Consider the following 144,179-nt stretch of genomic DNA (forward strand, 5'->3'; position numbering starts at 1 on the left):
TTGAAAATTTGACCCATGACTTCTTAGAAGTCTTAGCTGAATAATCATCACACATTATCTGTTTTTCTATACAGAAGCATGTTCCTTCTTATATATTCTAACTTTCCCTTTTCTCACAGCAGAGGGATAATATAATTAGTTGCTTGTCTCATTAAGGCTGCTTTAGTGATCAAGGCATTTCTTGAGTCAAGGCAGATGTTTCTGATTCATTTACTCAACTTGATTAGATTAAAACTCTGAAGGAAAAATATTAATCTAGGTTGAAATTAGCTTTGCAGAAGTTTGTCAAACTAAATAGCTATGGGCTTCAGAATGTACAGACATAAGTGAATTTATCTCAATTGATTGGTGCTTCTTGTTTTGTTATTGTTGTCGGTTTTTTCCTTTTATTAAAAAATACAGTTTCATTTTTTAAATAAAAGAGTCACCAGGGCAAAACTGAAAATTATGATTCCCTTGTTGCTTTTTTCTTTGTATGTCTAGACTTTTAGTCAATTCTTTCTGTTGTAATTTTCCTTTGAATACACTTCACTAAATCTTGTTTACTATTGCTACGAGAGATGTTTTGAAAATTTTTAAAAAAGAATATATAGCAATCTACAATCAAATAGGACCACATCTTCTATTGAATTCTCTGATAGCTAATAGCTGTTACCCCATAGTAATAGCTAAAATCTGATAATATTCAGGGAAAATAAGCCATAATAATGAATTCTAGTGGTTGAATTATGATCCCTTCTGCTTTCTTTTCCATATTGTGAAATAGCTTAAAATGAATTACCTTAATAGGTTTTATCTTAAATATATATATATATATATATAGTGAAAATGAAATTTTATTCAAAATAATAATGAGAACTTATGTAAATATCTTCTTCTTTGTCCAACATCAGCCTACCCACATTTCATTGATTTTAAGATTTTAATTCACAATTGACAATTGCTAATGCTAAATAATTATTCAAATACTAAATAAAAACCTAATTTCTTAGCTTTTTACATTTATTTCAGTTGAATATCTATAAAACAATATTTTATTTTTAATAAAATAGCTTTATTCAACAAAACACATACTTCATTTGTGAAAGTATTACCATGTACAATATTTAACAACAGCCAGTTTTGCTGGAGCTGAGAGGGACCTTAGAGATCCTCTCTTCTAATATCATATAAAAAAAAAAAACTAAGATAAAATGACTTTCTCAAATTTATACCACCAGTAAATATCAGCTCCAGGACCCCAGCCCACATCATCTAACTACATGTAGTTACATCATATCCCATTATCTCTTTTTGGATAAAGAAACTCAAACTAGGGAAGCAATGGTGGAAAGATGACATGCCAAATAATCAAATAAGTTATGTTAACATTAGCCTTCCAGTTCTTCTAAGATTTAGCTTTGTGCATTTGGTTTAAGGCAGGTATTCTTTTTTACTTTTTAAGAGTTATTTTATTTTTCCAAATATATGCAAAGATTTGCCTTCACAAAATCTTATGTCCCAGATTTTTCTCCCTCTTCTCTTCCCTCTCTCCTGCACAAAACAGCAAGGAATCTGATATAAATTAAATGTGTGCAATTCTTCCAAACATATTTCTATATTTGTCATGCTGAGCAAAAAAAAAAAATTAGATCAAAAGTGAAAAAAAAACATGAGAAAGGGGGAAAAACAAGCAAACAAGTAACAGTAACAAGAAAAAGTGAAAATACTATGATTTGATCCACATTCAGTATTTTTACTTTTCTATCTGGATGTTAATGGCACTTTTCATCACATGTCTATTGGAATTTCTTTGAATCACCTCATTGTTGAAAAGAGCCAGATCTATCACATTGATAATCACATAATTTTGTTGTTACTGTGTATAATGTTCTCATGGTTCTGATCACTTCATTCAGCATAAGTTCATAGAAGTCTTTCCAGGCTTTTCTGAAATCAGTCTGCTTGTCATTTCTTATAGAACAATAATTTTCCATTATATTCATATACCATAACTTATTCAGTCATTCCTTAACTGAGGGGTATCCACTCAATTTCCAGTTCTTTTCCACTACAAAAACGGCTGCTACAGCCATTTTTGCACTTGTAGGCACTTTGCCCTCTTTTATGATCTCTTTGGGATATAGACCCAGTAGAGACACTGCTGGATGAAAAGGCATACAAAGTTTAATACCCCTTTGGGCATAGTTCCAAATTGCTCTCCAGAATGATTGGATCATTTCACAATTGTCCTAATAATGCATTAGTGTTCCCTCCTATATTTATCATTGTCTTTTCCTGTCATCTAGTCAATCTAAGAGGTGTGAAGCATTACTTCATAATTGTCTTAATTTGCATTTCTCTAATAAATAGTGTTTAGAACATTTTTTCACATGACTAGAAATGTCTTTAATATCTTTGAAAATTATCTGTTAATATTAAGGTAGATAATCATTTTTCATTAATAATAATGCAAATTTAATTTAATTATTTAAATAATAGCTTTTTATTTTCAAAATATATGCAAAGATAGTTTTCAATATTTCCCTTGCAAAACCTTGTGCTCCAAATTTTTCTCTCTTCTCTCTCCTAAAATAGCAAGTGATACAATATATGTTAAACATGTACAATTTTTCTGTACATATTTCCACATTTATCCTGTTGCACAAGAAAAATCAAAACAAAAAGGGAAAAAAGATGAGAAAGAAAACAAAAAGCAAGCCAAAAACAAAAAGGTCAAAATGCTATGATATAATCCCCATTCAGTCCCCATAGTCCTGTTTCTGAATGCAGATGGCTCTCTCCATCACAAGTCTATTGGAATTGGCCTGATTCACCTCATTGTTGAAAAGAGCCATGTCCATCATAGTTGATCATCCATAATCTTGTTGCTATGTACCATGATATCTTGGTTCTACTCACTTCACTTATTATCAGTTCATGTAAGTCTCTCCAGGGCTTTCTGAAATAACTCATTTTTGAAATAACTCTGAAATAGCTCATCATTTCTTATAGAACAGTAATATTATATTACATTCATATGTGATAATTATTCAGCCACTCTCCAATCGATGGGCATCCACTCAGTTTCCAGTTTCTTGCCACTATGAAAAGGGCTGCCACAAATATTTTTGCACATGTGGGTCCCTTTCCTTCCTTTAAGGTCTCTTTGGGATATATGCCCAGTAGAAACACTACTGGGTCAAAGCGTATGCACAATTTGATAGCCTTTTGGGTGTATTTTCAAATTGTTCTCCAGTTCATAATTCCACCAACAATGTATTAGTGTTCTGGTTTTCCCACATTCCCTCCAACATTTATCATTATTTTTTTCTTGTCATGTGTAGTGGTGTCCCAGAGTTGTTTTAATTTGTGTTTCACTGGTCAAAACTGATTTAGAGTATTTTTTCATATGACTAGAAGTGGCTATAATTTCTTCCTCTGAAAGTAAGTCAGGTATTCTTAACCTTTTTTGATAGTTGGAAGATTGTTCTGCTATTTTGACATTAAAAACTCAGTTGTTTCCATTTTGATAAATTTTATATTCATATTTATATTCATTTTTATTCATATTTTTATTATCCATAATTTATATTAATAAAATATTCAATTTTATATTCAAACATAGAGGGAGAGAAAAGGTAACAGGAAAGGTGAGAGGTACTATCTAAATATTTATATTATTGATGTTGATGCAGTGTTTTTTAACCACCAAGACTACCTTTAAAACTATCAGATCTGAATTGATCTTATCTTTTCAATGAAAGTCTCTTAAAGTGATCAAGAAACTAATTTAATTCTATTTTGTTATATTCAGACAACTTTTTTTAAATATTAAGATATCTGAGTCTAAGCACACAGTGCAAAGCTTCTAGGTTATAATTATTTTTACTTAGCTCAAAAAATTCTATAATCCCTAGTTATATTTTAGAAGGAATACTTTTGTCACGTACATTAGATGATATCTGAGGTTCCTTGCAACTCAAGACATCTGTGATTTTGTTACAGTTGTGATACTAGAGTATCTGCAGTCTTCTTGGCTAGACTGAGAACATGCATGATGTTTTCCTAACATGAATTACAAAGCTGGCAATAGGCTAATTTGTCATTGTGAAGTTAGAACTTCAATTCTCTTGATGAAATCTGAGACTCATTCTGTTTAAAGCAAAGCATCAGTTAGACTCTTATTTTACTGATAAAACTTTCTAAGAAGAGAAAAGAAGCAAATGAGAGCTACTGCCACTTAAAACTTAATTCTTGTTGGACAAGAACAACTAACTAAGGGGAGAACTGACAAGAACTTTGAAGCAAAATTAACTGTTGAAGGAAAAGCACTATTAGAAATGCACTCATCTTCTGAAAAGCAGATTCCTAAAAGTTCAGAGAAAAGAAAGATGTGATTCTATGGCTAGAGATTCCAAAAGGAAAAACGACTCAACAGGAAAAGAAAGCTTCCCAGAACACATATCCAACTTAATCACAAATGATTCTGATAAGGAAGAAATAAGTGAGTAATTTAAAGAAACCACTATGTTTGTAGAGTGAACTGTCTGAGAAACCTAGATGATAGCTAGGTTAGGTCGAGAAATAGGTAGATAGATAATTGATAGATAGATAGATCATAGATAAATAGGTAATAATATAGATTATAGGTAATAAATAGATAAGTAGATAGTTAGCTAGGTGGCAGAGTGGCCAGAGCACTGGGCTTGGAACCAGGTTCAAATCTGGCCTCAGATATTTACTAGTTGTGTGACTCTGGGCAAGTTATTTAACCCTCTTTGCCTCAATTCCTCATCTAAAAAAAATGAATTGGAGAAGGAAATTGCAAACTATCCTAGTATCTTTACCAAGAAAACCCTAAAAGATTATCATGGAGAATTAGACATCACCTGACTGAAATAAATGAACAAAAAAAAAAACAAAAACAGTGGGATAGATGATAGAAAAATGATCAAATGAGATTCTCTCTCTCCTTATATATGTGTGTGTGTGTGTGTGTGTGTGTGTGTATGTGTGTGTGTGTGCGTGTGTGTGTGTGTGTGTGTGTGTGTGTGTGTTGCTTTGTAAGCTACTAAGTACTATATGGATATAAATTAGTATTAATGTTAATGTTAAGTGATGTCAGAGAGAAAATATTACTACTCAACTCCTACTTTGCTTTTGTATTCTTTACCAAGAAAAATGATACAAACATTAAAGGTTAGAAGGAAAATTATTAAAAAGAAATTGAAGTCCAAGTTAGATAAAGAGAGCTTTAAATGGCTTGTTAGTGTTTAAAATAAGAAAATACACATTTGGAAGATATCTCAGAGGTTGTATAGTCCAGTTATTACACCAAACATGAATACCTCTATAATTGGAATAGAGATTATCTAATTTTCTAATACACTTTTAGACAACTTTAAGTATTAGGAAGTTCTCTGCTGCACCAAACCATAATCTACCTCCAGTCTTTTCTACCTACTTCCCTTCCTCTTTAATCATAAAGAATAAGTCCAATTCCTCATCCATATAGCCTTTTTTATATTTTAATATGATTCTCATATAGTCCCTTTCTTCAAAACTAAACATCCCCAAGTCTTTACTGTCTTTGATATGGTATATTACTGTGAACTCCCCAAGTATTCTAGCCATCTTCTGCAGACTACTAATGCTCTACTTCAAATAAATCAGCTATCATTAGAAGTTAATATAGATTGTCTAAGAATCATCATATAAAACAAATCTTTTTTTGGATATATGCAAAATATATTTTATTTATGTCATTCCTCAGCTAGACATAAAGATTAGGGAAATGTCCACAATATAATGTATCTTGATTCCTGTAAAGTATTTGAAAAATCTCAGGATATCCTTGTAACCAGGATGGAGAAATGTGGAGTAAGTGATTGTGGTTAGGGAGATGTATAATTGTTTAATCAAATAAATGCAAAGAATACAGATGAATGTTGTAATAACCTAGAAGGAGATATCTAATCACGTACTATGTGATGCTAATATTAGCCTTTTCCTATTTGACACTTACATTAACAACTTGGATGAAGGTATAGAAAGCCTACTTATCAAATTTGCTGACAGAACTGGGAAGGATACCTAATATGTTGTATTGACAGTATTAAGATTCTAAAAGAGTTAAATAGCTGAAATTGTTAAAATGTAATTACATTTCAACTAACAAGATTAAATTAAATGGGGATAAATCTAAAGTCCTTCATTTAGTTTCATAAAATCAATTGAATAAGTACAAGATGGAAGAGACGTGACTTAATAGTTCATGTAAAAAAAAGCAACAACTCAGAGTTTCAGTTAATTACAAGTAAAGAAAGCATGATGTCAAAAAAAGCTAATATAAATTTAACTTACATTAATAGAAGTATGGATCCAGAATATGGAAGATAATAGTCTTCCTATATTCTTCACTAGTTAGGCCACATCAAAAATCATATATTCAAAATGATTGCATCATTTTAGAAAAAAAACAAGAACCCCAGCTGAAAAGGGTAACCAAAGACCTGGGAATCTTGTCAAAAGGGATGGAATCCTGTCAAAAGGGATGGCTGAAGGAATTGGAGATGCTGGACCAGATAAGAAAATTCTGGGAATGGAAGTTATTTTGAATATGTTAAGACTTAGCATGTCAAAGACAATTTAGACTCATTCCTTGTGGCTCCAGAGGACAGAAATAACCTTAAAGAATGGAAACTCCCAGGAGTCAGATTTGAGACCAAGGTCAAGGCAGAATTTTCAATTAATTAGCACTGTCCCTAGAAGTAACAAGAACTCTCACCAAGGAGATCAAACTCAGGTTAGATGGTCATGTAGCAAGCTATTATAGAGAGAATGGCTGCCTTAGCAAAGAAGTTGAATTAAATCAGCTCGAGTTTATTCTGGCTAGGTGATTCTAGCTTCTAGGACTCCTTGGTTTAATGTAGAAAATTTAAATTATTTAAAACAGAAATGTTGGGGAGAAATTCAGAAAGAAGAATAAGCAAAATAGAGGATGAATAGAAAAGGAAATGGAACTGAAAAAAAATAGGCCAAGTATATATAAACAAAGGGAAAGCAAGGATGATGCCTGTCTCTAATCTTCCTTTCCAGCCTCATTCCATATTAATTCCCTTCTATTCTAGCATTATATGCTCAAGCCAGGCTGGAACACAGGGTCTTTGCTTTCTCTTATCTCCATTCAGTTCATTCTTCCACACTGTACTTTCTCATCTCCCTATCTTCTTTATCTCTGCTTGTTTCAATTATTACATTCTTTCAAGACTCAGCTGAGATGTCACCTCTCTTATGTGCTTTGATTTCTCCATCTTGAGGGGATTCTTTCTTCTTGAATCCCTCATATGATTCTAGTAGATTGAATAATTTTCTAGTCTACATTTTAGATATTTCTATATATGCCTTACCTTTTCTTTCCCTTCTTTTTCCCCCGTTCCATCCCTAGACTATAAGCTCTTGGAGGTCTGAAACCCTGACTTACATCATCTTTGCATCCATGTTGCCTTCTTTATATATAACAATAGATTTCATTAAATTATTCAATTAAGTTCAACTAGGTGTGTTTAGAACTCTATTATCTATTCCCTATGCTTTTCACCCAAATAGAAGAAAGAATTGGTCCCCTTCCTTAAGTCCTGAAGCACAGATATCCCTTTGGGGATAGAGATGTTCAGGATAAGCATTTGTATACGTTTTTAAGATTCTTATTCTAACCTGTAGCCCTCCCAAAAGTTATCCTGCTATTATTATTATTATTCACTTATACTCACTCTAATTATGCCATGGTAGAGACTTGGGAATTCAATACTGAACTGATGTAGGATTAGAGGGATAGGAAACCTAACAAAGACAATACATACTTACTGATTTACTACAGAGGATAATGAAACAAGTTATCAAGAGTATTTTTCTAGTAGATTATACATTTGATTTAACTTCCAACAGTAAAGCACTATGTTAGGATGAGTACAGGTCTAATCTTTCATGAATATGGAGAAACTATATTTTGATAAATAATTTGTGAAAGAAAGGGAGAACTACTCTTATAATGTGCACCTAGATGTTTGGCTTAGTTTTAAGAACAAATGAAGAGAAATGAGCTAATGTGAAAGATTATAAACTGTATATTTTTATATGAATAAAATATCCTTTCATAAGAGAGTTGTTTGCCTGTTTCTGTGTGTGTATTGAAGAGCATGGCACATCCATTTGGGAATATGAAATTTTTATAGCAATTTATGTTCCTAATTGCCACCATAAGATCTAATTCCTGAAAATAAAAATTCATATTCCCCAGCTTTAGTAGTACCACATTTTATCTTGGGCTCTGTTCATGGAGTGGGTGTTAGTACATCTTTGGAGAATTGTAGGAGGTTCCATATGAAGTAGTCTCTTTTGTTAATGTGTCCCTCTAGAGCCTCAGTGATGTTCATAGTTAATGTAGTCTTCTTATACAATTATAGACACTGCAGAGATGGGAGAGAGATTTTCCTATAATGAACATGAGAGAAATGATATTACTAGGGAAACTACATCATGTAAATAGCTTTCATTTCTCATGGATTGGTCTTCAAAGATCTGGAAATATTGATTTCATCTCTAGGATTATTCTTTTCAATTAGAACTCCTTTCTTGATACCTCTGTTTAATAGTATTCTCTTCCTCTTCAAATAATTATGTGTATACTTATTTACCTGCCACCACCGTTTCAACTCCCACAAGAACAATTTAAACTTGAAGGGAGTGAATTTTTCATTTTGCCTTGGTATTGCCAACACTTAGCATAATATCTTGCACAATTTGATGGTGGCATAAGGTGGAAGTGGGGTAGAAAGGATGGATAAGGTATATGTCTGACATTTCATCCATGTGGGGAACTCTTAGTATATACTAGATGGAATTCTGGTCTTGAGGTTATGTAGTCCCTAATTCAAATGCTACTTCAGCCACTGTGTGATCCTCTGCAAAATTCAATGTCTCTTCCTTTGTTTTTTTATTTTTAAAAGGCAGGGACTGGACTCAATGACCAAGCTCTCTTCCAGCTCTGAATCCCTATTCCTATGATAAATGCAGATTAACAACTTATTTGTAAGTTCTAGTTACAATGACTTATCCATAGTAACAATTAGTCAGTCAATAATAGCCTGCTATGTATCAGACTTTGTGTTAAGCACTAGTGATACAAAATAAAAAAAAAAAAAACACAACAAACAATAAAACAAAACAAAATAAAAAGCAGGCAAAGTATATTCCTCATCCTCAAGGAACTATCAGTTTAATAGGGAGACAATAAGCCAATGAATATGTATAAACAGGCTACACATACGATAAGCAGAAAATAATGAGAGGGAAAATATTACAATTCAGAGAGATTGGGGAAGGTGGGATTTTAGTTGGCACTTAGGAAGCAACAGAAGCCATTAGGCAGGAGATAAGGAAGAAAAGAATTGTAGGAATAGTAATAGCTAGAAAAATTTCCCTAGTGTTCAGACATGAAGTGCTTTCTTTATTCATGGAACAGCCAGGAAATTTGTTTCACTAGACTGGAAAATAACAGGGTAGGAGGAATAAGAAAACTGAAAAAGTATGTCATAGACAAGACTTGAATCTGTGTCTTTCTGACTCAAAACTGGTAGTTTCTTTTTGTGAAGCTGCCTGTTGATTTGCATGTAGTAGGCACTTCATATTTGTTGCATGGGATTGAAATGAAGTTTTGGACAGATATTTGAGATAGGCCTGGGTTGTTGTCTCTACTATAGTGCTACAAAAAAGATTCTTTTTTTTTTTTTAAAGTATTTTATTTAAAAAAGAATAAGAAAACCAAAATAGAAAAAAAAATAAAACAAAACAAAAGAGAACAAACATCGTTATGTACCCAGCAAAACATCAGGGAGAATTCAAAATATATAACAACAAATTACCAGTTCAAGAAAGTGTATATATTAATAGAAGGAATTATTTTTATTAGTATCCATCTTTTCTTTGCTTCCTTGTAAGTTATTCTTTGTTCTCTACTATACCCCTTATTTACTTTATTCTTTATTCCCTCTTTCATTTGCCCTACCTACCCTCAAGCAGGCTATAGTTAAGAAAGAATATATTTATGCACACATGTAGATATATACATACACATACATACACCACACCCCCCACATACACATACACATATCTTTCCCATGCCTTCTAACCCTTTGCTTTAATTCTGCCTCTTAACTTACCTTGCTATTACTTAACTTCCCCCCACCTATGGATGCATCCCCTTGTCTTTTTCCCTCATCCCTTGTTTTCCCATTTCCCATTCTTCCCCCCCCCCATTTCTTTATAGATTTTGTAAGATGCTATACCCTTCATGGTATATAAGTAATGTTATCTATTTAATTTATTCCTGATGTGAGAAGGTTAAGAGATTCTTTTAGGTGTTCTATAAATGCTGTTTGAGTGGAATGGAATTGAATAAAAAGGCAAAGTTTGAGTCAGTTCAAGGAAGAACTTCCTTATACTTAGAGCTGTGAAACAATTGGACCAACTGCTTTATAAGGTTGGACATCATGGTGGGAGGAGAAAAAAAATGAGATTACATTGCAAGTTAGATAGATTTCAAAGTCTGGGTGCAGGATAAAGTCACAAAAGATATGCCAGGAGAAATGTGGTGATTTATGTCTCTTCTTCCATCTTAATTTGGCCTTGATTGCAATACCCTTATTCTTTGAGTTTGCTTTATTTTCTGATTGTTGCTTGCTGCTTCACACTTAAGGGCAATTTGGATGAGGCTCTAAAAGGCCATTGGAGAAAGACTTTGATCATCTTTAATTTAGATTACAGTCACATGGGTGAGAATTCCTTCTTATCTTAGTAAGCCTGTACCAGTGTGGCACAGTAAATATAATGATGGACCTGGAGTCAAGGAGACATCTTTCTGAGTTCCAAACTAGCCTTAGATACTTACTAGCTGTGTGACTGTGGGCAAATCACTTAACCCTTTTTGCTTAAGTTTCCTCAGTTATAAAATGAGCTAGAGAAGAAAATGGCAAATTATTGCAATATTTTTGTCAAGAAAACCCCAAATGGGGTCATGAAAAGACTGACACTAGTAAAAACAAAGAAACCACAACTAAAATCAAAGTTCTCAATGTTCCACTTTAAACTACTCAAAAAAAAAAAAAAAGAACAGATAAAAATAGAACCCCATACAGAGGCATCATGATATAGTGTAATATCCTGATTCTGTCACTTACCATCATTGAATGACCTTGGGCATGGCACATAGCTCCTGTAGGCTTCAGGTTTTCTCCCTTAAAGGAAGTCAGAAAAAAGTGTTTCAAGCAGAGAAATGGACTATCTTTCCTGGAAGAAGAGCAAGGAGGGCAGTATTAATGGATAGAAAAGTAAAAGACTAGAAAGATTGCTTCCAGGTCTATAATTATCTTTTAAATAGGACCAATTCACCAAATAATATGCCCTCCCCCAAATTGTGCTGATAACCTATTGTTCTAGTCAGAAAATTTAGGCCCTGGAAAAAATTCTACACCACAAGTATATCAGAATAATTAAAAAACACATGAAAATAAAGAACAAAAATTATTTTTTAAAAATTTTCTTAACTAATTGATTTGTATCAATTTAAATATGTTTAATATTTATTATCACCTAAATATGTTTAGGTGATCAACAGCAGGGTTGAAAGGGAGTAATTAATGAAGTACTTTCATTTCAAATTTGGGAGAATTGAAGCCCAAAGCTATAAAATTGTATATTTTAAGATGTAAAGTTATATAAATAAGATGTAAATATGTTTAAACATATAGAGATAGATATAGATATATAACTTGTCAAGGTCCTAGAGCTTGGACAAAGAAGGACATGGGCCTGAGTATCCTATCTCCTATTATTATTATTATTACTATTTTTAAAAAAGTAAAAAAAATCCTTGTAAAAAATGGCACGTAGAAAATTTGCTTAAGAAACAATGTCTAGGTGAATACCTATATGACACTTAATGTCCCCTTTGTAGAAAATGGAAAAATAATTTGAGCAAAATTCTCAGACATACTGATTCCTAATACATATTTTACAGAGAAATTTAGATTTTCTATTATTTTTTTCAATTTATGAATTTGTTCAGAACCAGACATATCTTTCCCACTACTTGTTTCTTCTGACTTCACTCCTTCTGTCTATGGCATTACCATATAATTTATCTTTGAAGTTTTGTGTCTACTGTTAATTCTTCCCTCTCTGTCATTTCACTAATATTTCACAATAATATTCACCTAATTTAAATTTTGTTACTTCTAATTTTGCCACACTTCTCATTCTGTCTCCTATCTCTATTCCTATACCTTTTATTTTGTGCAAGTTTGGTTAAGAGGTGAGTAATGGCAGTCATAATACAGAGAATGTACTAGTTCCATCAAAGATTTTACAACACAAACACATACACACATTCCCCTCCCCCCATACATCCATCCTCCTACACACATACATCAGTCCTTCAGAGATCTACAATTTCCCTGATGTAGATACTCCCTCTGCTGACACAGATTACAATTTACTTGGACAATGATCTTCAAGATTTGTTTTGGCTGAAAAATCCACTCTCCTGTAATGAATGAGCTTGGTGATTGGTACTCAGATCAGGACACATTTGATCACTGGTCCCATATTCAAGGTCTTTCAATCTTGGGAACATCTGTCAAAGAATCTGCTCCTTAGCTCAAAAGTCCAGGATTCTCTGAAGTGATTTGTAGGTTTTTTCCTCATTCTGTGAAGCATGTATATTTCTTAGCTCTTCTTAGTGCTTAGGAATGTAGTCTACTAAATACTTGGCAGATGGAGAAGCTATACTTTGCATCTGTTTTAAGTGATCACTGGGGAAAGGGTTAAGAAAACAGATTTCAACTAAATTGTATTATCTTTCTTCTACATTCTCAAATGTCAAATGAAGCTCTCTATGATAGTCTTTCAGATATGTTGTATTTTAGCTTGGATGTGACTCTGGATGTTTCCCAGGTCATTTTAGCCAAGGTCACTGCAACATCACAATGTCAAAACCAACATTATATCAACAACATACCACCTCTCTGATACTGAACATCAAAGTAACAATATGCCAATGTCACAATGTCAAAGCTAACTACACTCCAATAATGGGATGTCACACCATCATGTCAATGGCACACTAACAACATGTCAAGTATATGTCAACAACACAACCAACATTACACCACCAACGATAATGATAACTAGCTAAAGAGTAACAAAAACATTATTTTAAAATATACTAAAATATGCTAGCATGTGTGTATGTACAGATAAACAGCATTTTTGATTTGGAAAAATAGTTGTGCTTTATAATTAATAGTAGCTTGCATTTCTTCTTTTGAAAGAAACATAACTTTTTTTTATAAAGACTCAACCTAAGTAAACATATTTAGAGTTGAAATTTATGTAGTTATAGACATGATATTGTTTGAGTTTTATAACAGCTCTGTACTAAATGTTCCTTGTTCCCATGTTTTGGTTAGGAAACTGAAGGTAAGAGTGAAATGTCACATTGAGGAATTAAATGCTACAAATGGAAGAAATTTCAGAGGCAGGCTTTGAACATAAGTTTTCCTGACTCTTGGATTAAAAATAATATCCACTATTTTTCTATGCTTTACATACTATTATGAGACACTATTAGAGATAGTATTGTGCAGTAAAAGAGCTCTGCATTTGGAATTTGAGGAACTTGACTTGATTCCTATTCCCTTCCCTTACTTGTCACTTTTGTGACCACAAGGACCTGATCTCTTTGTATTTAATATATGCTCTGAAGCTACAATAGGATAGTGTTGTAATCAATAGTCCATGTCAATGGTGATGACATGATGATGAATACATGAATTAAGAGGGTATTTATGTGAAGAAAGATAGGAATAATGATTCTAAAAAAGCAATTGTGAAGATAGATAGATCCAGGAAATAAAGGGAGATTCTGGTCAACAGTGGAAAAAAAACAGGAAAGAAGTCCAGCAGAAGTTGTGATCTTATAGTGTGGGTCCTTCTCAAATAGTATATCTCATTATCTGTCCCAGAATATTTTGTTTTTTTATGTATACATTTCTGAAAGTTTTCTTTTAGTTCTGTAAGCTTTTCTTCTGGTTCCTTTAATATCTAGAATATTTGTTTATTCCCCTGGATTGTCATTCTCTTCATGTAACTGGCCCACATCCACCTTCATTTCTGGTAGTAAAACACATGATGGAGTTTTTAAAAAAACTAATTCTCACAGGCAAATTTAGTAATATCTTTTAGCCTATTTAGACTCACCATACATTTTTCTGTTAACACTTCTCTGATATAATGTATCATCATGTGTAAAGTCCTTTGCAAACCTTAAAATGCTATATAAATGCTAGTTGTTATTGTTTTTTATTCATTTGTTCATTTATTCATCCTCTATCCCTTTGTTTCACCCATTTATAACATACTCGAGAAAAATGTGTGATAAGGTCTTGACTTCAGAGGACTTGGGATGGAATGCCTTGGTCTGATGCCTATTATTAACTTTGTGACTTTAGTCAAGACATCTTTCTAGTTGTTAGTTTCTTCACCTGTAAAGTGAAAGAATTAGACTAGAAATAATCTCTAAGGCGCTAGTCAGCTCTAGATCTATGATCATTTCACCTCATTCATTGGATATCATTCAATTCAAAGAGTTGTCATCATGAGGATTGATATTTGAGGGATATCAAGGTTCACTAGTTCCATAATGTGCTCCAACATTTTAGGAAATCATTCTCTTGTTCATTATTTTCTGATAGTACATAGCAGGAAGGAGAAATGAATCAAAGAGTATATGGCCTCAGATAAAAACACCTTCTATGTGGTTCACAGGCACTCTTCATTCATTCATTCATTCTCTGAAGCAACTAGCATTTTTCAGTGCTTTTCTGTACTTTGCACCTTGGTTGCTGATAGGGGAAGATTATTTCCCTTCCTTACTGCTTAAAGAGATAATTTTTTTTCCCAAAAGAGAAGAAAATAAGAACAACTGCTTTAATTCATATTGCTGATCAAGTATTAGTGTAAGAATGGAGTTAGGGTTGGGAAATGGAGTAAAAAGAACAATAGACTGACAACAAAGAGATAAGGTTCTTGAACCCTTCCAATAGCTGTGTACCCTGCTCTTGTCTTTTAACCTTTGGCCTCAATTTAATTCATCTCAACCATAAAGTTGAAGGGACTTGTGTTTTGTTGCATCTTAGTAGCCCCAGTGATTAGTACAGCATCCTCTCCTGTGCCAAAGAAATAACGAACATATAACATGTGCTTGTTGAATTTAGTCAAATCTGTAAAGCAAATGAACTGGTATAAAGAATCATTTTAGTTTCATGCTGTCACAATATTTTATGATGCTTTGAATGGAAATAAAGATGATATCCCTAATACAACCTTGATGACATGTATCTAATTAGTTGAGGGACATTGGACACATTTCTTAAACTCTAATTTTGCTTTTGAACCATAATTTTAATTGTGAGTTGGACTGGATTTATGTTAGAGGACCTGATTTGGACTTTCTTTTGTTCTCAAAAGAAAAGAATCATTGGGGTGGTGTTGTGGAACCAAGATGTCAGAGTAAAGGCAAGAACTCACCTAACCTCTCTCTCAAATTGCTCCAAATTCCTTTGAAAGTCAACAGAAAAGATCTGTGACATCAGAGTTGGAGTTCAGCTTGCAGTCTCAGGTTCATCCCCAGCCCCAGCTCCAACCCCAGCCCCAGCTTGACCAATGAATCAGCAACAGTACTGGTGGCTTCCAGACCTCTCAGCCCCAAGACATCAAAGAAGACTGGAAAGTCAGCAATAAAGGTCTGTGGAACCAGAGTGGGTTCCTGGGTGGAACTCCAGTGGCAGCAAGATGGAAACCTCTGAATCAGCAGCTATCATGTAGACTTCTGGACCTCTCAGTCTAGAGACACCAGGTGTCTCAGAAGACACTCAGACTCAGAAGACTCAGAAGACTCAGAAGGTGAGTGGAGAGGGTCTGTGGCAATGAGGTAGGAGTCTGGTGTGCAGTTCCAATGCAGAATGAGCCAGCATAGTCTTGGCCCCAGCCCTGGACATATTGCTTTAGCATACTAGATGTTATAACTACAGTGAAACAAAACACTTCTAATAGCTCCAGGACAGAAAAGAGTGCTTATGATTAGATTCCCAGAAGGATTTCGGAAAAGAGTAGTACAAAATCCCTGAAGCTTGGGACAATGCACTCTCCATCCTGGAAATAGAATTCTACTTTAACAAAGAATTAAAATCCTAGTAATATGCTAGGAAAATGAGCAGACAACAAAATGTTTGTGACCATTGAAAGTCATTATAGTGACAAGAAAGATCAAAACACACACTTAGAAAATGATAATAAAGTCCAAGCTCCTATAACCAAAGCCAACAAGGAAAATAAGAATTGGGCTCAGGCAATGGAAGGACTCAAAAAGGTCTTTGAAAATCAAGATAAACAGAAAAAAAATTTGGAAAAGAATTGAGTGATGCAAAAGGAAATAGAAAAAGCTAATGAGAAAAATAATGCCTTAAAAAGCAAAACTGACCAATTGTGAAAGTAGGAAACAAAAGCTCATTGAGGAAAATAATTCCTTAAAAAATAGAATTGAGCAAATGAAAGCTGATGAGTTTATGAGAAATCATGATACAATAAAACAAAACAAAACAAAAGAAAAAAATGTGAAATATCTCATTGGAAAAACAATTCACCTGGAAAATAGATCCAGAAGAGATGATTTAAAAATTTCTGGTCTACCTGAAAGTCATGATCAAAAAAAGAACTTGGACATCATCTTTCAAGAAATTATAAAGAAAACTGTCCTGATATTCCAAAACCAGAGGTGAAAATAGAAATTGAAAGAGATCCCAAAATGAAAAGTCCTGAGAATATTATAGTCAAACTCTGGAATTCCCAGATTAAGGAGAAAATATTGCAAGTATCCAGAAAGAAACAATTCAAGAATCATGGAGGCCCAGTCAGGATAACAGAAGATTTAGCAGCTTCTATATTAATGGATTGGAAGGTTTGGAATATGATATTCTGGAGAGCAATGGAGATAGGATTGCAATCAAGAATTATCTACCCAGAAAAACTGAATATAATCTTCTAGTAGAAAAAGGGGTCATTCAGTGAAATAGAGGATTTTCAAGCTTTCATCATGAAAAGACATGAGCTGAATGGAAAATCTGATTTTCAAATACAGAATTTTGGAGAAGTATAAGGAAGTTATCAGGAAAATGATATCATAAGGGACTTCGTAAGGTTTATCTATTCACTTTCCTACATGGGAGGATGATACTTGTAACTCAGAACTTTTTCATTATTATGGCAGTTAGGAGTATATAGAGAGGGCACAATCTTAGTTGAATATGAAGGGATAATATCTTTTTTTAAAATGTTGGAATTAAGGTGTGAAAGAGGAATGTACTGGGAGAAAAGGAAAGGGAGAAATAGAATGGTGCACACAAATTGTCTGCCATAAAAAAGAGGCAAGAAAAAGCTTTTCGAGAGGAAGGGAAGGGGGAAAAAGAGAGAGGGAGTGAGTGAATCTTTCTCACATCAGAATTGGCTCAAATACGAAATAACATAATACTCAATAGGGGAAATCTATTTCACCTGCAGGACAGTAGGAGCGGAATGGGATATAGGAAGAGGAGAGGGTGATAGAAGAGAGGACATATTAGGGGAGGGAGTGGTCAGTAGCAAAACACTTTTGAGGAAGGACAGGGTGAAAGGAGAGAGAAAATAAATTGGGGGAAATAAAATTAGAATAGTAATTGTAAAAAAATTTTTTGAAACAAGTTTCTCTGATAAGGCCTCATTTCTCAAACATAGAGTCAAATTTATAGAAAATAAGAGCTATGCCCCAATTGATAAATGATTAAAAGATATGATCTGTGCCCTAAGAGCTATAAATTCATGTGTATCTTTTGATCTAACAACACCATTACTAGGTATGAATACCAACAGATTCAGGGGAAAAAAAAGAAAATGACCTATATGTAAAAATAAATATTCATAGCAGCTCTCTTCTCAGACAAAAAAAAAAAATGGAAATTGACAGGATGCCCATCAATTGAGGAATGGCTCAATAAACTATGTTATGGGTTTGTGGTGGAATATTATCATTATCTGGATATTGATGAGCATGACGACCTCAGAAAAAAACCAAACATACAAAACCAACAACTGAACATGGAGAGTCCTTCATGCACAAAGTGAAATGTGCTGTGTACAAAGTAATAGGAATTTTCTGGGATGACCAGCTGTGAATGACTTTGCTATTCTCAACAGTTCAATCATCTATGACTACTTTGAAGGACTTATGATGAAAAATTCTATCCATATCCAGAGAAGGAACTGATTGTACTAGAGAAATTGAAGAATTCTCTCTTTCTCTCTCTATCTCTTTCTTTTTAACTTAATTTTTCTTAAAAGTTTTTATTTTCATTAGGGGTTTCTTTCATGGCTTGACTATTATGAAAATGTTTTGCATAAATCCATATGTGGTTTTCTTAATTGTGGGTGGAGATAAGGGAGAGAACCCAGAACTGAAAAATCTTAAAAACAAATGTAAGAAAATGTTTTGAATGTAACTGGAGAAAATAGTAAATAAATAAATTTAAATTTAAAAAATTAAATAATCATAAATAATTAAACAAAATACAAACCAAACCATTGCTGTACTTGAGGAAGGGTACTGTTTCTTCAGAAGAATAGAAAACCCTTAAGTAGTTCAGGTTTGGTTGCCCTGACTCTTTTATGCAAATATTGAGAGGAGCTTCCTTTCAATGTACCTAGAGGCAGCATAATAAAATATCTTTAAAACCCACCTTCACCACCGCTAGTATGGATTCACTGGCATATGCTCCCTCAACAGTAAAAGTCTGCTAGGATTTAATCCTGAACTGAGAATAACACAGCATCTATCTCCCAAGTGTCCAGTCACTGAGCTAATATCCTTTGTCTAGTGGAAATGGTCAAGAGGACTCCATGAAAGCTGTATAAACCAGTTATATATGTAAAAAGCACTTGTAAACAGCTGCACAAATTTTCTCTTGCTCACATGGCTGCCTGCCTATTTTTAGGATTCTTAATCCTAACAGCTACTTATTGAATAAAAATAAATAACAAAATAAACTTTTTTTTCAAGCTTTATGTATAAATTTTATGTCAGAGAAAAAAAATCTTTAAAGAATTAGGTGTTTCTAAACATATTCTTAGATTCTGAACTATGAAAATATTCTTACTGTGGTAAGTCAGGAAAGATAAAATGCCATCTCAAGTCATTTTTTTATTTTACTTGCACACTAGGAGACAGTCATCTGCATACACATTCCATCCTCATGAAAAATGTATTGTTCATTGTTGTCTTACTGAATGAAAATGAAGAAAAAAATTCCATTTTAAATAAGACTCCATGACAGGGAAATACCAATTACTCCATTTCTCAAAACTCTTACTCACAATCTTATCCAGCAATAATATGTTTATTAAATATATTTGCCATAAGTGGGCATGTTCACATACCTTGAAGCACTACTTTCAATCATTGTCAGAAAGATTTGAGTGGCTTTTACCTGCCAAGACATCTAACCCCATATGGCTTTGTTTCCTATTTGGTTTTTTTTTTCTTTTTTATCCTAAATACTAAATGGATAAGGGTCAATATGAGGCTTTTGCTCTTACTAAAGCCTTTATTTCTTCTACTGTCAGATAACAGAATCTGATCTTGTCCTATTATAAAATAAATACGGTTACCAACAGTTCAGAGTTATAACACTGTTATTATCTGTCTTTTTTTTCTTCCTATACTACATCCATTATAAAGTTAAAGGAATAATGCCTCAGATTATTATAGGTGTTACCAGCTATGAGATGCTATGTCTTGCATATTTCATAATAAGAGTATTGAGGATTGACTTACTAGGATGTAGAAGGGAAAAGAGATGTTTTTTTTTTTTTTTTTTTGCTTTTTTTCTCTAAAAAGCCAGTTTTGAACTGAACACTTTTGTGGCAGTACTATGAATTGTCTATAAAAAGACTAGACAGCAGGCAAGGTATAACAGGATCAATAAGGATAACTTTGTTTTAGTAAAAAACTGTAATCAAAATATTTATCCATCATTTAGTGACTAGCTGAACATACTGTGATATATAAATGTGATGGAATATTATTGTAGCATAAGAAATAATGAATATGAAGACCTCAAGGAAATATGGAAAGATTTGTATGAGCTGATGCAGAGTGAAGCCTTCATAAGCAGGATTCCTTCTCCTTTCTAGATTTTCATGATATTACAATTCCCCTGACTCACTTCCTCTTTGTCGGAACCTTTCTCATTAACACCATGATTCCTTACATTAAGTATCCTTTAGAGAACTTTTCATTTTCTATCCTTTCTGTTGGATACTCTAATCAGTTCCCCTGGATTTAATTATCATCTTTGTGCAACTGACTCATGAATCTCTATCTATCTATCTATCTATCCTTGTTTGTTTGTTTTTTCTCTGAATGTCAGTCTTCCTGTTACCAGTTGTTTGTTGACTATTTTCAACTGGAGATCCAGAGAAATCTGAAAGGAAACATCTAAAATTGAATTATCTTCCTTCCTTTAAAACCCCCTTCTTTTGAACTTGAGTATTTGTGTTATTCCAGTTTTCGAGGTTTATCATCTTGAAATTATTCTCATATCCTTAATCTTCCTCACTTCATGTATCTAATTAATTGGAAAACTTGCTTTTCAACCTCATAATATCTTTTGCATTCAACCATTTCTTTTCACTTATATATCTACACCTTAGTTCAGGCATTCATCAATTCATGTTTATTGTTATCTTTGTCTCAAGTCTTTTCCCATTTTATTCCACTCTACACATTTCTATAAAGGTAATTTTCCTTAAGGTCAAATTGGACCATGAGACTCTCCCTACTCAGTCAACATAATAGATTCCCTACTTTGGGGATAAAATATAGACTCCTTAGTTTGGTTTTTAAAGCCTTTCATAACTTGGTCTCAACTTAATTTTCTAGTCTCATTGAGCATTATTCCTCCTTTTGCACTCTTCAATATGGGCAAATTAACTCTGTTTCTCACATAGTACCTCTCTATGCCTTTGTACTGGCTACCCAACATGCCTGAATGCATGTCTTTCCTCACCTATGCATCATGGATAGTCTCTCCTTTTTTCTTTCTTGATACTGATTGAATATTACCTTCTACATGGAGCCTTTCTTGATTCACCTAACTACTAATACCAAAAAATTGTATTTAACTTTTAAAAATGCTTAAATTTTAAATATTTATTCTGTTTGTCTTTGATATTTATATTATGTCTAGAGTGTGAGTAGGGATTAATTAATTTCATTTGTTTCCCCATGGAGTATGAGTATGTGACACATCAGAAAGTACAGGTATTTAATAAATGGTTATTATACACACACACACACACACACACACATGCCCTGAAAAGGTGATGAGGAAATGCATTTCCCTCTTTTTATTGAAGAGGTGAAGGACTATAGGTTTGGAATGTTGCTTATGCTGATAGATATGGTTGCCATTTTGTTGGTTTTATTTACTTGTGTGTGTGTGTGTGTGTGTGTGTGTGTGTGTTGTTAGAGAAGGTCCATATACAGAAGGGATATAGTGAAAAACACAGTGAAACAGTACATTGAATTGAATTTAGGTGGTATAGTGTATTAACTGCCAAATCTACAGACAGGAAGATTCATCTTTGTAATTTTAATTCTGGTCTCAGACACTTACGATCTGTGGTACCTGGTTCAAATCACTTAATCCTATTGCCTCAGTTTCCTCAACTGTAAAATAAATTGGAGAAGAAAATGGCAAATCACTTTTGTGGTTTTTTAATGAGAAAATCTTAAATGGGGTCACAAAGAGTTGTACATAAATGAAAAACAACTGAACAATAACAACAACATAATGGTGTGGACCCAAAGTTTGGAGTCAGAATAGCTGAGTTCAAATACTAGCTCCTCTATTTACCACCTTAATGATCTTAGAGAAGGATAGCACTTCAACCCATGACCTCTGCTATGTACTTTGCACTATTTCTACAAAATCAGTTATCAAATGTGCATACAAAGTCCTTTTAGATGGGATGTGGAGTAACTTGGCTAGAATAGATATGTTGTAGAAGAATGAGGCCTCCACCATAAGATTTAATGCTTACTGATTAATTAATTGATTAATCATCGGTAAATTTAATCACTGATTAATTACTGGTAAAATGTTTTTTTAAAAAGAATTATTGATCACAATCAAAAGAAGGTCCAGTAGAACTCTTGTCTCAAGTTCTTCTCTGTCTGATTTCTTGTCTTGGAGCTTGTATACAAATGCTCCAGTTATTCAACAATTAACTAATAAAAATTTAAGATTGGGGTAGGGGTCTCATTCTTCTATAGCATGACTATTCCAAGCCCCTTTGTCCCCTTAAAAAGCCCCTAAAGATATTTATGAATTTATGAATATTATATTCATAAGTTTTTATGAAAATATAATAACATTTTTCAGTTTCTTCGAAGAGCAAAGTTCAAAGTACACACCAGTAGTCACTCCTATTTTGCAATTTTAGTATTATCTTCATGTCTTCATTCTCACTAATCACTCATATTCAGTTCATTAAGGAATCTTGTCTTTTCTATCCTCATAAAATCTTCTCTAATATGTCCCCTTCTTCTCATTCCTTTAGCCGTCCCAAAGTTCAGACATTCATGTCCTCTTATCTAAATTACTGCAGTAGCCTTCTAAATGGTTTTGTTCCCATTCCAGTATATTCTCCATTCAGTTCCAAAATGTAATTTTCCTAAAGCATAAGTAGGTAAGTGTAATGGTGAGGTTTCTGTGTTTGCCCCAGTCAATATAATTGCAAAGTCTTCTACTGCAATAATCATTCAATTCCATCAAGAATGTAAACTAGGTGGTAATAATTTGTTTTTTTTTAATCAATTTGGAAGGACCTGAAAAGCTTTTTAAATGATGGAATGAAATAATCAGACATACTTTTGGGGCTATGTATAACACAGCAAGATGGTTCAGCAGCAGGTGATTATAGTTAGTTGTCATATCTAGAAGTCAAGATTCACTGAGAGGGAATTACCCTAATTTCCTTTATGGTGGGTGGAATAGTGATTTTATCTTCCCCCCACTTACATTCATTGACAAGGAGATAACCTTGTAAACTTCAAAATGCCAGAAGATTTAAAGTTCACATCAGCTTTGGTAGAAATATTTTCAGAACAATTGTGGCTAATGTCAGCTTCAACACTGGATGCTAAAAGTCACACATAAGGCAAACTAGACATGGTGAGGAAAGGCAAACTCAGGAATTTATAAGGGCATCAATTTTGGATCACAACAGATGGATTCATCTAAAGAGCACCTTATGAAAACTCCATGAAAAGAACAAAAGGACTTCCAGTAAACTGTAGCTGTGAGTTTACCTTTGGATAACATCTGTGCTTTAAGTTTGATCTCACATTCCTTAGGGCCACTTTTATATAATCAGTAAATAAACCCCTGTTTGACTTGGAGATTTAAAAAAAAATTATAATGGCTTGCTATACTTACTTAATACATACGTTTTTCAGGCTGATAATCAACCAGGTCGGAAAATTCTCCAATAGTAGGAAAAAGCCCAGTAATACTCATGATTGCCTCTAGACTTTTGAATAGGAGTAGTTAGATGCTCTCTAGAAATATGGCCTACAAATGTGAGTGAAGATTGGGAAAATAACCTTAGAGATGGTGCTGCACTTATGTTATCCTATCTATTTAATAAAATCCAGTGGTCCCCTTTTACTATGTAACTAAATACCAGTGTAGGTTGGCACCTTCTTTGCAACTTTGAGAATTATTTAAAGTGCTGAGAAATAAAGCGCTTTGCCTATGGACCCACAAACAGTAGGTATCAAAAGTGAAACTTAAGTTAGGTCTTCCTGGCTCTCAGAACAGCTTTTAATATTCTCTATGTCTGGTTTGTGATTATTAAATAGCCATTTACATGACACAGCACCTTGGTTCTGAAATATTTAGTGGGCAGACCAAATTTCAGAGAAAACTTCAGAGAATAAGCTGATGGAAGCCTAAGGCATATAATCCTTCTAACCTTAGCTATTTTTTTCTGACAGGAGCCAGAATTAGGTTCTGGGGCTTATGGCTTAAAATGAAATGTTAAGGAATAGGAACAGGAATTTGAATGTACAAAGGCACACCAATGGTTAGAATGCTCCAGATGGAACTTCACTGATGAGACATCCATTTGTGGTGGTGTGTTGGAGGCTTAGTCACTGCCTTTTCCTAAGGCACCTTTATACCACCAACCCACACAGACATCTCTTATTACTTAGTGCTGTTTGCTGGCTAGTTAGCCAGCTGTCAGAGACAGTTAATACCCTGAGCTGCATTACTCATTTAGATGTGCTCTAACTGATTTTTTTATTAAGTTCCATAAGGGACAGATTCCTTACAGTCACCTTCCCTGTTTTTATTACATAATAAAATGCTGCCTCCTTTACTCCTGATTTCATAAATAACAAGGAATTTGAAAAATGTACTTCCCTGAGTCAAGGGAACACGGGTTTGACAAATGATGATTTTGTGTACAATTACACTTCTAGAAAGATTTCAAATAGTAAGATTTATCTTTGATGATGTGAAATGTGTAGGTTCATATTCATTTAATTTTTCTCATATTGTTTTCCTTGTGTTATTCTATAAATGAAACTGCTGTTTTACTAAAAACTAAGTGAGCCAGATATTTGGTGGTATTAATAATAAGCACTTTTCAAGTGCTTGGTATTTGAAGACTGCTCCACAGCTATCTATTCTCTGAACCCAATTATTCCTGCTTTTTAGAACTTCGGGCAGAGAGGGGAGGACAAATGAATTATAGAGTTAGACACATAAGAAAACAATCTATCCTATGGAAAGTTACTTTAAGCCTCTCTGAGGACTGTGCCTGTGCCAACCTCAAATGAAGGAATGGATAAAAAGTGGCCTAAAGTGTACTTACATTTTTATTTAGATGGGAAGGGGTAAAAGGAAAAGAGGGAAGTGAATAAGCATTTATATCATACCTAGTACATGGTAGGCACTTGTGCTAAGTGGTTTTACAAATATTACTTCAATTGATAAATGTGCCTCCTTAAACTAGCAAGAGAGAATTGATCCTATACACTAATGTATCATAAAGAGACCTCAAAATCCTTTAGGCTATCCTTCTAAAAATAAAAAGAAATCATAGGGTACATTTTAATAACAAAGACTTAGTCTCTGATGTAGCTGCTCATAAATATAGTAGAATAGCTATAGCATACAGCTGCTAGGAGTAGAGAAGCTCAGGATATTTATCCCTCCTTCTTTTATGCTCAGACATAGGGTTATGTATATATGGGCTCATTACTTGAGAAGTAATGGGGGGGGGGGTGGAATATGTCCCTAAATTCCTTTGCAACTCATCCTACCTCAGTTGCTCAAAAATTCTCCTTTTTTTTTCTACTCCAGGATTACACCCCAAAATGAGGGTGGTAAAAAAGTGTTACACAAAGTAAAAATATGAACCAGATATGGAACAAATCATTTATTTTTACAAAGGAAAGGAAATAAATGCACAAAAGAATCATAAAATACTGCAGAATGACTTGAATAGAATTCAATATCTAGTACTATTTGATCAATAATTTGTAAGGCTAATATTCAAGCCTCACTGGGGCATGATACAGGAGTGTGTGTGTGTGTGTGTGTGTGTGTTCGGCTGATTACCATTTCATTTCTTCTGAATAAAGTCTACTTTTAAGTAAATGCCTACCGCAATATACTGTTTGGTAGTCTTGTTCCCTCTGAAGCTAACTCTTCACTTGGTATCAGCCCAATACTGGTATAGGCACTCTCCCCCCCCCCCACTCCTTTGTGTAGTAAAGTTGAATTCCCTGGTGTATGTCTTTCCCCTGCCTTACCGTAGCAGCTGCTCTTACTGTAACATCAGTCTCCTATGCCTTTGAAGCAAAAAAGACACAAAAAGGAAATGGTTACATCTTAAGCACCAACTTGCATAGTTAGGACATATGCTCACAACATATTATTAGATAGGAAGGAGGGGAATCTTTTTTCTTATAACTCATCTTCCCCCAAATTATTCTCTCCATCATAAGTATATCAGAGACCTGAATTACCTCATTGTTGAAAAGAAACAAGTCCATCATAATTAATCATCACATAATCTTGTTCTTTCTGTGAATGATGTTCTTTTGGTTCTACTCACTTTACTTAGCATCAGTTCTTGTAAACCTCTCCTTTCTGAAATCATACTGCTGGTCATTCTTATAGAACAATAATATTTTATTACATTCATATACCATTGCTTATTTAGTCATTCATCCACTAATAGGCATTCACTCAATTTCCAGTTCCTTGCCACTACAAAAAGTGCCGCTACAAACATTTTTGCACAGATAAGTGCTTTTCTCTTTTTTGTGATCTCTTTGGGATACAGAAGGTTCAGGTTTAATAGCCAGTTATGGAGATGCAACCCAGTGGTTAGTCATATATGCCAGAGGCTAGCTTCTGCCAAACTTTCACAAGAGTCACCAAGAATGACAATCGAAAAATTTCCAAAAAGTGGAACAAGTATGCTCAAAGGATACCTGTTACACATCCATGGCTTCAGCCTATTTTTATGCTTCAAAGAAAATAGCACCAAAACTATCCTTGGAAATTTGTATATTCTATTTTGGTCTCCTTTTTCTTCAAGAAATAATATTATTACACTTTCAGTATATAAACTCTTTTCTTCATTAATATGTTGTGAAGTAGCTAATTATGTAAAACTCCAACTTGATAATCCCAATTCAAAACCTAGTTCTGCCATTCACTACTCTGTGATTTGGGAGAGGTTATTTCATTTCTTTGGGCCTTTGTTTTCTTACCTGTGAAAAGAGATGGTTGGACTTCTAAGATTCTTTCTAATTTTAACAATTTTATGACTTTTTGACATGTATGTAATGGACATAACAAAAGTTCAGTATTTGAAGGGATCTCAACAGTCATCTAGACTAACATTTGAACAAAGATTCCTTCTACAGCATCCATGATGAATAGTCTTCTGGGTTTTTCTTGAAGACTTCAGATAAGATTTCTTTTCAAAGTGTTATCATGCTGTTAACATTGTCATCTGAGACATTTCATTTAAATTCATTTAAATAGTTCTCAGTCCACCTAATTGTAATAGTATCAATTATATATCTCACCAAGTCATCCACAAGAAAATGATGAGAGCCATTGTCACATTTTTTGTATATTTTAATGAAGTATTTTTCACTTTTAAGTATTTCCAAATGTTAGAAAGTGTTTCCTTAAATCAAACTGTAATCTGATATTCTTCATATTCCCCTCATTGTTTCCAGAAAAAAAGCACACTTCTAATCATTCTTTCCTGTAATAACCTTTTAAATACTTGAAGACAAAAAGATCATGGTTTCTGTTACTGAGGTTAATCAAGCCAGTTTCTTTAATCAGTTCTCCCATGGTGAGGATATAGCCTGATTGTTCTATTTTTGACATTCTCTTTTATATATGGCAGCAGAACTGAACACAGTTCTCCAGATTCAGTTCAGTCATCACAGAATATAAAAATGAAAGTCCATCATATTTCATCTTCTACATATGGCTTCTTTTAATCCAACTTACTATAGCATGAAGTTTTTGTTTTGTTTTATTTTGTTTTGTTTCTTTTGGACTTCCATATCAGATCATTGATTCATATTGGTCTCAGAGAACACAGAACCTTCTAACTATCAGATGAAATGATTTTTAATTGCTTATTTCTCATCTTATCCTTGAGAAATTGACTTTATCCTAAATACATGATTTTGTATTTATTGCTATTAAATTTTTTGAATTAGATTATTTTTAAGCTTATTGAGATCTTTCTGATTACTATCATTCAATGTATTAACAGATGCTTTTAGTTTTGTACTCATCAGTACATTAGAAAAGCATGTCACATGTTCCTGTGGCACAAAATTTTAAAGATATATAGGGACAAACATAGATCCCTGTCTCTACTAGACATTTCTTTCCAAGATTCTATGATACCATTAACAATTACTCCTTAGTTGCTCCATTCACTTAGTCCTTAACTCATACAATTAATATTATCAAGTTAATATCAATGTCTATCATTCCATTCTGTTCATAAGAAAAATATAATTTTACTAAATGCCTTATTCAAATATAAATGATTCTTGGTAGTGATGGTGATTGTTGTCCTTTGTTCTTTTTTTTTTTTTTTTTTTTGTCCTTTGTTCTTTAAGTGGATAAAATGATATCACTATGTTAGAATCAAGGTACAGTTTGTATGATTGTGATTGATCAGTCAATATGAACTTACTACAGGTCAGGCACAAATATGTTTGCATAAACATTTGGGGTAAAGATGGAGATGACTCTAAATTTTTACATCTCTTTTTTTTTTTTTTTTTTTTTTGAGCTACTTCAATTTTGCTTTGCTCATAGAGCTCTGAATCTTCTCAATATGGTTATACCATGTCAAGTGGCCTTTGCCAATGTCTCCCACATCACATAATCAATTCCAAAGTGTGTAATGGGCTGAGGTTTGAGTTGATGCACTGAGGTCCCAAGTACATGAGGCTAAACAGCAATTGGGCTATACTCTAATTAATATACATGATTGGATAAAGAATGGTCCCTGCCCACTCTCCATGCAAGTCCTGATGTGTTGTATAGGAAATGACGATTTTGGGGGGTGGAGGCAGAGAGAGACAGGAAGAGGAGCTGAGAGAGATTGGGCCTGAGTTCAATACTCTTAGCTGCTGGTCGTGTGGCTGCTGGTCTAGCTAGCTTCTTGATTCAGCTACACACATTGCTATCGCCGATTCCCTTCTACCTCTTCACTGAGAATAAAGACTTACGATTTTCCCCTAACCTGAATTCCTGACTCCTGCTGATTTAAAAATACGCGATCTTCACAAAAGTGCTTCAGAGAAACCTTGAGAGAGTCCTTATATTACTTCTTCTGTCCACCATATGATTACCTTTCTTGAATACATTCTCCATAAAACAGTCTTTTAGGCAAATATATATTTAGCATTTGAACATTGTGACTAGCCCAACAAAGTTGTGCTTTCTTCAGTAGTTTGAATGCTTGGCAATTTGGCTCAAGAAAAGACTTTAATGTCTAATTTCAAGAAGTACCAACACAACATCGAGGTTAGGTACTTCACTGATGGGAAATTTTATAACTTGAAAAGGCTACAAGCAAAGACTATAGTGGAGGAAGAATTGGTGCATGTTTTGTTGTTGTCGTTTACAGATGATTGTATACTCAATGTCACCTCTGAAGCAGACATGAAGCAAAATATGGTTTAAGTCTCTGCCACAAGTGCTACTTTTGGCTTAATAATTAACATCAAGAAAATACGGATTCTTATAGCACCACACCATTTATATATGGAACCATCAGTTACAGCAAATGAAGAAATTTTGAAACGTGGATAAGTTGATCTACCTTGGTAGTATATTTTCCAGGGATACATATATTGACAATAAAACATACACAAACATTGCCAGATTTAACTCAATGTGTGGGAGGCTCTAGAAGAAATTAAGGGAGAGAAGAGGTATTAAACTGCCTATCATACTGAAAGTCTACAAAGCCATTGATCTGACCACATTTGACTGCGTGTAAAACCTGGACAATATACCAGCACCATACAGATTCAAGAAATAGAGTCACTTTCATTTTAACTATCTTAAAATACAAATATACATATTGGATTCCTGATAAAATTTAAGATCTCTGCAAATAAGGACTGTTTGATTTTTATCTTTGTTATTATTGTCATCAGCTTTCCCCCTATGAATTATGTACTATGAGCAAATTTAGTGGGCAATAAAGGAGGAGTCAAGGCTAAAAGGTAAGAAGAGTGACTAATGTCAAGCACAGACTAAAGACCACAGACAAGGAGGAATAATGTTACTCTGAATCTTGAGAGTGAAGGCCAAGACCTAGTATTTGAATAGGTGAATAAGAGCTAGCATCCAAAGTCCTGAGGTTTAAGAAGAGATGGAGCCAGGGTGTATGGTTTAGGGGTTGGATTCCAGATTTCCCAGCTGAGCAAAAGGGCACAAGCAAAGTGGATTTGAACTCTAAAGGTATGCACTAGTGTTTAAAGAGTACATGAGCAAATGGATTGGAATTCAGACCAGGAGACTAAAAGGCAAAGTTGAATTTCTGGAAAAGGACGTGGCAAGTTTACCTAAACCACACAATTAGGGCAGGACGACTATTCATTCTAAGACTGAAAAAGTCACTTTTTATTAGCTGTTCTTTCTAAGTAGGAGTGCCATTTTAATTTTACAAAGAGGAAACAGGAAAATGGAAACAAAGTGTTAAGTCACAAAATGAATTAGTCACTCCAGGTACTAGTCATAGAACTAAGATTAGAATTTTAAATCCTCGGATTAGTAATTTTTGGCTTAGCCTTTGGCCCACCATGAGTAATATGGCCAACCCTGGCCAATGTTTTAGGTGAGGAGTTTCATGTCTACCGTCCTCATTCTCTACCCTTGCTGATGTGAATGAATAGAAACATTTTAAGTTTTTGTGTCTCAGAGCAATTTATGTTTTTGAATTGTTTTGGTGCATCTTTTTCTGAAAGTATCACTTCTCAGTAACAACTATTTGCTGAAAAGAACACTTTCTGGTTACAAATCAGTATAGTAAAGCAATAACTGTAGCTATAATGACAATAACAACAACATGGTGCATTGACTCTACCTAACACAACTGTAGTTCCCCTTCTCTCTTCCAATAGTAGGTTTTTTGTCATCAGAACCACAGCATCAAAACTTGTCACTGCCTTGATTAGGATTCTGATGTTTTTGAAAGTTCTCACTTTATATGTTATTGTGATCATTGTGCCAATTTCTACACTATTGCAGTTAATCCACTCTGTATTAGGTCATATAACTTCCCCAATTTCTTTGACTTCCTCCCTCTTATTCATCATTTTATTTGATATAAAATATTTCATGATATTCATATATCAAAATCTGTCTACCTGTTCCCAAGCAATGAACCCACTACACAAAGATTTTTGCCCACCAGCCCTCTTTGTAGTGGCCAGAAACTGGAAACTGAGTGGATGCCCATCAGTTGGAGAATGGCTGAATAAATTGCGGTATATGAATGTTATGAGATATTATTATTCTGTAAAAAATGGCCAGCAGGATGATTTCAGAAAGGCCTGGAGAGACTTACATGAACTGATGCTGTTTGAAATGAGCAGGACCAAGAGATCATTATATACTTCATCAACAATACTATATGATGGATGTGGCTCTCTTCAACAATGAGATGAACCAAATCAGTTCCAATAGAGCAGTAATGAATAGAACCAGCTACACCCAATGAAAGAACTCTGGGAAATGAATGTGAATCACTACATAGAATTCCTAATCCCTCTATTTTTATCCACGTGTATTTTTGATTTCCTTCACAGGTTAATTGTACATTATTTCAAAGTCCAATTCTTCTTGTGCAGCAAAACAACTGTATGGACATGTATACATATATTGTATTTAACATATACTTTAACATATTTAACATGTATTGGTCTACCTGCTATCTGGGAGAGGGGATGGGGAGAAGGAGGGGAAAAATTGGAACAAAAGGTTTTGTAAATGTCAATGCTGAAAAATTACCCATACATATATCTTGCAAATAAAAAGCTATAATAAAATAATTGTCCACCACAAATTTGATATTATATCTATCTTGATATATTGTTTCCTTCTTCCCTTGCTATGATATTCTTGGAACATACATTAAGTAGTGGGATCTCTGAGTCAAAGGATTTGAACAATTTAGTACCATTTCCAGGAGAGTACCAACTTATTTTTAGAACAGATGGCCATCTTTCTTACAGCTTCCATGCAGCCTCAACTCCAAATCAAGGTTATCCTAGATAACCTAATCCTCTCAGTCCTGAAACTCCTGCCTTGGGGGTGATTGATCTGACTGCCTCCAGTTGCCCACTGCATGGAGTCCTGACTTCAGTTTCACTTTGCTTTCTGGACATTTCTTTGCCATCCAAAAAATCCCTGCCCGTGTATTCTCCCTTTCCACTTCAATCTGATCTCACCCCTTCATCCATTTCTACAATTAAAATCAGATCAATTTTGTTATTGCGCCTGTTCCTGGTGTGTCATTCACCATCCCAGAAAGTTTCTGTGAGCTAATGAAAACAATTATGAATGGTACAGTCCCAGACCCTAGTATTCATATATCCTAAGACTTAACTAAACTGAAGATTAGGTATTGCCTCCTTCCATATTGCTTGTTTCTTGTATAATTAGAATTATATAATATGTATATTCACACATGCATATATAAAATCATAAATATAATGTATAGTTATATAATATGTAAAATGTAGGGTCACATAGAATTTTATTACTATATAGTTATATAATACACAATAGTTATAGAGTTATTTATAGAGTTATATAATTATATAATGTAAAAAAACTTGTATAGAATTTCTAATTAGAGTTAAATTTCCTTGGGCTCTATCCCTCATTTCTTATTAGGCAATTCAGAAATAGCCTCATTTCAATATTCTAAACCAGGGCTTCTTAAACTTTTCCCACTCACAAAATTTTTATGTGACCCTGGATATATAAATCAAACATTTACTGCTAATAAACCATAATTTCATGACTCCCTCATTCAGTTATGAGACCCATACGGGGTCACAAACAACAGTTTAAGAATCTTTATTCTAAACTAACATTGTTTCACAAGTGACATTCTTATATTAGTGACCTGCCAGATCTTAGTTCAAGATTCTATATAATTTTGAGCCCTATAGGCTTGGACTTTGAATGGAGGTAAACATCTTATTTTATATCTAAGTCCTCAACTTGAATGCTGAGCTGGAGATCCAACACTTACACATTGGAGTGTCACAATGGATAAGGAGATGCAAAGTCAGAAAGACTTAAGTTCAAATCCAGCCTCAACTACTTGTTAAACTGAATGATCCTAAGAACCTCATTTAACCCCTGCCTATGTTGGTTTCTCTAATTATAAAATAGAGATAATATTTATATATTTGATATTATATATATATATATATATATATATATATATATATATATATTCCCTGTTAACATTTGTCTTCCTTCCCTGTCTGTCATCCATACATGAGTGTTGCTCTCTGGGAACTACTTCTTTTCCTTTTGTTCTACATTTTCCAAACAAAATATTCCATTTTCACTCCCCTCCCCCCCAATATATGTTACCTTCTTCTATTAGAATCTTTGATGATAAGGATTATCTTAATCTTGTATTTGTATCTTCAAGTTTTAGCACAGTACTTGGCACCTTGTAAATGTCATAAATTCTATTTCATTCATTTATTTACTTAATCATTTATATCTTTCTACAGTCAATTTAACACAATTTTTTTCTATCTAACATTCTTGTTAATCAACAGGCATTTACAAAGCAACTGTTGTTCTACAACATTTTATTCTAGTGAAATCTTTCTCTTCCTTCATTGACAGCCAAGATGATTAGCCCCTCAGTTGAATTCAATTCACAATTCATGGCCTCACCTCCCTGATGTCATGATTCACTTTGAGAATGAATAACATTTGTGATTAGGAGTAGAAGCTGCCCCACTGGTGAGCAACTAGACCTGGACAGTTGAGAAACAGCTCTTTTCCTTTCTTTCTTTGTTTTTTGTTTGTTGTTTGTTTGTTTCCCTTCTCTTCCCTAGGTCCACATAAAGTATTTGTATCCTTTACCTGCTGATGCTCCATCCAAAAGAATGTAAATCACAGAAACCTCTCAACATATCTTTAAAGTTTATAAGCTAGGACCATGTTTTAAACTCAAATCATTCTGCTTCTCATTGATTGACCAATAAGAGGTCCCAGGTCAGACCAGACATTGCTGAGTCCTTGATTGGCTCAGAGTGAATGTAAGTAGCAATTGTTTCTGTTTTGGCCAGAAATGCTGAGACTCTTCCCCTCTCAGACTGAATTTCTTGTTTTGACTAGATAAAAGAGGTCATTTTCTCATTTCTTACTTAGCCTTAATCACTGATTGGATGTATCCTCAGTCAAATTGAGACCCTTTATAGACTTTAGTTTTAAAATGCCAAGGTCTCCCACTGCATCCAGGGTTATCTTTAGTCAGATTAATCTATACCCATGCCATTGAAACCAGATAGCTCCAGAGGAGAGAGGGTGATAATTTTGCACAGCCTGCCTTCACTTAAATCTAATTTACTTGAATGTCATGGCATCAACTTCCTAATGTCATGACCCTCTTCAAGAGTGAAGGACAAACAACAACTATGTTCCAAGAAGTATGTTGACTACTGAGACACAAAAATAAAGAATTAAAAATCCCTAATCAAAAGAAACTCCTATGCTAATAGAGAAGACAAACTGTATGCATAAAAGTATATGTAGAGAGCAGTGAGGTGGTGCAGTGGATAGAGCACCAGTCCTGAAATCAGGAGGACCTGAGCTCCAATCTGGCTTCAGACATTTAACATTTCCTACCTGTGTGACTCTGGGCAAGTCACTTAACTCCAATTGCCTCAGCAAAAAAAAATAAAAATAAAAAAGTTTATGCAGAATAAACAAAAAGTTAATTTTTAAAATGTTAGTTTGCTAGATAAGCTGGGAGAAACAGGAGAAGCTTCCCAGTGAAGGTAGGGTTTAAGTCCTGTCTTGAAGGAAAAGAGGAATTTAGTTGTTTATACTTTTGTAAGAATAAAAGAGCTCCATTATAGAAATGAGGTTTCATGTATGTAATTTTAGACACTGAAGAAGAAATTTGGAGCATTTAGGGACCACTATGAAATTACATTTAATAATTAAAAAATTCCTCTATGGCATCTATCACAATTTTATAACTCAGAGCATCATGCTAACACAAAAAAGAAATGGACAATAGAAAAATGCAGCTTATTTTATTCTGAAATTTTTGAAGTCCAACCTACAGCATCTATTACTCTTTCAAATCTGTGCAAAAACTGTGCATAGTTTTTTAAATTTTCATTGTATCCCTTATTTCAACTTTATTAACAGTAGCCAAACGACCAACTGGATATTATGAATCCTAAATTCCAGAAATTAATCTGTTCTCAAATCTATCTGAACTACATTCTATCTTGAATTACTACTCTTTCAGGGAAGGCAAGATAGCTAATAAAAGCAAAATTGTTAATAATGTGAAGAATAGGCACTTTGGTTTGGTTATTTTCCTTTGCTCATTAATTCTAGTCAAGAAACTCTGCATAAAATCTCTGCAGTACGTAAGTTGTTTCACCTGCTATTGGACTTAACATTAGAAAACTAGATCAACTGTGAATATCAAACTGACAGATATTCATATATTCTATGTGACATACTCTTCTATTCAGTTCTGCCCATTCTTTTTATGAGTAACAGCTTTATACAAGAAGAATGAAATATTTGACTGCTATAAATTTTCTGATAGTTCAATTCTTATTTACATTTAAGTTTCTTCAGTTTATTTAGCATTTTAAATCTTGAAAGGTTTCCCTAGTAACAAGAAAAGCAACGCCTATAGTATTAAATAAATGTAAATTATATTATCTATTCTTAGAGCACATAGGGGATGTGAAAGCTCTTATAGTAATGGACTGCTGTTTTTCTCTTCAGGATCTTAGACGATTTATTTTTATATCTTTTGAGCTTTTCTTTATTTTTCATCCTAATGTTCTGCAATACCGTTTTACCACATTTTGAAATCTCTCTTTAGAATTATGTTATATAGTTCCATTAAATACTCGTAGACCCCAAATTAATTTTTAAAACATTATTTTAAATGAAAGATTATCTTATAGGGGAAAGACTTGGATTTAAATCTTGTTTCTGAGATTTATTTAGCAAGTCATTGAAGTTCTCTAGATTCCTGTTTTCTTATTTAAAAATGGAATTGATAACATTTGCAGTATCTACCTTACAGGTCTGTTGTGATGACCAAAATTTAAAATTCTATGCAGTAAATGTCAGCTATAGTTGTTATATATGGGCTCCATTTTTACGAGAAAGATATTACAAAATAAAAACACCAGTGTGCTGAAGACCCAATCGTTTTGAGATTAAAAGTTTCCCATTATGCAACCATGAGCATTACTATCTGTTCAGTGTTTTGCCTCTTCCACTTATTGATTGTATGAACTTGGGTTTCAGTTTGATCTTCTGTAAAATGTGATGGGATTGGTCTGGATGGCTTGTAAAGTTCCAGTTCCCTTCCAATTCCAGGTCTAAAATTCTAAGAACTATAAATTTGCTTTCATTGTTGTCCATTGTAACATTTGATTTCACTAATAGGCATGCATTCTAGAAGCCTAACTGTCATAATATTTATGTTAAAACATTTTGAAAGCAATTATCAGTAGTGATGCTTGCATTTATCAAAGTAGTTTATAAAAATTAACTAAATTTATCCCCACATCAATTCTGGGAGATAGATACAATTATAATCCCCATTTTAAAAATGAGGAAACTGAGGTAGACAAAGATTAAATTTACTTGCTCAAAATCACAGAGCTAGGAAGGTTGGATTTAATATGAGACTTCCTGATTTACATCCAGAGCTCTATTTAGTGTGTCATCCAGCTACATTTGTTAACAATAACAGCTTTCATTTCTGAAGTGTTGGGTGGTTTCAAAGCATGTCATGTACATTATCTGATTTGCTTCTCTCAATTCTTTGACACAATTAGAACAAATCTATTAATATTTTGCCTCTTCCTTAAGTGTTTTTGAAAAAAAAGAAGAAAAAGAAAATGCAAATATTCATTGTTGTATTCATTTATTGATTATTTGATTCAATTCATAGAACCATAGAACATTTGAGCTGGAAGAGATTTTCTGCTAGTCCAATCTTTTAATCTCACATGTACAAGGAAATTTGGATCCAGAGAGGGGAATGTCCTTGCCCAAAATCACCCAGCTAACAAGTGCTAAAATAAAGATTAGAAATGCAAGTCTTCTATTATGGGAAAAAAGACAATGAGTTTCATCCAGACAAAAGATTTAATTAGCAAAGCATGCAGTTACAGAAACAATATGGGGCAAGGCTCCTGGTAGACAAGGACTTTGACCATTAATTTCTACATCATTAATATGTAGAAAAGACCAAGGTCTCCCATTTCATCCAGGGCCATCTCCAGTCATCTTGATTTATATCTTGCCACAGGACCCAGATAGCTTTGGAGGGGAAAGTGAGGCAGATGACTTTGCATAGCCCTCCCTCACTTAAATCAAATTTCTTTCCATGACATAGCATCACCTCCCTGATGTCACAGTCCTCTTCAAGAATGAAGGACAAGAACAACAAGAAGAAGTTAACATACAATTTGGAGGTAGGTAAACCAATGCAGAATTGAGACACCTGGTTTCTTTTTGCTGGAGAACATTAGGAGACACTAAGGTGGAAAAGAGAGGGATAGTCTTGTAATATTTCTTAAATTGTGTGACCTTTAGGGGAAAGGGGTATAATCTTCAAAATTTTTCAAAATAAGCAACTGAGCAAAATAAGCAAATAACCCAAATAAGCAGTTGAAACTTAACTTCACAAAATGGAGGTTAAAGGCAAAATGGAGTCATAAATGCTATTTTTTCAATGTAACACTATCAAATCTCAGTAGAGCAAGACTTTTAACAGTATTACACTGTACTTTGGCAAAGAGTTTAGCATGATTTTATATCATATTTGCTTGAAGTGCTAAACTCCCTTAAGTTTGGTTTTTAATACAGTTTTGTGTTCACTCTTTTTGCATTTCAAGGATACCAGTGTGTCACATATATTATCCAATATTCTTACTACAAAATTGGTTCACATCCTTTTCTCATCATACCTATGCTTGATAAAATGGAACTGATATGAGCTTTTTTTAAGGGAAGTGCACTTAAACTTATGGATGGAAAAGTAATGATTCTATTAGACGTGATAGTCCTATATAGACATTTAGAAAAAATATTCAAAATATATTCCATCTACCATAAAAGATCATAAGTCATGATAACATCATTTTGGGTCAACAGCAGCATAGTTATGGCTGGAGACCTAAAGACCAGAGAGATTAATAATGGTAGAGTTGGCTCCTGAATAATATCTTTATAAATTCAGTTGAAATTAATTATATGTCTCCTCTTTGAGGGCAGAAATGAATGGATGATAAACTCACTCATATGCAATTAGAAGATGACAATTCACATTATTTTAAGTGTCATTAAAAGAACAGGTATTTTGTCTCCACTCATTGCACTGAAGTGGTGACATAGCTGTTTTTATGAAAGCAAAGATATTGAAAGCAAAAACTAAATGTTGAGGCTGAATCTCCATCATTTATTCTTCAGATTTTTCCTGCTTTTGATGGGCAGGACATCCAGAGGGATATTTGTGCTTTTACAGTAAATCCGTTCATTCTTAGTTTGAGTAGCAATTTGAAGCATTCCTACCATCTTCCTCTAGAAAGAGACTTTCAGAGGCAAGAAAAGAATTACAGGATTAGGGTAGAGAGCAGAGAAATCTGGGCTCCCTTTCCTTCCTAAATTTCAAAAATAAATTCAGAAAGAAAAGTCATTAGAGTTCTAGAAAAGAGGGTTAATAAAAGCTGTCATTTTCACTTAATATAACTGTTAGAAAGAGAAAAAGAAAAATCTGGCTTCATCTGTTAGAAAATTTCTTTGAGAAATAAAAAATCATGGAAGAAACATATCTCCACCTTCCCTACCCCCAAATGCCAACTTGCCTAAAAAATAATTTTCATCAGAATAATTGGAATATTTTAAATTCTTCTTTGGGTCCAGTCATGTTTACTTTCTTGCTTGGTTCTAGCTATCTATCTATCTGTCTCTCTCTCTCTCTCTCTCTCTCTCTCTGTCTTTGTCTGTCTCTCTATTTATCTATCCATCTCTCTCCATCTAATTCATCCCTTCATTAATCTATCCATTACCCATCCATCCATTCATTTGTCTATTTGTTCATTTATTTATGTATTCACTTATTTTGATATGTATGTGGTTTTTTGTTCCTTCATTTATTTGTTTATTTCACCATACATCTTGAACAGATTACATTTTTAAATAAGGAAAGCTATTTTTGTGATAAATGATAATTACTAATTTTTAAAAGCTTTATCAGTTTTTTTCTTTGTTGTTGCTGTGACGGCTTTAGAGTTAAATAGCAAAATTAATTCTTCATTGTGAACTGAGTACCTAATGGAAAGATTTTTTGCTGAAAAGCTTAGTATAAAATATTTACAAATTATGATATGAGATTTTCTTAAGGGTGAAAACTTTTCTTGCTCTTTTGGGAAGTCATTTAATGAAAAACAGAAAACCTGAAAGTTGAGGTGAGACATTTATTTTTCTAGTGCTGCATGCCAAGAAGTAGAAGAACAATGAGTTAATAGAACACTGTCCCCCTAATGAAGGATTTTAAACAATATATGACTTTATTGAGACTCAGTTTCTTTATGTATAAAATGAAAAGACTTAACTATGTAAACTCTAAGTTCTCCCTATCTGATAATCTATGATTCAAAGAGCTTTTGATCAAGAGAGAATATAGTTAGTGAGCATTATGAAATTTATAACATGGGGAAAATTTACAAAATTCTGATTGTATTTATGTGGCATCAAATTAGTTTGTAGCTTTTTATTTGTGGGTGGAAGCTGAGATAGGAATGAACTGCAAACTGAAGCAATTTATGTCCCCTAAATACTAGATGAGTCATTGAAATAGTCTGGTCTGAAGAAAGAATAAGTCATTTTAAATCAGGAAAGCTTTTTTTTTTCTAGTTCCAACTTGACTATTTATCTTATACGTTCTTGATTTCTTGTACCTGTTAATTTACCTGTAAAATGAAGATAATACATTGCCTGACTCAGGAGATGGATTCAAAAGCTGTTATTGAAATAGAATGAAATAGACTAAACAAATGAATAGACATTGGGTTGAACCATATGTACAAAAATATTTATAGCAGTTCTTTTTTGTGTTGGCAAAGAAGAGATGCCCATCAATTGAGAGATTGAGGCATATGAATGTGATGTAGTACTATGGTGCTTTGAGCAATGATGAAGGCATTGATTTCAGGAAAAAAACAAAACAAAACAAAACAAAATAAACAAACCTGGGAAGACTATCTAAACTGGTGTAAAGTAAAATTTACATGTAATAGTAATATTGTCAGGAAAAATAACTATTACTTATTAACTCTGACCAATACAATGATCCATCATACTCCAAAGGTCTCATGATATAAAATGCTATCCACCCCTAAATAGAGAACTAATAGACTCAGATGATAGATAGAAATATATTTTTCCTTCCCCTCCCATCTAGGGCACAGCTAATGCATGATTGTATATGTATGATGACTATCATATTTTTTTTGCTTTCTTAATGGGTAGGAATTGGGATAGAAGGAGAGAGAGAATGTGGAACTGAAAACAAAAATAAAACTTTTTGTAAAAAGGAAAAAAAAAATTATTGGATTGAAAGAGAGGTTGTAAAGAGAGATAAGAGTCCAGGATAAAACCTTGGAGAACACCAATGGTTTGTAGTCAAGACATAGATAATGGTAGCAAAAGAGATAGAGTGATCAGCCAGGTAGAAGAAGAATCAGAAGAGAGCAATGTTAATAATGGAAATGCTATCGAGAAATCAAGAAGGATTGAAACAAAGAATAGACCACTGAATTTAACAGACTAGTAAGGCAGAGAACTAAATTTCAAAGGGTTGAAAAGGAAATGCAGGCAAAACTTTTAAAATTATAAACAATTTTTTCTCTAGGAGTTAGACAATAAAAGGGAGGAAGGAGAGATATAGGATAATTTGAGGGGATAAGAGATGGAAGGTTTGGTGTGTTTTTTAAAATAATGTATATGTTAAACCCAGGTATATTAGCAAGCAGCAGGGAAGAACTTGATATTCATTGAGAATGAAGCTTTTGGGGGTGAGGGTGGAGGGAGTGACTTAGTGGTCAGGCAGATGAAAGGATTTGAAAAAAGGGAACAAGTGTCATGTTTGACATTGGCAATAAGAAGGGTTATATGTTTATCAGAGATGAAAAAGAAGAATGGTGTTGACAAATTTTTAGATATAGAATAGAGGGAAGAGAAAAACATAGATGGGCAAAAACCATTTTCTAAGTAAAATAGGAAATAAAGTCTTTTGTTAGGATAAAAGCAATGTGTTAATATAGGAACTTTGGAGAGAAAAAAGAGCATTTACTGTGGGGGTTGTTACAGATAATCAATTAGGGAACAACAAAAAGCTTACTATGCAAATGCCTCATGGAAATAAGATATTATCAATTTGCAGTGGATGTGATTGGCATACTTCTGTTACTTCTTTCTTCATTAAGCAGCAGGTGAATAGTAGTCAAGAAAGCAGATAGTGAGACTGACCCAGAAGACAAAGGATTTAAGAACTGATGAAAATGCAAATTTTAAAAATGTAAAGTCAAAATTAAGAAGCAAGAAAATTGGGAGTCATGGTTATGGGAGAGTAAAGACAGATGGAGAAACACTTGAAATCTTGGTAGAGAGGAAGAATTAGATTTAGAAGGGATAAATCCTAACAAGAAAATGAATAAGGAGTATATGACCTTGGGTGTTTAAATTTTCCTTCTCTGGCTTTTGTTTATTTATATGTTAAATGAAGGGGTAGAAGAGAGAAGGTTGTTCTAGATAAAAGATTCTTAAACTAGGGTTGATAAAAAAAAAAGATTAACTATTTAAATACAATTGGTTCCCTTTGAAATCATGTGCATTTTAATTTTTGCATTTAAAAACATTATTCTGAGGAGCCTACAGAATTCACCAGACTTCCAAAAAGGACCAAAAAGGAAAGTTAGCTGACTTAGTGATCCCATTGTTTCCATTCAGTAGTAGTAGGTCATCCATAAGCCCCTATCTATTAGCTTATCCAACATTGGAGAGGAGGTAAGAAAAAATGTCCCATCTCTTCTTGTTAATGTGAACCTATCCGTATTGTCTTTATCTCATTATGAAAGTTATCAATAAAAGCTGACTCCATTTCGAATCTCTTTCGGGTCTGTGATGATCAATCCATTAATGTGTTGCTATCTTAACATATTTTTTAAATAAAATCTTTCAATTATCTTTTTTCTGAATTTGCCTTATTACTCAGGGCAAAAGTCTAAACAAAGAACATTCCTTTGAACACTTGAACCAAAGAGATTATGATCTGGAGGTCTCTAAGAATTCTTTCATTTCTAGAATTCTACAATTTGTTATCTCTTGAGATCCATTCTAGCTGTTAGATCTACTGGAAGTCAAATTGACAGAGAAAGAAGTAGAGAAGTACCTGAACCTGAAGTAACTTTATTTAAACCCAGATTTGCCACACAAAATTCTAACTGCAGTTCCTGTAGACCTTGGCCATCTCACAATGAATGTTGCATTGAGATGAGATAATATCAATTTGTAGTGAACCCAATTGATATATTTGTGTTACTTCTTTTGAGTTATTAAGTAGTATATGAATAGAATAGAGAAGGCAGATAGCTAATGATAGAAGAGCAGGTTTTATACACTCAGATATATACAAAATATAGTAGCATCTCTTTTAGTTGCAGACCTCTGATGGTAGATTATAAACCTCCTTGAGGCAAGGGTCTCTTCTATTTTTGTCTTATGCTGTGTGCAGTGTGTAACAGACAATTAATGCCAGTTGGTCAATTAGAAGGAAAGTGGAAGTGGAATTGGAAATCAAAGGGATACCATCTCTTTGGGAGTGGCTAATCAAACTGTGGTACATGATTATGATGTTATATTATTGTGCTATAAGAAATGATAAACAGGATGAGTTCAGAAAATCCTGAAAAGATTTTATGAGCTGAAGCAAAATGAAGTGATTAGAATCATGACAACATTGTACATAGTAACAACAATATTTTTCAAAGGAATACTATGAATTATGTAGCTATTCTCATAATACAATGATCAAAGATAATTCCAAAGGACTAATGATGAAACATACTATCCTCCTCCAGAGAAAGAACTGATATTGCTTAAGTACAGACTAAAGCATGATATTTTTCTCTTTATTTTTTCATTTTTTTCTTTTATTGAGTTTTCTAATACAAAATGACCAATATGAAAATATACATGATTGTATATACCTATATACATGGAAAAAGAAGGCAAGGAGAGAGAGGGATAGAATTAACTCAAAACTTTAGAGAAAACAAATATTAAAGATTATTTAATATGTATTTGAGGAGAAATAATATATTTATATATTAAAAAACTTTATGTATGTGAATATGTCTCTATCTCTATGTGTATTCATATATATATATATATATATCCATATATTTGTAGAAGGAAAGTGGATAGTCATTTCTTGGGAAACCGATAGCTAAACAAAATATAATATATGAATATAATGGAATATTGTGCTACAAAAAATTCTGAATATCTTGAAAAGTTGTAAATGAACTAATACTTAGCAAAGTAAGCAGAACAGAGAGAAAAATGTACAGGAACACCACATTAACAAAGGAAAACAACATTAAGACGCTTCAGAATTGTGATCAATTCAGTGACTAATAATGATTTCAGAGCTCTAACAATGAAGCATATCCCATGCCTCTAGAAAAAAAGAGAATAAACAAAAAGTACAGATCAAAGCATACAGTGTCAGATGGGGCCAGGGTATTGATTTTCTTTGTATTACCTTATTTATTTATTTTTATCTATTTTGGTAGTGCTGAGGGAAAGATAAGAATCAGTGGGAAATGAGACTTATGTAAAGAAAGAAAAAATAATCAATCAAACTTAAAGAAAAAAAAAAGATATGACTCTGAATGAGAGCAGTTAATGATTTAAGGAGAATATTTCTTTTTTTCTTTTTCTGCCTTCAGGGAAAAGCAACAGGTGTGCTGCCTTTTGTGCAAAGTTTAGAATATTAAATGTTGTTCCCAAAATCCTGAAATATCTTTTAAATATCCTTCTTCACTTTCAGTTTTCATAAAAGGCCTAGGAGCAACAGAACAATCAGGATGACAGGTCACTGAAGTAAGGAATGAGAAACTTCTTTAACTGTTAATCTTTTTTTCCTTATAGTTAAAAAGAAAAGCCAGTTTTTCACCCCTAAGTCACTTATTTTTTTCCCTTTCAAAATTTATTAACTGACACAAAGCTAATCATTCACATAGTCAACCAATCCTTATTGAGCAGATATTCCATGCAGAGAACAGCAAGATAACAGTGGCTGGAGTTCAGAGGGCTGGAGTCAGGAAGGCCTGAATTCCAGGCTGACCTCAGACATTATGAGCTGTATGACCCCGTACAAATCACTTAATTCTGTCTGCCTCAGTTTCTCATCTATAAAGTGGGCTGGAGAAGGGAATGGTAAACAACTCCACTATCTTTGCCAAGAAAACCTCAAATGAAGTCATGAAGAGTGGGACATGACTGAAAATGATTTAGTTGGTAATTGAAGTAGGATGTGGATTTAAATATTCTGATGCCAACTACAATGATTTTTACCTTGAATTGATGCAAGGCCTATTTTTAAAACTGTAACTACCTTTATTCCTGGCTCTCTTATATTGAATCATCATTTACTTCTTGGTACAAAGGTAATAGTAATTGAAGGAGAAAGTAGAAAGGACCAAGATGTCACACATATGGCCTATAGATTACATGTGGACTACAATAATCTCATGTATAGCCAAACCATGTTCAAATATAATTGGGAAATACTTAAAAATTATACAAAAGATAAAAATTAATAATATGACATTTTAAAACTACCCAATATGTGACTTGTAGAAATCCTTATGTATAGTTTAGCAGTCCCTTTTCTGAATTTCATGCCATTGTATTAGGACATACCCCTCCACAGGAATCCCAAATGTGCTCTTGAAACAAGCAGAAAAGAATAGCAAAGAAAAATAATAAAAATATGAGAATAGATGCCAAGGATTCTCTTCCTTTTTCTGTTGTACCTGAATTTTTAATTTCTTGCTTGTCATGTGGGAAAAGGGTATTATTAGAAGTTACTATTAAAATTTCATTTGTTGGGAGAGAAGAAAATGGCAAATTGCTTCAATCTTGCCAGAAAACTCCAAGAATAGTGTTGACGTGTTATAGTCTATGGGGTCATGAAGAATAAGACACAACTGAATGATAGAACAATAATAACAGCAACAAGACAAGATGTGGGCAAAGTAAATGGCTAGAGTGGCAACTGCTATCACTATAAATACTACCAACAAATATATAAATAATCTTAAGTTTGAGCTACATGGCTTCAAAAAGAGTAATTGCAGCTACTTCTATGGATAAGAGTACCAGAGAACAGGCTTAATTAGCAACCCAGGTTCTTGAGCAAGAGGCAAACGGGTTATGTAGCTTTTTCAGGATCATCTACATATCTGAGGCTATATTTGATCTCAGGAAGATGGATTTATCTGATTCCAGCCCCAGTATTCTATACACTGTGCTACTTAGTTATCAACATGCTTAACTGAAGGGAAATAACTAATAGGACTGGTGGTTCAAGAGTACCACTACCGATTAGAAGATTTAGATATTTACTTGTTTGCTAGACAACAAGCTATCATCTTTGAGTCAGGTTTTTTTTTTCAATTGTGCCCAATTCTCCATGTCCTCATTTGGGGTTTTCTTGGCAAACATACTGGAATCATTTCCCATTTTCTTCTCCATCTTATTTTACAGATGAGGAAACTGAGGCAAACAGGTTAAGTGACATGTCACATAGTTTGAAAGTGTTTGAGGATGGATTTGAAGTTAGGTCTTCCTGACTCCAGCCCCAGGGTTCTACCTACTGTGCTACCTGCCTGATCCAAAAAATGGCAGCTCACAAACTAATTTGGACTGCTGCTGCTACAGTGACTCAAGTATCATATATGTGACAAAAAGGTGACAGAACTAAAAAGAGGAAAGTGAGTTGGAAGGGCCAAGGCACTTGCTCAAATTCACACAAACAATAGTGGATTAAGCTGGCACTAGAATCAGCTCCTTTAGATCCTAGGGTTTCTTGTACATTAGAGTAAATGCTTTCAGGAAATTGTCTATTACTAAACTATTCTTTGGAAAATAGGTTTGATGATATATTACTGTGGAATATTATGAAACACTAAACATTAATATATCCAGCATAAAGTGATTAGTAGCAATAGGATAGGAGAAAAGAGTAAAGTAATGATAATAAAGAATTGCTTAGGCTTCCTATACTACTTTCCTAGATGTTTGGTGAAGTCTTTCACAAGTTTAATGCTTAGCATCTTTCTCTTGGCCTTTTGTTCAATTACCAAGTGATTTTGAAACTTTGAAAGACAAATAAGGTCAAGGTTATTAAGACTATTAAATGAAGAGCAATTTCCTTACGAGTTCAATCAGAAACTAAGTTTGGATTTGCTTAAAAGGACCTTCTTTTGCTCTAAGATTCCTTATACTTCTCAGTCTCTAGTAGCAGTTGCAATCATAGCATTTAATCTGTGTCCAAGTGGAAAATTATAGCACTTGAGGTGATCATGTCACTGCTGACGTCTAAGACATGCTCAGTGGTGATCTAGATTTTCGCCCTGAGAACTTTTCATCCAAGCTGAACTTCCACTTCATTATCTTGAACAGTGGGAATTCTAAATTCTGTCAAAAAAAATTAGACAACTTTGGGAGTGCAGGAAACCATCTGGCTGATAACAAAGACACAATACATAACTTGTCAGAAAGAAAATTCATAACACTAATTATTGAAAAATAAAATAATAAACATAGTTATTAAAAGTCTGAAATGTATATGTCCTATATGTATATTTAGATAATATGTTGAATCAAGTATAACCCAAAGAGAGTAATCTTTCTGGCCTCTTGAATTTCTTTAAGAGAGTAGAAAAGGTATTCCTTTTGAGATATATGCATATGTTGTTGTCAGAGGAGTAGAGCTAAGATGGTAGAGTGGTGAGCATTTTTGCTGAGTTCTCCCAACAAAACCCTTTAAACAACTTACACAATCAAGCCAAACCAATTCTGAGCAAAATAATCAACAAAAAGTCATAGGGAATCATCTTTTTCTAGCTCAGAGCAAGTTAGGAAGACAGAAAGCAAGGTTTGCAGACACTAGGGTAGAGTCTGGCTGGGACTGTGGTACAGCAGAAGTAGCACCGGGTGCTGGCCTTGGTAGCAACTGTAGCAGCCGTAGGAGGGGCCCAGGCAAACAGTCAAGGGACATACACACTAGGCCTGAAATTGGGGGCTTCTTGGCAGCCCATCACCCATCACACAGTTTCAGGCTTGAGAGAAGCAATTATAGGTGCAAGGAAACAAGGACCCTATTAGGCAAGGATCAGAGGTCACACTAAGAGGGTTGTGAGGAAACCACACACCTACAATCTGCTTATGATATCACCCTTTATGTTTAAATCATGTAATCCTTTTAACCTTATCTTCGCATGTGGTATGAGATATTGCTCTATATATCAATGTTTTCCTTATATCAAGCCTTTTTCTCTTTTCATTTCTACTCACTGCTTCCAGTTACATGACATGAGTCCAAGTAAAGACCAATGGTTTTTCCACATTATAGCCATTTGTATTTGACAAACAGTTGATTAAAAAAGTTTTAATTGTTTTTTATTCCTTTAAATCTCGCTCCTCACCCCAGTCCTGGGAGTACAGCAGAAAACAAACAGAGCCAGGATTTGACTACTTGCCTGCTAAGGCAAGTCTAGTATTTTTTCAATCACATCATTGTGATTGTCCTCCAATTAAAGTTTCTTGTTTTGGCTGTTGGGTCTGGTTTATTCAGTAAAAATGTAGTTAATTCCTTATTGATTATTAATTGGCTGATAAGTGTATCCTCTAACTTTGAAGGTATGTTTATATTCCAAGAGAATAGATGGAATTTTTATGAGAATCAAGTTTGATGCTGTTTGAATTGGAACAAATGAGACTTGATAAATTCTCTTAAAATCGCAACATTTGATATCACATTCATTTGGCTGTCATTAATACCATCAGTTTGTCGAACAGTGTGATCATTTTGACCAAGCTGTTTTTCATTGCAATTTTAAATGACAATTTAAACATAGATTTGAATGGTACACAAAGCCTGATTTGGAATTGAAAGAGTGAGGATGTTATTGAGAGCAGTTCATGTTGTTTCAAGGACAGAAAAGAAACAAGTACATGTAGCTTCATCAATACAAAGTTACCCATTAATTAGTAAAAAGAATGACACCTGGTTTTATTGAGTTAAAAGCCGTGCAATTTATTTACTTACTGTAGGCCAAGGAAAGTTCTGTGAGTATCTACTCTCTCTCTTTAAATTAGCTTATATTTATTAATGTATTTATTTACTGTATTGTCTAGTAGAAAATAAGCTGCATGACATCAGACACTATTTTAAAAATTATTTTTCTTTGAATATCAACACCTATCACAGTGATGTGGCAATTCTATTAATGAATGTTTCTTAAATAAATGCATGCTATAGGTCATCTAATAGAATGTACTATTGCTTCTTTCTTCAAGGAAAAGCAATTTCCAAAGTGAAGTTTCATCCTTCAGCCAGATGCCTGATTGCTTTCAGGGAATCTAACTTTGTCTGCTTCAGAGAATTAAATTAAGAGTTTAAAGCTAAAAAATATGTAGCATACTGAGTTCTTCACTAACTATTATTATTCAAATCTTCAGTTTTGTTGGTTAGAGTAAAAGTTTTCTGACTTTTGAAGTCCTTAAGAGGATACTGAATAGTCAATTTTTAAGGTTGCTAATATATTTTCCCAAGTAATCATTTTACAACTTAATGAGAAAAGATATGCCTTCTCCAAATTTGCTTCTGAGAATTTTTCTTTTTGGTCTATACGTGTTTTTGCTGCTGTGGGAACTCCTGGTGGGGAATGTCCTTTTTTAAATACAAATTTTAAAACACATCTATAACTTACATTTTTAAAGAGTTGTATACATTGTATAAAGAATATTCATGTGTTTCTTGATACATAAGATAAGGATACATAAGAGTAGGACTAAATTCCTGTCCACAATAATTTATAGCATCCAAGACATGAAAGGCACCTTCAAGTCATCCAAAGCATGAATACTCTAGATAACATTCCAAAAACTTTTAATATCTACTGAAATATTTTTTATTATAGGAAACTGCTATTGTATGAGGAAACTAAATTAATTTTGGATAGCTCAAATTTATCAAACTCCTCTTTACATTTAACCAAGTTTTTTTTTTTCCTTTGTATTCAATTGATTTTCAACAAGTGTTTTAATTTTTTTTTTACAGTGATCCCTTACTTTAATACTGTGAAAAAGTAATGATAAATTTTCCACTTAAAACTTCTGCCAAGGGAACATATAGAGGAAACTTGGAGAATTGGAAAATTTTTGAAGTTAAGAAGAACTGAGCAAAGTCTTGTTTGTGCCAAACATAAGTTTCATGATGATAGGAAAGTCAATTCACCTTTTTCTGCTCTCTGGGTTACTCTCAAACTAAAATGTATAGACAAGTTGCAGATCTGTACCAATAAAGGGAGTTTCTCCATTCCAATAAAATCTAAGATAAAATCAAATAAAACACATCTCTTATTATAGTTTTGTGCTATGTGGCAAGGATATAAAACAGAAGCAAAAATGGTTCCATGCTCTTTGAGCTTACATCTATACCCCAGAAGCAACAGGCCATAGGGAATCTACTTGACATGATCAGTCATGTGCTATAGGAATATCATTTTGGCAACTGTGTGGAGAGTGAATTGGAAAGGGAAAGATTGAAAGCAAGGAGATTAATTTGAAGACTCTTTCAATTGCAAGAAATAATGTGAATCTGAACCAAGATAGTGGTTACATGAATGAAAAAACGGGATCTGATGGGTAAGATCTTTTAGAGTTAGAACAAAATTAGGTAACTGATTCCCATTGACCCTAATGTTGCCCTTTGGAATTGCACAAAATTAATTTAATACTTCTATCCCATAAAAGAAACAATACAAAGTAATATTATCCCAATAAGCATTTTCTCTTTAGGCTGAACATACCCAGAATCTTCAATTCTTCTTTCCATGAGTTTATAAACTAGTTGAAGAAGGAATTCATACATAACTGGAGCATTTATTGAATGAGATGATAATATTTGTGTGTGTGTGCGCCAATAATTGATGGATCTTGGATTTCAAAAATATGAATTAATTATTTTATAAATATGGATCACAACATGTCTGGCTTAAATATTCTTTTTTTCCCCCTGCAACTTACCAAGGGTCACAAAGCTAGGAAGTATTAAGTGTCTGAGTCAAATTTGAACTCAGGTCCTCTGATTTCAAGGCTGGTGCTCTATCCACTGTGCCTCCTAGCTGTCCCTGACCTAAATATTTTTTAAAATAGTTGTAGACCCGAAATCCATCATCCTGGAGTCAACCTAGTGATAAGTATATCTGAATGTATTCTTGGCTGATTCTCTTATGACAGATGCTTTTCTACCTTGATAGAACCCATCACATCCTGCATCCTGCTGTCATGGCCTTTGAGAACTAAGAGTTAATTATATTTCACAATGAGACAATATAGTAAGACTTCAGTGAAATTTTATGTGAAAACATTTATGTAACATATTTTGGATAATGTCAACTAGTGCAATGATTAAAGGCAAAGCAAACTGTTATTTGTAAGATAAAGATAAGCCATTCAAAAAGATTTCAGAGAAAGAGAGATCTGTATTAAGTGGCATTTGAAGTGATGTTTTTCTAGAGGTAGTGAGATGTAAATGATGAATTGATTATAAATAAATAAAAAAGGAATAATTCTGTCAGGGAGAGAAATAACAGGAGCATAGCATATGTATGAGGGGTAAGGTGGGGAAAGGAAAAAGAGCAATAAATTATTCTGAATCTACAGCAAAGGTTTTAAAATGGGTATTAAGGAAAAACAAGATTGAATAGGTAGGTTAGAGTGTGGTGGCAGTATCAAAGACTAGGAAAAAATGAACTTGGTAATTGGGAGCCACTGCAGATTCTTCACACACAAAAAAAATAGCAAAATTAAGACAATCTTTTTGGAACATTATGATGTTTGCAGTGTTAGGTCTGAATTGAAGAGGAGAAAAAGTCTTAGGATAGGCGGTTAGGTATAAAACCTTTGCACTAAAAGTGGAATCAGGCATTACCTGGAGTAAGTAGATGCTATTGAAAATTGGAAGAAAATATTAGAACTGAGACATTGAAAAGGAATCAATAATACTTATTTACTGATTGAATGAGGGTGGAAGAGAAGTCACATGTTGAGTATATCCTCAGTTCTGAAGTAAGGTTTCTGGAAGCACATTTTGTAGAAATGTGGTAATTTGAAAGGAAACATAAAATGCAAGAAAAGTATTTCAACAAAAGTCCTCAGATCCTTCCTTCACCTTTCTAAATAACAGAGATACCACATTGTCCACAAATTACCAATGAGTTCAACTATGAATGGGTTGAAAAAAGAAGAAAAATTGACACAAATTTAAAATTATAGATGAACAGTTCTAGAAAATCACTTCCCCTATCAGTAATTTGGTTAGTAAACTATGTAGCAAAATAAATTTATAATAAATCTGTGACGTTTCCTTCCTGTGTAAAACAACAACAACAACAGAAATAATTAGGCCAAGATAATCCTATTTTCATGACTATTTTATTTCAGAGGAAATAAGATTTCATTTTTAATATAGATGCTACATGTCAGTTGTATTTTAACTGCAAGCTAGTAAATTGAAAGTTTATGAGAAAAAACACATAATCAAAACTGATTGTATTCATTGTTGAGGAAAGGTTGTAGCAATAGATTTAATTAAACAATAACTCAGTAAACATCACAAAATGATGAACAGAATTTTTCAAACACATATCATTAAATGTGACAAAGGAAGGCATTACTTGACCAAATTCTTATAATAGAAAATAAAATTTAATTATATTAGATGGCAAATTGCTATTAACTTACTGTTTGTTCTCCCTGGAGTCAAACAACAAAATTCTATATCTCTGATCCCTTTATAGACAATTAATATTTTCAACAAAAACAACTGCTTAGGGAGGCCCAGAGGCATAGCAAGTATTAACTTAATTTTGATTATGGTTGAAATTTAATTCGCTGACTTACATCACCATAAAGCCATTATAAAAAATATATTAAGAAAAGATGGGAGAAAAGAAAATGAGATGAACCTCAATTACAAACGTAACTTTTTTCTAAGTGTATAATAAACTGCAGAGTTTTGTTCTATTTGCCAATATTTGAAGATCTAATTAATTAAAATATTGAGCCTAGGACTTAGGCCATAACCATAAAAAATAAAATTCTTATAAACTAGATATTTTCACAAGGCTAAACTAGAAGAGAACAACAATGCATTTAGGCCAACTCTCTGGTCCATGATCTGGAAAACAGGATCCATAGATTTTATTTGAGGAAGGAAGATGTGTCCCCTGCTAGGGAAATGAAGACAGAAGCTGTGGGAATGGTTTTCGGTGTAGTTGTCCAGTTCTTACGGTTCTCCATGTCTTGTAAGATTAGAGAAAGAGAAAAGTCCCTAATTTTTTGTTGGTACTATTGTATCCATAATATCATAGATGTACATCAATTATGGGTTAGGAATACTGGCACACCTGAGCACCCCCAAGTCACATTCTATGAATGTCTGAGTATAACTTATTGACATATGGATGTCTGTCAGTCAATAAACATTTATTAAGTGCCCAGGTACTGTGTTAAGTAAGGGGATATAAAGAAAGTCAAGAAAACAGTCCTTCTATTCCAATCACAGTCCAATGGGGGAGATGACATGCAAACAATTATATAAAAATAAGCTGTATTTGGGATAAACAGGAAGTAATTAGCAGAAGGAAGGTACTTGCATTGAGGGATTGGGAAAAGGTAGAAGGTGGTATTGGAGCTGGGACTTGAAGGAAGCCAGAGAAGTTAGGAGGTGGAGTATTTCAGACATGAGATTCAGTCAGTGAAATCATGCAGTTGAGAGATGGAATATCTTATTCATAGCATAAGCAAGGAGCACAATTGCTCTTAATCAGACAGTACATGTGAATGGGATATAAGGTATAAGAAAACTAGTGTAGGAAGGGACTGTGTTATGAAGAGCTTTGGATACCAAACAGAAGATTTTATATTTGATCCTGGAGGTGACAGGGATCTGAATCCAGCTCACCGTGATACCAAATTTTTTAAGTAATTCATTTTATGATGTTAGTATCATTAAGAAGCTGTATTTTATTTTTTTGTCCTAGTCCCATATGCTATTCAATTTTATCCCTCAGTATCACATCCTTATATAATCATAGAATGATTATTCTTCTTGTGTTTTAAAGATATGGCATACTTCAAAAAATCTGAAGATCATTAAGTGATGTTGATATTACTTAAAGTTATGAACTGAAGTTATCTATGATCTCATTTCAATATGTGCAATATCCCATATTTACATAAATGTAGAATACAAATAATTAATACTCATCACATTTAAAAAAAATCTGCACCTCCAGCCTGAGCTATGCTATTTTTTTTTATCGATAAACATTAAACTTGCTAAAACTTTGGAAAATAATGATAGAGGTGAATTACTTATACTTTGGACAGGGAGCTTCTATAGAAAGTGGCATTTAGAGGGCCACATAACCTAAATCTCAAAGCCAAAAATTCTAATAAGATTGTAGGATTTTTTTCATTCACTCTATCAATTCATTAATGATGGTATAGAAATTAAGAAATTCTCTTTTAGAAATATTTGAGTTCTAGTTTTACTTCCCATATCTTTGTTTGTTAAGTTTCTTAACCACTTTGGAGTTTTTTCCAACTATTCCTATTTAATTTGTGTGATCCAGTTATAATTACTTAAGTTTTGCTCTTATTTTTTCTTGTTTTACTCCTCAGATTATTATTCTTTGTGATTTTTTTTCATTATAGAATCTTCTGTATTTACTCTGCCTTTTTTAGTCTCTTTTCTTCTTTGCCTGTTGACAATAGTATGTCATTTAGATTTCTTTTCTTTAGTACCCAATGCAGTATGGGAAGAGCTAGAAATGTTACCTAAGAAGATTGGAAAGAGTGGTTGGGTCTAAGTAAGTGTTGTAGGCAGCACAACTTAAAAACTCCTGGGGAATGGTTTATAAAATATTTCAAAGAAGGGATTATATGGGGGGCAAAAGGATGCAAAGCTCTCTGTTCATATTATAACCTTCCTTTCCCATTCCCTAAATATAATTTTTGGAATATACTAAAGGCAAAGATTATTTAACTTTTGACTTTGTCTTCTCAGTACCTGACAAATAATACTCAAGACAGTGTAATTGAGTAATTGATTTAGAAAATAAATGCCAGGATTTTGAGCTACAAGGGATCTTATAGATTATCTAATGGAGTACATTTCCTTCATTTTACATATTAAGAGCCTGGGACTCAGAAAAATGAAGTGATTCATACAAGTTCATAGTAATTACATAATTTAGGTAAGATTCAGGTCAGATTCCAAATCTAATGTACTTTCACTTACTAACCTGTCAATTTATACCTATTTTGTTATCTCTATCTAATCCTGGTACATAAGTTCTCACCTAGAACACAGTACATAAGTTGAGGCACTACACTTCAGAAAGAATGTTGACAAACTGAACTACGACCAAGGAAATTCCATTTAATTCAATAAATCATTTATCACCTAATATCTTCAAAATATAGTAGAAGGTGCTTGGGAATACAACAAAATGGCACAATAATCAGAGGCCTAGCATTCAAGAAGCTAATATTCTACAGAACAAATGCAACATACACATGTGGAAGTAAAAACAAGGTCATTTGAGAAGGTATCCAATGCTAACAATAAGACAAAAGAAACTAGGTAAGGGTTTTTAACCTTCTTTGTGTTATGAACCCCCTTTGATTATTAATATGTTTACAAGTGCTATCCTCAATAAAGCTGTTTTTAAATGCACAAAATAACATACATAAAATTATGAAGGAAACAAGTATTTAAATGTAAATTTCAATATAATTGCCAAAATTGTTTTTTCAATATCTACAAACCTCAAGTTAATAACAAGATATGGCTGCCATTGTAAGCAATCGGTAAACTGAATCTTAGACTATGACCTGAACAATGTGTTTAGCCTGCAGAAGAAAAGATGTAATAGGGCTGTCACCAGTCTTTAAATATATTACAGGTTCTAATATAAAAAAATTAGCATTTTTATTTTTTATTCAGAATTCAATAATAAAAATGTTGTACAGAAATTACAGTGATGAAAATGTTGGCTTTTTTACTCTTTAGAGTTTTCCAAAACTGAAATGGGCTTTGCCAGAAAGTGGTGAGCTTTCCATAACTGAAGCTTTATAAATGGGGAAGCAATAATTATTTGCTTGGGATTTTGTGGCTAGATTTCCCATTTCAAGTGGAATTAAAATATTTGATCTTTGAGAGAGTTCTTCCAATTCAAAGATTCTATGATTCCAGAAAAAAGAAAATGTGCTACTTTTCTTGAGAAAGGCATGTATCCAAAAGTATCTTGTCTTTATGTGGTTAATTTTTATGTGCAAAGGCTTGTTCATTCATTTTCTCTGTAAAACAAATGTCTTGTCTATTCATAATAAATCAAAACTTTGAAAATATAATGATATAATTATTATTTATTTATTATATTTATATACATAAATATAAGCCAGATGATTCTAGGTTTGTTAGCTTCATTAGTATTCCCAAAACTTTCAAGCAAATGCTGTTGCCTCCAGAGAAATGAAATAATTTACTGAATTCCTGGAGAAGCAGTTCAACATCGATTACCATAAAAGATAATGCTTTTCAAACTGATCACTATGTATGTACTTATAAAAAAAACCAATACAACCAATAATCCCTTTTGCATTCCAAATATCTAACCAGTCTCTAGCATTTGAACCTGTCTTCACATGCTCAAATGGGCAACACTGTCCAGACAAAAATGTGATTGGAATTAATACTAGAAAACTAGGTCTTTATCATTGCTGATCTTATATTGATATTTTGTTTTCATTGTAAAAATGAATTCAGACTCAACTAATTTTAAAAGAGATTTCATTTGCAAGCAACAGTGCTTGAATTAAAATTGCAGAACATTCCTGGGTACTTGTTATATGACCTTATCAAGTACTAACCTAACTTTTCTTGGTTTGTCCAGAAGAAACAATCTGTAATAGCCTTTGCTACTTGCTTCAACTCCCTGAGAAGCTAAATATCACACTGTGTTCACAAATTGAGTTGTTGTACTTGAGTAATCATATTTAATGTTATTTTCCAAAGAGAACTCTAACTCTCAAAAGTTCTAATGGCTTAATCACAAACAATGATGACATACTAGAATTCAAATAATGTTAATAAAATACCCTATGTACATAGTGTACTACAGATTATGAAGCACTTTCTTTGTAAATTCCCTATGAGGTAAATAATATAAATATCATGAACATTCTCATTTTACAAAAGAGGAAACAAAGAATGAATGTGTGAATGAATGAATTAATTTAAATGCTGACTATATGCTGTGAGTGTGCTAAATTCTGGGGAGACAAAACCAAAAGCATAAACAGTCCTTGCTCTCAAAGAGACAACATGCTGATAGAGGGAGACAATAGTTGTAAGAAAATACTGACTACTGAGGAGCACTTAAACACAGAATTAAAGGCATGGCCAGTGGGTGCATATGAAAATAGATGGATATAGTTCTACTAGGAATAATTGATTTGATCATAGTTCCAGAACTAGAAGGTAGTGAGGAAAGAGGAAGGAGGGATGAGCAGCTGAAGGAAGGATCTGAGGGGTAAGGCATTTTGTGAGAATATGACTTAGAAGCTGGAATAAAGTGAAGCATTATAGGAGCCTGCCTTGAACTAGTAAGGAATTCCAAAGATGAAAAGGTTAAACCCTAAAGGGCACAGTCTCAGATCTAGGCAACAAGACACCTGGGGAGCAGAATGTCAGAGGATGGAAAGGTAGTACAATTGAATGACTTACCAGGGTTAATTCAGATGTTCAGTGACAGAAATAGGATTTTCTGACTCCACTCCACCCTCCACCATTCCCCACTACTTCTCAGTCAACAGAGAACTGTGGTTTTCTGTATAGATGTATTTTCATACAATCACAGCAAACACAAACTCAAAATTTTTAAACATTTTATCAATTCTGAAAAAATGATTAGCTGATACAAATGAAGACTAGCTCTATCATCATTTTAAAGACATTTAATCAATTCAGAATTATAATAACTGAGGAGATTAAATGATTTCCAAAATTGCTTCTGTTTTTAAATAGTTTGCTTCTGAGATTGGTGGGGTACCATGAATTGGTAACCTTTTCATTGCAGTCTGGAGAAGTAGAAAGGCAGTCTTGCAGGTGCAGAGCTCATGGGGTGGTGTGGACTCAAATCTACTATTATCAAATCCCTATTAAACATTTCATACTGGATATCTTGGAGATATCTTAAATTCAAAATATCCCTTATCTCTCCTTGATGTCTTCCCCCTCAACTTCAATTAGACTCAACTACCAAGCTTCCCTTTTACTCATGAACAATTCACTTTCTTTCCTGGCTTTCTAGTTTACAGCACGTTATGTAACCAATGAGTTTCCAACACCTATCATATATATATATATATATATATATATATATATATATATATAATCTAACAGTAGAAGAAACATACCTTGAATTTATCTCTTTCCCATTAAGCACACAACTCTCGGACCTCAGGCTATTTCCTGGACTACTGCCAAGGTATCTTAATTATTCTCCCTGCATCAAATCTTTCCCAGTGCAATCTAATCTACACACAGAACAAATCTGATCATATCACTCTCTCCAACATTCATTAAACTCCAGTAGTTTCCTATTTCCTCCAGGATCAAATAAAAAATCGTTGTAAAGTCTTTTATAACCTGGACCTTTCCTGTCTTCCTAGGATTCATATACCTTTCTGCTTTCTACTTACTCTGTAGTCCAGCCACACTGGATTCTGTGCTGTTCCTCACATGTGATCCTTTATCTCCCAAGTCTAAGCATTTTCTCTGGCTGGATATCTAGAATTCTCTCCCTTCTCATTGTCATCTCCTGACTTGCCTGCCTTCCTTCAATCTTGATTAAAGTTCCACCTTCTGCACAAAGTTTTTCTAATCCTCCTTAATCTTAATGCCATCTGTTTAAGACTACTCCCCAATTAATCCTATATGCATATATGTTATGTATGTATATATATATATATATATATATATATATATATATATATATATATATTATCTCTTTCCCATTAAGCACACAACTCTCGGACCTCAGACTATTTCCTGGACTACTGCCAATGTATCTTAATTATTCTCTCTGCATCAAATCTTTCCCAATGCATATATATATATATATATATATATATATATATATTACATATATACATATGTAATACATATCTATATCATCTCCTCTTAATAAGTAGTTGTTTATATGTTGTCTTCCCCTTTAGATTATGAAGTCATTGAGAGGGAGGAGCTATTTTTGCCTTCCTTTTTATTCAAAACATTTAACATGGTGTCTGGCACACATAGTGGGAACTAAATAATTGTTTGTTGTCTTAATTTGACTTGATTCAATGAAGCCTATAGTCTAAAAAAATCAAACAAAAACAAAAATAAAAAGCAGTCTAAACATCTATGAGAGAAAAAGAGTATAAATAAAAAAGTAACTTGTAGAATAATAACAACAATACTTTTTATATAGCACTACTATGTGCAAGACATTGGTAAGTCTTTACAATTCTTATTTCATTGATTATTATAACAACCTTTAAGAACCCTGAAAAGTAAGTATTTTTATCACCTCTATTTTATGAATAAGGAAACTAAAGTGAATAGAGATTAATTGACTTGACTAGGCTCTATATTCTGATTTTGGTGATAAGTGAGCATTAGACCAACTTCTCCATGAAGTACACTGTCTCAGATATATGTGTGGTTTATTTGGGCTTAGTCCTTTTGGGGCACAGTGTTAAATGTGCTGTGCCAAGTGGAATTGTGGAAGTTATTTGGTGATAGGGCTGGCTTCTTAAAAGGTGGAATATCTATGTTTTGTCTCTTAAAAACTTTATATTTTTGATAAATGTATAAGAATTACATAGCCCTTCTTAATTGTTTGCCTGTAATATTGCATAACCTTTTAATTTTATGATGTGTTTTAAGTTTAAAAACCCATTATACTGCCATTTATGTTCATGTGTGATTGTGTGTGTGTGTGTATGTGTGTGTGTGTCTGTGTGACTGAGACAGAGACAGAGACAGAGAGACAGTGAGAACAATCTGGGATTTATTGTTCAAATCTTGTTAGGTCATTTGATTCTACTTCAGTTAAATAATCAGTTCCACTGATTTACATCAAATAATTATAATTACTAAATGGGGTTTCCCACTATTATTTACTTTATGATATTCTTGTTTTTGTCAGCAAGAAATACAAAGTATTTTATTTCACTAATAAGAATCTCATTTCAATACTTGCAACCACAAAAAACACTAAATAAACAAAATCTCCTTATTTTCGAATGTTATTGTCATATATATGTATGTATGTGTATAATACATGCACGCATTCTTCTGATAGTTTATATTTATTAATGAATTGAACCAGCTACACCCAATGAAAGAACTCTGGGAGATAACTATGAACCATTACATAGAATTCCCAATCCCTATATTTTTGTCCACCTGCATTTTTGATTTCCTTCACAGGCTAATAATAGTACACTATTTCAAAGTCCGATTCTTTTTGTACAGCAAAATAACTGTTAGGACATGTATATTGTATTTAATTTATACTTTAATATATTTAACATGTATTGGTCAACTGCCATCTAGGGGAAAGGGATGTGGGGAAGGAGGAGAAAAATTGGAACAAAAGGTTTGGCAATTGTCAATGCTGTAAAATTACCCATACAAATAACTTGTAAATAAAAAACTATTTTAAAAAAAGAACAATTTTCAGGATTTTGAAAATAAAAATGTAGAACCAAAAAAAAAGAAGATTAGGGAGTCTAAGTTCTTTGCCATTGACTCCCCCAAGTTTGGAGGGGTCCTGCACCTCATTTTATTTAATAGCAGTCAGATTAGCTTTTATATTGAAATATTACAAATTGGTAGGTATAATTACAAATATATAAACCTACTCCAAAATGTGTGAGACTTAATCCTCTTTCCTACCCTAAGCCAGTCTAAAGTGAGGAAAAGGGAATTAATTTTTTAGTTTATCTTGATTGCCATAGAACTCAGTTCAAGTTTCAACTTTAAAAATCCTTTTTGTTTGATTCCCAGGTGACCTGGCTTCTCAGGGTATCATGTAAGGATGGCTGGGTACAATCTTAATATCCTGACTTCAAGGGTTGAATTCACAGTCCTATGGGGATCATCCCAAACCCTGAATAAACAATACAGAATAGAAACAAATACCCCTAGGACCATTTATTAGAGTCAAGCATGAAAAAGCGAATAGGGGAAAAATTGGTTCAGTTCATGGCATCCATGAAAAAGAGTGATGAAAAGAGAGCATTTTAAAAAATTCAATTCAATAAACATTTATTAAGTGCCTATTAAATGCCAGGCACTATGCTAAGTGCTAGGAATACATTCAAAAAAAGTTGCCAAAAGACACTGTAGAAAGAGAAAGGACAGCTCAGTCTTGTTGATTTTAATGACTAGCCCAATCCGCACATTGGAGAGGATGCAATTGGCCTCACATTAGACAAACTAGACATGCTAGAAAGGCCCCTAAAGAACATATTTATGTTTTATTGGGCATGCCAGAGAAGCCCAGATTACATAAGTAAATAATAATTATTCATTTAAGAGCTCCTGCCCTTCTTCCCCCATTTCTTTTTTCATTACTTTTCTTTTTCTGTGAAACAATTGTGTTGATTTTTTGGTAATTTTAGTTTTCCTTTTCCTTTCTTTCTTTTTTTTTTTTGAGGAAGATACTAGGATTTTTCCTCTCTTATAACCTTTCATTCTTCCTGAAGTTCTTAGCATTTAATTTTTCAATATTTTATCCCATGATTATTTTTTACATTGCACTGTATCTTTATTTTGCCTGACGTTTTCTTCAATTTACTCATTACCTGATTGATATTTAACTTTTCTTGTTCAAGGATTTATTGTAGAATATTTAAAACATATTTTGTATATCATTGTCCTTGTCAACATTTTCCTCTCAATCTTCATATTAACTTACCCATATCATTTTTTATTCCTCTTTTCTTTTTTTCCCCTCCTATCTAGAACCACAGTTTTGTCAGTCTTGTCTTGCTGCCCTTGAACTTTAGCAAATTTTTACTGGGTAATTTTTATCCTTTTCTTCCACTTATCTTACCTCCTTCAATGGTGTTGATGGTATAAAAAAATAATAGCTATCTTAGGGGAACTTACATTTTAAAGTAAAGAATGAGGATGATAGATGGATTTTGGACTAGATATCTAAAATTAAATTAACAATAACTGACTATTTATTTAAAAAAATAATTAACTTGAAGATTTTCACTTCATTGGATGGATCTCCTATAGAGGACTTATACATAAAAAATGAATAACAAAAACATAGGATTAGAAACTGTAGAGTATTTTGTGGTTATATTCACGAGATGATGGATCCATCAAACTGAAAGATTAGAAAATTCAGGAAAGAAATCAGAAAGCTTTCCATTACATTCCCCACCCCCAAGTCTGGGAGAGATGGATACAAAATTAAAATAGTCATTAGTACAATGATTAATTTTTTGCTCATAGATATTATGATGATATATGGAAGAAATAAAAAAGAAATAAAATATAGAGGAAATATATTCATTTTTATACAATATGGCACAGAAAAACATGCAAAAGAGTAGGTAAAGCACAAACAGTTCCCAAAAAAGTTAAAAAAAAATTTTTAAAAACAAGGAACAGACAATAACTAGGATATCTTAGAGGAATGTACAAAATGTAAGTGAGCAGTGATGAAATTTAATTGAACAAGGAAAAATCCCATGGAAAAGATAATTTTTAAAATCCTTAATGGCTGTCATCATACTAGCTATGAAAAGTTGGTGTGCTCCTATTAAAAAGAACAGGTTCTTAGTGTACTCCAGGGGTTAGGAAACTACACGTTCAGCTTATTACCAGAAACCCCAATATGTATGTAGTAAAGATTAACTGCTATAGTATCTTCCCAAGAAGTGGGAACATAAAGTTTGTTTTCAAATTTAGTTTATAAAACAGCCTGATCTCTCTGCTAACATTTTCTCTTCATTTTCCATTACAAATATGGCAGAAAAGTATTTGCGCTCTCCCACAAAGAAATGTTTTTTTTTTCCCTAACATCTTAAGATTTATATAGTTTCTTTTCAGACTAGGTTGTTTGTTCTGTAGTTTAGATTATCTACTGGATGGTCACCAAGCCCATCTGTATAACTAATATATTGTGTTAAAGCATTCACAACATCTCTCAAATTTCTCTTTTTTTGTTTGTTTGTTTTAGAAAGAGAGGAATGTGTATCTATGAGGTTTTTTTTTTTTTTTAGCTTCAAATCTTTTTCTTGAGGTTCAACCAAAATATAAGCCATGAAAACTGAAGCATTTGAGTCCACAAAGGGATTGCCCTCTTAAATAGTCAGTCTATCATTTAGTACTTGTGAAGTTGTTATTATGTCCAGGGCATTGGGTAAAGTGCTAACAATACATAAAAAGACAAAAATATGTTCCCTGCCTTCAAGGAACTAATATTTTAATGGGAGAAACAACATGCAAATAACCATATGCTTACAAAATACATTTAAATGGAAGAACCCTCAGAGAGGACTGATTAAAAGCAGGAAGGACTTGGAAAAGTTTCCTGGAAAAAGTAGGATTTGAGTTGAGTATAAAAGGAAGCCAAGAGAACATGGAGAAGGTGGTAAAGAGTGAGTGCACTCTAGAAATGAGGGCCCACCCAGTGCAAAAGTAATGATGGAAAATGGAGTGTCATTTGGCAAGAGCAATAAATGAGCTAGTGCTGCTGAATCCCACCTTACAAGGAAAAGAATTGAAATATAAGACAACTGGATAAATAGCAAGGGACTAGGTAGTGAGGGTCTTTAATGGCCAAATCAGACCATCTTATATCTACTCTAGGAAGTAACAAGGAATCATTGGTGTTTTTTGAGTGAGATGATGATATGGTCAGACCTGCTCTCTTAAAAAATAATTGCTTTGGTGGGTAGAGTGGAAAAAGATTTGAATTAGGGGAATTAACTAAAAGCACCTTTGCAATAGTCTAGGCTTGAGGAACAACAAGTGGGATGACATCATCAGCAGAGGGACCCATTGGGAAATGTTGTAATAGGTGAGATGATAAGATTTGATAACAGATTGGATATTTAAGGTTAGTATGAATATAGGTTGAGGATGACAGTAGGTTTGTAAGTCTGGGAGCTAATGAGAATAGTCATCTCCCCAACAGTAATAGAAAAAGTGAGAAGAGGGAGGGGTTTCAGATGGAAGATAGTGAGTTTGTCTTGAATATGTGGAGTTTGAGATGACTGCTACACTTCCAATCTGAGATCTCCAAAAAAAGAGAGAAAGAATATAACTGAAAGGTGGTGAAAGAGTTAATCATTAGACAAAATCAGGGCAGCTAGGTAACGCATTGATAGAGTACTGGATCTGAATAAAAAAGATCTGAATTCAAATCTAGTTTCAGACACTTACTAGCTAAGGGGTAAGTCATTCAAATTTCTATCTGCCCCATTTTCCTCATCGAGGAAAAAAATGAAGATGATTATAAAAGCAGCTATCTCATACATTTGTGAGGATCAAATGAGATATTTGTAGATCACTTTCTAAATTTTTAAGTTCTATATAAATACTAGCTATTATTATGGTTAAGTAAGTAAAACTTCCTTAAAAGTATCACCTAAACTGAGAACCAAGTTACAAAGAGATTTTTACCACCTAGAATAGAAGAGATTGAGTAATAATTAACAATGTATTTTTTTTAGTAGAAAAATTGACAGACTAATCTAATCTCCTTAAAGTGATAGTACTGGTATGGGAAAAAAATGTGGGTCATAGCTTTACCAAATTTTTGCCTTCTGCTTCACACTTCCATATTTCAGTGAGATGTATGATCTCATTTTTTCTGGGCACTCCCCTCATGCCAATAAAAATCACCAGTGATGAATTTTTCTAATCCTGAATGATACTTTTCCATGTTCTTCCATTTTCTATAGGATCTCTACTGATGGAATAGAAAAATTTTTTTAGGGTTTTTGTTGGTGGTGGTGGGTTTTGATTGTTGTTTTGTTTTTGTACTTCATAGGTATCAGTGAAACATTCAGTGTGTAATTCTCATTGGCCCGTCTCTTTTCTGATCATATTGTTGATGATGTTCCTTATATCTGTTTTTCATACAAGCTATCATTATTTGTATGCTATAACTTATCAAATCCCTTTCTGTGTCTCACTATGATCCTATTAGACACCTATTCTTTGGAGATTATGATTTTGCAGCCATATTGCTTAGCTGCCAATGTTTTAGTAAAGTGTGCATTGTTAAAATTCTCCCCAAAGTCACCTGAAATTTTAAAATGAAATTATAAAAAATAGTGCAATATAAACTTCATGCAGATATCTTAAGTAGTTATAGATTAAATTCAACTATCAGTTGATACCAGCAAAAGTAGGAGGAAGGGGAAGATAAATGAGGTTCCCCAAAAGGTTATATCTTTAATAATTTTATTTGTCTGGATAGATTCTTGCTTCTGTCTGCAGTAGCAAGACTTGAAATTTATATGGAACTTCCCAGTGTTCCAAAATATTTCAGATTCAGTATAGATCTGAACTTTGTGTGATAGATTGGTGACTATTTGAAGTTCTTTGCAGCCCTTTCCACAGAAAGAAAAATGTCATTGTTCATGATATTCTAAGCATATACCAGCACAATGGTGATAATTTTATATACATCTTGTTTCCAAAAGAGGTCTCAGTATCTGCTTCTCTAGTAAAAATTCTGTAAGCAAACTCATAAAAATAAATGAATACTAAGTCAAGTCTTGTGAAAAGCAGTAACATTAAATGTATAGTAAACAGTTTGAGGTTATGATGTTTTAATGGCACTTTGGGAAATTTTAAAGATATGTGTCAAGGGAAGGAAGGAAAGAAATGAAGTTGATAGTAATAGTATGAACAGTCATAACCAAAGAAGTTTCTCCACTATCTAAATGGAACTGTAATGATCATGATCAATCTGTAATATCCTGATCTCACCACATCACGGAGACTCCAACAACTCTATACCTATTTATAATGTTGAACTTTTGTGATTGTCATCTCACAAATTTGCTTCAAGAGGTCTTTTGAATGTTCTGGGTTCCATGTTTAATTTCTCTCAACATTTCAAGGAGACCGAGGAATATACTGGATGCATAGGGCTTATCTTTCTTTGTCAGTCATTTTCATGGGCAGATCACCATTTTTACTCAAACATATCCTGGATTACATTTTTTCATGACTCATTGTGGCATGGAGATGACCCTGAGTCATTGAACACTATGTAAATGGAGTTTATGCAAATTATAATATATTAAAAACCTTCAAGTACTATAACAGAAAAAAAAAAATAGTATCAGCTTCTCTAGGCAGACATTATGCTTTTATTTTCCTCAAAGAAAGGATAGTAATTGCAGAAACCAATTTTTCAAAACCACTGTGTGTCTTTTTATTCTGACAATAATATGCCTAAAAGTATGAATACCATTACTGAACCTCTTCTCTCCTGAAATTGCTCCTGACTCTCCAGACTTGGTCACCACATCTTAGAAGCTTTTTTAACCCTAGACAATCCTTCTGATGTGATCTATGATATAGATGCTGTAGACACCGAATGATAACAAGCACCAAAAGTTGCGAAGAATTCACAATAGCCATTCTCTTTGGCAAAAGGTAAGTTTATTTGTGGAAATAAGTTACAGACAAAATGAAGGGATACAATTGGCACCAGGAATGGTAAATATGAAATAGAGTGGAAGACTATATGAAAGACAAGTTCCTCAGTGGAACTAACAATAACCCAGTAGAAAGGGAGCACTACATGGGATTAAGGCATCCCCTTAGCTGACTATCTCATTTACTCAATAAATTGTCATAGTATTCTGTGCCTTAACCTAACCTGGAGAAGCGTATCATGCTCAGGCTGAATTTTTGGCAAACTTGGAAAGTAAGGGAAAAAAAGAATTATTTGGAATATTCAAAGATTAAAAACTACATAATTAACAATAAAAAATTAGGAACAATCTTGGCATAGCTAGTGTGAAGTCAGAATTCAAAATAAAGGTAACAAATTACACTTGGACAGATTTCAGTTTGAAAAATTTCCCAATAATTACAATTGTCCAATTATGGGTTAATTGTAGATCAGAGGTTTGTAATCTTCTTGGTGTCAAGGATCCCTTTTGCTGTATAATGAAATATATGGGTTTATTCTCAAAATAATATTTTTATAATTATAAAATAAAATACAAAGGAAATCAATTACACAACATACAATTATTTATCTATCTATCTATATCAAAGTTTGTGGACTCCACATTAAAAAGCTTAACTCACAGAGCTATCATTACAGAGGTCTGAGCACTCTCTCAGACTTATTGAAAAGGATAAACTATATTGTTCTTGGGCTATTTTCCCTTGAAAAAAATTCTGATGATTTGGAGTAGGACAGAGAGAGGTCTATGTCAACATTTAATCTGGTAGATTAATAATGCCATGGAAAAAATTAATTGGCTTGTCATTGCTTGGGTGATATAATTGGATACATTAGAAGAAGTACTGGTCCAGTAATAAAAGAACTTGTGTTCAAATCCTATCTCTGCTACTTTTAATAGTAGCTAAGTGGCACAGTGAATAGAGCACCAGACCTGGAAACAGAAAGACTTGAATTCAAGTCTGATCTCAGACTCTTACTAGTTATATGACTCTGAGAAAGTTATATAACTCTATTTGCCTTAGTTTGCATTAGTAAAATAAGATGGAGAAGGAAATGGCAAACTATTTCAGTATCTTTGCTAAGAAAAACCCAACTGGGATGACAATGAATGACTGAAAATAAATGAAAATTTACTAAACTTTTTGGGACCTTGGTTTCTTCTATAATCTGATTGGGTTCAATGACATTGCTTCTATGGTCCCTTCCAACTTTAAATCTATGATTCTATGAATATCCTGAGCTTATGACGAGAATTGGGAAATTTGGTGTGTCTGTAACTATGGAACAGGGTGATAATTATTATCTGCTTTGAAGAAGCTCAGGTTTTATCAGGGAGACAAAAATAATAATAGCATATATAAAATTTAGATTTAGAAAGCAATTTATGTGTGCTATCTAATTTTATTCTCATAATAGTTCTATAAGGAAGATGCAGTTATTATCTTATATTATCCTGATTTTACAGTTGAAGAATAAGAGAATAGGAGAGATAAAACACTTTCCCTGAGGAACACAGCTAGAAAGGATCTGGGGAAGAGTTCAGCCCTTTATCCACTATACTATCTGACTGCTTCCATGTAGAAAAAATACATATATATATATATATATATATATATATATACATACAATATTTTCAAATACATATATTCACACTAAACATTCTCCCAATAAACTTGGGGCATATTCTTTCACAAATATATTCATCAAGTGGGAAGGGAAATACAAGCTTAGGATAATTTAGTAGTGATGCACAAACATAAGAAACATAAGAACATCTATGGTCCAGACAACTTTTAAATTTTATAAGTCAAGGTTTCAATGTCCTTTTTTCTTTTTCCTGTAGTCTTCTAACTTGTCCTTCCTAGTTGTAACATTTCGGATAGGCAGGACAAAAACCTGGGATTTTTGAGTCTACCATTCTTTCTAGCTCAATTCTTACTTTCTAGATCTCTTTCTCTTGAATTCATAGTATATTCTTCACCACTGCCAATTGTTATGTTCCTCAAAAATTCTCCCAATTATCCATGTCTATATCTCTTTCTAATTGGGTGTCATGTCTCATCAGGGCAAGTAATTCCTCTGTAAAGCACCCTGGCCCATGCACAGAGGAGAGATAATAAAAAGGCACAGGGGACACATTCCATTACAATCCTTCATGCCTTGTAGTCTCAAAGTCTTTAGAACTTGGCATCCCTAGCTTTTTTAAAAAGCTTCTTCCCTGAACCAAAATCAAGTTGCTCTTTGAATTCAAGTAGAAAAACATTTTTTGTAAAGGGATAAAATGTCTTTGTACCTTATTGATATATTTACTTTGTTATCTGTATAATCTGCCCCATTCCTTCTATGACTATATCAATTGAGTATAGTGCTTTACCAACTCCTCCTCCAAATAGATTTTTAAAAATTAAAATTATATTTATACTCATCTTGTTTGCATTTTTACTAGTCAGTTAATTCTCATATATGTGAAATATTTTGCTCCTTTTTATATGGATTTTTTATTATTTGTTCTTGGTTTGTTGTTTTTTTTTTGGTTTTGTGTGTGTGTGTGTGTGTGTGTGTGTGTGTGTGTGTGTGTGTTCTTGAAGAGAACATGACATCAGGAAGGTGATATCTTGACTTTAAGTGAACTGTATTTAAGTGATGCAGAGCTATGGAAAGCTATCAGCCTCGCTCTCTCCTCCAAAGTCATCTGAGTTCAGTAGAGGACATTAGTCAAAACCCCTGGAGATAGTCCTAGATGCATTGGGAGCTATGTAGAAGAGAGATTAGAGAGAAAAATAACATGAAGCAGGAAGACAGCAAGGAAGCTATTGTAATAGTTCAAGGGAGGGATGATTAAGTCCCCAAAGAAGAATAAAGATTTATGAATAGAGAGGCAGAGACAGACATAATAAATGTAGAGGATAATGGACAAGATTTGAAAAGTGATTGAGTATAAAAGTGAGAGTGAAGAGATTAATGATGCCACAGTTGTGAAATAAGGAAAGAGAGAATTAATAGTATTTATATCTAAAATTGGGATGTTAAAAACTTTCAGGAATGTTGAGGTTGAAATACCTGCAGGACATGCAAGCGGAACTGTCTAATGGTTAGTAATTGGTACTGTTGGGTTTCAGAAAAGAGAATAGAGATATAGAGATCTTAGAGTTATCTGATTTAATTATAGTTAATTTGATCTTTAGGAATTGATGGAGTCACCATGAAGATGTAAAGAAAGTACAGAAAAAGACTAAAGATGTCACTTTAAGTGACATTAATAGTTAAAGGAAAGGGCATGGGGAAATATCTATAGGAGAAAGTAGCCAGGTAGGTAGAAAAACAACCAAAAGAGAAAAGGTGGAATCTGTTCACAATGTATGTATGCATGCTAATGTGATGCTTCCTAAGTCTAGAAAATGTATCAGTTACTTTGTCATCCTATGATAGTATCCTGAGTCCATATAATCTTTGAAAGTTATAGAAATGTTCCATAGTGGTGAAGCCTAAAATTATTTCAGGAAACAAAATGAAACTTAAAGAAAATTAGAAAATAAATCAAACTAATAACAAAGGAAGAAAGAAGGTCTTGCCTAAATGGAATCAATGTGGTAAGATGATGTACATATCCTTTATCATGCAGTCTACTTAATAATTCATGAGTATTGAAGTTTCATGGTTCATCAATATTAGCTTTGTAATTAGCCCATGATGAGGATGTTGTTAGATAGCAAATTGGGAATTTGTGTCAAGTGACAGGTTGGAATGACTTGGATTTCACTATTCTCACTGATTTATCTGTTCCTTTTCCTTATCGATTCATGACAGTCACAATAGAATCAAAAGGCACATCTTTTCAACTGTCACCTTTTTAGGGCACCAAGTTCAATTCATTACCACATTTGCTTTCTTGCTTTATATGGTCATGCATAAAGGAACAAAAATTTTTTTCATGGATATTGTAGAGATTTTTTTTTTTGGCTGAGGCAATTGGGGTTAAGTGACTTGCCCAGGGCCACACAGCTAGGAAGTGCTAAGTGTTTGAAATCAGACTTTAACTCAGGTCCTCCTGACTTCAGGGTTGGTGCTCTATCCACTGTGCCACCTAGCTGACCCAATTGTGGGGATTTTTGTTTGACTATATATATTTGTTAAAAAGGTTTCCTTTTCCTTTTTTTGTTTTTCTTTGGATTGGGGGTGAGGTAAGAGGAAAAAAAAGAATCAATGTTTTTTAATTTAAAAAAAGAAATTTTTGAAAATTAAAAAAAAATAAAGAGTTAAGGTAGGAGTGTTTTGCAGATTCTCTGTGTGAAATTCTTTATTAGAATGAATTTAGAGCTTGGATTCAAATATTTAAGGTCAATAATGAGAAGAAATAAGGGGAAGATCAGATATTAGATGTGCTCTGTCCTGTCTTCAGAATGTCAGCTGTTCTAATCTAAAGGACAAGCACCTCTTGTACTTGTGTGCTTGGCTTATGTTCCTAGATATGTCAGAAACTCATTAAGAAACTAAGGATGTGAACAGGAGGAAAAAACAAACACCCAAACTTCCTAACAGAGATCTGTCCAAAAATGGAAAAAAGGCACTGATTTTACAAATTATCGCTTTACCCTCATTCCCAAACAAGTAACAGCTAAACAATTACTTTTGAAATGGGCTTCTTGTTCAGATATGGATTAGCCTTAGAGTTGCTTTTCAACTTTGAGATTTTCTAAAATAATGTATTATATCACTGGAGGAAATTATATTATTCATTAAATGATGAATTTTTTGGAATTCTGAAAGTACAAAATTATTAAAGTGATTTCAAATGATGAAGGACAATAAGATATTTCTTGTTGTCAATTCTGTGGCATATTAGGAAGATCATAAGATTTGGCAACAGAAAGCCTTGGGTTTAAATACTTGCTTTGTTGTTTATTAGTTCTATAAAACTGGAAAATGCTTTTAGCTTCTCTGAACCTGTTTCCTCCTGTGTAAAATAGGAATATAATGGATTGTAAAAGATTAATAGCCCAGGAACTAGGTCAGCAGGTCCAATTCCATAAACCCCAGTAGGGTAGGCATATACCATTCATCTTTATGCCTATATACCAGTCCCAGAGAAAAATATTGCTTCTCTTTTTACTTTTATCTCATACTTGCTAGTAAGATATTTTGTATAAGTAGAACTGACAATGTTTTTTATAGTAACAGCAATATTGCTTTAAAAACAACCCTGAATGAATGTATATATATAATGCTATACATATTTTAATTTTTTATTTATCAACTTTTTTCTCTAGATGCAGCTATTATCTTCCTTTATAGGTTCTTTGTAGTTAATTTGGATATCTATAATAATAAAAATAACTTAGTTCCCCAGAGTTATTCTTTAAAAAATATTGCTATCACTATATACAACATTCTCTGAAGTCCCTTCTAACTCTCAAAGTCTGTGATTCTGCATTAAATTTGTTTCAGTGTGCCTAGAGATGTATACATACATCTTGAATAGCGTTGATACGTCTTTTTTTTCTTGATTGCTTTTATTTTTTATAAAGCTTTTTATTTTCAAAACACATGCATAGTTTCAACATTAACTCTTGCAAAACCTTGTATTCAATTTTTTTCTCTTTTCCTTCCTCCCCTCTCCTCCAGACAGAAAGTAATCCAATATATGTTAAACATGTGCAATGCATCTTCATAAACCTTCTTAACCACCTCTCATCTACAGGTAGTTGACACCTTGAGCTTCTCTAGCTATATTCAATATCTAATTGCTCAAGAGGATAAGAAATACATTGTCATATACTGACTTTCCCGTGATTCATTTAACTAGTTTAATAGTTGGTTTATAACCATTTTTTCAACCTCATTATTTGGCATTTGAACTAGGTCTCCCATTCTTTTAGAATTGTGTCATCTCTAAGATTTAGAAATTTTAAATTCTACTTTCTATTCAGTCTCCTATCATTCTACTTTGCATCCTCTTTCTATTGTCATTATTTACTTGTTTCAATCATATCCAACTCTTGGCAAAGCTAATGAAGTGGTTTGCCATTTTTTTTCTCCAGCTAATTTTACAAACAGGAAATTTTCTCAGCCAGTCTTCTTATTCCTACATTCATTATCTTCTAATTCTTTCTTTCTTACCATAGAGCAGGGGAGTTACCAAATAAATGTTTGGGCCTCTTTTTTTTCTTTGACTCTCTGAAGAAATAATAACAGGATCAGAAATAATAAGGGCTCTGGCTTGGTAGATTTTTGGGTACCAAGCATTAGAAGGATGAGGATTGTTGAATGGATATATGATTTTATTCAGGTACACAGTACACATGGGGCAAAAGGGAAAGCTATTGAATGGGTTTCCAATATCTAGGAATTTTCTTCCCTTAAATATTCTTTGTTTCATCAGTGAAAGCAGAGAGCATAAGGAATAATCCATAAGTAGTCCCAATTCTTGGGAATTGTTTGGTACAGGAAGAAGGTAGAAGAGAAAATAGTAATAGGGTATGTAGCTACTATAGCCCTGATCTGAAGGTCATCTCCAGTTGTGCCTAGTTTTTCTTTGTTTGTTTTTATGATTTCTCTGTATGTAACAATACCATCATCCAGTGTTTTGTTTTTCTTTTTGTTTTTGCTTTTAGCAGTCTGACAATTATTTATGTCACTATTACTTTTCACATTCACTCAGTTCTTCAAGTGGCTAAGATCACTTGCTACCACAGGGGTGAGAGCAGTATCCTGCATCCTCAGATGGAACCCTAAAGCATGTTTCAAGAGAAGTGGAGAGCATTATCCTGAGCCTGCAGCCACATAAGGTACCTTTATTTGATCATCTTAACTGAAAGCAAAGGTCCTTTAATGGTTGCTCCAAGCAGGAGATAGGGAAGAGAGGCATTGCAGAATCACAGATTAAAGCTGAAAGGGACCTTTGAGACATGTTAATCCAACTTCCTCATTTTATACTTGAAGAAACTAAGACCCAAAGAGGTAATAAGATTTTTCCAAAGTCACAGTGTATATATAGCATAACTGGGAGTGAATCCTTATTTTCTCCTTGTTTGTCCTTTGTTCTCAAAGAGGACCAGGACATCAGGGAGGTGATGTGACATACAAGTGAATTGGATTTAAGTGAGGAAGGGCTGTGCAAGGTCATCTGCCTTACTTTCCCCTCCAGAGCCATCTGAGTCCAGTGGCCAGATATAGATCAGGACAACCTGAGATGGTACCTTTCTGCATTCCTTTCTAAAGGAAAACAAATATAAACAAATTCAAGTCTTAATCTTAGTAATAGTTTAACCCATACCCTAGTTTTATGTAGCCTCAAAAGAAAATTCTGGGCAGATGATCTCAAGAACTAAGAGAAATAAATCTATTACCACTAGTGGGTGTAGAAATTAAGTTGGAGCAGGATCAACTGTCTTATCTGTTCCATGAATAAGGTCAGCCCTGCTAAGAGCTAAGGAGCTCAGTGATTTAAATAGGTCATGATAGGAAATTTTAGGCAATGCTTGTTTTGTTTTGTTCTTATGTGAACTGAGAAGAGAATCACTCTTAAACAAAACCCCATCATAGTATATCTCATCAAAGCACTCTGTACATAATAGTCATTTAGTAGAGTGACTCATTTTGGATTTGGAGGATAGCTTGGTCCCCATTTAGTCTAATCCGTGTCTACAACAGAAGACATAGTACTACATAGTTTATCAAAGTGCATCCAGGCTCTATTTGAAAGCCTCAGACATGGCATAGAATACCAGCCTTGGAATTAAGAAAACCTAGGTTTGAATTCTTTCTCATGTTTACTAGACAGAAAGTTATTTATTTAATTTCAGAAATAGTTTTCTCATTTATGAAATGGTAATAATAATAGCTCCTTCCTCAAAGGGTTACCGTGAAAATCAAATGAGATAACATATGTTAAGTGCTTTGCGAACCTAAATAAATATGAACTATTAATCTCTATCTCATTTCTTGAGAACTACAATTATTAGGAAGTTTTTTCCTGACGTTAAACCTAAAGTTGCCTCTCTGCAACCTCTCCCTTTTGTTCCTACTTCTTCCCTTTGGGGATAAGCTGAGTAAATCTAATGCTTCTTCATTTAAAAGATCCAATCTGAGAAACTAACAAAATAATTCTGGGCAAGGTACTTAATTGCTGTCTGCCTTAGTTTCCCCAAGGTAAAATGGAGATAATTTTAACATCTACTTCCTAGGTTTTTTATTTTGATCAAATTTGTAAAGTGCTTAGTACAGTATCTGACATATAGTAGATGATGAATAGATTCTAGTTTGCTGCCTAGCTTCCTTCCTTCTACATGGTATGCATGGTATGAGGTAATGAGATAATAATCGTAAAGTGCTTAGCAGAGTATTAGGTGCTATATGAATGTCAGTTGTTATTGTTGTTTTTATCCAAATATAATTTAGGCAGAATGTCTCAACCTGATTCTTCACTTCTCCAAATTAACTACCTCATCTAAAAAAAAATAAAATAAAACTGAAACCAGTGCATTATGAGGATTAGAAAAACCTTATATAAAAGGCATTTCCTCCTTAACCTCCTAATACTTTGTCTGAAAAAAAAAAAATGCTATATAGGTAACTGAACTCACCACAGTAACAATTGTGCTTAAAGCATGCCTTTTTTTATTCTCTGTGCACTTGCTAATGCTAAGTGACTGACTGTGCTTGCTTGCAAAGGGATGGGATTCAGACATCGCAACCAGTCTTCTATTCAATAAAGCAAACATAAGCATAAGCAGCAGATCATATCTGATGGCAGGCAATGATCCCCTTAAGTCTAGCATAGACCTTTTCCCTTCTGAAAATTATTGCATTAACTCTGAATTGCCAGGAGCAGCCACCCAATGCTAGCAGAATGGAAAACAGGCTTGGTGACACTCATCAGTCAATAAAATTAAGGAATGATCCAATAGGATTTATCATAAATTGCAGCTATAATGTACAAAACAGTCACTAAAACAAATCTCAGCATCTGGGAAATAATTGCACTTTGTAGCTTGTAAATTCTGAGCAAAATTCTGAGCAAAAATAACATCATGAGCTAGGTAAGAAGTGTTTCTAAAACACTCATATACAACTCCCTTTGTTGAGCTTTATAGCAAGCATTTCTTCCCATTTAGACCATGCAGCATTAACTTTACATATGGATGGGTTTTCTTGTATATCTATTTATCTTTCTCTTCACATTTAGGTTTTTATTGCTTTTTCTGCAATAGCTATGTGCTTTTTGAATTAGCTTTAGCAAAAGTGTTTCTAAAATCCCCCCGAGGTGAAATCCTTGGAGTTGCTGACTGTCAGTCTAAAATGTGAAAAGACTTTCATGAAAATAATCTAGTGCCTTTTAAATGTGCTCTGTAGAGACAGTAGGACATTTTCCCCCTGGCCTTGGTCCTCACTTGAGATGAAAACTCCCAATCAGCTGCTTATATCTGTGAATTTAAATTAATTAAAATTGTTTAAAATCATGGCTGACCAGAGCCATGAATAATAACAGCAATACCTTGACCATGACAATAATAATTCACTTTTATTGTTAAGATATTTTACCTTACTCCAAGCACTTTCCTCATAGCAACCAAGTGTGGTAGATAGAATGAATATAATTTTCTCCATTTTACCAGTGAAAAAACATAAGGCTCAGGAAGATCATCCCTTTAATCTAAAATTCTGTGCATAGCTAATGTTTTGTTTTTGTTTTTGTTTTTTTTAGTATCTTCCAACAAAGACATTAGGTCATTAAAAACGTCGCTATATTTTAGCCAACCATCCTCTGTACATTTGGAGTGAAGAAAAGGGAAGAGCCAAAGCCCTTGATAATGACTGACTTTCCTATAGCACTCTAGGCTTCATCACTTGATCTTTAAAGGAATCCTGAAATAAAACAAACACAGAGATTATTATTCAATTTTATAGAAGAGGAAATTAAGACCAAGAAAAATTAGTTCAGATATGGTTGGAATTCACATTTCTCCTAACTTGAAATCCAGAACACTATCTTCAGTAAAAATTTGGAAATATATCTAACTAGAAAAATGATGGTACATGCAACAGAGACAGTGAAATTTAAAAGAGGAATGAGTTTGTAGAGAAGACTTACATCTTGATATGTTGAGTTTGAAGTACTGATAAGATATCTAGGTAATGTCCAGCATTAAACTGATGTTGCTAGTCTGGAGACTGTGCATATAAAAGACAAACAGATTTGAAAGATGTTGGGGAGAGGCTTCCTAGGAACTCCAGAGAGAAGGAAAGGTTATCATGAACTTTTTAGTAATGGAGAAGAAATGTGAAGAGCATAGAGAATACTCCATTGTCTCTCCCTCTGGCTTAAACTGCTGTTGCTCTGAGTATTGAGGTAGATAACAAATCATAATGTTCAAAGAAAACCTGGTATGGACACTGATTATGAGAGAGAGACAGAGATAGAGAGAAATACACAGAGACACAGAAAGAGACAGAGAAAGACAAAGAGAGAGACAGTGATACACATACAGAAACAAGAGAGAGACAAAAAAAAAGAGGAACAGAGAAACAGAGAGATAACAACAAAGACAGAGTCAGAGACAGAGAGAGACACACATACAGAGAGAGAGAGAGAGAGAGAGAGAGAGAAAAGAAGAAGAAGAAGAAGAAGAAGAAGAAGAAGAAGAAGAAGAAGAAGGAGGAGGAGGAGGAAGAGGAGGAGGAGGAGGAGGAGGAGGAGGAGGAGGAAGAGGAGGAGGAGGAGGAGGGAGAGAGAGGAAGGGGGAGAGAGAGAGAGAGAGAGAGAGAGAGAGAGAGAGAGAGAGGGGAAGGGAGTGAAAGAGAGAGAGGAAGGGAGGGAGAGAGGGAGGGAAGAAGAGAGAAAAAAGAGATGGAGAAAGAACACTGATCCCAGAGGATACTACAGGGATGGGATCATTGACACACGTTGAGAAGCTGACCTTATCAAGGAGAAGGGCAATATGATCCTCAAGGACTAGGAAAAAAGTAGGAGAGATGATGTAGGAGGGTTCTGAACATATAAGATTGTATTCATAGCAGGTGATCTAAAGTTCCATAGTAAAATAGAACACAGGATACTTGCTTAGAGGAAAATTGGGGTAGGGAAGGAAATAAGAGTAGAAAAGAGAAGAGGGGAGAGAAGGAGAGGGAGGTTTGAAGTAACCACTATGGGATTGTAATAGATTCTATCAGGGTAGAATAAAAGGACTAGAGTAGAACCTAATTTAGGTTAAATAATATGAATTTACAATATACTCAGTTGGCATTGTGATATGATTTCCTTCAACATCATAAAGCAGCAAGAGTAGATGCTATAGATGTCTCCAAATTGAGGTTTTGCAGTGCACAAGAACCAAGAGAACAATGGAGCAAAAAAGGTAATAATGTCTAATTAAACTAATCAACTATTGATTCAAGGAGGAATGTGAGATTAAAATAAGAATGCCTAGAAGAATACAAAGTAATGGAGGAATTAGAGTTTCTAATGAGGATGAAGAATAGGATTTAAAGGAATGAAATAGAAGAAGACCACTACTGGAGTTCTTGAAGAAGTGATGATGAGAACTTAAAAAATATTCATTTCTGTGGGTGGCTGATATGGTCTGAAAAATGTGAGCCAAGGGAATTGAAAAGATTGATGAATTTGGAAACCATGATCTTTGAATAGACAGAAATATGAAACTCAAAATCCCCATGTATAAAGTTAGAAATTAGAATAGAGAGGAAGACTATGTACCTAGTCCTGAATCTTTTGAGAAAAAGGTTAATGGATAATTGTAATAAGTAAGAGGTAAAGGAATACATGTCTACTAAATGTCTACCATGTGTCAAACACTTACTAATCAAATTTTACAAATATTTTTATTTTATTTTTAGAATAAACCTTTGAAGTAGGTGCTGTTATTATTCCCATTTCATAATTGAGAAAACTGAGGCAGAGGGGCCAGGAGATGCTTGTTCCACCAGGCCTGCTCTCTAAGACTATGATCCTAGATGAATTTGTGTAATCAGGATGTCTGGAATTTGGATACTTGCAGCTCATCACAGATACTGCAGTAAAGCAGGGCAAATCAGAGTTACCCTGACACATGATGGTAAGTGTGACAGTGTTGTTTTCTGAAATACTTCAGTGATCAGGCAAATGGCAGTACAGTTTGAATAAAATAATGTTAAAATTTTGTCACTGAATAAGACCGGGACTGAGATTTCCTCATTTCTATTCAAGTGAGGGTGTCTTCTGATCTTTTGCTCCAGTGGTCAGGAAACTACTATAAAACTTGATAAGGGTTTCTAAATTTGTTATGTCTTTCTACAAGCCACATTTTTTGTAGATAAGATCTGTGATTTTACTGGTATAGAATACTTCCATAGGGAATTGCTTTGAGAGGTTAAAAGATTTTCTCAGACAGTACATGTCAAAGGCAGCACTTCCAGCCAGAGCTTATTGAGTTAGAGACCAGATTTCCATCAAAATCTACTGTTCCATGTTGCCTTCCACAGATCACATTTATTTACTTAAATCATTCAAAGATTTATGATTTCATTTAACTATCAAAGGAAATTACAATCCATCTATTCCTTACCTATACAATCTCTATGCATTGATATGGCTTAAAAAAAAAAAAACTGCTACCCTGTAGACAATATATATATATATATATATATATATATATATATATATGTCTCTCAGAAGTTAGCTAGCCTCACTTTGGGATAACAGGGTTGAAGGCTATCACTGGACCATGTTTATGACCTTTCTAAATGGTTGCATCTGTTAAATCTTGTGTCTCACTGGCATAGCCTTTGAGAATTCAAGAGTCACCTTCATATCATGGTGAAGCATCTGAGTTGAACTTTGGAGAATGGAATACAAACCACATTCAAGACAAAGGAAGGCACTGCAAAGTATTATTAGTGCAACTTCCTGATTTTATGAATGTGAATACTGAGACCCAGAGAGATGAAACAACTTGATGAATGTCACATAATCATTCTTTTAGTACTTGTGTAGATTCAGTTCCTATTTTTGTAGCAGTAAGTCATCATTCATTTCCACTTAATTTCTCTGATTTTCTTCAAAACTTAGTTCAGATCCCACCTTTTGCAGGAAGCCTTTTCAATCCTTCCAGTAGTTAATACTTTCTCTCTGAAACATTCCTCCATTTACTCTGTATATTAGTCGTTTATATAATGAATTCCTTCTTAGAACATAAGCTCTTTTAAACAGGGATTATGGTTTTTTTTTTCTTTAGTTTTTCTTTTCTTCTTCTTATTTTGTTTTTATTTTATTTTATATTTGCTTTTATTTTCTTTATATCTTCAGGTTTTAGCACAGTGCCTGGCACATGTTTAATGCTTAATAAATGCTTGTTTATTAGCTGAATGTCAGCAGTCATTGAGAGAAAATTAGTTTCTGAATTGAAGGAATAATTATCCATCACAACAATTTGAAAGAATCCCTGAATTAAATGGGGAATGGTAAATTCTGTTAGGAAACCAGATGCTACTACTATACAAAATGTATGTGTCAGTCCAAATCTAAGTTCTTGTCTTAATAAAGTCATTTTCTAGTCTTAAAGTGCCAGAACAGCACTGAGAGGGAGCCAAAATCCTCAAAGCAGGCACTCACATACATCCTTTTCACTCATAGTGGTTCTTACATGGCAAGAGAGGAGGCAACACAGCCAACAAGGACAGGAAGACATGAGGGGATGGGTCTACCTATGGAAACATAACTTTGCTTTAATTATCTTCCCTACACTTTCTCTTCCCTACACACCCACACAGGCACACACCCACACACCCACACACCCACACACCTCAAATTGCATTCATGCTTTCTTTAGAACATAAATCTCCCTGTCACCATGTTCCAGTGACTCACAGTTCAAACTATGATAATGACTCACAGTAGGCTGGCTTTCAGGTTATGGCTGTAGATAAATATTTTTATTTAATAACAAGATTCAGCCCCAGAGAAAGTTGACCTTTTCCATACAAAGTTTCCTTTCTAGGGTATCATAAAAGATACATGAGCTCTATTACCTGAGGACTTTCAAAAAGACATTTAAGGCCCTTGAAGCACACTTTTATTTTAGGCAAGTTGGAAAATGGCAAGGATTACATTGAGTTGTCCCAGAAACAGAAATAAGGAAACAGAAGTCAACGTTCTCATTGGATTATTTTGAGGATCCTGGTGAAACAGGGACCAGTTTCATGAGGTTTACTTGGCCCAATTCAATTCAGTAAATAATATATCAAGCACCAACAAGATACAGTATTGTGCAAAATACACATTTTTGTGACTTGTAGTATTTCTTTTTGAATCCACTATATAAATAAAAGGTCTTAAATTCAATTGTCTTTTTTTTTTTTTTTTTGGTTTGGTTATGTCTAGCAGTTTGTTTTACATATAGGTAAGATAGATAGAGATAGAGATATATCACACACATATTAATATCACTTTTTATTTTTTTGTGCTGAGGCAATTGGGGTTAAGTGATTTGTCCAGGGTAACACAGCTAGGAAGTGTTAAGTGTCTGAGGTCACATTTTAACTCAGGTTCCCCTGACTTCAGGGCTGATGTTCTATCCACTATTATCAACTAGCTGCTTCCTATAATTACTTTCTTAATTAATGTTTTGGTATTAGAATGTTCAGTGAAGTGATTATAGGCATATCCATATACATACCTACTCTTTCATCCTTTTCTCATTGATTAACAATTTTTTTGTCACTATGAAAAGAGTGGAAATATTTTGCCTGATAGCCCCATTTAATTCCCTTGCATAGCCCTTACTGATAGCCCCCGCTTTCTTCCATGTCACTTATTCCTCTGTTGTCTGTATCCTTCTCTTCTATTTGTGCTTTCTGGAATCCCTGTTCTTTATTTAGCAAGCTGTTTTTGATACTAGACATGTGTCTTGTATCCTCAAATTATTTTATGTATGTTTTCTATGAATTTACATGAGATATTGTTTCACCTTACCAAAATATAATTTCCTTGAAATCCAGGGCTGTTTTTGTTTTTGTTTTGTCATTATCTCTCCAGCATTTAACACATTGTCTAGAATATAGCAGGCACATAAAGCATTTTCTGAATTTAAATTTAAAACACAAACAAAAAGGTATCTCACATTTTTCTTTTTTTCAGATATATCTTAGTGAATGTCAATGAAATTAGTAATCTGACTTTCCAGTCCAGCACTTTCTTTGCCTTTATCACTGGAGTCAAAGTGATAACAAAATACTCTAAATTTTCTCCTAGGGTTGGTTTGCCTATGTTACCTTTGTTGCATCTGGGAAAGGTACAAGTTGATGTCTGGTCTACTTGCTACCCAGGGGAGAATAATACAGTCAACTATTTTCCTGGGAGCATTGATTTAAAAACAACATCAGGTTCCCCAGATGCAGTTTTCTATCTCATTTTATTGCTCCATTCTCAATTACTATCACTTATAAACATGAGTGTGCTGGTAAATAGTTAACTAGTTCTCTGTAAAAACAAACAAATAAGCAACCATACAAAGGACACTTTTCAGTTTATTTGGCATCATTAACATTTTCTCCATCACTTTTTAAAGTCTAGACAAATAAAACAATAAGTCAAATCCTGATTTGAAAGTTAGCCCTTGAAGTATAAATAGTCCCAATAAAAATATGATGTCTGGTTCTCAGGAACCAGTACCAGTTGGCTCCTCTCCACCCCTGGCTATAATTCTCCAAACCTCAGAGAAGTTTCAAAGTGAAATTAAACTACCCTTTACCTGGGCTTTCAGGAGAAGGCAGAATCAGGAATCTCATACACAGGAATTAAAAGGATTGTTGAGTAGACAACAAGTTGATACTTGTTGAGAGTAGATATAATGCATTTCTAATAAAACTGAAGAGAAGGGGTCACAGAGTAAGAATTAGAAGGGATCTAAAAGGTCATTTAACACAAAATGATTAAATTATAAATGAAAAAACAAAATTCCACTGAAGATCAGTGACCAGGTCTTCTGATTTTCAGCTTCATTTGAAAGACACTAACTTCCCCAGAAATTTATTTTTTCCTTTACATTTCTACAGTACCTATTGTTAAAACTACCAAAATTGGGAAAATCAGATTGACTCTTTGTTATTCAACCAAATGAATGAGAGAATGCATGTCATAGTGCTATATAGTCACACAGGGCTGCATAAATGTTTTGTATCAGTGCTTTCAAAACCTCAGAAAACCATTCATCAAATAGACTAATTGAAATAATTACTAGCTTTAGGGAAAATAGTAAGAGAAAAAGGAATACACAAAAATAATTAGCACTTATAGAAGCACTAACAAAAACCAGAAGGAAATTTTAAAGGAGAAATTTAATTCAAAATAACTTCAAAATACATAAAATATTTGAGTGTTAACCTTTCAAGACTCAATTAGTACAAAACACTTTACATAAATAATCCAGTTTTAAAAGCATTTCAAAGTGTCTACTATGTGCCAGGCACAGTATCATGGAGATTAAAAAAAAAGAAATTACTAAAATTAATGAACTAAAATTAAGGAATTATTAACTAAATTAAGGAAAATTAATTAACTAAAAAATTAAGGAAGATTTTTAAAATTGAAAAAAGTGTACATTGCTTATATTTGGATATATATAGCCACATGATAAAAAGAAACTGTTAGGTAAATTAATTCATAGATTAAGTGCTAAAGCAATTAAATCACTAAGAGGTGACTTTGTAGAAATAGACATAATAATTATAGCCATAAAGATTTAGTGCTTTTCATTTTTTATAATACTATTATTTCCTAATGTTTCTCTCCCTCCCCCACCTTAAACATTGAACTTTCATTCATTGTAAAGAAAAACAGGGAGCAAAATATATAGACATGGATACTTCATCTTAACATTTATGCAACATAAAAGTCCAACAAGTCAGGGGAAATAATGGGGGGAAATGGCTTGATGGGGAAATGGCTTTTTAGGACAAAGTCTTATTATCTCAAGTAACTAATAATCAAAACTTTCTGATAATAGTTACAAACATACATTCATACATACATATATATCTGCATGTTGACAAATGGACTTTATTTTATAAACAAAGTTAAGAAGAAATCTTTAGATTCATGTTCAATAAATCCAATAATACAATCTATTAGGAAGGTATTTCCCAGCCAATAAGAACTATGAGGAAGAGTAGAAAGCAGTATAACAGGAAATAGATTTAAATAAACATATCATAACACATATTGGAATTAATTTCACATGATTATAGAACTGAAATGTAAAAAGTCACATTATTAAATATACAGAGGAAAATGGGTAGGAGAAATGTTATTAACCAAACAAGTGGTAGAGATGATCATGAGAGTTAAAATGAACAGTATCTTTTGCATAAAATTGAAGAATTTTCATGAACTAAATTAATGATGTTAGAATAAGAGAAAGTAACAAGTGGGAAAATATTTGTCTTAAATATCTGATCAAAATCTGATTACATGATAAGGAATTAACACAAATATGTTAGAATAGAAACAATATACTAAAAACTAACCAAAATATGTGAAAAAAATAAAAAGAATTAACGCAAATTATCAATATGCAGAGCACTAATTATAAAAGAAATTAAATTAAAATCACAAATTAATTAAATTAAATTCTGTTTTCACTCATTCTTGCAAATTGACAATCTTGTTAAAGATAGGAAAAGTAAGTTCTTAAGGGTCTCTGGAATGAAATGCATGCTAATAAACTATGAAGCAACAAATTGATCTAGTTTCTAGAATACAATTCAAAATTATGATAAAATTATTACACTGCTTTTACCTTTTGATTCAGTGATTTTACTATTGGAAATATATTTTAAGAAAGAAAAATAGAAAATAGCATCTCATTTGTAAAAAAAAATTCTTATTTTTGTGGTATCAAAGGCTAATGGGGAAAGATTAAACAAATTTTGATATGTGAATATACTGTAACACTATTATATTATAAGGAAACATAAGAGGAATTCATAGAAACAGACTCATGTGAAAGATGCTGAAGGAAAATAGCAAAATCATTGAGGCAGCTGAATTCATATTAATTTTAATAATCAATCTTGATCCCAGAGACTGAAGATGAAACATAGTTCTCTTTTCTGGGTCTAGAGATGTGAACTATGGGTGAAGAGTATTGCACAAATGTTCAAATAAGTTGCCCACATCTATAGAATTTGTTCTCTGTTATTTATTTTAACAAGAGTTTAATGGGAGAGTCATATTAGGAAATGATTACAATGTAAAAAACAAAAGACACACTTAAAATTTAAAGAGGTTTTAAGAGGTAACTAATTCTTCTTCATATTAAATTGTATGTGAATAGCAGAAGAACTGTTGGTATTCTACAGAATTCAAGGTTACAGAGGAATTTGTCACAATAGGTTCTGACAGCATCATGTCTAATTTCAAAGACAGTATGGGTAAATATTAATGTGTTTACATATCTTTTATTTGATAATGTGCATTCTAATTGAAATTAAGATTGCTAATTATGATTTCAAGAAATGACATATTGCCCATTAACACCATTTTTATTCATGTCAAAATTGTAAATGACATTCATAGGCTTTTGTAAATAAGCAAACAAATGAATGACCAATTAAAACCAAAGTCACTTAACTGGAAAGGGGTGTTTTTCTTTTATTGTGTGAACTTTAAGTTTTTTTCATAATAATACTTAATAGACAAGTGAATATTTGGACTGTAATACATAAAATAACACCTTATTATGATACTATTCTTGTGCATATGGTAGAGCACACTAAAGCATGGGGTTGATTTTGAAATTTGGAGTAATTTGACTAGAAAGTTTAAGTGAAAATAATTGAATTTTGATCACTGTATTCATAGAACCAAAAGCAAGAGAAAAAAAATTAGATATCTTTTTTACCATATGATCAAAGTATTCTAATGTATAGAAATCTAGAGGTCATTTCTAGTCATTGATTCAGAATGATTATGGTCAGGTTTAATGAAACAACCACAAATAAAACCCATTGTATATGTATATGTGTGTATGTGTGTGTGTGTGTGTGTATACATACACACATATATGTGTAAATATATGTGTATGGGTCTATATATGTATATGAATGTACGTGTATATATACATAGACATAGATATAGCCATACACACATACAAACATAAAATGTATGCTCCATTCCAGCATACTTTAATCAAAATCTGCTTGAAGAAAGAACTTTCTTTTTGATTCACACAAGCTGCATCCATGGCATCTCTAGTATTAGACTGTGAGTTAGAAGGAAACTTAGTGATCATCTATTCTCTCTGCTTCATTTATAGAGGAAGAATAGAGATTAAGTGACTTGCCCATAGTAACAACTGCATTATTGTAACAAAACTGGATAAAAGCTGCAGAGTGGACAGAATTAAGAGGTAACAGTGTGATTAGATGTCTTTTCAGGAAGTAGTTGAAAACTTTTCACTTAGAGAAGCAAGACAACCATGAAAATAACCATCTTTTCTCCCCCTTCCTCTCCCCCAGTTTAGTAGTTCTTAACTGGGGAAAAAAATGAAACTAAAATTTTCCATTCTTATCCTTAATCTGTTTCTATGATGGGAAATATATTTCTCTTTTTTTTCTTTCTTTCATGACATTTATAGAACATATTTCTCATTTGTCATAGCTCTATTTATTCCCTTTTTCATTTTCTATCTCCCACTGTTTCCTTCAATATGTAATTTCATCTCTTCTATTCAGCTTCTTCTTTCTTTAAATGTTGCTCAATAATTCCAATATATTTTATTTCTGAGAAATCAGAAAAGCATCACAATGGGGAGTTCAAAGAATATAAGATGGTATTCAGTTCCTCCACCCCCCAGAGGGAGCATTTTAATAGTATACATATATTATTAAATCATGTAATTTTTTTTAAAAAAAAAAGGTATTCCATGTTTGAGGTTCTTAATTTGCAGGAAAACCAAACCAGAAAATTACTTCAGTGTCTCTTTCACAAAATGGCAGCCTTGTGAAGTGTATGAGTTTATTTTTCTGGACAGTGTCCAAGATAGTACTCCAGCTGTTAGAGAACAGAACATTCTCAGAACTTTGCAGGCATTTAAAAGGCCACACCTCCTTTTAGTGTTCTGGGGAGATAGGAACCCAGCTGGAAGAGAGATAATCACTTTGTTGTTCTTAACTAAGGCAGATAATGCTATTTGTCTCAAATAGAGGATGATAAAAAAAAAAATGGAGCCTGTTTTGATCTATTAAGGTACAAAAAAATTGAGTAGGATTTAGATAAGGGAATACAATCATACACAAAAATTAATAAGGCATGTACATGGGACATCTTGAGCCTGAGGGCATTTGATTTTTTCAGGACCTTGATTCAGGGCTTGATTTTGAAAGATGAATGAAAGAAACTGTGCAATTTTGATGGCTAGCAAATTGCTTTTTGTAACTTTGCAGTATTTAGTAAGAGAACAATTTCTGTTCATTTAGTAGTGCAAACAATATAGATTTCTTATCTTTGACATAGTAGTAGCATGTGAAATGAATAACATAAAGTTGCAAATAAGCAAGAGGAACCTTAGGGACATCTGCTGGACATTTCTTAATTTCAAGTAACTGTCATTGGTAATTAATAGGCTAGAGTTCAGAGGCAGTAAACCCTCCAGACTTAACCAGGCTAGGTTGTATCTGTCATTGAATTTTCTTATCATGGAATTTCTTTTTTCAGAGCATATTCAGTAGCTTAAGAAAGAGAATGTGAAGCAGATTTATGTAGTCAGTACAGATGTCTTCAGAAAGATCTGCTTTCATATGCTCTCTATGGTGAATATTGGTTATGTGATCATGAGCAAGTCATTTAACCTCCCAAAAAATTCCCAGGTCACCTTCTAAGAGCAAGTGCTGATCTGCTTTGGTAGAGGGAGCTTGTGTTGTGTGCTAGCAGTTCTGGAGCCCAAAGAAATTATAAACAAAATTCAAAAAAAGAAAAAATACAGCCAAACACTTAACTCAGATAAACACATTAATTGATTCTACATGGGTTATAATTAACAATGTTCAGATTTTCAAGTAGCAGAGATCAATAGGAAGTCAATACCAGACTTTTTTGATTAATACCAGATTTTCCTCCCCTGTCTCAGAGTTTTCTCCATGCTGTCACTTTGCCTATTTGTTTTCTAAGAGATTGTCTCCCAAGAACCTAGTAAGATTTGTCTTTTTTTTTTCTTTATATTTTCCACCTTTCCTCTCTCTCCTTTCAGGAAAGCTTGGTCAGCTTTCAAGACAAAAGAAAGAATATTACCATGACCCTTCATAGTCCCATCTTAACCCAAAGTCTTGATCTGTTTGTTTTCATCCATTAAAAGATTTCTGAAGAAAAATCTGTAAAAGGTCTCTCTCCTTCATGAAACCCAAAAATATATTTATCTCCTGTGAACCTTGGCTTTAAAAGTAATTTTAACAAAACCAAAAAGGGTTTCGAGAGAACTTCTCCATTTTTAGCTGTCTGTTTTTGTTGTATGTATTTCTTTTTTTTCTCTACTATTCCCTTCTGATATTCAATAATTTGCATTTACATGGCATTTTGCAGTTGAGAAAGGGCTTTCTTCCCAACAGTCCTGTGAAGAAGATTGTACAGTTGAAAAAATTGAAGCTGAGAAAGATTAAATGATTTCCCTAGATGCTTCATAGCTAAGAAGCATGGTCTTTTGACTTATTAAGATTCTTCTACAACATAATGTAGACAGACCTAAGGCTTTAGGTAGATGAAGTAGATGGGAGTCTACATGTACTCATTTCTTTTCATAGTGCCTGAAAAATCACTCTCTTTTGATCAATGCAATGCATATTTATTAAATTATAATATAAATTTATTAAATCCCCATAATATCTATTGTTACTCTCTATACATATATAATATGTATATATGTATGTGAAAATATTTACATATGTGGTCATGTACATGTGTGTGTATATGTAAAGAGAGAGTACTAATAGAGAGACCAGGGAAGACTTCATGTAAGAGGAAATATTTCAGCTTCAATACTAATGCTAGTTTAATGTAGGATAGCATTACTAAGGTGTCAGGGTGGTGATTGAATGCCAATACAAAATCAAATCTCTGTTTCAGGAAAATTGTTTTAGAAAGTATGTGGTAATTGAAGAAAAGAGAAACTAGAAGCTAGGAGACTCATCAAAAGAGTACAGGTAAGATGAGATGAGAGAGTGGACTAGGGTGGTTTTTCTGTAAGTAAAGAAAGAGGAATACTGAACACTTAAGAGGCAGAATAAAGGAAACTCTTTAGGGGGTAGTATACAAGGAGGTGGAATAAAAAAAGAGAAAGAAATTGAAGAATTGGAGAACTGTTTCTAATTTGACAAAAAGGTATTTCTGGGCATGGGCAATGGGAAAAAGCAAAAGAACATCATCAAAAAAACTAAACACTGTATACTTACATCCAATTTAACCCTTGAAGTAAAGTTTAGAAAATGAATGTCCCTTACTTCAAAACAAATACTGAGGGATTATGAGTGTGGAATATTGTATACACCATGAGTCACAGTCAATAAAGGCACTGGTTGTTTTTTTTCAGCTACTTTTCTCCTCTCCCTAAATATGGCTCCTTGGAAAGGGAAGAAATGATACATTCAGAAACAAATAGGATGCAAAACAAAAGATGTTAATAAAAATAATCTAACATTTTTTGAAAGACAGATTCTAACAGAAATTGTACAGATGGCTAAGATTATTAGCTTTAGGATTATAAGACCAAAAAGTATAATTGGTGACATCAGTGGACCTTATAGGGAGATTGTAATACAATAGGCTACAATGAGCAAAATTAAAGATACAATGAAAAATTATGTTAATCATAGAGCACATATTTGAACCAGTATACTTCGTGTCTTCCCACAACCTGCGTATTTCTAATAGTTTAGGGCTCTGAATGAGACCAAGTGAAGTTTTTTCAAAAAGCCTATGACTCTATAAGATCTAAGGTAGATTAGACCTTAGGCTAAATCATTTGATCCGTATTCCTAGAGGTCTGCAGGGCTAGAAGATCAGGCTTTAGGCCCAGGTTGCAGGAAGTCGCATGATCTCTAGGCCTAGAGGCCTAGGAATCTAGGAAGATTAGAACCTGTGACCATTGCTCAATAATAGTTACTTTCTGTTTAATCCATCCAAAGAAAAGACTTGGGTCTTTTATTATTTAATCAGCTTTACTATTTCCAGCTTGCCAGGTCAAGCACATGCTGGTAGCTGAGATGCCTCCCAGGGTAGGGACTCAGTAAATGCTGTTCTTTTGTATCTGAAGATGTCTCTGATTAGTTAATTTGGTTAAGAGAGTCTAGCACTCATGCTACACAGTTCCAAAGCATTCACATCCTGAATTTTGCTATGTTTTGCAATATTTGAATTGTTCATACCAAGGCACCCCCATTTGCCCAGTTGCCAGGTCTCAAAATCTCATCATATTTTCATGAGGTTAGTATCCCCTTGGATTCCTGATCAGGGAACCGAATAATGTGGTTTGGCCCAGGGCAGAGAGTTGTGGGAACCCTCTTTTGGTTGGCGCAAGTCCAATGTGAAAGAATTCATGAACCCAAAAAGTTAGACCGGCAAAAATAAGTTTATTGACACTGAGAAGTCAGCTTTTGCCAGGAGGCTGACTTCCTCAGTGGCAAGGTCCTGACAGAGAAGTAAAGGTCTATCAGAGAAATCCTGGTAGAAAGAGAGATAAAGAAGGGTATTAATGCTGAGAAGAGACTGTCTTCTCAGCGGGCAGGGGGTCTTCACTGGTAACTATGCCAAGGAGAGGTAGAGGTTCCTTGACAAAGCATGGTCCTGCTTTGGGGCCTCTGCAAAGAAATAAGCCCCCAAATTGCCCTTTTTGTAAGGAATCTGAAACTGAGATTTCAATTGAATGAGATTCCTTCAGTGTTGTCATTGCCCCCAGGTCTAGATGAGATCATTTAGTGTGAGGTGTCTGGAGACAATTTTCAGCTCCATAGGGGTTGATAGAAATCTAGATCTCCAGCTAAATGAGACTACTTAAGTTTAAGTTAAGTAGGGAGTGGTCCTGGGCCAATCTTAATAAAATCACTTAACTGCCCCAAGGGTCCCTGTTAGGAGCATTTTAGGGCTCACCCCAAAGATCAAGGAGGACAGTTTCAGGGTTCCCCCATCAGTTTGCCTTTTCTCTCATTTGCCACATCTAATCAAACAAGATGTCCTATTGAACGAGATGAGGTGAGATCTCTCACCTCAGTGACAATTGTGAAAATCCAGTAAGGCTTCATCTACACTATTCTTTTTTTTTTTTTTTTTTTTTTTTTTTTAATAGCTTTTTATTTACAAGTTATATGCATGGGTAATTTTACAGCATTGACAATGGCCAAATCTTTTGTTCCAATTTTTCCCCTCCTTCCTCCTCATCCCCTCCCCCAGATGACAGGATGATCAATACATGTTAACTATGTTAAAGTATAAATTAAATAAAAAATAAGTATACATGACCAAACCATTATTTTGCTGTACAAAAAGAATCTGACTCTGAAATATTGTACAATTAGCCTGTGAAGGAAATCAAAAATTCAGGTGGGCAAAAATATAGGGATTGGGAATTCAATGTAATGGTTTTTAGTCATCTCCCAGATTTCTTTCGCTGGGTGTAGCTGGTTCAGTTCATTACTGCTCCATTGGAACTGATTTGGTTCATCTCATTGCTGAAGATGGCCAGATCCATCAGAACTGGTCATCATATAGTATTGTTGTCGAAGTATATAATGATCTCCTGGCCCTGCTCATTTCACTCAGCATCAGTTTGGACCACTCACCATTCTGACCCACACACTATAAAACCTTTCTGAAAGATCTCTCAAGTCTTTCCCCTTTTTCCATTTTCACAAACTTAGTTCCAGCTCTCATTACCTAATTTGATATTTAAATATCATTTTTTACACATAATCAATTTTTTCTTTTTTGCAAGACAATCAAGGTTACTTGACTTGCTTATGAGGAGGGGAACTTCAAAACTCTCTCTCTTTCTCTCTGACTTAGAGGAGAGGGGATATGAGGCATAAATTCTTTGAGACTCTCCTTAAACCTTTTCCTTTGCAAAAGACCTGCCCCAGGGAACCAAGACAAGTAGTTTCATTCTGTTAGACCAGAACACCCCCATTGATAACACTCACTACTGATTACACCCTCTTTTGAGTTGAAAATTCCTCTAGGCCTACTCATTCAGTTAGAAGATTTTCTATTCTGATTTCAACTCAAACTGCCCCAGCCTCTAGCCAAAGGTTCAATTATAAAAAGAGGTAACTGGGCTCAATTCCTTGCACAGAGGCCAAAGCAGGAATATGCCAGGCCAAAGGACCTCCCTTGGCATAGCTGCCTGTGAGGGACTCTCTGGCCACTGAAAAGACTATTCTCTTTTCAGCATTAACCCCTCTTTATCTTTCTGTCAGGACTCCTCTGCTAGGACCTTTACTTCTCTGTCAGGATCTTTTCCCTAAGGATGTCAGCCTGCAAAAGCTGACTTTCCACTGCCTCTAAACTTCTTTTGCCAGTTTAACTTTTTGGGTTCATTAATTCTTTTATGAAGGACCTGCGCCAATCAGAAGGGGGTTCCCACAACTCCCTGCTCCTCACTGAACCTCATCACTCAGGGTCGCATAATTACTAAGTGTTAAGGATCTGAGCTTACATTTGAACTCAAATCCTTCTGATGTCAGGGCTGGTGCTGAATCTAATTTAAACCCAGAGCCACCTTGTTTCAAAGTCTCACTTTACAGATGAAAAAAGTAAAACATGAGAGAGGCCAGGTCACCTTCTCAAAGCCACACAACTCTAATCTTTCTGGATTCTAAATCTAATGCTCTTTCCACAATGCAACATTATTTTTCTTGATTAAACTACTATAATAATCATTTAAATTGGTCTTTCCTTTTTTCCCTTTCCAATGTGTCCTATACAAGCTTTTAAAATTGATCCTTCTAGGGCAGCTAGTTGTTGTAGTGCATAGAGTACCAGCCCTGAAGTCAGGAGGACCTGAGTTCAAATTGATGCAGGGGTGGTCCCTTAAGAACTGACTTATTCCTTTCTTTCTGATTCCCACACCTCCTAGTTGATGCATTATCAATCCAAGACCTTTTGATTCACAAATCCTGGTCCCTTTGAATTCTAATAGAAGATCTGAAGCTGTCCCAGCCCCACCTGAGCCAACTTGGGACTCCACCTATGGGCCCCTCTAGCAGAATCTCTCATTATAAAAGAGTTAAGCTGAAATCCTCTCTTTGTAGAGGTTCCAAACGTGCCAGCCTTACATCTGGCATGCCAGGACCCTCTGTCCATTGGAATCCTGTTTCTGATGCCCTTCTTATCTCTACCTTCACCTATTTCCTTAACTATACTTTAACCTTACTTCCAAACCCCATAATAAACCTCTTTTATCAATCTAGCTTTTCGGGCCTATAAATTCTTTTATAGGGAACTCTCGTGCCGCTTTGAGACCTCATTTAACTCTGTATCCTTGTGCCAAATCCAAAGGGGTTGCAGGGGAGCTCTATTTGACTCCCCGCACCCCGAACCTGCCACTAGACCTCTATTAAACCCTAATTTCATTTAGGTACCCCATATCTATCCCCCATCAAAATCTGGACTCAGATACTTAACACTTTCTAGCTATGTGACCCTGAGTAAGTCACTTAATCCCAATTGCCTTAGCAAAAAAAAAAAAAAAAAAAAAAAAAAAAAATATATATATATATATATATATATATATATATATATATATATATATTCCTATTACCCACAGATAAACACAAGATAAGAATGTTCTAACCAAACTGCCTTTTTTCTCTTGGAGAATATATATGGCACAAAACTCCTGGGGCCAATCTAGAATAGGGGGTCTAAAGAAAAGCAAATAAAATCACACAGTAGGTCAATAAAAGGAATTATTCCATAACAGTGAGAATTCTGATTATGACTTCTCCCCAAAAAAACAAAACAGAACAAAACAACAATCTTGAGATATGATCCTTACCTTGAGAACTAAATTGAACCTCAGAATCATATCACCAAAATCAGAGACATTGTGTACTAATGCTAAATCATATTGACAGAAACTAATTGCTCCAATACATGTGAAGCATTATCTCAGGTGTGCTATATAAATAATTAATGTTGTTTATCTAAACTACTCCAAGTCTCTTAATTCTCTTTTATCAATATCAACCCCAATCTCTAATTTACATATCACTTGTGAAACTCTAAAACTCCTAAAGGGAGAGATTCTCCTTGAACCCTGTGTCTGTTAGACTCTGCCCCACAGAGGAAACAAGATAAACAGCTTCATTCTGTTATCTAGGTGGGGCTAGTTCAGTCCTGAGCTAAAAGAATTTCAACCCTATAGAATTAAAGAGACTCATTCAATTCTATTCAAATTCTAGCCCAAAGAGCCAACTTGAAACAACTCCTTCCAGAGGTCCTGACATGCCAGGTTATGCCATGCTTGCTATGCCAAGGAAAGCTCTGTCCACTGGAATAATATTCTCTTCCAGTGTTGCCCTCTCTTTATCCTTGCCTATTTCCCAAATGAAACTTTATGTCTCTCTGCCAGAACTCCTCCACTGAGGAATTCAGTCATTCTATTCTTGCATAGTAAAGGCTAACTCCCCAAGGCCAATAATGAATCTTTTATCAGTCTAGCCTTTTCAGATCTGTAAATTCCTCTGTGCCACCAGAAGGGGGTTCCCCAAAACTCCCCACTCATGTGCCAAATCCCAAGGGGATATAGGGGAGCCAAACCTCTCCAATAGGTTCCCTGAACCCCAAACCTGCCACTAGACTTTATCATTTAACTTCCTGACCACCAGGAACCCTAATCTCATTTTGGTTCCCTAAATCTAGACCTCATCATTTGGTTCCCAGAAAGGGAACCCCAAAACCTAAACCTCATCAGATAGTGCTTTACAATTAACTTTATTTTCATTTAATATTTTGTTTAGGCTACAAATTGAGTTTATGATTTATCTCTGAGTTATAATATATGATTTCTCCAAAGAATAAATGCTTCATTTTGCTACCTTTACTTATTATAATTATTTATTTTTTCCAAATATTCTTTGAATGTGCCCCGTTATTTAGTTGTATTTGTTTTATTTTTTAAAAATGTTTTTGATATATTTTTAACATCAATTATTCATCAATTATTTATTAAGCATTAACTATGCACCAAATACTGAGATAAGGTCTGAGGAAACAAAGCAAGGCCAAAATACAATCTTTGTTTTTCCAGGAGCTCACTTCAAAAAAAGAGGCAACTTGTAAGAGATGGATAGGTATGTAAATAACTAGGCGCATATAAATGTAAATAGAAATGTAAATTGATGGTTGTACCATAGAGAAAGCACTGTCAGTGAATACTCTGGGAAAAGCTTCCAGTTGTGTATCCTTTTACATCTCAGAGAACAGCAATCTCTTAAAACAGAGGGGGGAAAAAATCAGTTCAGACAAAGAGACTGACATTATCAATCCAAGTCTTGTTGAGGTCTAGATTTGGGGTACCTAAATGAGATTAGGGTTTAGTTGAGGTCTAGTGGCAGGTTTGGGGTACAGAGAATCAAACAGAGCTCCCCTACAACCCCCTGGATTTGGCGCAAGGATACGACAGTAAATGAGGTCTAGTAAGGGCCCAAATCCCCAATAAAAGCCCCAAATCCCCAAGAGCTAGATTGATAAAAGAGGTTTATTATTGGGTTTGGAAGTAAGGAGATAGGTGAAGGTAGAGATAGGGAGGGCACCGGACAGAGGGTCCAGTGGACAGAGTATCCTCACATGGCTAGCATGTTTGGAATCTCTGCAAAGAGGGGTTCCCAGCGTGGCCATTTTATAATAGGAGACTTAGCTCGAGGGGCTTTTGGATGTAGCCCCAAAGTTGTCTCAGATCTGAATGGGGTTGGGACAGCCCCGGATCTTCTATTGGAATTCAAAGGGACCAGGATTTGTGAGTAAAAGGGTAATTACATTAACAAGGGGGGGGGGTTGGGAATCAAAGATAGGAATCTTTCCCACATCATTCTCACCATATATTCAGTATTCCATATATTTAATTATGAGCCTGCCCAAAGAAGGCAGAGAGTGGTTCCTTCTCATATCTTCTCTTTGGGGTAAGATTAATCATAATACTTTCATGGCTTTTGTTTTTTTGTTTTTAATTTTTTTCCTTGTTTCTGTTTATGTTCTTAAAGTCACCATATGCATTTTTTCCCTAGTTTGGCTTTTTTTACTTGGTATCTATCTATTCATGTAAGTTTTCCTGTGCTTCTCACTATATATCATATAGATATTCTTCACTTCTTACAGTGATGTTTATTTTAATTGGCTTCAGTAAACAAACATTTTAAATAAAATAAATATAGTCAAATATTTACATTTAAAACACAATGAAAGACAACTGATATCGAAGACAAATAAAATAGTTCTTTAGTACTTTTAAGAATAAGATCTCTAAGACATTGGATTTATCTTCTATGGGGATTTTATGGGCAATCATGGACAAGACTAGCACAGAATGAAAGAAAAGAATTCATACTAATAAGATCATGAATCCTACAAGACATCAAGGTATTTAAAAAAAACACACAATCAGGTCATGGAGCTTAACAGTAGGGAATGAAATGTAAAAAGTATCTTAAGCAGTTAGTCATAGAAATAATAGATATCATTCATTCAATCTGTCTAACATGTATGTTCAAGAGATGCTTGCTACTTCTAACCTTTCCAAATATCAATATTTGTGCATTAGTTAAGAAAACGTTTTCTCTGATCACTTTATATTACGAGGCTAAGGATATGTGTTGTTTTATATGTTCCAAATCGCATAGAATCTCTTCTTTCAGTTACCTTTATCTACCAAATCACAGATTATTACTGATGCAGGAGAAATTAACTTAACATTAGCTCGCCTAATGAACAAAGGGCCAGATTTCTAGTTAATGTAAAAAGCAGCAGGCGCCAAACAAGAAATCTATAAAACTGCTGTTTCAAGCAAATGAGACATTGTAAAGTGTATTACTGTAGCCAACACAGACCCATGTGCATTATGCATAGCTATGACCCTTTTTTTCTACTAACAAATCTGCTAATGAGAACAACCCAGGAGATATTTAATTCAATTGCAGATACCTGAACATATTTTCCTTTCTTTATACTTGTAGAAAGAATACTAGAATGCTAATCAGGGGTCCCATTGTGTTGTAGCTCAAGCTTGGCCAGAGAATGATTTATTTTTACTTCAGCTTACTCATCTGTGAAGTGGGAACTAATGATACTTGTACTACTTATCCTATAATGACTATAAGTGAGATATTTTCTAAGTGGTTAAGTATTACATAAATATGACTTGACATAGAATAGAGGATAATACCTTGAATTTTGATAAGGATAAATTAGATTTAAATAATATCTCTGACACATTAATAGAGTGACAATGGGCAAATCACTTACTTGGTTATTTGCTTTGGAATACCCCATCTGTAATCAGGAAAGAGCAAACACAAAGAAACAGAAATAGCCATGTTGCTACTAGGTGCAATGTTCAGGTAGAAGATTGCCTTTCCCCCACCCATAGTTGAAAGTATAACAAAAAATAGTTTTGGCTTCTCATAGTCACAAAGGATTGAGACTGAAATATGGCCAGTTTGCCCACGTTGTACACACACCCTCAATCATTTCTCACCAATTCCTAACAGTGTGGCTGATGCCATAGATAATTAGAAGACTTTTTTTTTAGCAACATATAATAGCAACCCTGAATTATATTGACCAGAAATGTTTACACCCAAGTTTCTATATATTATATATTTTGGACTGAAACCAGCTATAAATCTATATTTATGAATCTGTCCTCCATTGCCTGGTCAATACCATTGCAATAAAATATTTCACTGTTTTAAACCTTGAACTAGCATGGTACTTTTTTCATCTTCCTGTGTCCCTTCATCTCTCCAAAATTCTCAAAATGCTTCATTTGTGTTATTTCTTTCCTTTCTAGGACATTCTTGAGAAATTGATAGAAACTATTAAAATCTCTTCTTTATCCACATCCCAAATAAAGCTGTTCTCTTGAACATAGCTAAAAAACCTCTTATTGACTATATATTAAGTTTTTTCACAATTTTTATTCACTTTGGCCTTTGCTGCATCTGAAGCATTTGACATTGTCAACTATTCCCTCCTTTTTGAAAGACTATCTTCTGTTGACTTCTGTGACACTGAACTATCCTGATTTTCCTCTTCTCATTGGCAGCGTTCCTGACTGCAAAGCTGTCCCTGTATCCATTCTTATTTTATGCTGCCTTTGTTATGTGCTTTCAGGAGATTATTTTATGAACCAAATAGAGAATACATTAGCGATATAGAGAGACTAGAAACAGAGAGAATGATTAAGAAAATATGATAGTAGTTCATATGGAAGATGATAAGATTGTGTTAATATGGTAGAAATGTAATTATAAAGAAGATGGATATAAATGATATTTTAAAAGTAGAATTGACAAAGCTTGGCAATTAATTTCATATAAGAGATAAAACAGAAGAAAGGGTCATGGACACCTTTGAGGTTAAAGATATGATTGACTTGGAGGATGATGGTATCCCTTATTAGAAACAGGGAAGTTTAGAAAAGGAGTGAGTTTAATTAAGTTAAATTCATTTCAAGAAGTATTTTAGCCTCAATTATGTTCAAAGTACTATATACTAGGGGGAAGATAAATTCTGTTTTAAGTTTTAGGTTTTTAAAAGATGAATCATTACTTTAAATAAAGTCATTAAAATAAAATGTTACTAATGGCCCATTGATTCCCCCTCCCAAAAAAGGGACTTTTGGCCTGGACTCCCAACAATTGGATTCACTCCTGAGTGGGGATCTGACCCCAAATAGAAGAGAGCAGACCTTTCTCACACTCTGCCTCATGTTACCCATGTAGAGTTCCAGGGAAAATTTCTGCTATGAGGTTTATGACTAGTATTTCTCTTTTAAAAAGTTAATAGAGTCCCTCTAAAAAAGGTATTCAGTATATGAATTAGATATCAGTTTTAGGATAACTATTTCCTCTACCACAAAAGAAATACTTAAACACAAAAGACTTATAAGAAGCATTAAGTAACACTTGAAACATAAAACAGCAACTTATCTCACTCATTATGTGCTTCCAAAGGATGAAACACTTTTTTGGGGGAATATCCAAGAGATATTTCATTTTCCTCTTTACTCTATGTTGTCTGAGCAACTAGAAGGGCTTTCAGGCACTTCAGGACATGCCTTGGATTTTCTTTCTCCTTTGTTTCTTTTTACATTTAAACATTACATTTACATTTAAACAAAAAAAATTAATATTTGGGATTACAAATTCTTACTCTTTTTCTTCCTCCTTTGCTGAGAAGGCAATCAATTTGATATAGATTATATATGAGCAATCATGCAAAACATTTTCATATCCATATTGCAAAAGAAAATACAGACCAAAATGACAAAAATAATAAAGTTTTAAAAATATGCTGCATCTGCATTTAGTCTCTTCAGTTCTTTCTCTGGAAATGGATAGTAGTTTTTCATCTTTAGTCCTTTAGAATTGTTTTGGATCATTATATTTCTGAGAATAGCTAAGTCATTCACATCTGATCATCATGCAGTATTGCTGTTACTATATACAATATTCTGGTTCTGCTCATTTCACTTTTTGTCAGTTTATGTAAGTCAATTGATTTTGGCTTTTTTTTTTTAGTCCTTTTGAACCTAAGAGAAAACTTCCACCTCTCCCTTTAGGCTGTACCACTTGGAATTGTGTTAATTTCCCCTTTGAGTTCTAGCAAAGTGAAAGAGATGATTTTTCTTTTATCCCTCCCAGAAGCTATGCTAACTCTAATTTTATGGTAGCAAGCCTCATCTATCTATCTATCTATCTATCTATCCCTATCTATCATTTTCCTCCAGCTGCCTCAAATCTATACAATGAGTGGATTGAACTGGACTCTAAATATAATATTTTATTTGATCCTCAAAACAATCTTGGGGTGTAGGTATAATTTATTTTACAGTCAAGGAAACACAAGGACCAGAGAGCCAACCTGCACATTTTATGGAGTGGAGTCAGCTGGTGAAAAAAGTGATAGTTTGGGAGTCAGGACAACCTGAGTTCAAATCCTGTCTCAGATAAAAATTAGCTATATGTTCCTGGGCAAGTTATTTTAACTCTATTTTCCTCAATGAAAGAATTTAAAATAACTTTCCTGGTATAATGTGACTATTTTCTAGAGCATAGCCAAAATTTTTAAAAAGACAAAGTCTACAGATGAATGATTGATAGAAAATGGCAGCAAAGGGGAAGTTTAAAATTCCCTAATACTTAAATAATTTTCTAAGGACCTTTTCCTGAGTTAAGATAGGGGAAGCCCATGAGTCCATGACAGATATGTTCAATTATTCACAGGGTGATTATATTGTTCTGTTGGTCCCTGAGCAATGGTTACTAAACTCATCAAAAAAGATGTTGAAAGATTTTTGAAGAGTAGTTCAACCAGGCCTTTTGAAAAGTAAAATGAAAAACAGTGTGGTATGGCGAAAAGAGTCTTATATCTGTAGTGAGATCAAATCTTGGCCAATGTATTTGACTGGATCTGTGATTTCATTGGTGAGATCACATCTGGTGTGTGGAATTGAGAAGTGCTGCTTTAGAGAAAAGATATAGATAAATTAGACCATGTCAGGAGGAATACCAAAAGATAGAAAAAATTAAACATTACATTATCAATTGAGTACATATGGCTAAAAAAAAGAGAAGACTCAAGGGTCTAATAAATGTCTTCAAATATTCAAAGACTTCTCCTAAAGAAGGGTTAGATTATTTCCTTATTTCCAGTGGAAAGCTATGAGCAATGTGCAGAAGTTTTAGAAAGGAAAATTTTTAATTGTTGTAAGAAAAAATATTCCAGATAATTAAAGTTGTCTAAAAATGATGGGGCTGCCTCTGGAAGTTGTAAGTCTCCTTTGCTGGAGAGTCCCATAAGATCATAAGACCAAAGATCTGGGGATGGAAAGAGTCCTTGGAGGTCATCAAGTCTATTTTCATTTTATAGATGATAACTCTGGTACCTCAGAAATAGTTAAGTGACTTTCCAAAGGCTATACAGTTAATATCATAATCAGTTTTGAGCACAAGCTACTAGTTTCAAAATCCAGAAGTATTTTTAAATATATGATGCAATTAGATGCTGAAGAAGTACTTGCCAGGGATAGTGTACAAAAGGTTACAATTCAGTTATTTAAAATACTACATGGGCACTGAAGTACCCTCCAATTCTGAAATTCTTGCTTCTTTGAGCTAAGTCAGTATTTTATATTGGAGAATAGAATCAAGAATCATGTGTGGATAAGGACATTAGTAAAATAAGTCATAGAATTTGGGGGTATAGTGCCTACCTAAATTCTCTTTAATTAATTATCTTCAATTAATAGATGTATAAAATTTTTCTTCAAGCTATTTATGCTTGCAAGTTGTATAGCTTCTTAGGATAATAAATGTTACGGTTACTAATGCTAGAATAAAATTTTAAATGACTATATTCACCCCCCTTCTAAAATTAAGTACTATAACATTTTAAAATGTTCCTGCAATTTAGTGGATAAATTTTCATTGATCTCATTTGAATTAACATTGATAATTGTATAAGTTCCCAGTAGATTTTCTAATATCTTTCAGATCTCCATGTTCAAAATTATTAAACTATTTATTTTTTCTAATATGGAATCGCCTTTATGACATTAGTTGCCTTTTTATGTTCCTTTTCCAATTCTACTTTAATTGCACAATCTATTTGAGATATGTCTGAGACACAGTCATAATAACTAGCATTTATATAATTACTTCTTTAAGTTTCACAAAAAAAGTCAACAAAAGTTAAATATATTAATTTATTTCATTCTTATAAGAACTCTATTAGGCAGGTACTATTATTATGTCTATTTTACATATGAGGGAAGAAATTGTCCTAGCTATTAGGTATCTGAGGCAGGATTCTAATTCATGCCTAGCTGATTCTAAGTCTAATTAAGTCTAATATATAATGTAGCTTTATGCAATGGATAAAACTATGCTTTATGTTTTCTATATGATATTATCCCTGATGACATTCAGTATTTTATACAATGAGACAAAATGAACCTGAATCAGGATTAATCAATGCTGTGATAAACTTAACTAGGCAGAGAAAGGATGTAAAATAATACAGTATACCAGAGATTTCCAAACATGTTTTCAGAGGTGTTAGGGATCAATTTCTAATACATATGATTGAGAAAACAAACAAAACGATTTTTATTTAATTCATTTTTTATTATTAAGGAAGAATTGGTCCAAGAACAAAAAATTTCATGATTGGAAGCAGCTAAAATTAAGGTTTGTAATCCAAATGAAAGTATTCTAGAAGTCAACAAAAAGAAATGAACTATTTAAAAATATCTCTTAGTAATTCCCTGCAACCCTGGCATCTTCACCTTTCCTTACCTAGAACTAGTACATAATACCACTTCTCAGCTCCTTCCAAAACTACTCATTTTTTCTACTTTTCCAATAGATCAGTGGTGTCAAAATCAAGTTGAAAAGAATCCTTGTGAATGATATATTGACTAAGAAAACCACATTAACGTTATCTGTGTTTTATTGTATTTTTATGTTTGTTATTAAATATTTCCCAATTACAATCTAATTCAGTTCCAGACTTACTCAAGAATTTTATGGGATGGAAGTTTGACTCTTTTGAAGCAGATGATTAATAGGACAGTATTTTGTATTACTTCTATCAAACAAGATAAATAATAAAAATCCACAGTATTCAACTACGAAAAAATCATTTATCCATATAAGCAATAATCAGCTGAACATTAAGCAGAAAAGTGAGGTATATGCTGTTGTGAAAAGAATGGTAAACTAGAAGTCAAGAACTGAATTCAAGTCTCTTTTTAGATATTCAGTAATTAGGCAAGTGCCTTTAATTTCGGTTACCCCATCTAAAAATGGGGATAATAACAATAGTGCCTTCTTCACTGGATTATTACAAAATTAATTGGGAAAGTATGTGTAAGCCACTCTGTTAACTTAAAATTATATAAAATATTACTATATTATTAGAATGATAAAAATAATAGTGGGGTAATAGTTTTGCTAATCTGAATCAAAGCAAATGCACAAAGAGAATAATAGTAATAATGATAATAATTATTATAGTCTAGAAAACAACTAATATATAACATGCTTTAACCAATAAACTATATGGGACAAAGCATTATCACAAGAAAATGAGCAAAATAAAAATATTGCTCATATGGTCAAGATATAATATGGAACAATAAAAATTTAAGGAAATATTTTAATAGATGTCACTATACTTAATACTCATAACACCCAAACTACATGTAAAATAAAGCCCTAGTCTGATACTGGAGTTGTGCCAAAAATGTAGTCAATGAATTTACAGAAAGCAAGATTGCATTTCAACACTTTTATTCAATTATGAAAATCAATTTCTTAAAATCACCTGAAATTGCCATTTAAATAGAAAAGAATATTAGCAAGATAGAAACTTGTGTTAGGGTCATTTCTATTGAAAGAAAAAGAGATTTAATATACTATCACTACTGCCACCAACACTCCACTACCATTTCTTTTGAGGTTTAAGTTTTACAAAGAACTCTCCTCACAACTACATGTGAGATAGTGAAGGATTATTATATTCATTTTACATAAAATAGATTAAATGATTTTGCTAACGATCATACAATAATTGTCAGAGCTGAGAATTAAACCCAACTCTCTTAACTCTAACACTGGACCTTATTTTAACTAGTGGCAAGATATTGAGTCAGATTCAATAAAATGATAAGCATCTACTATGTACCCAGGTCTCTGCTCCATGCTGGAGATACAAAGAAAGGTATAAGATAGTCCTTACTCTCAAGAAGTCCACAATGTAATGGACTAGACAACACTGAAGAAGCTGAAAGAGGAGTGAGGCAATTCTACATGGGGACTATGCTGAATATCTACAACCAAGGTGGAAATTATCTCTGCAAATCTGGATTACAGAATTTATTTCATCTTGCAGAATGGTGTTTATGGAGATCATGAAATCTGGTAGAGCTGTAGGGAGGGAAAAATGAATTTAGGGAATGCCTTCAGTTTTAGGGCTTACATTGTAGGCACAATAAAGGCAATTTAAAAAAGAGTATAAAAAATAGGTTCTTAAAAAAATTTTAATGTCATTTGAACTTATTACTAGGAAGGGTATAATTGCTATCCTCGAGTGTGTTAAGGTTTGCAGTAAGAAATCAGTTCAATTCAATAAGCATTGATTACACATTACATCCAAGGAACTAAACTAGATGATGGGAAATAATAGACAAAAATTATGTAAGATCATTTAAAAGTGTAAGATTAGAAAAGTAGTAAGGGAACGCATTATGAAAGGATACCAAAGTCAAAAAGAGGATTTAATATTTTATCCTAGAAGTGATAGGGAGCTATTGGAGTTTACTAAATGTAATGCTAGATCTGACCTGCATTTTATTAAGATCAGTTTGGTAGCTGATTGAAGGATGAATTGGAGGAGGAGAAATTTGTTTCTGTGCCATCCACCTGGAGGCTATTGCAATAATATAAGAAGAGAGAACTTAATGGAAATAGAAACAAATATACTTATTTTTCTCAGTGGTATATGTATATTCTCAGTGTAAAGGTACTCCTTTACAAAAATTGACAACAAAGTAAGTCATGAAAAACTTCAAAATTATGAGAAAACTTTTTATAGTTTCAAATAAAAGCCTCATATCTTAAATATGTAAAGAACCTTAATAAATTTATAGGAATACAAATCATTCCCTAATTGATAAATGGCCAAAGGATATGAATAAACTTTTTTGATAAAGAAATCAAAACTATGTATTGTTATGAAAATTGATTAAAGAAATACAAATTTAAACAATGCTGAGTTATCTTACACATTTCAGATTGACTAAAAAAGGGAAAAATGACAAATGTGGAAGAGGATATGGAAAATTGGGGCACTAATTTATTGCTGGTGGAATTGCAAACTGATCCAACCATTTCATGAAAAATGTACATTCTTTCTTCCAGTTCTGTTTCCCAAGGTGATTAAGATAAAAGGCACATAACTTTTATGTTCTAAAATATTTATAGAAGCTTTCTTTGTGGTGGCAAAAAATGGAAATTGAGGGAATACCCATCAATTGGGGAATTGTTAAAGAAATTGTGGTATGTGATTGTGATGGAATAAGAATCATGGCATAAGAAATGGTGAGTTGATGGGAAAGCAAAATGAAGAGAACCAAGAAAACATTGTACACAATAAAAGCAATATTTTTCTAAGAAAGACTTTGAATTATGTATTATGATTACTTAAATAAACTACAAAGGAACTATGAAGGAAGATGCTATCTACATCCAGCACAAGAACATAAAAAAAGAAATATGCATAATGTAAGTATATTTCCCAATTTATATATATATATATATTTATACACACACACACACACACACACACATACATACAAAGTATATTGACACATTTGTGTATCTAATGGGAGCATTCTCTGGGGAATGGTGAGGAACAAGGGAGGAAAAAATAAAAAGTGCACAGCAAAGAACAAAAGAAAACTTAGAAGAAAATGCAAAAAAGCAGGATAGCTTTGAAAATGTATAGAATTTCTTTCATAGTATATGCCACCCCACCAAAGAAAACAGTATGAAATGGAAATTCATGGTTTTATATTGAATCCTCTTTTTATATTCTGTGTACATGAAAATTGTTGTTTGTCTTTTTATATTTAAGTTCAAAATGAATAAAAATTTTCAAAGTAAAAAACCTCTAAATTGTCTCTCTACTGTTTAGCTTGATAAAGTCATTTTTTTTCCTCTTCCTATTTCACTTAAGAAATCTCTAGAGGTGGAATTATTTATTTTATTACTTATTCTTCCCTTTCATCAAATTTACTTTTTTGTGTTTGTTATCAGAATATTTTTGAAACAAATAATCTTTGTAATCTGCTTTTTTAAAAAAAGAAATGCTTTAAATTCCTCTTCTTTATTGAAGTCCTTTTTAAAAGAGGTTTGTATCTTAAGCTGCCTTAGTTTTCATAGCCCAATATTTCATTCCTTTCTGAGGTTTCTAGTGAATATAGAATAGTCTTGACCTATATAAATTGTTTTTGCTTTATATGTGAAGATTTTTCTCCTACATGCTTATAGATTTGGGTGTTTCTTACTATTGAAGTGGTTAAATTTAACCAATATGTACCATGGAGTATGATATTTTTTTCCTTTCTAGAGGCAATATAAGACTCCTTTCAATTGGTGTTTTGTTTTCTGAAGTCAAAATTCTGGGAATTCTTTAATTATTTCCTGCTTTATATTGCTCATTAAAAAAGTGTTATGTTCTAGTAGGCTGCTAAGTTGTTGATATACATCCTGTCTTTAAGATCAGTGTATTTTGCTTGCATAAGTATTTATATTAATTTTTTTATTTAATAGCCTTTTATTTACAGGTTATATGTATGGGTAACTTTACAGCATTAACAATTGCCAAACCTCTTGTCCAATTTTGCACCTCTTACCCCCCACCTACTCCCCCAGATGGCAGGATGACCAGTAGATGTTAAATATATTAAAATATAAATTAGATACACAATAAGTATACATGACCAAAACGTTATTTTGCTGTACAAAAAGAATCAGACTCTGAAATATTGTACAATTAGCTTGTGAAGGAAATAAAAAATGCATGTGGGCATAAATATAGGGATTGGGAATTCAATGTAATGGTTTTTAGTCATCTCCCAAAGTTCTTTCTCTGGGTGTAGCTGGTTTAGTTCATTACTGCTCCATTGGAAATGATTTGGTTGATCTCATTGCTGAGGATGGCCAGGTCCATCAGAACTGATCATCATATAGTATTGTTGTTGAAGTATGTATTGATCTCCTGGTCCTGCTCATTTCACTCAGCATTAGTTCGTGTAAGTCTCTCCAGGCCTTTCTAAAATCATCCTGTTGGTCATTTCTTACAGAACAATAATATTCCATAATATTCATATACCACAATTTATTCAGCCATTCTCCAACTGATGGGCATCCACTCAGTTTCAGTTTCAGCCACTACACAGAGGCTGCCACAAACATTCGTGCACATAGGTCCCTTTCCTTCTTTATGTTCTCTTTGGGATATAAGCCCAGTATACTTACTACTGGATCAAAGGTATACACAGTTTGATAACTTTTTGAGCATAATTCCAAACTACTCTCAGAATGGTTGGATTCGTTCACAACTCCACCAACAATGCATCAATGTCCCAGTTTTCCCGCATCCCCTCCAACAATCATCATTATTTTTTCCTGTCATCTTAGCCAATCAGACAGGTGTGTAGGGTATCTTAAAGTTGTCTTAATTTGCATTTCTCTGATTAATAATGACTTGGAGCATCTTTTCATATGACTAGAAATATTTTCAATTTCTTCATCTGAGAATTGTCTGTTCATATCCTTTGACCATTTTCAATTGGAGAATGGCTTGATTTTTATAAATTAGAGTTAATTCTCTATATATTTTGAATGAGGGCCTTTATCAGAACCTTTGACTGTAAAATATTTTCCCAGTTTATTCTTCCCTTCTAATCTTGTCTGCATTAATTTTGTTTGTACAAAACTTTTCAGTTTGAGTATAGTCAAAATTTTTCTATTTGTGATCAGTAATGATCTCTAGTTCTTCTTTGGTCATAAATTCCTTCCCCTTCCACAGGTCTGAGAGGTAAACTATCCTGTGTCCCTCTAATTCATTAATAATTTCATTCTTTATGCCTAGGTCATGAACCTGTTTTGACCTTATCTTGGTGTATGGTGTTAAGTGTGGATTAATGCCTAGTTTCTGCCATATTAGTTTCCAATTTTCCCAGCAATTTTGTCAAACAGTAAGTTCTTATCCCAAAAGCTGGGGTCTTTGGGTTTGTCAAAAACTAGGTTGCTATAGTTGTTGACTGTTTTGTCCCTTGAACCTAACCTATTCCACTGATCAACTAATCTATTCCTTAGCCAATACCAAATGGTTTTGGTAACTATTGCTCTATAATATAATTTTAGATCTGGTATAGCTAAGCCACCTTCATTTTATTTTTTTTTCATTAATTCCCTTGAAATTCTTGACCTTTTGTTTTCCATATGAATTTTGTTTTATTTTTCTAGGTCATTAAAATAGTTTTAGAGTCTGATTGGTATAGCGCTAAATAAATAGATTAGTTTAGGTAATATTGTCATCTTTATTATATTTGCTCACCCTATGCAAGAGTATTTAATATTTTTCCAATTGGTTAGATCAGACTTAATTTGTGTGAAAAGTGGTCTGTAATTTTGCTCATAAAGTTTCTGATATTCCCTTGGCAGATAGATTCCTAAATATTTTATATTATCAGTAGTTACTTTAAATGGAATTTCTCTTTTTAACTCTGACTGTTGGATTTTGTTAGTGATATATAAGAATGCTGATGACTTATGTGGGTTTATTTTATAACCAGCAACTTTGCTAAAGTTGTGGATTATTTCTAATAACTTTTTAGTAGAATCTCTGGGGTTCTCTAAGTATACTATCATATCGTCAGCAAAGAGTGATAATTTGGTTTCCTCATTGACTATTCTTATTCCTTTAATCACTTTCTCAGCTCTTATTGCCAAAGCTAGCGTTTCTAATACAATATAAATAGTAACGGTGATAGTGGGCAACCTTGTTTCCTCAGATCTTATTGGAATGGTTGCAGTTTGTCTCCATTACATATGATGCTTACTGATGGTTTTAAATAGATGCTGCTGATTATTTTTAAGGAAAAGTCCATTTATTCCTATACTCTCAAGTGTTTTTAATAGAATGGATGTTGGATTTTGTCAAATGCTTTTCTGCATCTATTGAGGATGATCATATGGTTTTTGTTAATTTGGTTATTAATATGGCCAATTATATTGATAGTTTTCCTAATATTGAACCAGCCCTACATTCCTAGTATAAATCCTACTTGATCATAGTGTATTATCCTGGGGATGATTTTCTGTAGTCTTTTTGCTAATATCTTATTTAAGATTTTAGCATCAATATTCATTAGGGAGATTGGTCTATAATTTTCTTTCTCTGTTTTCAACCTACCTGGTTTAGGTATCAGTACCATGTCTGTGTCATAGAAGGAATTTGGTAGGACTCCTTCATTCCCTATTTTATCAAATAATTTATATAGCATTGGGGCCAATTGTTCTTTAAATGTTTGATAGAATTCACATGTAAATCCATCTGGTCCTGGGGATTTTTTCTTAGGGAGTTGTTTAATTGCCTGTTCTATTTCTTTTTCTGAAATGGAACTATTCAAGCAATTTACTTCCTCCTCTGTTAGTTGGGAAGTCTATATTTTTGGAGGTAGTCATCCATTTCATTTAAGTTATCAAATTTGTTGGCATAAAGTTGAGCAAAATAACTCCTTATTATTTCTCTAATTTTCTCTTCATTGGTGGAAAGTTCTCCCTTTTCATTTTTAAGACTACTAATTTCATTTCCTCCCTCCTTTTTCTAATCAGATTTACCAAAGGCTTATCTATTTTATTGGCTTTTTCATAGAACCAACTCTTAGTTTTATTAATTAGTTCAATAGTTTTTTTACTTTCAATATTTTTTAATTTTAGAATTTCAAATTTAGTATTTGATTGGGGGTTTTTAATTTGGTCTTTTTTTAGTTTTTTTACTTGCAAGCCCAATTCATTAATCTTTTCTTTTCTGTTTTATTCAAGTAAGCCTCTAAGGTTATAAAATTCCCTCTTATTACCACTTTGGCTGCATCCCACAAATTTTGGTATGATGTCTCATCATTGTCATTATCTTGAGTGAAATTATTAATTGTATCTATAATTTGCTGCTTCACCAATCATTCTTTAAGATGAGATTGTTTAGTTTCAATTACTTTTTGGTCTATTTTCTTTTTATTGAATGTAGTTTTTTTGCATCATGATCTGAAAGAAAGCATTTACTATTTCTGTTTTCTTGCATTTAATTTTAGAGGTCTTTATGTCCTAATATTGGTCAATTTTGAATAGGTTCCATGAACTGCTAGGAAGAAAGTATATTCCTTTTGTCTCCATTCAATTTTCTCCAAAGATCTAACATACCTAATTTTTCTAATATTCTATTTACCTCTTTAATTTCTTTCTTATTTGTTTTGTGGTTTGATTTGTCTAATTCTGAGAGTGCGAGGTTGAGATCTCCCACTATTACAGTTTTGTTGTCTATTTCTTCTTGCAACTCTCTTAACTTTTCCTTTAGGAAGTTGGATGCCATACCACTTGGTGCATATATGTTTAATGTTGATATTGCTTCGTTGTTTATGCTACCCTTTAGCAGGATGTGTTCCTTCCTTATCTTTTTAATTAGATCAATTTTTGCTTTTGCTTGATCTGAGATAAGGATGGCTACCCCTGCTTGAAGCATAATAGATTTTTCTCCAGCCTTTTACCTTTACTCTCTCTCTCTCTCTCTCTCTCTCTCTCTCTCTATATATATATATATATATATATATATATATATATATCTTCCTGTTTTAAATGTGTTTCTTGTAAACAACATATTATATGGTTCTGACTTTTGATCCAGTCTGCTATCTTCCTCCTCTTTATGGGGGGAGTTCATCCCATTCACATTTACGGTTAGAATTACTAATTCTGTTTCCTGCCATCCTAATAATCCCAGATTATGCTTTACTTTTCTTGCCTCCCTCAACCCTCTTTCCCTTTTGAACTTATGTAGCTTAATTGTATCACGATGCTTACCCTCTTTAGATCCCTCCCTCCCCCCTTTGATCTTTTCCCTTCCTTCCCTTATTACTCTTTTTCTTTTCCCTTTTCCTCTCCTCCTTTTTTAATGAGGCAAGAGAGACTTTTCTCTAAAACAAATGTCAATTATTTTCTCTTTGAGCCAACTCTGATGAGAGTAAGATTCACACAATGTTCCTCCCCCTCTCTAAATTCTCTCAGATATGATAAGTTTCCATTGCCTCTTCATGGATGTGGTTTCCCTCTTTTATCCCTCCTTCCCACCTTATTCTGCCATCATCCCTTTTCCATAACTACTTCCCTTTTTTTTTTGTTATATCAGTGAAATCTAATTATACATGTATTCTTTTTGTATATCCACAACAGAAATACAATTCTCAAGAGTTCTTTTTACCTTTTCTGCATCTCTTGAGTCCTATGGTTGGAGATCAAATTTTTTGTTTAGTTTTGGTTTTCTAGAAACAAATGGAATTCATTTTGTTTCTTAAATTCCTCTTCTTCCCCCTGGAAAAAATGCTCACACTAGTGTTTATTCAGCTGCATCCCAAGTTCTTTTTGCCTTTCGGAATTCTTTCAGGCCCTTCCTCCTTTAATGGGGCAAGATCTTGGGTGATCCTTATTATGGCACCGGGTATTTAAATTTTTTTTTTTTTTGGGCTGCTTGTAAAATTTTTCCTTAATCGTGTTTGAAATTTGGCCCTTTTATATTCCTTGGTTTTATTTTAGGGTCTTTTCAAAGGTGTTCGATAATTCTTTCAATCCTATTTTACCTTTATTCATTCATCTGGGCAGTTCTCTTTGATGATTTCTTGAAAATGTATCTAGGCTCTTTTTCATCATAATTTTAAAAGTCCAATAATCCTAATTATCTCTTAATCTATTTTTTCCAAATCCGTCGTTTTGCAAGTAGATAATTCATGGTTTTTAGTTTGTCATTTTTTGGTTTTGTTGACTATTCTTGCTGTCTCAATGAATCATTAGTTTCTTTTTTCAGTTCTAATTTTAAAAATTATTTTCTTCATTATTTTCTACTTTTTCTGTATATTCAATTGGGTTTTTAAATGTTTGTTTTGCTCTTGGAAGTTTTTCCATTTCACTAATTTTTTTTAGTGTTTTTTTCCCCAATTAAGATCCTACTTTCTTGGGTTCTTTGTCTTTTCAATTCCACAAATCCTACTTTCTGTAATTCTTTTTTTTCAATTACAATTCTTCTTTCCGGTTTTTTTTTTCCAATTCCAAATTTTGTTCCTTACTTCCTGGGGAATTTTTATCTTTTCAATTTGTATTTCAGGAAGTTGTTGCTCTCTTTAAAGGCTTCTTTTCCTTTCCCCATTTATCTTCTAACTCTCTTTTGGACTTTTAATGGTATCTTCTTGAGGCATTGTAAAAAGGAAGGTGACATTCCCTTTGGGGTATTGTCTGATGCATGTTTGCTATTAGTCTCTTCAGATTTACTGACCTGCTCTTTTTCTGCATAGAAGCTGTCAATCGTTCTTTTCATCTTTTTATTCATGTTTTAAAGCATTAAAGCATATGCCTCCTAGGCAAGGGGATTACCAGCTTCCTCTGCAGAACAGGAGAGATGTAAACTGGTTTTGGATCCTAGGTATGGGAGTACTGTGAGAGTTTTCCCTTCCCCCAACAGGAGGTGGATTCAGCACTAGCCAAGCTATCAAAGTGCCCAGTTGGGCTGTGTGGGTTAGCAATTGCCCTAGGCTAGAGACTAAGGGGTGAAAATGTCACTGCTCCAGGCCAGAGCCTCTTGTGGGGCTGTGGGTATTAGCAGCTGACCGCAGATCGCCCAATTCTACCGGAAGTCTGCCAGGAACTCTGCCACAACGTCTCTGCCCGACAAATCGGCCCTGGGAAAGCTCTATGGCCCCAAGCCAAGCCCCCCACTGCGCAGATTAAAGGGTAACCTGGGCTGTGCCCTCCTGCCGTGCGGGTTCGCAACTGCCCCAAGGAAAAGCCCCGTATTGCCAGTTGGGCCTGCAAGCTTGTGCTGCGATCTGTGCTCTCACTTTCGGTTTGAGGCTCTTCCTGGAAACTAATTTCTCTCCCAGTCTATGCTGATCTCTCCCCCAGCCCTGGAACAAACCTTTTTTGGTGAGACTACAGATTTTCTTTGACTGGTGAGTTGTTATACTTTTTATCTTTATGAATTGTAGCAGTTAAGACTATTTTTGAGGCTCGATATAATATTGATAAAGAGGGTAAGAGAAGAGCTTAGAAAGTCGCGTGTGCCTTCTCCGCCATCTTGGCTCCGCACCTCTATTTATATTATTTTAATGTTAATGTCTTTACCTTCTCTTTATCCATTTTTTATTTCAGTATATTTATACAAGAAATTTCTTGTTTTTTCTTTCACTTTTTTGGAGGAAGAGACCCTACATTCAAATTGTTCTATTCTGACAATTGCTTCTACCTTGAAGGACAGAAAATCTTATTCTCCTGTTTTTCTTTTCTCTTTTGAACCACATTGGGACATTCTTATTTACTATACTATCTTGAAATTTCATAGAAATCAATATTTCATCAGATATTTAACTTCTGTGATCTCATACTAATTATTTTTTAAAAGTTTGCAATCTGTTTAATCTTTGAGTACTTCTCCTTCCTTTCAATTTAATATTTCTTAAATGACATTTTTTCTTCTCACCCAGATATATATTCAAATGTACATAAATGTATATGTATATATGCATATATAGATGTAGAATAACATCTGTGCAGCAAGTAAATTTAAAATGAATAGAGTTGGTATGAAATCAGGAAGACTAGAGTTCAAATCTAGCCTTAGATACTTATAGCTGGACAAATTCCTGGACAAATCATTTAAAAACAATTGGAGTCCCTTTCCTCAATTGTAAAATGGAGATAAAAAGAACACGTTCCTTGGGAGGAAAAAAATGTTTGTAAATGCTTTGCAAAATGACTTTTACATCGTCATCTTTCTATAAATGCTAGTTATGTTATTATCATGTATTTATCTATGTATCTATGAATCTCCTTATCCATTCTTTGATATATGGTTCCTTATTTCTTGATTCCTTTTTCATGATGAGTGCACTTCTTCATAGATGAACTTAATAAAGTTATCTTGTCTTCCTCTTATAGAAGAGAATTTACTTTTCATCAGTATAGTCCCTGTCCTAATCAATTTATTGGGAAAAGGCAGAATATACAGGTAGAGACTGCTCCAGCTATATTAAGCCCTCTTTTCTTCATACCCATGGCTGACATACTACTTCAGTTATATTCTTGGTTATTCTTTTCTCTATTATTTGGAGGGGCTATCACATTCCGTTACTTTTTGTAGGATTAGGTATGAGCAGCGTATGTATTTTGGACATTTATAGCCTAGAGCTTTACTAAATTAGGAGTGGATCAAAGCAAAAGGAATTCTGATGTCCCCCTTTACCATCCTTCACCTGTGATTGAATAGAATGAGTGTCTCCAGCTTGATACACATGTATCATGATATACATGTAGCAAATTTGTCTCAACAGCAAGAAGATGATACTGTGTCAATTCCAAAGACATGTCTTGAACTGTTTATGTATCTTTCTAAATGTGTATGTTGGAGAATAAAGAGTGAAAAATGTACATGTAAGGCTAACTTTTTTCCTGTTAAGCCATAAGGCTATTCTGTTGTTTGATTTTTTTGCTTTCTTTTCCTATGGCTTTAACACACACACACACACACACACACACACACACACATACATACACACACATATATATATATATAGCATAATTCTCTGTTTCTCCAACTCTAAAATTCTGGATTTTTTTTTCTATCTCTGTCTCTCAGATTTTTGATATTAGGAGAAAATGTATAGAATTCTATCTTGTCCACATGACTTGGAAGTGTAGTTATATCCTATTTTAAAAAATTATATTCTTTTCATGTATCCTGCTGTCTTTTGAAAAATTATTCCCTTCCAGAACTTCATTCTACTCATCGCACTAAGTCTCACTAATTCCCCTGAGGTCAAACTTGACTACTTGTATTAGAAATTCTAATTTATCTTGTCAGCCATACTTCGTGCCCTGTGAATAAACATCTAAATCTGTGGCTTTATTATTTTTTTTTTTTCCAGATTTTGTCTTCTCCGAATTTATGTGTACCCCTAGTACTATTCTTTCTGTACTCTAGTTATTCCCTGTAATATCTTGCTTGGCAGAATTTTCTCCTCCTTTTTCCAGTTTAATGTTCTTTTTATTAGATTTACAGGATACCAGGCAGCATTCTTACCAGTGCTTATTAGGAATCATACTATTCAATTGATAGAAGCCTGAACTAGAGGAAATGAGCTTCATTTGTATTGAAAAAGTATGCTTAAACATAAGGAAGAACATCTTGACTGTGAGAGTAACTAATTACTAGAACCAGCTACCAAGGGAACCTGTTATATTTCCATCCCTGGAGCTCTTAAAACAGGCTATCACCATCTGTTTTGAATGATTTTGATATTTACCTGAATGAAGAATGGGGGAAAGGTCCCTGGTGGTATCTTTCAACAATGAGTTCATAATTTTATGGTTTCTATAAAAACATGCCACATATAATATTCTCAGTCCAAGAAAAAAATTTCAAAATGGTGAGAAGGCTTAACATTTGTATGTACTGAAAACAGAACATTAAAGAGAGATTATTTATACACTCTAATCCCCTTGAACAGGATGGCAATGAATGCAACTAGAAAGCAGAAAGAATACATACCAAGACAAGTGTATAAAAATTGGGAATTATCTCCAGTGATGATAGTTTTATTTTCTCCACTCCTAGAAGTGAGATGATTGTGCTACAAACTAATGAAATTTCTTCCATTTGAGTAGATTGATCATTGTAGCCCAGCATGATAACAGCATTTCACAGCCTGATGTGCCCCCCTAGAAATAGGATCAAGAATTCATACACTTTTGCATTCTCTCAAATACATTTTTCACTGCTCTGAGAGCCCCTAAAAATTCCATTTCCTTCTATTTCAGTAGCACAGTGATGCCAAAATACAATTTGCTTTATGCTACATATAATAATACTACTAAGTAAATATTATTATGTATAAAACATGTTATCATATGTATATAGAGAAATACTTATACATCTATTTGTATACTTACTATATATACATATACATGTATGTGTGTATGTGTGTAGACATATATATACATATATGTCTACACACATATATCTGTTCAAGACGTCTGAAAGGAAGTTGGGGATGTGAAATTGGATGTCCATAGAGAGGCTGATTCATCAGCATAAAGGGGGTAATTAAATCTGTAGGAGATGATGAGATAACCAAGAAATAGTATACCAAGAGAAGAGAAGAGGTTGCAACACAATCCTAAGAGAAAGCTTATGGTGGTAGGGTACTGGATGAAGATCTAGCAAAGGACACAAAGAAAGAGAAATTAGATAAGTAGAAAGAGAACCACAAGAAATTATCCTGAAAACATAGAGAGAGAAAAAATATAAAGGAAAGAGTCTGATAATGTGGAAAAGGAGATGAGGATAATGAGAATTAAGAAAAGGCCATTGACTTGACAACTAAGAAATTATGGAACTGTATTTGGTGGAATGATAAGATTAGAAGCCAGGTTGTAATGGTTTAAAAACAGAATGAGAGGAGAGAAAGTGAAAGCATCTGTTGCAGTTGGCCTTCAAAGGAATTTAGCCACAAAAGGCAGAAGTGATATAAAAAAGGGGGAATAGGAATTCAAGACAGAAGGACAATTTAGCATTGAACTGGTTCATTCAAAGGTCAAGATGGGAAAAAGAGAAGCAAGTTTGGGAAATGGATTTAAAAGTCAAAGGATTAGAGATCAGAGTGTATTTGAAGAATAGTATTTTATAAAGAAAGGTTTCAAATTTATTATATATTTATCTAATTTGATCTGACCAGCAATCCTGTGACATAGATGCTATTATTATCCCTATTTTACAGGTGAGTGAATTGAAGTTGAGGAAGTTTAAATGCATTGTCCATGATCACATAGCCTAGTAGGTATTCTGGGCAGGATTTGATCTCAGTTTTTCCTGATGCCAAGGAAAACACTTTATTCTTATTGCCTCTTAGCTGTTTCCTAGACCACAAACAAATTACATTCTTATATCAATAATATATATTTTATCCAGGAACCATTCCTTCAGTTGCTCTTGATTGCCTCAACCCCCTCAAAGCCCCATCCCCTTTCCAAAGAGTCAAACTCTTTATACTAGACATTTAGCTGATTTGGCTGAAAGTGTGCACCACAGACACATGTACCATATACCCTATAAAAAGCTTTCCTATTTCACAGATCATTGGCCAGACCATCAAGGAGGATCAGGACCTAGACAACAGCTATGCTGTTGTTTCTATACTTCTCTCACACCCTTCACACTTCTTCCCTTTCAAAAATCAAATGTGCATTACTTTGCCACTGTAAAAGACATGATACACTGCTTTGTTATTGACTCAGAATATCTGTGTTTTTTCAGTGATAGGCTGACTGAACCACTATATGCAGATTTAACAGCTACTACTTGTTTTTCTCCTTCCCATCCTCCCTTTCCATTCTAACTTACTCTTCCATTGTACCCTATGGAATAGGTATTTAATTTAACAAACGGTCATTCATCTTAGAATAATTCCCCCGACTCTAGTTATCTCAAATGAGATAATATTCATAAAGCACAAAGCAGAGCTCCTGGAATATAGCAGATATTTATTTTCTTATTTTCCCACCTAAGCAATTATTTCATATTGAAATTACTTAAATATGTACTTATTTTCCTGCTAACAAAATGTAAATTCCATGAGGGCAGTGATATTTTATTATTTCTTGGTGTCTTCACTACCTAGAAATGTTTTTGATATATAATTCTTACTTAATGATTCAAACTGAGTTCTTGAATTCAAAGTCCTCAAAAATATTCCTCTAATCTACCTTTCCAAATTCATCTCTCATTCTCCCCCTTCGTTGACTCTACAACCAATCCAAGAAACTAATCAACATTTATGAAGTAAATAAATGGGTATAAGGCACTGTGTTAGGTGTTGGTGATATCAACTCAAAATATAAAACAGGCTCTGTCTTTTAAGAACTTAGATTTACTAGACACAGGATAGAGCAAGTAAATATATACATACACATATGTATATATATATATATATACATATATTAATATATTCATTCTTGATTATGTGAAATGGTCAAACACACTAAACCAACTAAGGCTTCCATAGAATAGGACAGAAAATCTGAGTCTTAGAGGATTCTTTGGGTTCTCAGAAGTTGAAGTGAAGAGAGGTATAATATAGATATGAGAGATAGTCTGTATAAAGGACCAATTTTATCTACAATTCACTTTAATAAACATTTATTTATTAATAAACATTTATACCAGAGACCCTGTTAAGTGATGGAAGTACAAAAAGAAGTAGAATACAATTCTTACTATCAGGGAGCTTACCATGCTTATCATGCAGGTAAATATAGAAAAAAAGCAAGATACTTAGAGGATATATAGGAAATATTTAACAGAGGGAAGGCATTGGAACTAAGAGGAGTTGAGAAAGGATGCCTTAGGAGGTGGAGGTTATAGTTGATACTTAAAAGGAAGCCTGAGAGGCCATTATTTGGAATGGAAGAGAAAACACATTCCAGATATGGAGACAGCCAGAGAGAAATGTAATGCTGAGTTCAGGAAATGGCATTATCTAGTTTTTCTGAAACATAGAATGAAAGGTAAACTAGAGCCATATTTTGAAGGACTATAAATAACAAGCTAAAGAGTTTGTCTTTTATCCTACACATAATAGGGAACTTGTAAAACTTATAAGTAGGGTAGCAAAACACGTCATAAAGGATAGATTGGGAATGAAGAGACTACTAATCATGAGTGCAATTAGGAACTGCTGAAATATTGTTTATGTGAGGTTATAAAAGTCTGAATTAGGGTAGTTCAGTGTGAACAGGGAAAATAGATATGAAAATGTTGTGGCAGTAGAGTCAACTGGACTTAACACAATGCTTGGTGCAAAATAAAAGCTTAATAAATTGGATATAGGAAAGTAAAGTTATCAAAACTGAGGAAGTGTTGCAGATGTAGAGTTTTGGAGAGAAGATAGTTTAGTATTTAACATTTGAGTTTGAGATTTTCAAGTAAAGCTATGTATCAGGGAGCTGATGAAATAAGACTGAAAATTAAGAAATAAAGATAAACATTAAATGTTTACTGTGTGCCAGATATTAGGTAGGACAATTAGGCAGGAAGAGAGAGAGAGAGCCTAGAACTAGAGACAGAGCTCTAGGAGTCATTCTCTTAGAAATGATAAACTCATAAAAGATGACAGAGTTAATTAGAGACAGAACATATAGAGAGAACAGAAGAGATCCAAGATAGATCTGACAGACTATCATTACAGATGAAAGATAGATAATAATATAGTAAAAGAGACTGAGAATAGATAAGACAGTAAGGAAGAGAAATAGGGCAAGCTGCATACTGAAAACCCATGGAAGAAAAAAATTCTCAAAAAAGGAGTTAGAAGTATATTAAAAGCTGAAAAGGATTGAAGAAGGATAAGGACTTTAAAAAGTTCAAAGGATTAAGCAGATAATACACCATTGTTAACCTTGGAGAGATCAGATTCAATTGGATAAAAATGTAGGAAGCCAAATATTACAAGAGATCAAAAAGAGTAGGAAAAAAATGTGAAGACAGTGAGAATAAATGTCTCTCTCCCCCTATATTTTTCACTCAGAAAATGAAAAGAGAAATGGAATGATAGCTAGAGGAGCTTATTGGGGTCAAATCAACATTTTTTTTAATAGGGGACATCAGCTTATGTTTGTAGGAGAAAAACTGAAAATTAGAGAGAGGGAAGGTGATGAGTCCAAGGACACAAGTAGAATGTTTGGCCATAGAAAGTAGAAAGACCAAATCTTTACCAGACTTTTCTATCTTCCTGCATTTACTTTCATTGCTTCCTATATTACTCCCTTCCACATCAATTTTTTGAAATAGTTTTCATTCTTCAAACCATAACCTAACTGCTTCTTCTTTTTTTTTTAAATTAAACTATCCTTTATTGCCCCAATCAGAAGTCACACTTATGTCCTTGGAGTTTTTATATCACTTAGTTTGCACCTTTCCTATATACTTATATTCTAATTGGTTTTATATTGGTAAACCTCTTTCATCTTCCCTACCAATTTTCAAGTATATTACTTTCAGCCTCTAAACTTATGAGCTTTTGTGGAATAATTTGAGGATGTACTACATACCTCCTTTACTCCCTTCCAAATGGCATAATCAGTTCCCCGTTGACATTTGTTGAAACTTCACATCAGCCATTTCAATTATATTTTGCAATTCAGCTCCTCCTACTGGTCATAATAATAAAACTAACATACCTGACATTTATGCAAAAGCAAACCCAGAATGGTGCTATATCTTCTCTAGTTTCTTTCTTCCAGCACAAAATGAGATGTTATTTTGCCTTGCAAGATTCTCAATAAGTGTACAGTGAATTGACTTGAGCTGAATTGAAATGGTAAATGTAAATGATCCCTGTAGAAATAATCTCTCATTGAAAAAAAAATTAAAAACATTTGCTCAGAGATGAAAAACAATTTTTACCTGTGTTTTGATTTTCCAATGAAACTTTTAAGTCATGGATGAATCGTGATCTTCAAATTCTGTTGGAGGGAACACTCATTAGGATGAAAACATGGATCTTTGAAATATTAAGCTCTGATTCCTACTCAAATATAATCCTACCAGTTTTCCTAATAATCCATTTAATAATCTTGTGGTAAGGATCATTTATATACATCCCTACCAGGGAATCCTACTCAGATTATTATTGAGGATCTATTATTTGCATTCGCATGCTGCTAGATAATATGGGACATGTACAAATACTATAAGACATAAAAGGATCAGAGCAGGCCCTATGGAAAAAAATGCTGAGTAGATGAAATTTGTCTTCAGAGTTCATAATATAATCTTATTCTATTCAATTTATTCTGTGTTTTTCCTTTTCAGTGATATACTTACCTCTTCTCAAGTCTCCAGTACTCTGATGTTATTTTTATATTTTTCTGTGTCAAAAATCATTTTCAAATCTTTCATTCAAACTAAGATACAAATGAATGGATGAAAGAACTTCAAAAATGTTTTTGGTTCGCTTTTTTTTTCTTTCTTTTTTTTTTTTTATAAGGCAATTGGGGTAAGTGACTTGTCAAGGATCACACAGCTAGGAAGTGTTAAGTGTCTGAGACCAGATTTGAACTCAGGTCCTCCTGACTTCAGGGCTGGTACTTTATTCTCTGTGCCACCTAGCTGCCCACATTTTTCTAATAATCCATTTAATAATCTTGTGGTAAGGATCATTTATATACATATGTGTATGTACATATATATGTAGGTATATATGTATATATGTATAGTCATTTATATACACATAAATACATATGTATATATATGTGGATATGTATGTGGGTATGGATATGCATATGTGTATATGACTGATCATTTAAAAAAGTGATAGTGGGATAAAAATTGTGGAATCATTCAAAAACATTGTTCTGAATAAGTCAATTGCACTTTGATGAGGACAAATAGAGCATGAGCCTGGAGGATCATTTGTGGGATGCTGTCAAACTTTTTTCTTGTTGAGTTATTGATTGGAGAAGATCATTTCTTCCTGCTTTAAGATCCTGAGGTTCTTTTGAGGCTACAGCATTCTGTGATTCACAGCTATTTAATGTTATCCAGAATCTACAAGTGCAAAAAAAAAAAATGAGATGAGGGGGAGCAAAAAAACAACTCAAAATAATTTTTAAAAAGTGGTATGATTTTCCCAAATCCAATTCGTGAGTTTAACTCATTGTCTATATTTATTGCCTGTCCAAGGTACATACTTGGAGTTAGTTCATTCCTGGAAACTGAAATATGTCATCTATTTTGTGGATTCGTCTGTTGTGAATTGGTCTATAAATCTAACCACCAAGTAAATCATTATTGATTTCAAAAGAGTAACTTACAAATGAACTTTGGAATATAATGCATTTATAAAGTGAGCATTATTAATGTAATATTTTGTTTGCTGTCTGAATTAAGATACTCTAATTGATCTGTGACTTCATCTGTTCAAGATATACCTCCAAAAGTTCAAATAGTGACCAATGAATGCCTTCTCATACAAGTCCTACAAAAGTTCACAATTGGAGTTCACTCAACATAATAGAAGTCTTCCTTATATGTCCCTGATATGGTAAAGGGATCTGAGAAATGTAGCTATCTACCTGTCATATCTCATTCTTGCCTTATAATCAACCCATATTTTCTTTCTGACAAAAATGACTTGATGATATCCTTTATTCCTTTTCTTTCTCACAATAACATCAACTAAAAATCAGAAAGATATTTCTTACTTTTGAATTTTGGCTTGAATTTCATATTAGTTCAATACCATTGGCACAGAAAAAACAAGCATTTATTGAAACTCCTAGCCTTTTATCTTTAAATCAAGGCAAAAATGTTCAGAAGTACAATTGATATTATATTTAAGGACTATTTTTAATGTGAATTCCCATTTTTTTTGTCTTATATCTACTATTTAAATCTCAATATATTGTATTTAAATCTAATCCATCAGTAAAAAAATTTTATGTCTCTTAGTCTTTATATGCTTTAAACTTGATCTTAAATAATTATATGGCAATTATTATTTTTAATCATTCTAGGTCACTGGGTAATTTGGTATGTTCTTAAATGTTCAAATAAATAAAATAATGCAAAACTTTCAAAGACTCTTCTAATTTTTCCCCAAACAAAAATAGAAATGAGCATAATACATTCTCTTCTCATTGAGGTGTAGAGGTTATATTGAATTCTGAAAGACTATATCAGTGGAGCATAACCTGTGATAGATACTTTCAAGATTGAGAAGCTACATATCTGTGCCTCTCCAGTTAGAAATAATCGTGGATTTTCTACAAGTCCTTGAGTTCTAAAATGTCTCTGGTTTACAAGTTGGGAAATAAAGAATCATACTCAGTGGCCCCAAGGCCTTTGTGTTATTTAAGCTTATTCAAGCTGCACTAAAGATATTAAAGGTAAAAACTGCAGTAAGGATTTAGAGACATCCCATATTACATTTTAAATTATTTTATTTTTGTTCTCAAACTACCATCACTCTGGGCCCTTAGGAAAAAAAAATAATTGTGTGTGTGTGCACACACAATTTTATATGAATTTTTTATGATTTATATGAATTGATGCACAGTGAAGTGAACAGAACCACTAGAACAATCTCTTTGGTAACAGTAATAGTGTCAAGATAATCAACTGTGAAACACTTAGTAACTATAATAAACACTATGAGCCATCACGGTTTCTAAGGATTAATAATTTAAAATGTTTTTTACCTCTACAGATAATTTATAAGCTCAGAGGGCATATCAAAGCTTATTTTTTCTCCTTTTTTTGTCTTTAAGTAACATGACTAGTATAAATATGTCTGACATGATTTCATATGTATAATTTTGAATGAGAAATATGTGTATTCAAAAAAGACTAGCACCTTTGGAGTGAGAGTTTGACAAGCCCTTTTCCAGATCTGTTCATCCATTTTTCATATCCACCTTGAATTCAACTGTCAACTGTATTCCAAGAAGTTGTAGCATACATAGTGGTCATATTCCAGTAAACTGTCTCAGCAGCTTGGCTGAACCAGGTTAAGTGTAACTGATGGTTCACAAACCTGTTGGTGAATTAGGGAGTTGTCATTTGAAAATGTCTCCCAGTAGAATGAGTGGATTAGAACTATTTGTTTCCACAGGTGTTAAGGCAGCTGAAGGAAGTGATGTGGAGCACCTAGAACTTGTTTAGATATCTTGGTTAAAGATGCCAACATTATCGACTGTATCCTGGGCCATCATCAGTCCCCCTGACTTTTGTCTTACCAGTGGACTTCAATGCCAGCAGAAGAGAGAATGAGACTGAAGGCTTTTTGCAACTTTGCTTCACTTAAATCCAACTCACACATGAGTCAAGACATTATTGTGTAATGTCATTAATCCTCTAAAAATACTTTCTCAATAAATAGAGGAGGAAGTGAAGAAAGGAAAAAAAAATTGGAACTGGAAATAAAACTAAAATTTAAAAGATTATAGAGACATGTATGTCAGGTTTTTTGTTTTTGTTTTTGTTTTGTTTTGTTTTATTTTTTTTAGATTGACCTAGCAAGGGAGTATAATGTAGAAAGTGTCTACAAGTTTGGCACTAGACTTGTCACCAGCCCATTGGGTCCATCAATTCTTTGTGATGACAATTCTATTCATACAGAAGCAACTCATCCTACCAAGCTTCAGAGGGGCTAGAAAAGAAAGAGAGCCTCACAAATGAATTTCAGAATTCCAGCTTGAGGAGTCATAGAAAATATTATCCCTGATAATAAAAATAAATCGAACATAGTTGAAGAATACTGATTCTAGCTCTAGGAAATTGCTGCTCAGTCTAGAACTTTTATATTTATTTTATAAAAATAATCAACTTTAGATGACTATGTAGGTTTTTTAATGCACACATGTATGTGTGTATAAACACATATAGAACAAAATACAAAAACAAAAACAAAACAAACAAATAAAAAAAAATACCTGTTCTGTCTTCTCCTTCTGGAACACTTAATTACATCCTAAAATTTTATCCTATAGCTTTCTTTCATTGATCCTTCTCAGGGTATCCCAAGTATAATTCTCAACCACTCCTTTCCCTATACTATTTCTAGAAATTCCTTATTATGGCTCATGAAGCAGACTATTATGGTGTGCTTGGGGCAGTTCTATCATCAAGAAAGAAATAAAGGAGAGCAGGGCACTTCATAGCTTCCTTTGTCTTCACATCTGCTTGGCAAAAGTCACAACAAAGGCTAATCTCTTTTGTGCTCTGATTTTAGCAGCCCATTGTATCTCTGGCATCAGGATTAGTCTGGTACCTTTCATGAATGTTAACCTCAGAGTAGGCTTTGGCCCCATCATCAGATTGTCTCTCTGGCTATATGAGCCGTGACAACCTGTGAGCTACATCTATGAAACTCCTTGGTTATATTCCATCTCATTCTCTGCTTTTTGTATCCAAAAGGAGAGCCAGTATCTTTCATGGGGATTCTGATAGCTCTAATCCTTGGAATCAGTTGCTGCTAGTCCATAGGGAAATTAGCATAATGGGCTTTTTTCTGGCAGTTGTTAAGCACTTCAAATCCTTATATCTCAGTAAAGGAAATGTTTAAAGCTTAAGTCCAATGGATAGAAAAAATATATGTAATTCACTATTCCAAAAATTACTGCAGCAGAATGCTGTTGGTTTTGTCGACATTCTAGCTTCTTGCACAACTTCTTTGGGTCATAATTATGTGGTCAGTGAACTCCTGATGGTGATAGGCATGAAAAAAATAAGAAGGAAAGAAATAAGTACTTATAAGTACTTATTATATGTGAGACATGGTAAAGTACATTACAAATATATTATTTTATCCCTACAACAATTCTGGGAGATAGGTACTGTCATAATCTTTGTTTTGTAGGCAAAAAGACAAAGTCATTCAAATAGTAAATGTCTGGGGCTGAATTTGAACTCAAGTCCTCCTGATTATATATCCAATACTCAATCCATTGTATCATTTGGAACTACTTCCAAAAATGTGATTGTCAACAAAATTCTATTTTCAAATTAACATCATTCTGGCCTCTGGGGCAAAGAATAATTTTAAGACAAGATTGGAAAGCATCCTTTATACTTATAAATATATATTTAAATTAATTAAATTTATTAATTTATTTTAATTTTTAATTTAATTTTAATTTAATTTAATATTTAATAAATTAATTAAAATTAAAGCTTAAAATTTATTCCTAATTCCTAATTATTATTATAGGTGGGAGGCACACTGATAAGTAGATTCCAGTCCTCCAACTCTTCCTAAAGAACATTCAAAATTGCTTTTTCTTATTTGATTGAACAATATAGTCTAAGAACACTCTTTTTATATATACTATCACCATGTTATAGTCCAACAAGCAATGGAATTCATTCATTAGGATTCATTTTCAAGTATTCCCAATAGGTCAGAGACAGTTAATAAAAAGAGCCAAGGGCACATTGAATCTGGATACAAATATTCCCAGTGCTGTCCTAGGGTAGTTAATTCTTATTGCAATAGATTGGCCATCTAAGTGTCAATACTGATGTCTCTTTCTCACCCTCTGAATACTGGTTGTTGCTTCAAAGACTTCCTATGGGAAATTTACTATGGGAAGAGTGGCACAAATCTCAGTAAAATTTAAATGAATAGAGAAGTCTCATTAAGGCTTGACATTCAGATAATGATGTTTTCCTTTTTCTCATAGGTCATTTTTAAAGAATACTTTTCTTAGGGTTTTGAAGTAGCTATTTGGATATAACCTCAACAATCTTTTTATATAATAAATATCAAAAAAGATAATTCTTTTATGTTAAACAAATTCACCATTATAACTTCTTTCACCCTTGCCCAACAATAATATTGAGCCACTAAGAGATGTTCTGATAGTATATGTTTTTATAGTATTATAATTATTTCATTTTGTGTATTATAAATATTTATCAAGAGTATCATATATATGTTGTATATGCAAATATATGGGTTATATGTAACAGACAATTTTGAGAAATGTCACTTGATACAGTAACCATATTTTCTCAACTCAAAATAAGGACAATTGGTTTGACAAAGAATGTTTCTTAATCAAAATTTTACTATAAAGATACTTCCTTTTATTGAAATCCTAACCTTGCTAGAAAATCAAGACACATGGTCATATTTATCTCCAAATTCTACTATTTCCTCATTGTTGCAAGTGATACTATGTTCTTATACTACCTTATTAAGTCAACAAACTTTTATTAACTGTTTACCAAATGCCAGGCACTGTGCTAAGTATAAATTAAAAAAAAAAAAACACCTTCATCTCAAAGAGGTGATATTAAAATTAGGGAGACAACATGTAAATAAAACTGATATACTCAAGATTATGTGAATAAATTGTTGCAAGTCTCATTGAGATCAAAGTTTTTGCTTATGGACTTGTTGATGGACTCAAGAACTATAAATACGAAGAATGGCGTCTAAGACTAATTAAATGTGGAGTTGGGAAAAGATGCAGTGATGCAGCTGTCAGTCTTCAGAATGCAAGCAAATGATAGGGTGAGTGTGGGAACACAGAGGATAGGTACAGTTAGGGAAAAGCCTGTAGAGATGGTTTCACTTTGTGCCTCTGGAGGATCCAAAGGCATATTGTAGGGGAAGAATTGACATAAGTAGGACATAGAGAAATTTATTTTCCTGGGAAGGAATTATAGACCATGAGAAAGAATCACACCTTTCCTGATTTTAATGCCCTGGCAAAAAGACCCATTTGTCTATAGTATTTATAGTTCAATAAAAGTAGCTTAAAGTTTATGACACTTTTGCTTGGTTTGTTCAATAATTACCAAAATTGAGTTCAATAATTACCAAATTGAGAGTTAGTTGTTCTTTAGTTAATAGGTCACAGAGCAGTAGAATGTTTGACTTGGAGGCAGTAAGATCTAAATTCATATACAACTAGGAATACCTAACTAGCTATTTAACCCTGAGCAAGCAACTTAACCTCTCTCTGCCTCACCCTACCTCCGAGGATTGTAGCAAGGATAAAATGAGATAACATTTGTAAAGTGCTTTGTGAACCATAAACACTATATAAATGCTAGGTATTATTATTATTTTCACCCCTGGAAATTTTTGAAACAATCTTTCTATCCCTCAGTCAACAGAATTGCCCTACCTACCACAGAGTATTTATTTATGTTTTCAGCAACATTAGATATAAAAATTTATATAAATATATAATATATTCATGTTCTATTTGGAGGGGTCATTGATAGATAATGTGATGTTTTGTGTCAAGAAAGATAGGACTAGAAATTCATTAGAGAATAGCTGGTAAAGTGCTTTGATAGTAAATTGTGTACTACTATGAAGTATTTGAGCCACTAATCATGGATCACTTAAGAACCAACTTTTTCCTAGTTCTAAAGAGAAACTAAAATAATGCAGGTGCTCTATCCACTGCTAGGTGCCCCTCTATCTTACATTTGATCCTATTTGTACTTTCTTTATATTGGATTCCCCCACCACCACCACCATAGAGAAGAACATAACAACCAAAAATTTTTCAGTGCTTCTTCTAGGGTTCTCTATTTATTGTAGATATGTTTTGCAATCATTAAAGTGTTAATTTACATTTGAGGAGAAATAATACAAAATATTTATGAAAGTTATATTGTTATATTACTCTGTAGGAATCAGCTTCTTGTACAAACTCTTTCTTTCATTGGCCACATTTAATGACTATTAGAGAGATGGAGTTCAACAAAAAGTCTTTCACTCCAAGTCCAACATCCATTTCCCATTGATGATACTTTTCTTGGAAACATAAAGAGGAAAATGGCAAGCTTCACCCATCTTTTTTTCAAAATATTTTAAGATATTGGTATAATTTTTGCCATTTCTTTTGTTACTGTGCTACACTTCTGGAGACTGTATATAGTATAGCTTTCAAATACCTTCCTTTTTGTTTTATCAGGCTTCAGTTTTAATTAATGCCTCAATATCCATTCTTTCTTACATTAAATTATGTTTATCAGTAATATACTGTTTTGTAGCTTGGAAGTGAGAAAAGGACAGCGGAAGTCCTTTTATTTTGTGTTTAATTTTGCTTTCAATTTTATTATGCATTATTTGCAAATTTTTTTAAAATCCAGTTCATTTCATATGAATTCAACCTTTGCCTATTTTTATTGTCAATTTTCATCTGCATCAGGCCACTTTTAGTTGATAAAATATTGCTGTTTCTAATTTGTTTCAATGTAACTTTTCATTTTGTGTAATGGAACATGAAGGAGCTTCACTTTCTTTGCTTTCTTCTGTGTGCAGTTGATCATTACAATAGTTCTCAGAAAGTCTGACCTGAAAATGTATGCTGCCCTACCAGTTTCTTAGAATAATATCACCCTGACAGGACTGCTATTCTCAATGACAGAACTGATTAGACCATTTCAGGTTTCTTCCCCAAACTAGCAAATCTACTGTGTTCTCAGTGTGCAGAATAATTGTTGTCCATCTCTATGGTTGATATTCCTTTACTTTCCATTGTCCCATATTTTATGGGATGCTTAATGAGGTGGGATAACTTTCTTCTCTATCTCATCATGATTTATGATGATGATGAAGAAGATGATGCAATCTGTATCATTATTGGGAGCACTCAGATCAATGAGATTATAGATCTACCATTAAAGTATTCAATATATTGTAAATCTATTCACGTCTCACCACTACTGATGAGATCACCAAAAAATTATATGGCTATTCATTTCAGCATAGAGATAGATGATTAACATTGATAATTTAACAAAGTCACTTCAATCATATATAAATTTAAAAAAAAGTTCATTGAGTACTTGTCCAATTCCCATGGAAATCACCTTATATCTTCGGAAAGTTTGAAGGGATAGCTAAAGACATTGGAAGAAGAGAGGAAATGCAGTAGATCTTTTCCCCATTTCCTGATGCCACCAATTCCCTTTATACTAAAATACTGTTGTTCAGTCTTTTTCAATTATGCATAACTCTTCATAACCTTATATGTTGTTGCTATATTTTCAGGTTTGGTGAGATGTGGGTTTGATTTACTTGACTCTGCAATAAGGATAATGATTTTCTTTATTTGTGGAGAGGAAGCTATTAATAGTGTTGCAGAATAAAAAATGGGAGTCACTGAAGCATTTTTAATGCAGACAAAAAAAAAAAGAACAAAGTTCATTAAAAAAAAGCACACTTAAAACCGCTTTGTAAGTAATTTGGGGACAGCTAGGTGGCACAGAGAATAGAACACCAGTCCCAAAGTCAGAAGGACCTGAGTTCAAATGTGGCCTCAGACACTTAACACTTCCTAACTGTGTGATCATGAGCAAGTCACTTAACCCCAATTGCCCCAGAAAAAAACCAAAAACCAAAACAAACAAACAAACAAACAAAAAAACCCTTATTACATGCGGTAATTTGTGGAATAATAAAAATGTCATTTTAAAAAAATAAATTTTGCATCCCTTATCTTCAACACAATTCTTTGATTTTAGTCTTATTTACATTTGAAAGTGAAACATTTTCTTTCAAATATTTTAATTTAAGGATGGACACAGAAGACTATTTGAAAAATCACTCCAAGGCAGCAAAGTAAAGGCAGGGATTTGCTTGAGCTCCCCACCAAAATCCCACCAAAACACATTTAAATAATGACTCTAAACAAATTTTAGAGTATCAGAATCCACAAAAAGATGAAGTGAAACAATTTTCCAGCCCAGGACAACTTGGAAGGTCAGCAGGAAAAGTTTGTTTCATTTGGGTGAGTGTGGGACATAGTACTGCATAGGCCATGTCAGCACAGCCCCAGTAAACCAGGAGCAGTATTGGGAGTCATTGATTCAGCAGTGGCAGTGTGGCTTCCAGAGCTTTTATCTCACACACAGTAAGGGGGTCAAACACACCTCTTCTTCTTCTTCTTCTTCTTCTTCTTTTTTTTTTTTTTTGAATGTTATTTTTTTATTATTATTACAGCTTTTTTATTTATAAGTTATATGCATGGGTAATTTTATAGCATTGACAATTGCCAAAATTTTTGTTCCAATTTTTCCCATCCTTCCCTCCTCCCCCTCCCCTAGATGGCAGGATGATCAATACATGTTAAATATGTTAAGTATAAATTAAATACAAAATAATTATACATGTCCAAACCGTTATTTTGCTGTACAAGAAGAATCAGACTGAAATAGTGTACAATTAACCTGTGAAGGAAATAAAAAATGCAGGCAGACAAAAATAGAGGGATTGAGAATTCTATGTAATGGTTCATAGTCATCTCCCAGAGTTCTTTCGCTGGGTGTAGCTGGTTCAGTTCATTACTGCTCTATTGGAACTGATTTGGTTCATCTCATTGTTGAAGAGGGCCACGTCCATCAGAATTAATCATCATATAGTATAGTTGTTGAAGTATATAATGGTCTCCTGGTCCTGCTCATTTCACTCAGCATCAGTTCATGTAAGTCTCTCCAGGACTTTCTGAAATCATCCCGATGGTCATTTCTTACCAAACAATAATATTCCATAATATTCATATACCACAATTTATTCAGCCATTCTCCAATTGATGGACATCCACTCAGTTTCCAGTTTCTGGCCACTACAAAGAGGGCTGCCACAAACATTCTTGCACATACAGGTCTTTTTCCCTTCTTTAAAATCTCTTTGGGATATAAGCCCAGTAGTAACACTGCTGAATCATAGGGTATGCACAGTTTGATAACTTTTTGAGCATAGTTCCAAATTGCTCTCCAAAGTGGCTGGATGTATTCACAATTCCACCAACAATGTATCAATGTCCCTATTTTCCCACATACACTCCAACATTCCACATTATCTTTCCCTCATTCTAGCCAATCTGACAGGTGTGTAGTAGTATCTCAGAGTTGTCTTAATTTGCATTTCTCTGATTAATAATGACTTGGAGCATCTTTTCATATGGCTAAAAATAGTTTCCATTTTTCATCTGAGAATTGTCTGTTCATATCCTTTGATCATTTATCAATTGGAGAATGGCTTGATTTCTTATAAATTAGAGTCAATTCTCTATATATTTTGAAATGAGGCCTTTATCAGAACCTTTGGCTGTAAAAATGTTTTCCCAATTTATTGCTTCCCTTCTAATCTTGCCTGCATTAGTTGTGTTTGTACAAAAACTTTTCAATTTGATATAATCAAAATTTTCTATTTTGTGATCAGTAATGATCTCTAGTTCTTCTTTGGTCATAAATCCCTCTTTTTATGTCATACCACCTTGGATTAACTGAAAACTTATAGGTCCCTAAAAATATCTCTAAAAACAGTTGCAGAAAACCCCTGTAATTTGTAACAGTGCCCCTCCATCCTGGAAGCAGAACCTTACTTTAACAAAGAGTTATAAGTCAAGTAATAGCCTAGGAAAATGAGTGAACAATAGAAAAAAATTCTCATCATAGAAAGTTATTATAATGACAAGGAAGATCAAAACATATACTCAGAAAATAACAAAGTCAAACCTCTTATATCCAAAGCCTCCATGAAAAATATGAATTGGTCTTAGGCCATAGAAGAGCTCAAATAGGATTTTGAAAAACAAGTAAGAAAGGTAGAGGAAAAATTAGAAATTAAAATGAGAGTGGTACAAAAAAATCATGAAAAATAAGTCAACAGCTTGGTAAAGGAGACACACCAAAAATGCTGAAGGAAAATAATTTCTAATAAACCAACTAGGTCAAATGGTAAAGGAAGTAAAAAAAAAATCAATGAAGAGAAGAATGCCTTATAAAGCAAAATTGACCAAAGGTTAAAAGAGGCATAAAAATTCACTGAAGAAAAAACAATTCCTCATAGAGTAGAATTGGCCAAATGGGGGGAAAAACCCACTGAAGAAAACAATCTTTAAAAAAGTACAATAGATGAATGGAAAAAGACACTTAAAAGCTTACTGAAAAAAATAATTCCTTAAAAATTATGATTGAGCAAATGGAAGCTAATAACCTTATGAGAAATCAAGAAACAATAAAACCAAAGAAATAAAAACATAGTAGAAAATATGAAATCTCTCACTGGAAAAGCAATTGAACTGGAAAATAGATAAAGGAGAGATCATTTAAAAATTATTGGGCTACTTGAAAGCCATGATAAAAAAAAATTGAGAGTTCATCTTTCAAGAAAATGCCAAGGAAAACTGTCCCAATGTTCTAGAGAATAAAATAGAAATTGAAAAAGATCCATTGATCACCTCCTAGAAGAGATTCCAAAATAAAATATCCCAGGAATAACAAAGGCAAATTCTAGAGCTTCCAAGGAGAAAATATTGCAAGCAGCCAGAAAGAAATAATTTAAGCATCATGAAGCCACAGACAGGACAATAATAAAATTTAGCAATTTCTATTTTACAAAATTGGAGGACTTGGAATATGATATTCTAGAGGCAAAAGTAGTTAGGATTACAATGAAGGATCACTGAACCACAAAATTGAATATAATCCTTGAAGAAAAAAATGGATATTCAATGAAATAGAAGAATTTTCAAGCATTCTTGATGAAAAGGCTAGGTAAGACTCTAGAGAAGCAAAACATATAAAATGGAAAGAGAAATCATGTTAAAATGTTTGCTTTCCTACATGGGAAGATGATTCTTGTAACATATAAGAATTTCCTCATTATTAAGGCAGATGGAATAGTTAGAGGGATAAAGGGCACAAGTATTTATTGTATAAGAAGGGAAGATATCTAAAAAGGAAATTAAGGGGTGAGAGAGTGAAATTATCACACATAAAAGAGGCAAGAAAAACTTTTTACAGAGGAGGGGAAGGGAAAGTAAGGGATGTAAAGGGATGAGTGAACCTTGTCCTCATTAGATTTGGCTCAGAGAAGGGATCATATACATACTCAAGTGGGTATAGAAATATATCTTACCCTGCAGACAAACAGAAAAGGAAAGGAACAAAAGAAGAGATGAGTGTGATAAAAAGGAGGTAATACTTGGGGAGGAACTAATCAGAAGCAAAACAGTTTTGAGGAGGGAAGGAAAGAAAGTGGAATAAATAAGGGAGAAATACAATTAGCAAGAATAATTGTGAAGGAAAAAAAAATACTTGAAACAATTTCCTCTAATAAAGGTCTCATTTCTCAATCATATAGTGAACTAAGTCAAATTTATAAAAATAAGAGCCATTCCCCATTGCCAAATGATCAAAATATATGAAATTTTCAGATAAAGTAATGATGGTTATCTATAGTCATATAAAAAAAATACTCTAATTCACTCTTGATAGGAGAAATGCAGATGAAAACAATTCTGAAAAGCTATCACATACTTGTATTAGATTGGCTAATAAAACTGAAAAGAAACAAATATTGTTAAGGATATGGGAAAAAATGAGACAATAACACATTTTTGGTGGAGAGGTAAACTCGGATTCAACAATTTTGTAGCACAATTTGGAACTTTACTCAAAGGACTACACAAACATGCATATCCTTTGATATAGCAATACTAGTACCAAGAGAGATAAAAAACAAAAAGAAAAAGACCTATATGTATAAAAAAAAAGACCAGCTGTTTTAAGAAGCAAAATAAAAAATTGGACAGTTAGAGGATGTCCATTATATGGCTGAATAAATTGTGGTATGTGACTATGATGGAATACTATTATACTATAACACCCATTTTCTTAACTTGTACTTCACAACCCCACATGAAGTCATAACTGAACGTAAGAATCATGAAGTTATAATTTATCAGTAAATGTTTAATTTGTATACATATTTTATATACCTTTAAATATAGGATCATATAAAAATTTGGGGGTGAATTAAGAAACTCCATTATAAGAAATGATGAGCAGAATGTTCTCAAAACAATCTGGCAAGTATGTATGAGTTTATGCAAAGTATAAGATGATATAGTGTATACAAAGTAAAAGATGATCAGCTGGGAATGACATAACTGTTTTCATCAATACAATGATCCAAGGCAACTCTGAGGGACTTTTGTTTAAAACTGCTATCCACACACAAAGAAAGAAATGCATGTGTCTGAATATAGATTGAAGCATATTTTTTAAAAAATATTTTTCTTGAGGTTTTTTCTGTGTTTTATTTCACAACATCATTATGGAAATGTTGTGTATAATTAAACATGTATAACCCAACACAAATTGATTGGATTATCACTGGGAAAGTGAGGTGGGGACAAAGAGGATAGGAATAGATGGAGTTTTACTTAAAATGATGAATAGTATCTATCTAAAACCATCAGCAAGCATTACATGTAATGGGGTTAAGCTACAAGCATTCCCAATAAGATCAGAGGTAAAACAAGGTCGTCTATTATCACCACTGTTATTCAGTATTATACTAGAAATGTTAGAAAAAGAAATTGAAGAAATTAGAATAGGTAATAAGAAAACAAAAGTACTCCTCTTTGCAGATAATATGATTGTAAAGAACCCTAGAAAACCAACTAAAAAACTACTAGAAACAATTAACCACTTTCACAAAGTTGCAGGATATAAAATAAGCCCATATAAGTCATCAGCATTTTTATATGTTACCAACAAAGTCCAGGAGCAAGAGATAGTATGAGAAATCCAATTTACAATAACTGTGCATAATATAAAATATTTGGGTGTCTATTTGCCAACGCAAAGTCAGGAACTATATTTACACAATTAGAAAACACTTTTCACACAAATAACATTAGGTCTAAACAATTGGAAAATATTCAGTACTCATGGGTAGGCTGAGCTAATACAATAAAAATGACAATTCTATCTAATTAATCTACTTATTCCATGCAATACCAATAAAACTGCCAAGAAATTACTTTATATATATAGAAAAAATAATAGCAAAATTCATCTGAAAGAACAAAAGGTCAGGAATTGCAAGGGAATTAGTGGGAGAAAAAATGCAAAGGAAGATAGCCTAGCTGTACCAAGCCTAAAATTATAATCAAAACGATTTGGTATTGGCTATGAAATAGAATAGTTGATCAGGATAATAGATTAGGTTTACAAGACATAATAGTAAATGGCTATAGTAATTGAGTATATGATAAATCCAAAGACTCAAGCTTCTAGGATAAGAACAACAACAACAAATGACAAAAATTGTTGGGGAAACTGGAAAGTAGTATGGAGAAACTAGGCAATGACAAATCTCTATCACCCTATAACAAAATAAGGTTGAAATAGATTCATGATTTAGACATAAAGGGTGATACTATAAGCAAATTAGGAGAACAAGAGATAATCTACCTCACAAATATTTGGAGAAGGAAGGGATGTATGGCCAAAGGAGAAGTAGAGAACATTATAAAATGCAAAATGGATAATTTTGACTATATTAAATTAGAAAAATTTGCACAAACAAAACCAATGTAGCCAAGATTAGAAAGGAAAAAGCCAGTTTTTGTTTGTTTGTTTGTTTGTTTGCTTGTTTTTACAGCCAGTGTTTCTAATAAAGACCTCTTTTTTAAAATATTTAGAGAATTGACTCAAATTTATAAGAATACAAGCCATTCCCCAATTGATAAATGGTCAAAGTATATAAACAATTTTCAGATGAAGAAATTAAAGCCATTTCTAGTCATATAGAAATGCTCTAAATTACTATTGATTAGAGAAATACAAAGTAAGGAGGTAACACTTTATACCTCTAAGATTGTCTAAGATGACCGAAAAAGATAATGACAAATGTTAAAGATTGTAGAGGGCCGGAACTTTGGAGAAATATACTTGAAACAAGTAAACTTGAAAGAAGATGTTCTTATCCCATATAATTGTACTACTCACTTAATGGCCTTTAATAAAATTCTAGCCACAAGCACTGGGTAAGAAGTAAGGCTTTGTTCTGGTTGTGCTGGAAGGTTCACCCAGTCTATCACACTGTGTCCTTGATGAAGGACTTCTGTGGGTGCCTCTTTTGTAGCAAAAACTGATATTTCCAAGGGTTTTTGAGTAACTCTTTCAACCACATTGGATAAAGCCAGTTCAACCTCTCTCAAAGCCTCTTGAGCTTCTTTTGTATGCTGGCATGGTGAGTTTAAAGCAGTGTCTCCCCTTAAAATGTCATGTAATGGTTGTAATTGAGAGGTAGTTTTTTTGCTAACACTGGACATAGCCATTGAATATCTCCTATCAATTTCTAAAAGTCATTTAAGGTGTTTAGCTTCTCTGTTCTAAAGGAACGTTTTTGTACTGTAAGCACGTTAGGATATAATTCATATCCTAAATATTGAAATGGATAGTGTCTTTGAATTTTTTCTGGAGCTATATGCAATTTGTAGTTCTTTAGTGTTTCTGTGATCTTTTGTAGACAAGCTTCTAACATTTGCTCTCAGGTGCACAACCCAAGATATCATCCATATAATGTAACAACATAACTTTTGGAAATGCTTTTCTTACTGGAGTAAGAGCAACAACGATATACATTTGGCATATAGTGGGGCTATTTTTCATTCCCTGTGGCAAAATTGTCCATTCATATCTTTTATAAGGCTCAGCTAATTTAATGTTGGGCACTGAAAAGGCAAATCTTTTCATATCCTTCTTATCCAGAGGGATAGAATACAAACAATCTTAATGTCTGTAACCCAAAGAGGCCATTCTCTAGGCAACTGAGTAGGAGATAGAAGTCCAGGCTAAAGAGATCCCATAGTTTCCATCTGTTCATTTACTTTTCTCAAATCATTCAACATCCTCCATTTTCCAGATGTCTTTCTCACAACAAATACAGAGGAATTCCAAGGATTTTGAGATTTTAAGTGTCCTTGGTCAAGTTGCTCCTGTACTATATCTAAGTACAAAAGTATCTATATCTTAGTACAAAAGAAGCAAAAACTCCTGTTTCAACTTCCAATATCCATCTCAGAGGGATAGCAATAATTTCAGATGCTATTGATCCTTTTATGTCAGACATATAGGTGTCTGCCTTAATCTTTGGCCAATGAATGGGCCAATTGGCACTTCTAATGACTGTACAATCTGCACCCAACCCTTTCAATGTTATTTCATTCACATAGGTAGTGAGCATAGCCAGCTGTAATAGCTGCCATCCAGAATATTCCTGGATTGTATTGCTGGGAGTCAAAATCTGGACAAATATCACCAAATTGCCTATTAGGGGTATGTATCAGTAAACCTGATGCTACTACTTGTCCTGGTTGATGTCACACATTGTCTACCTGTATTAATGATTGGGATATTAGCTACACATTCCCTGGTTTCCCAGATCAGTGTATGGATGGAAACTATTTTGAAAGCACTCTCAAGAGGTGAAATGGTCAAGCCTTCTGTTCCTGGAGGCAAAGAATCCATAGGCTGGACAAGGACAAATTTCACCTATCCAGGGAATATTTTAGTATTCCCATCTGCATACAACTCTATTCACCCAATTGTAATCCCTTTCTCCCATCAGGTTGCTTCTTGGCTGATTGATCACATCTGAGTACTAAACTTCTAAAGACTCTCTGGGTGTAACATTGACTGCCATCTTGCCCCAAGTAGGTTTTTGGCCTGGGGCCCTGGAGCTGGGCCCTGCTTCCCATTCCTCTGAGTCATTCTACATTGTGATGCCCAATAGAAGCCTCTGGTGCCTTTTGGACATAGGGTTTTGAGTCTTGTTCTCCCACCCTGCCTTCTCTGCCAAGATTGAGCTTTCAGATGCTCTACTTTACCACACTGAAAGCATTGACAAGTCTCTCTGGAAGTCCCTTGTCAAAAGTGACCCTGTTTTCCCTTATTCAGATCTTGAGAAGTCTGCATCATAGCCTGGGTGAAAAAGATATTTGTGCCCACTATGGCACAGCATCTTATGATCTCATCTAAAGGAGCATCCTTGTGTGTGTAGTCTTAATATAATTCTTCTACAAACCTCATTAGCATTTTGTTTAGCAAGTTGACTTATCATAATTTCTGTTGCTATATTTTCACCAATAGTTCATATGACTATGACAGCTGTCTGCAGATATCCCACAAAATCAGCAAAGGGTTAATTTGGACCTTGTGCTATTTTTGTGAAGATTTAACCTTTATCTTGTCTTCCTGGGAAGGTGCCCCATGCTTTGATAGCAGCAGAAACAATTTGTTTATATGCTGTCAAAGGATAATTAATCTGTCCTAAAGTGTCTGCATAATGACCTACATCTGTTATTTGGTCAGAGGTGACTTGTATACTTGTATGTTAACTCCAGGTTGCCCATTTCATTGGGCTTGTATTCTACGGAGTTCACTATACTCAGAAAGCCACAACAAGTTTTGAGCAGGTTCTAAATATATCCTTGCTATAGATTTCCAATCATTAAAGGTTAAAATTTCAAAAGCCAAATTCTCTAATAACATCTTAACATAAGATTATGTAGACCCATAAAGAGTGCAAGCCTTTTTCAAATCTTTGATAATTTCCAAATTAAACGGAGTATATATTCTTTTTTCTTGACCTGAAGAGTCAAACTCTTGAATCACAGGGTATGCTTCTATTTTAAATCAGATGTAGCCTGTCCTTCATTTTTAGCTTTAATTAATACCCTTTGTAATCTGTCATGGGGTGGACAAAGTTGCTGCATGGGTGGTGCTGATGGTGTCACTGCTCTTCCCCTTCCTCCTCCTCTCTCCATCCACAAAGGCAAAATTGAGGGAGGACAGTTAAGAGATGGGGAATGCCCTAATGGTGCCTGCTCAGGTTTAACTGAGCTGTGAAACTGAGAAGCACTACATCCCTTAAATTCACCAGCATTGTACTTAACTCCTTTATTGTTCAATTCTTCATGTTTTTCAGCTGCTTTGTCAGTACCATACCCCTCCTGCTCTTTCTTCTTTTTCCTTATTTTAAAACTTGGATTCCTTAAAGCCAATTGAAATATGCTGTATATATAGAATGTTTCCTTAGGAATTGAATCAAGACCATTATCATTGTAATATTCAATTAATTGTTCTCCCACTAGTTTCCACTTATCTGGCTCTAATTTTTCTTCCTTAGCAAACCAAGGAGACGTGTACTCTAATATTTTTAAGAGTTCAGTGATCTGCTCCCAAGTTACTAATAAACCTTGCTTCTTTATTAACCTAACTATGCATTCTACACACTTCCTTTGGAGTGGGGAAGGCTCTTTTCTTAGTATTTGCCCCATTTTAGTTGAAAAACAAAAGTGTTTAGTTTAGTCACCCTATTTTCTGGTCACACGGACTTCTCCACTGAACTTATAATCTTGTCAGTCAAACTCCTGAGTATAGATCTTTACATCCACGTTTGGGTGCCAAAATGTAATGTTCAGGCTAGCTTTCTGTTGTTCCTTAGGATCAGCCTGAGTCCTTGATCTTAGTGGATGAGTGAAGGAGGCAGGGCAGCCACCATGAGGCTGGTCCAAGATGGAATATCTCATTTCCATTCCTTCTCAGCCCTTATATAAATTAGTACAATTATATAGCATACTGAATATGTGTGAACTAGAGAACCATTACATCACCATATTAAGTACTAAGTATATATGTGAACTACAGAATCATCATCTCATCAAACAAGGCATTTCAAGTATACCTGTTTCAAGTATACTTGTTATTTCTCCAGAGTTCAGGTCCTCTACAAAATATGATGTGGGAAAACTGGGATACTAATACATTGCTGGAATTGTGAAATGAACCAACCATTCTGGAGAGCTATTAGAAACTATACCCAGAGGAATATAAAACTCAGCATACTCTTTGATTCAGCAGTATCTCTACTGGACCTACATCCCAGAGAAATCATAAAACAGGAAAAATAACCCACATGTGCAAAAATGTTTGTAGCAACCCTTTTTTGTAGTGGCAAGGAAATGGAAACTGAGTGGATGCTCATCAGTTGGGGAATGGCTGAATAAGTTATGATATATGAATGTAATGGAATGCTATTGTTCTATAAGAAATGATGAATGGGCTGATTTCAGAAAAGACTGCAAAGAATTACATGAACTGCTGCTTAGTGAAGTGAGCAGAATGCAGAAAACCTTGTACACAGTAAATAAGATTATGCGATGATCACCTGTGATGGACTTATCCCTTTTCAACAATGAGATGATTCAATGCAATTGCAACAGACTTGTGATGGATATTGCCATCTTCAGAAAGAGAGAGAGAACTATGGAGGCTGAATCCATGGATCAAAGCATAGTATTTTCACCTATTTGATTGCTGCTGTTTGTTTGCTAGGTTTTTTTTTTCTTTCTTTCTTTCTTTCTTTCTTGTGTTTATCCTCCTTCTGATCTGGTTTTTCTTATGCAGCATGACAAATGTGGAAATGTTTAGAACTGTACATATTTTAACTTATATCAGATTGCTTACCCTTGGGCAGGAGGGGGGAAAGGGAGAAAAATTTGGAACACAAAGTTTTGCAAATGTGAATGTTAAACATGCTCTTTGTATATATTTTGGAAAATACAATACTATTTTGAAAAGAACATAGATATTAAGGCAAAGGTATTAATATGAGTTCTATAACATATAATTATAGTAACATATTAAATAAATAAATAGGACACAGGCAAATAACATCTTTCATTTAGGCAGATAATCAGTCCTGTGGAATTAACTTATATAAAGAGATACTATTTCTGCATGGAATGAAGTAATTAAATTAGGACCCAAATTCTCACTGAATTTATTCAGCCTCTCCTCTTAATATGGTATCCACATTGGAATGTACTTTGGCCTCTGAATCAATATTTTTGGTTTAAACTTAGAATCTAATTTTATCAAATTGCTCTATGTAGAAATATCTATCACTCATCCAAATTTTTCTCCAAGAATTAATTTTTGTAAAACAAATATATAACAAATGCTATTTTTTGCTCAATTTATTTTTGAAATATCACTAAAATAATATTACTTGTAGAAATCATTTTAATTACTTTATCATATATATCAGAGAAAATAATAATTTCACTTTTCCAAGTCCCTTCTCAATTCTGACCAGATGATAAATCCCTCATGGTACAACTGGGAACCCTTTCTTTTAAACCATCACCAGCAACAGAATTTCAAGGTTTGCACAATCTTTGAAACTGAGATTCCAAAGTAAAAAAAAGTCCTTCCAAAGCACCCTGAAAGTTGGAAATATTCCCATGTATGCAGTAGATTATACATTTTTCATGTACCCTATGGCTGATGTGAGAATAATGTGGTACCATATCAGTATTTTCAGACTATATACTATGGATGATAATTCTCCAGTTCTGGGGCATATTATATAATTTGAATAAATGATTAATAATTTTCTGTTAAAGTGGGAACTATTGTATTTATCCATGAAATTATAAGTTTACACTATTGTCTATAATTATTTTATAATGCATATGTTTTTAAACAATTAAATGAATTCTATATTACTGAAAGAATATTGTTGAATAAAAGCGACTGGCACAACTGATATTTTGCCTAAATCCTCATAAGTTAATCAGAGTAGAACTTCGTTTCCTTTTGGATTTCTGATTCATTTTATTTATTTCTTTGTTTAATTTTTAGAGGCAATTGGGGTTAAGTGACTTGCCCAAGGTCACACAGCTAGGAAGTGTTAAATGTCTGAGACCAAATTTGAACTCAGGTCCTCTTGACTTCAGGGCAGGTGGTCTATCACTGTGCCACCTAGCTGCCCCCTTTCTGGATAGTAATGCTTATTTTTGAAATTCAGCTAAGCACAACAAAATTATGTTTTGTGTTTTCAAGCATATCATAAGCATATCACCTCTTTCATCTCTCTTTGTTCCTAAAGGATCAAGTTCATTAATAAGTCAAGGTCAAATGAGTCCTGAATTATGATTACCTAGTGTCAAAAGGGCTTTTTTCCCCCCAGAGCAATGCCATATGGTCTTAAAAATATGAGAAAGACTATAATGAAACTAGTGTGTAATTAGAGTATTCCATAACCTATAATCATAAAACTTGATAGAAACAGAAATAATCCATTATGAAGGATTTGCTTAAGTAGATGTAGTATGTCAGGAGTGTGCTGATAAATATTCATAATTGGCTCTGCAAAAACACATGACACATTTAATTTTTAATTTGCTTTATTAACATTTTCTGCATCACTTTCCTAAATCTAGGCAATCAACAAAACGATAAATCAATCCCTAAGCTACAGGATTTGTTGAATTCTGAGATGTAAATGCTCACTCAAAAAATTTAACAAGTTTTTTCAAGCCCCTATGAAACTTTGAGATGACTTTAATATACCTTAAGTATTTCTAATGGGCTTCTATATTATTCATAATACATTACATAAAATTAAGCTTCATTTACTGGAATAATCCAATGATGCAAAGTAATAGAAATAGAGGAAAGAGTAAAATAACTGGAGTATGTAGCTACTGTAACAAAACTAATTCAAGACTTCAATTTTGGCACCAATATAAAAGGGATAAAATTAGAGAGTGGTTTCCAGACTTCAATCTAGTAAAATTATTTTAGTCATCTACTAGTTCTGGAGAGAGGAAATCTCTCTGGGAATGCTGACTTAGAGTGATGTGATAACTACTTAGGAAAAAAATTATTGTGGGATAGTTTCATTTTCTGACTGTCATGGTCATAAGCCAGTGTTTTTACTGAAAATATACTTACTCAGATAACTCATCTTGACTAGATGAAATTGGATTTAGCTAGTTGCCCCAAGCATGACATACCCTTATGTTTCATTGTTCTGCTTTCAATCCTATGATTAGATTTAGAATGGATATGGAAACATGTAAAAGTTGCATTTCTATAAGAACACCTTTTGTAAATTATTTGAAATATTTCAGTGATCATTGGTTTTAAGAATTCAAGTATTTCAAGGATCATTAAATATAAAAGAAGCAAGATCAGTAATATCAAATTTCAAAGGATTACAGTTAAAGTAATTTGCATTAAATAATAAAACAAGCAAACAAAAACAAAAGCCAACATTTGACAATCTATTCTGGAAATACATCCTAATTAATAAGAAAAAAGGGAAAAGTTCTTAAGGGACTAGGAATCTGGAAAGGTTGTTGATATGTGCTTTTTTGGCCTTTTATAATTGGAAGAAAATAGACAAGATCAGTTTTTTGTTTCTTTTTTAAAGCAGGTACTACCTATTGTCTTAAGAGGAAAATTTTGTCTTGGGCAAAATAACACAAAAATTAGAGGATTGGGAAAAAGTAATTTTTAATAATGAAACTCATTCAAGGTCATCTACCTTAACCATTGTTAGAATTACAAGTGAATGTATAAAATCTAAGCAACTTCATCAGACTGTCATGCATCTATTCAAAGTGTTTTGGATATTTTGACTTTCAGTGAACCTAGAAGACTTGTTCCCACTGAAGAAATAATGAACTCTGATAAATATACTGAGATAATGAGAAGCAAAACTGTTCTGGAATTATACAAATTCCCAAATGGAGAAATAATAGCCTTGCACTGTGTCATATATCATGACACATTAACAAATACATCCAAGAAATAGATAAACATTTAGGCTAGGTACTTGTCTTACATTTACTCTATAAAAATCTATGGGTTATAATCAAAACTAAACTTGGAAAAATAGATACTTGTTAAAAATATGCATAATATGTAATGTGATAAAAGTGTGCTTTTTTGATGAAGAAATATGAAGCTTTTGTGAACTTAATGCCAAATCATTTTTTTTTAATTTTTGAAATAAATTGAAATATCATATAGTGAGGTGTTTTTTTTAAGAGGTAAAAAATTCTTGAGGTTCATTGGGTAAGTCAATACATGTAATTATTTTACTTTGTCCCAAGTACTATGCAGACCACTATAGCTCCTGCAGCTTAGAACAACAGAGAGGAACTTTAGATCCTTTCCATCAACTATATAAGCTGGGTTGTGTTTTCCAAGGGTATGATCAGAATGGTATGTTCCCATAAATAAAGAAAAGTTGGGAAGAGAATATTAGGAACTTTCAAAGCAAACAGTAGTGACAGAGTCCCAATCCATATTAAAGTATATGGGTTATAGTGTGAGTAAAAGATGGATGGTGCTAAGTGACTTAATACTGTGACTATTATTATAAGAGGGTCACAGAATCTCAGTGTTAGCAAGGGCTTACTCAAAACAGTCAACTAGTCAAAACTTTATAGATATAAGAATTACTTTGAAAGTATTCTAGGAAAATTGGTCATCTAATTTTCTGTAAAAGACCACCAGTGATGGAGAACTCACTGTCTTTCAAGGCAGTCCATTCTACATTTTTACAATTCTAATTATTTGGATTTCCTTCTCCTTACATCAATCTCACTCATTGTTCCTGGTTCTTCCTTCTTTTCAAACAAAATACATATAATTCTTCTTCCCCATGATAATCTTCAAATGCTTGATGACTGATATATTTCCACTAAATATACTCATATCTGTGAA

This window comes from Sarcophilus harrisii, chromosome 1 (assembly GCF_902635505.1).
Source record: "Sarcophilus harrisii chromosome 1, mSarHar1.11, whole genome shotgun sequence".
Lineage (NCBI taxonomy): Eukaryota > Metazoa > Chordata > Mammalia > Dasyuromorphia > Dasyuridae > Sarcophilus > Sarcophilus harrisii.